Genomic DNA, 144,179 nt, shown 5'->3' on the forward strand with positions numbered 1-144,179 from the left:
ATAATTGCACATATGAAGCCTACTGGTTCTATGTGTGATGTTATTCCATCCACTTTGTTTAAAGAGGTGGTGGAATCAATTGGTCCAAGTGTGTTATCGATTATTAACAGTAGCCTGACCACTGGTATTGTTCCCAACTGCTTTAAGCATGCTGTTATTCAGCCTCTTCTTAAGAAAGCAAACCTTGATTCATCTGATATGAACAGCTTTAGACCTATATCAAAATTGTCCTTTATGTCAAAAATATTAGAGAAGACGGTGCTTGCACAATTAAATGATTTTTTAGCCATCAATAATTTGCTCGATCAATTTCAGTCAGGCTTCACAGCTGGTCATAGCACAGAGTCAGCTCTGTTGAGAGTTTTAAATGATATTTTATTAGGTGTGGATTCTGGTAGTCCTGTTGGTCTTCTGCTGCTGGATCTTAGTGCCGCTTTCGATACGGTTGATCATGACATACTTATCAATCGCCTAAGAGACCAGGTTGGTATTCAGGGGTTAGCCTTGGATTGGGTCTCCTCATATCTCAAGGGTAGAACGATTTCAGTCTGTTTAGAGAACTGTTATTCATCAGTTGTTCCTTTAACATGTGGGGTTCCTCAGGGCTCCATTTTGGGACCCGTTTTATTCTCCCTCTACATGCTTCCGTTAGGAAAGATCTTTGAGAGGCATGGCATACACTATCATCTGTATGCTGATGACTCTCAAATTTACTTCCTATTAAACATGGGAATCACCACTCTTTTGAGTCTCTGCATAAATGCATGGCCGATGTGAAGTGTTGGCTGGCAAACAACTTTCTTCAATTAAATGAGGATAAGTCAGAGTTTATTGTTTTTGGTCAAAGGGGATGTGGCTTAAATTTAGAAAGAAATTTGTCACTGCTTCCAGGGAAAAAACTTCCCTATGTAAAAAACCTGGGTGTTATATTTGACTCTGAGCTCAAGTTTGATCGACAAATAAATGCTGTGGTTAAAAATAGTTTTTTCCATCTTAGAACTATGGTAAGGTTGAAGCCCATCCTTTCTTTTGATGATTTGGAGAAGGTTGTGCATGCCTTTGTGTCCTCTCGATTGGACTATTGTAATGCTTTGTATCTGGGTGTGAGTCAGGCCTCTCTCTCTCGTCTGCAGCTGGTCCAAAACTCAGCTGCTAGGCTTTTAACTGGAACCAGGAAAAGAGACCATATCACCCCAGTTTTGATTTCACTACATTGGTTACCGATCCAATACAGAATCAAGTACAAAATGTTGATGTATGTGTTTAAGGCTCTTCATGGTCTTGCACCTGAGTACATCTCTGCCTTAATAAGTTTGAATCAACCTTCAAGGTCTCTCCGCTCTAGTGATCAGCTGTGTCTGTCAGTTCCTCGATCTCGCCTAAAAACTAAAGGTGATAGAGCTTTTGCGGTGGCAGCCCCTAGACTTTGGAATGAGTTTCCATTGGTCATAAAATCATCTCCGTCTCTATTCTCTTTCCAGGGTGCCTTAAAAACGTATTTATTTTCCCTAGCTTTTAATTAATTGCATTATAATTTGTACTAGGTAGATTTTATCTTATTCTTGTTTTATAGGTTTTAAATGTTTTTTTTGCATTCTTAAGCTGTATTAATGTGATTTTATTTATTTTTTATTACTCCATGTACAGCACTTTGGTACCCAGTGTGGTTTTTGAAAGTGCTTTATAAATAAAATTGAGTTGAGAGTTGAGTTGACCCACTGGAATTGAGACATAGTCAATTAAATGTGAAACAATCTGTCTGTAAACAAGTAGATTTCCTAAACGACTTGCCAAAACTATATTTTGCTAATATGAAATTTTTATTATGAAAAAGTGTATGTAAAATATTCTGAAGAATGATCATCCAACGAGCACAGGAATAAAAAGATATTTTAAATAAATATATAGAAAATTACAAAGCAATGATGAGTCTGTGAAACCAATATTAATACAGTGTAAACCTTGTGAATGAAAATGCGCACAATGTGATTTCGAGTTCCGATCGGATAGCCGCATTCTCGACTCCATTTGCAAAAGGTCTTCATTAATTATGCGCATCTTATAAATCAATGTATTTTAAAATGCAATACAGTATAATAAAATGTTGTAAAAATGTAATTGTTTAGATGTAAAAAGTATGATATTCCTGTATAATTCATGGCAAAAATGTACATTATGTTTAAGAAGAGAGTACATGGGAGGAGAATGGATGCCATACGTGGATCAGACTTGTTAACGGCAAGCTCTGCACACTTTGCAAGTTTTAACACGTTTAATGATATATATACCAGTGAGATTCAATATACTCTATTCAATAACTGTTAGGAGGACAATATGTCAAAGAATTCAAAATCCTTGGGCTCTGGAGACATTAAAAGACACTTAAGTACTCAAACTGACACCCCCGAGTGGGCCGCGAGCCTGGGAGCCGATTTGGTTGGAGAGATGCTGGGCATGTCGGCAATGCTGACAAAGGTCTTTGCTGACTTGGAGGATCTTGCTGTGAACCGTCAATCGATCACTGCCATGGAGACTAAGTTCTCTGAGGCGGTTACAAGATTGGGGGTATCAAGAAATGGATTGATTATCTGGTGTATTTTTCAAAGCTTAACTTTGTCACCAAGTTATCGTACAAGCAGAGACACACGGTAAAACATGAAGATGCCATTAACCGGCTTCTCCCCGCCCACATTATCTGGCCAGAAATCTCGCGTGACGTACTCGAGAGTCACGTTCGCCATGTTATGCGTGTCACTCCTTTCAATTACACACACACACACACACACACACACACACACACACACACACACACACACACACATGTTGTGTTTCCATGTTTTATGGGGACTTTCCATAGACATAATGGTTTTTATACTGTACAAACTTTATATTCTATCCCCTAAACCTAACCCTACCCCTAAACCTAACCCTCACAGAAAACTTTCTGCATTTTTACATTTTCAAAAAACATAATTTAGTATGATTTATAAGCTGTTTTCCTCATGGGGACCGACAAAATGTCCCCACAAGGTCAAAAATTTTGGGTTTTACTATCCTTATGGGGACGTTTGGTCCCCACAAAGTGATAAATACACGCTCACACATACACACACACACACACACACACACACACACACACACACACACACACACACACCTTCCTCTCATGTGTTATAGGCTTATTTTGGTTACTATATCTAATCATGTCACTATTTAGTTTGTAGTTGTAAGTCGGACGTTTATTGATTGCATTGTAATGATTATGAATTGATATTACTTCATCAATAAACTTTGTTATATTTCAAAGAGAAGTGTTTTGGTTTGTTTGCATACACCTGTGTCAAAGGCTGGCATGGGATGTCAGTGCTCGGATTCAAGCATTCATTGTTTTCTTTTGAATATTGATGTTCTCCAGATGTCGATTTTCCTAAACAATCTAATATTGAGACTGTTATACTGTCTGGTTATTAGTCCCTGATTCCACAGTGGTGCCACGGCAATATTAATCCTTATTACCGTAATATTCAATTGATTTTCATGACTGACAATTATCTTTGATGATTGCTAGTGTTAATTCTAATCAATGTTCTATTAATTTTAATAATTAATGTTTATCTTTGATAATAAGTAATATTCTATTGAATTTGATAATTGTATGTTATCTTTGGTGATTATTTATTTAAAGGATTAAAAAGCTAACATTGATTCTAAATTCTAATGATTTTAATAATTGATCATTATCTTTGATAATTATTAATTATTGCTAATAACCAAACCCACTCCTGAATGTAGCACACTACAATTGGGTGGATTAAGTAACTTTATAGACACCCGGTATCGACAGTTCAAATGAATGGATTAATTTCAGATTACTTCACTCTGGATAGAGGCTCAAGGCAGGGTTGCCCTCTTTACCCCTTATTGTTCTGTCTTGCCCTGGAACCATTAACAGCCATGATAAGAAAGGAGGATGATTTTCCAGGGGTGATGGCGGAAGGTGTGGCACATAAGCTTTTGCTTTACACAGATGATATTTTATTATTTGTCTATGACCCCACTAGATCTATGCCTTGCCTCCACTGAATTATTAATTCCTTTTCTAATATCTCATGATACAGTTAATTGGTATAAATCCAAAGCTTTGACTCTGACAACGTACTTCCCGGTTACGGCTATTCAGCCGGGCGCCTTCCAGTGTCCCAAACAGTGCATTACGTTTTTGGGTATTTTATTGCGTGATTTAATCAGTAAATTTTTACCCTTAAATAAAAAGGTTTTCGAGCGATGTGGGCAGGTGGGCTTTATTACATTTCAATCTATGATTGGGAAGGTTAATGTTATTAAAATTAATTGTATTCCAAAATTCAACTACCTGCTGCAATCTCTCCCTGTAGATGTCCCCCTCTCTTATTTCAAGTACTTTGATAGCATAGCGAAGACCTTCATTTAGAATGGTAAACGTCCCATATTACATTTCAGTAAGTTGCATAGGTAGATTGACTAAGATCAATACACTAAAATAATGTATTGATAGGTCCCCTTTCTGCTCGTCAGAGTGGATTGTGAGAGGAGTTTCTACGTTCGGTGACCTGTATGAGAGTGGAGTGTTGAGATCCTTTAAAATATTGTTCAACATTTTGGGATTCCCAGATCTCAATTGCTCCCAAACAAAGCTAAACAAAGCTAAACAAGCTTTATTATAATTTTACTATTTTTGGGATTATACGCCCCCCTAAATCGGCTGATACTCTGGGCGTTGTGGGGGTATAATGGGAATAATGGGGGTTAAAAGTTGATTCTGTACATATATGTTTTGTAGGCGTTCCCACAATTCCTTGCATGACCCATCAAATATCATTGTATTTTATGGGAATAGTTATGTTTCTTCTTATGTTTTAAATCAGTAACGTACATTGGGGAATTCTGTTTTATATTATTGTAGTTTAGTTTAGGGATGGGCACGAGTACTCGAGGATTCGGGTACTCGGATGTGGCAGCAATGATCGATCATGAAAATGATGATAGATAGTTATCACGCATGATGTGAATTTTCACTTAATTCGAAATACAGTAACAATTACCTGACAACTAAACACAAATGTGTCAAAGAGGGAGCTTATTTTCATTTTTGAGATTGATTATGTTGTGAATTTGAGGGGTACATTGATTATCAGAGACATTTCATGGCAAACAAACTGATACGACGCTGCAATGCTATCGTTACAATAATCAAAACAAAGAGAGTGTAATTAACCGTGTTTAACTCTGTAAAACGTTTGCTAAACAAGCTTTATTATAATTTAATGTAAGAACTTTGACTCGCTAATGGATATTATTTAATAAATGTGAATGATTGTCAGGGACTAAACCTCCCAGCCCTGCATGAAGTAACACACACCTGCACCTCGACGAAATGAATGAAGATTTCCGCTCGAGTTTCCAAGTTAGATATCTGATATAAAGTGTCCTACTGTTGCACTTTCCTCAGTTGAAAAGTGGAAATTCTGATTCTCCGAGTTGAATGGAATGCTTCATGAATCACATCAATAACAATACAGAGCATCACGGCTTTCCTCACAAGAGAGAACATTTGGACACACAGACTTACACATACACACCAGGCGTGTGGCAGTGTACAGCAGGTGAGTGTTTCAAACAGCTAAATGGAACACAATGCAGCATCTTCAAAACTGAACTTCAACTTAACATGCATATTAAAACGCAATGGTTATGGCATCTTCTGTTATTTGAACATATACTGTTCAGACAGTCACAAACAAAACTGAAATTCGTGCCAAAAGTGTGAGCGCAACAAAAGGGAAGACGGAGCAGTGTAAAAGTCATTTACATGCTTGCAGTAGTTTATTTTACACATACAGACTGATTTTACGCTGACAGTCTGTTTTGCTGTTCATAACACCCTTTCTTTGCTTGCATATTGCTGTTACAGGTTTGCAGTGTTTCTGTCCATGTTTAGGCACAAAAACAGTGCCAAAAGTGAATGGAAGTCAGAAGAATAACCACCAAATGTACTTAGTGTTAACATGCTATTACAGATTCACAACACATGAATAACACTTAAGCAAAAGTATTGCTAAAAAAAAATTCTTACAGCTTAACTTTATTTACACTTTTACAAAACTTTCTGTGTGCATGCTATTTATTTTTACTCTAAGCAATTTGATTTACGCTTTTACAAATCTTAATTTGTGCTTAATTAGGCACTATTTTACCTTCAAAAGAATTGCCTTAATTGCAAGGGTGCATGTAAACTTAGCCATTGATAAAGAAATTGAGGACAATGATCAAACCAAATTCTACTGTAAAATTATTAGTAAAAGGTATTGTTCACCCAAAATTGAAAATACTCTCATCATTTATTCACACTATGCCAGATGTGTATGAATTACTTTCTTCTGCAGAACACAAACAAAGATTTTTTGAAGAATGTCTCAGCTCTTTAGGTCCAAAGAAAGCAAGTGAGAAAGGAGTTAGATTTTGGTCTGTTCTCACCCAAAACCATTTGGATCGCTGCAAAAAACATTAATTTAACCATTGGTGTCATATGGATTACTTTTATGCTGCCATTATGTGTTTTTGGAGATTCAAGTTTTTTGGTCATCATTAACTTGCATTTTATGAAACAGAGCTGAAATATTCTTCTAAATATCTTTGTTTGTGCTATATACACATCTATTGCAGAGGATTGCAAAGTAAGTATCTTATTGTATGTCATATAATATGATAATAAAGCCTATAAAATCGTAAAAATTATTTAAATACAGTATGAGTAAAGATCACTGTGACGTCACACTGCAAGCAACAGCACTTCTGTAATGTGGTGCAAAAAGGACCCGGAAGTGCATCTGACATATACATATACTGTTCGTAAACAGTAACTTCATCTATAGACGTTTAACATATGTGGCTTGCACAGCTCAGACCATTTGATCTGGGAAGAATTTAATTAATTAGATTCTAATTAGTTATAATTCATTTTTCTGACACTTGATTGCAGACTTCGGTATCCTTACAAATCTGAGCACAGTTTGAGACACTGATAAGATGTCTTCTAAAACTCTAGACAACACGTTAGATTAAAAATGTAAAAAGATTAAAAAAGGAGAGAAATCTGACAAGGGTAAGTCTCTATTTGTTCTTATAATCTCATTGCTGTCTAGGAGAAATAATTGCGACATTAAACATCTCATAACATGCCCCTCTTTCTTCCCTAACCTATCTTGCTCTATCTGCAATGATGGAGAGAGAGAGAGAGAGAGAGAGAGAGAGAGAGAGACAGAGACAAAGAGTCACGTGGTAACTGGTAGACAGCCAATTGACCTCTGGACAACCTCAGCAGGCAGTAGAGTGTGTTTGTGTGTGTGTGTGTGTGTGTGTGTGTGTGTGTTCGTGTTCCCTCTTTCTTTGCTGCTATCTAGACTGGTGCCCTAAGAAACAAAGTACTATCAGATAATAAAGGTCAAATCTGCCACCTTTTCTATTTACAGCACTTTCTTTCTATGTGCGTGCATTAGTATGCGTGAGTGTCCATTTTCCCAGTTGGAAGGTTTTCTATTTGACCAGGCCTTTCCCTGTAGTCTTTCGTGTATGTCCAGTCAACAGAAGCTCACTGTCTGTGCCTCTTAAAAGCCCTTTATCATCTTCCTACTATTTTTCCTACCTACCTACCTCCATCTCTTTCTTTCTCTTTCTCCCCCTCTGTTTTTTCACGCTGTGATGACCACTGTGTCTGCATTCCTCTGGCATTCCCGCTTCATCACACTGCCCTGCTTTGCTCGGACTCAGTTAAGTGAAACCTCTTGGCTCAACTGTTAAGCCACCCTACAAACCTGTTGTTCCACTTAAGACCTACTTTTGGTTAACTTTTCTTTAAATGGGCCATCACATCTAATTTTCGTAGCACTCCAAATTTCCCCAGTTCAAAAAGAGTGTCTTTTAAAACTAAGATCACATCCACACTAATTCATTTTTGTCTGTAAACGCAATGCAGAATGACTCTTATCTACAATAGAACGGCGTTTTGGATACTTTGGAAAATGATGAATTAAGGAAACTGAAAAAGGAAGTTTCAAACTTAAACTTTTAGTGTGGACATGGCCTAAACCTCAAAAATGCTTCATTCCAAAAAATTTTACTTTTGCCAGAACAATGAATACAATAACTTAAATTTGCCCACATTTAAACGTCAACTACTTGGCCTGATGTCCTAGAGTAATAAACAGGAAGTATGATAGATTCTGGTATTATTCCTAAACACCAGATGCAGAAGAAAACCAGGAGGCTGTTGTCGTGTATTTGTTGATTCATGTCTTTCGTGTCTTTTATTTTGAATAGTTTATGTCCTGTTTCATGTCATTTGGTTCCCTAGTCATGTGATTCCTGTTTCCCTCCATGTTCATGTGTCTTGTTTTCATTGGGTTGTTATCTTGTGATCAGTTCTGTCTGTTCATTGGTTCCCTCGTCATTGTTTTACCCCTTGTCCATGTATTTAAGCCCTCATGTTTACCGTTGTCCTTTGTCAGGTATTGTTGAAGGTAACTTTGGTTGTGTTTGGTAATGTTGTCATGTTAAGTTCATGTATATGTTTCATGTTTATAGTTAGGGTTTTTTGGATCTCATTTTTGTTAAATAAATTGTACTTGTGTTCTTTACTTCATCGTCTTCGTCATTGCCAGCATCCGCATCATCGTTACAGTCATGTTCTAAAAAGGACAAAAAAGCACCATAAAAGTAGATCAAATGACTTGTGTAACAAGAATATGAAGTTACTTAATAAATCACTTGGAAATTGTAATTACCTTTCAATGCCAATGGGCCCATGCATCTAGGTTCCGTTAAGGAGGTGGTGGTGTGTGTCAGAAACCACTCAGACTACTGTTTCAGAGAATATTTATGCCGGCTTTACTGAAAATGAATGAAATGTAGAACAATATGCAATTTGTACATCACCATTTCAGTAAACAACAACAAAAAAAAAGAAATAAAACAGCCTCCTGTCTTCACTACGTATGTGCACGTTTTTGTCAAATCTTTTAAAGCCTTTTCCTCCTTTTCTGAAGGAAACGAGAAGAATGTTCAGTCCTCAATCAGTTAGCCAAGTCAAGAATAATCTTACCATATGGGTTGGTTATGAAAAATCTAATCCATTGTCCTGGACAGTGGAATCTTCATTATGCTCTATTCAAGGTTTCTCCATGGGGTTAACTGAGGTAGAAAGTAATAAAACAATTTGAAAGGAAAAGACCTTATGTCATGATCCCTTGTTGTCTGCCATGTGTTTCACTAGTCAATAGTCACAAACTACAATTCCCATAATTCCCTGCCCTCATCACTACCAGCTGTCCCTCATTGTTCCTCACCTGTGTTTAATGTTCTCATTTAGTCTTTGTGTATTTAAACCCTGTTTGTTCCCCAGTCATGGTCGATCGTTGAATGTGGATGTCTGGATGTAGATGTTTTGCCGTGTTTGCCCAGTTTGTCAATGTTACCTTTGCCCACCGTGGATGTTTCTCCAGCCCATGTATTCTTTGGATGTTTTCGTGTTTTGGTTTTTGTTCTCCCATCATGGACGTTTCATTTGTTCCAGTCTTGTTTGTTTTCACCTTTGTCAATAAAGACTGCACTTAGATCCTCACCACTCGTCTGCCTCCTCCTGCTTTCGTTACAACTGACCTGTTTATATAAAACAAGTCCAGTCAGATTAAATGGTCATAAACAATGACATTTTCGTAAGTGTGTGACAAATTTTACCTTACATATACATTGAATGTATACTTGTTATATTTATTATCAAATTTCGCTGTACAACATATCTAATTAAGTTCTTAAAGTGACTAGAACAACTTAAATCACTTTAAACACAGTATTATTACAAAAATATTTTCTTTTGCATTGATATTTCACCAAAATGACTTTAAACACATCAAAATTAACAAAAGATTGAACATAAAACATTCATATCATTATGAATACCTTCTGTAACCCTTTATATCAACTTTCATCAGGTTTAAATCAAACATCTGCATTCAGCCAATTAAAATGACAATTAAGGTAATAAATATTCATTTTTCTGATTGTGTGAAATCAAACCTCAACTCACTTTTACATTGATTTTGAGCATTAAAAACACCTCAGGTTACGTAGTGTAACCCTTGTTCCTTGAAAAAAGCAGAATGAGATGCTGCGCTGAGAAAAGCGCTTTGGGAACAATCCTACATTGTGACCAGCTGTGAATACGTGTGTAGCACGTCAATAAACATTGACCGTAATTTATAGCCTTGGCTGGTGAGATCATTGGATGCACCTGTGGCCAGGCTATAAATAGACGCGTCACCAGGGTGTAGTCAGATATATTTATTTCTGAAGAGCAGTCCTGGGACATCCCAGTGCGACAAAGAAGCGCAGCATCCTAGTGAAGCTTTTTGTAAAGGGAACGTCTCGGTTTACGTAGTGTAACCATTGTTCCCTGAAAAAAGAGGAACCTTTTCTCAGTGCCTGAGAAAAGCGCTTTGGGAACGAGAATACCCACGCCGCCGCACTGAGGCTGTCCGGACCCCTACGGTTGTGAAGTGTGCTCACAAGAATGCGAGAGGTCTCAGACATGAGCTTGAGATGTCGACTCAAGGACATAAGAGCCCGGAGTAGCATGAACATCCAAACTATAAAATTTGATAAATGTGTGCGGAGAGGACCAGCCTGCCGCATCACAAACTTGCTGCAGAGGGACCCCTCTAGCCAAGGCTTTAGAGGAGGCGACCCCTCTGGTGGAGTGAGCCCTGATACCTAATGGCGAAGCTTGACCGCGCGCCTCGTAGGCCAGGACAATAACTTCCCTCACCCAATGCGAAATAGTATGCTTGGAGGTGGCCGCCCCCCGGTTGTGGCTCCCATGGCAAACGAATAGTTGCCCTGACTTATGCCACTGGCTAGTGTGGTGGACATAAGTCTAAAGGGCACAGACTGGACACAGTCTGTGAGGTCCTTGCTGTTCCGGCGTTGCAAACGGCGGGGAGCAGAAGGCTTAGAGAGATAATCGCCATAAGAAAAACCATCTTGAGTGTCAGAAGTCTGTCAAACACTGACTCTAGAGGATCAAAGGAGGTCTCAACTAGACCCTCAAGGACTATTGCCAAGTCCTATGAAGAGGTCATGGTCTTAACAGGAGGCCACAGTCGCATGGCTTCACGAATTAAGCGAGCGAGCAGTGGGTGCCTCTGAAGGGCACTCCGTCCATCAAGGCATGGCAAGCTGAAGTGGCAGCCACATAGACCCTGAGAGTGGCGGGGCATAAGCCTGCTGACGATTCTTCCTGCAGAGAGTCCAGAACTGAAGCGATCTGGCAGTTAACTGGTTCTGCAATATGAACTTTTAATAAAGGGAAACGCATACAGGCGCATTCTGGGCCATGTATTTGCCACCGTGTTCAGCGGCAGAGGGGGGGGACTGGGTGACTCGGGGAGAAATAGAGGAGACATTGAGCTGTTCATAGAGGCGAAGAGGTCCTCTTCTGCCCTGAAAAATCTACCCAGATTTGTTCCAAGTGGAGCGAGCCCTAGCACATAAAATGGTCTCGATAACCTCAGGAGAAAGCCCTGTGTACCTCAGTTGGTACCCAACAGGGGCCAAGCATGAGAAGGTTCCACAATTCGGGGCGGGGATGAAATACAGTCCCCTGTGCCTAAGAAAGAAGGTCCTTCCTGTTTGGAATCGCCCGAGGCGAGCCATGGGGGGAGAATTTAGCTCTGAGAACCATACCCTGTTCGGCCAGCGCAGCGCTATCAGTAGGAAGCAAAACCCTTGCTGACGAACCTTGGCCAAGACTCCCGGGAGCAGAAAAACCGGGGAAAGAAATGCATACAGACGCAGTCCGGGTCATGTATGTGCCTTTACGTCCAGACCCAAGGGGGCTGGGTGGCTCGGGGAGAAGTAGAGGAGACATTGTGCTGTTCATAGTGGTGAAGAGGTCCTCTTCTGCCCTGTAAAAATCTCACCCACTACCTCAGGATGGAGTTTCCACTCCCCCGTCGGTATTTTCTTTCTGGACATTAAATCTGCTCGCATATACGGGCATCCAGGGATATAAACTGCCCTGAGTGACAGGAGCTGCCCTGAGCCCCAAGGAGAATCCAACGTGCCAGAAATTCAGCTGACATGAACGTGGATCTCCCTGATGGTTTATGTAAGAGACTACCGCTGTATTGTCTACCGGCACCAAGACATGGCAGCCTCAGGAGGAAGTATTTCAGGGCCAGAAATACAGCCATCAACTCGAGACAGTTACTGTGACAACCGAGCTGACGACCCTCTTATTTCCTTTAAGCTGGACGACCACTTAAGGCAGCAACTCAGCCCATCAGGGAGGCGTCTGTCGTTAGCAGCCTGCGACAACGTGACGCACCTAGAGTGGGACCCAAGGTAAGAAACCGGGGTCTGAACCACATAGAAAGGGAACGAAGCCTGTGGCGCTTAACCCTTATTATCCATGGGGAATTGGCCCTTGGAAGAAACCCCCCTGGCTTTGAGCCACAACAAAAACGGTCTCATGAGTAAGTAAGTAAGTAAGAAAAATTTATTTCTAAAGCACACTCAAACACAGCAAAGCTGACCGAAGTGCTGTACAGATGAATATACAATACATTCAAATAAAACAAACACGCCAAGTACAGATGAATCTACAATACATTAATAAAACAAACACATCATTAAAAAGAATGCGGATGCCCCGGAGTCACAAAGGAGCTGCATCCTGCATTTGTGAATGTGCGGGTAAAAAGGGCTAGGCCGAATGGAAGAACCCGATACTGTAAGGCTTGTCCCCCGAAAGCGAACCTCAGGGACTTCCTGTGTTGTGGCAGAACTTCTAAGAGAAGAAGTGCATCATGAGATTGATCGTGACCAGCCAAACGCGATGTTGGGCTTGTGACACGATCGTCTCGATAGGCAGCATCTTGGGCTTGAACACCCAGACTGATCAGATCTAAGGTCAGACGCAACCCCCCACCCTCCTTGGGAACCAGGAAGTATTTGCTGTAATAACCTGACTCTCTCTCTGGAAGGGGAACCCCTTTAACCAAGAGATTTTGCAGTTCGTTCCACAGTAGACCATGTCTGATCCGGTTTACGGTAGTGGAGACCACGCCGCTGAAACACGGAGGGCGGCGAGTGAATTTAATTCTGTAGCCCTTTTCTACTGATCTTAGGACCCACGTAAAATATCTGGAAGAAGTTTCTACGCTGTGTAGGATTGTTCCCAAACCGCTTTTCTCAGCACAGCATCCTAGTGAAGCTTTTTGTAAAGGGAACATTAACATCTACTCCATTAACATCCACCATTTTCTTAACATTTAGTCTACTATCACAATGGTAATCAACTCACCATTTAAGGGATGAAAACAACAGAAACAGTGTTTTCTATGACCAAAGATTAAATAAACTCTCTTTTTAAACTCTTTTAAAGCTATGCTATGTAACTTTTGGCCCTCTAGCAGTTAAAAATAAATCTGCACATGACTCGCAAAAGAACATTGTATTGGCAATTACATAAGATGTGCTTCGGCTCTGCGCGGATGAAAGTGGTTCGAGGCACCGGTGTGCACGTGGATACAGGACATCTTATCAGAGCGAATGGACAAATAAATAATGAAAGAATGGAAAAGACGGATATCTGAAAACATGTCATCTGAGCAGGTAAGTGACATATCTTATGCTGTTGTTTTGACTTATTGGAGACATTGATGTTTTTAAATAAATGACATTGCAAAAGTTAGGCAATGTTTCTTAAAGTTAGACATAACAATTGTTATTCTGATTTGGCCAAACTTTGTAAAGTTTTTATACTGCAGGATATTCTGGCCAAATAGACCACAGTGGTAACTAATTTATAGATTGTCATTGTTACCAACCAGTGGTCAACATCATTTCAAGACTCCCATGTCTTTGACAAGCCAAGAACTAAATGATTTATTTATATAAATTATTGCCATAAATACACACACATGTTGGGTTTCCATATTTTATGGGGACTTTCCATAGACATAATGATTTTTATACTGTACAAACTTTCTATTCTATCCCCTAACCCTACCACAGAAAACTTTCTGCATTTATACATTTTCGAAAAAAAAAATGTTGTATGATTTATAAGCTGTTTTCCTCATGGGGACCGACAAAATGTCCCCACGTCAAAAATTCGGGTTTTACTATCTTTATGGGGACATTTGGTCCCCACAAATTGATAAATACATGCTCTCACACACACTATCATTATGAGGACTTTCCATAGACATACTGGTTTTTATACTGTACAAACTATAGATTCTATCCCCTAAACCTAACACAACCCCTAAACCAAACCCTCACAAAAAACTTTCTGCATTTTTTAATTTTCAATAAAACATAGTTTAATATGTTTTTAAAGCTATTTAAATGATGGGGACACTAGAAATGTCCTCATAAACCACATTTATAGCATAATACCCTTGTAATTACCAGTTTGTAACCTAAAAAATTGTCCTTGTAAACCACATAAACATGCCCCCACACACACACACTCAACTCAATCTAAAATATATGAAACTAGATACATTGAATCCAGATGCTTTATCTGGGTTACATATTCACTATATTGAAAGTCTTCTGAAGCCATATAATAGCATGTTTGCACATATCCAAACCTAGCAAATTGCAGTTGGTCATGCTAGAGCCAGTGACGTTTGACATCGATGCGTCTTGAGGCTACAGGTTTAAATGCGCACAATTGTGAACAAGATTTGAGAGCTATGGTAAAGGGGAAAATTTGTCAGCGATTAACATCTTAAATGATGATTTGTTCTTCAAACAAAGCTGGTGCATAACGCAGAAGTTTTGAAATATCTTTCATAAGTTGTTTGTAAAAATGTTTTGATACTTTAATGGTGTTTTTTTTTTGGTGCTTATCTCTTGTCACTGTGTGCTTTTGTTGTATGAAAAAAATTGGATAGTGTGTGTATGTGTGTTTGTGTTTGTCTCTTTTATATCTGATGAATTCTCAGAACTCATATGTAACCTGTAGCCATGGAAATACATTTCCATGAAATAGACAGAATGTTGTGTACCAACTGGATGTGTGATTGAATGAATATGAGTATATATGAGACAATTTGAGAGGTATTTCAAAATAACTCTGCATATTGTATGTGTTCTCACTAGGAATGTTTGTAGATGTTGGATTTGTGAGTGTTCATTTGCATAGCAGAGAACAAAGACAGATCTGTTGCCCTTCTCTGAACATGTCCTTAAGGCCAGTTAACCTGGAGGCATCAACATCATGTGAAATTACTCAATATTAATCTACATCAATATACACAACTCATTAAAAAATATACTTTTTGCTACCATAGATCATGACACTTTAATGAAAAAGCTAGGACCAATTTATCCGACTGCTACTACTTTGTTTGTGTAAATGAGGAATTGTTAGATCAAGCACAAGTATGGAGTGCCGCAGGGCTCAGCATTAGACCCTCTACTGTTCTCCTTAAACAGTATATGCATTCCCTGGGAGACATTTTCAGGTACCACTGAAGTAGTTAAAATTTTTACGCCAATGATAGTGAGCTTTATAATTCCTCAAAACCTGACAAAAGAGTATATCAATGATTTGAAACATTTTATGGCTAGAACTTTTCTTCTACTCAATTATGACAAAACAGATGTATTAATTATTATGTTTGATAGCAATGTGTCTTCCACCATAGAAATATTGCTAAATTATCTCCTAAGTACTTAAGCAACCTTTTATCAAGCTATAATCCATCAAGTTCAATGCAATCATAAAATTCCTGCCTGTACCTAGAACATCAAAATTGACAAAAGGGTGTAGATCTTTCTCCTATTTGGCTCCTTAACTAACTTAACCACTGTTCAGGCCTTAGACACACTCTCTAAGTTTGAGTCTAGACTAATAAATCATATCATCAGCCAGGCATACAAATAATTCATCTCTCAATGATCATATGCTACGACAGTGTTTTAGTGCTGTCAAAATAAAAAACCTACGATATAGAGAATAACGTCATAGCATCATGAGAATAAAGTCATATTGTTTTGAGAATAAAGTACAAATTAAAAGTATACAGTCATATAATTATGAAATTAAAGTCGTAATATTTTGAGAATAAGTTGTAAGCAAAGTAACATCAAAATGATGGGAGGACAACAGCAAAGTGGCACGTCTGGGTTGTTGGATACAGTAAACAACACTAACCACGGAGATAACATTGGCTCTGCCACTTTGTTGTCAAGGTAGCCTGTTATGAAGTGCAAGAGGAGGCAGAGGCAGACGGGGAGTTTGGATCTAAATGCGGTTTAATTGAACAATGGTGGAAACAAACAGACAGGAACAAATTAAACAACCACGATGGGCAAACTGAAACTAAAACATGAAAACAACGAAGGAACATGGACTGGATTAACACGGCACGATAAACATGGCAAGACAGGCAGCAGCAACACATTCTCACACCCCAACTCGTCACATACGGACGCTAGGGCAGGACCCCTTGGCGTCGCTTATTGACGCGCCGGGTGTACCTTTGGCGTCATTTTACGACGCGTCCGGTTTTGAAACATAAAAAACCAGTTGGAGGGCCATTGTAGCCTATTCCTTTTTATTTTTATTGATTGCGGTCTCGACTCTCGACCCATTCGCGGCGTGAGCTTACCCGAGACGTGAAATTTCAACGCTACACGCTCCGGTTCAGAGATATGTAGAACGGCGTCATTTTACGATGTGTCCGGGGTTTTAAACATCAAAAAACAGTTGGAGGGCCATTGTAGCCTATTCCTTTTGATTGTTATTTATTGCGGTCTCGACTCTCCACCCATTCGCGGCGTGAGCTTACCCGAGACGTGACATTTCAACGCTACAACGAACGACAAGGTAATGGAGGAACAGGCAGGGATTAAATACACAGACACATGAGGATACAAACGAGAATCAGGTGCGCACAATGACAGAATGGAACATGGTGACGGTGACACGGAAAACATGGGGCAGACAACCAAGGATCGTAACATAGCCGAGCTGAATTTGTGGGAAATGAATGAGGTTTGCATTAGTACAGTAGTTTTCAACCTGCGAGATGTAGGCTTACACTGAAGTGAAGCAAAAAATAACTGGAGCTGCTGTGAATTATCTAGGTTCATTTTAAACATTGAGTGTGGTAACATCCCCTCAGTTATAATATTGTTTTGAGAGCAAAAACCAACACGAAAACTAAAACTAATCATCACACACACACTGAGCATGACTGCACAAATGTTTGTCTGGTTCTTTCTCTTGAATAAATGGTATTTCCTACATAACCGCTACAGTATCTGAATACCAAATTCTTTATGCTACTATTATTTCATTGTTTTCCTGTCTCATCTTTTGGATACATATCTTGATGTTATCAGAGACCACAATATCCAGCTTTGGTCCATCTCAATGTCCCACTTCCACCAATATGTCGCTGAGCGATGACTACTAACTGCAATCTGCGTCAGCCAGATAGCGAGGGGCGCTTCGATAATCACTTTCTGCATCACTTCAGTCTACTATGATGGACTTTAAAGAGGATGAACTGCTGCCAACTCCAACCGTACAACAAGGAATACTTCACTGGCCTGGTTTCTTCCAAGGTTACTTTTCACCATTAACTAACATCTTATGTACAGTTTAATAATATATAATATAATTTTCTGTAAAGTTGCTTTGGAAAGATGTATATTGTAAAAAGCGCTATACAAATCAAATTACTTGACTTTCTGTAAGGAACAGAGTAAAACTTCAGGTTTTATCACTGGAAATCTTCCCCTCCATCAAGGCACTCACATCTCATTCAAAAGATACATTTAAACTTTAGCATGTCGCAGTCGATCGCCTGACACACGAGAGCCATTTGCGTTTCTCATCACTGACTTCAAAGCTGTCGTGACAGTTCTTCTGGTGACAATTCTTTTTCCCATTAATGTTTTTAATGGGGACAATTATCAGGGAAGAAGGACTTAAATTTCAGTCTGTTTCTTATACAGTACAAAGCAATCATATCACTTTCGAAGACAGGTTTGGAACAAGGGTGAAAAAACCCTTTGACCTGGAAATGCAAACATCAAATATAAAATGTATTTACATTGAACTAAACAAAAAATAAAAATGAAGAGAGGGGACCTCCTCATTTCAGCCACTGGTTTGAGGTGAGTTTTTTTACAGGCATCTGTCTCTCATTAGTGAGGCTTAAGCTGACCCACAACCCCCTTTCAACGTTTGTTCCTCTTTCTCTGTCTTTCTTTTGCTCTGTTTCTCCCACAGCTTGGGGCCGTGCCTCAGGAAAAGACATAATCCCTCCGGCCAATAGAAGACAGATGCTGCCCTCACTCTCTGACTCTGCCTCTTTAGTTTTGTATCTCATTTTCTCTTCCTATTTCTCAGTCTGGCGTACACTTTAGTCCAGTGGTTCTCAACTGTTTTTGCTTCAGGGCAAAGATTATACATAATGTGAAGACCTAATACAGTACCAAAATTGTTTATCATGGGTTAGGGTTAAACAACCATTAAAATCAGTTATACAACTGCACTGTTTAAATTTGATTCTGATTGGTTGACAGATGCTCTATGGTGAGTTGCATAGGCTCATCAATATGCAAAATTATTATTGTAAAATTTGTGGAATGTGTACAATTTTGATTCCTAAATTTCAATGGTTTCTTGCTCTCAGCAGCAAATAATTCACTGCCAAAACAAACTGTGGTTGGCCCAAACTACATGTATTCTCACTGCAAGTGCAGCCATATTTAATATAGTCTGGGTCATATTTTATTTATTTAATTTAGCAATGTAGTAGCTTTATTTATAGTTTTGAGAATGAGTGCATGTCTCGTATCCTGTACATGTTAGCATCTGCCCAATTTGGGTAGCTTCTACCATGTGGCACATTCATTTTTGAAAGTAACAATCAAGTAAAATAGTGTTTTTTACGACCTTGTCCGTCAAAATGATGGACGATGAGAAAGTCTAACGCAAGCACTGTAACTTGTTGTTTATCTTTTATTTTTTTTTCATAGCCGAACTTCAAACGTTACAAGTAAACGTGCTACTAAGATGAACAGAAAACATGGACAAGTTCTCGAAAAGGATGGGTGGTGGTGCTGGATGGCAGGGGCAGGCTAAATACATACAAATTGTGCCGTTGTGATTTAATGTGCTGAGTAACGTCATTTTTCACACCTGTCCAATATTAAAATCAGCGTTACACACTTTGCAAAAGGTGTGGGCATTGTCGATATTGCTTCGATTTCTGAAATTGTTCCGTCCAGCTGTTATTAAATTTACATGTATATTTAGTTTTTTCGCCGGATCTTCTTCTCACCTCTACCAGTGATGCTTGAATCAACTTCCCGCGTCTACTACCTGCGCAGATATCAACAGCGCAGCTGGGTTGAAGGTTGCAAGTTTGAGGTCACAAATGGGTTGAAATGTGTATGACGTGTTGATTGGGTGAGTAGGATGCGTTTCATACAAGATCTGGCAACTGGACAACCTTGGAATAATATATTGATGTGATTATTCATATAACGAGGTTTGGTCCATACAAATTACAGGAGTTTCCTGGGAGAAATAACAAAACGGGATGGGGCGGGAGATCGGTGTGAAATACGGGAGACTCCCGGGAAAAACAGGAGTGATGACAGGTAAGACGATTGTCAGCCTATGTGGGATAGTGGTGTGCCGTATAATTTTTTAATCGTAAAAAGTGTGCCGTGTCATAAAGAAGGTTGGGAAGCACTGAAATAAACTTACACCTTAGATTCAGAGGTGCAATTTATGGAATGTTAATGTTTTGGCAGTCAGCTTTTTTCAAGGTGTTATATTTCATAACTTGAAAAAGGCTGACCATCGAAATATTGGTAAGAAAAATAAAATAGCCAATATTTTGAGTTGTGCAGTTATACTCTCTTTTTTTGACATACAAATTTTTACCAAAATACCATAGAGTTTGATTGGATGTAAGGCCTTTGACATCAACAACAAAAAATATAGGAAGCGTTTTCTATTTTATGAACAGAACTTTTTATTTTGCATTCTATTTCCTTGCTTACCTCAACCAATTCAGAACAGATCTGCCATTTTTGGGTTGCAGCACACCAGTTGAGAACCTCTCATACACCAGAATGCTTCTCTATGGATCTAATCCAGCCTGAGTTTTACGGTTTTTGTGGTCCCACCTTCCTCCACCAGTCCCTATAAAGAAAAGAACCCCCATGGAAAGGAGATTTGGATGGTGGCATATGGAGAACAGATGTGCATTCTGGGATAATTTCAGGAGGTGTGCTGCTCCTGATGCTGTACCTGCAACCCCTGTGATTCAGCTGAGGTCTGTTGGGTTTTTAGGCTGGAGTTTTCTCCATGCCACAGAGCAAATGACTCTGCTGACTAATGTTTATTTGATTTCAGTAGTCCACAGGCTCATTGCAAGAGCTTGTTCAAAACAACAGACACCAAAAGAGCAAGCTTCTTTCTCTCACAAATATATAGGCTTCTGCTCCTCTTCACTTGCATTACATTTTAATGTAAGTACATCTCTGTTGTTGGTCAATTACCAAACATCATCTTGCCCCATATATAGTTTCCTTATTTCTGTCAGTGACCCAGCAGCAGTCAAGATACTGGGAGTGCCAAATTCAGTGGCCTTCTAGAGGGAATTAGCAAAACAACTGCAATCACTTACAGCAACTTAAATAACACGGGCAAAATGTTGTTTTTAACACTTATTAAAGATGCACAAATCTCACACAAGAATGACTAAGACACATTTTCAGTTTTCAGTCACATGACTTTATATTTACATATAAAAATATCAATCTCATCAGCACCATTGCAATTATACATACACAACACAAGCATAAGACGCATAAGAAAACTTTACATTTTATCTCAGTGCTTTCTCTGAAAGCAGAAATATCTTGAACTCCTTCACCTGTCAAGTAATAAGTTGATGTGACATTTCCTTGGGAAACTTTATCACACAACAAAGGGATTGTTTGACTAACCACCAACATCCAACATCCACCATCTGAAATTTAAGTATCACAATTAACCCTCTCAAATATGCTGTTACCTGGTCAAAATCGAAATCTTCAGATTTTGTGGAATGGATTTAAACATAGTGAAATTTGTTAAATGATAGTGACAATAAAATTAGCCTAATTAAAAAAGATTACTAGTAATGGATTTCTGCCGAGCTTTCTGTAGAATTCTGCGGCCCCAGATTTCGTATGGGTCTGGTCATTACATTCTGTCATTAAAAACATTGAAAAATAAAACAGAACAGAACATAAAAAGTTTTAATGACAAGAACAGAGGTAAGAAAGCAAATGTTTCTTTGATTGTAATAGCACAGATACAGATATTGCGGATCTTTTCAGAATGTTTTAGCAAACTAAATTCTTCATTAAGAAGAAAAAAATATCATATTCAAAAGAGGAGGCATTTACATACACGTTAAACCAATAAATTACACGTTTAAACCGGTCTGAGTTCACTTTTGGGCACATAAGTTGATAGAAGAATTTGTTGTACATGAGCAAATATTTTGTGAGATTTTCAAAAATCAAAGCAAAAGCTTTTAAAAGCTCAAACAAATAGACCCTGTTTCACATGGGGGGAAAAAGTGCTGAATATCATGGAGAATAAAGGAGGAGTCTGTGGGCAGGGACAGAAAGAGTGAATGAATGAAAGATTGAGGGAAAGAGTGAAAGAGAGATATTGACAGAAGATTTCATTAAATACACACATATGCTCTTAAACCCTTAGACTATCTTGTGTCTTGCCATGACAAGCACAAAATACCACTCTCTGCATCTCTGCCAGGTATACATTCAAAGTCTCAGGGAGGGGACCGACTGTCCAACCCCAGCTTCAGAGAGGCAGTATTGCACTTTGGTTGGGCCTTAGTTCACAGCTGACATCCACCTGAGTGAGTCAGTCAAGAGAAAATCTAACTTCCTGAAGGGTGTTTTCTCTTGGGCAATCCTGAGCAACAAAATAAGTATCTTCAGAGGGAGCCAATCAGGAGATACTGATGATGTATGACTGCTGCTATATGCCATTCTCTCTGTTCAGCGCTCAGGTGTCCCCTGTCGTATGTAGGTGAGTTTACCTGGAGCCGCTGCCATGCTGGCTGCACCGGTTTTGAAGAGTACGAGCAGATGGTCTGCAAAGATCAAGAAAAGAGAAAACAGGTTGTGTAAGAGAGAATGGACATTACCCCATTTACACCAATATATGTATCATTAGCTATGTTTCCATCAATGTTTTTTATGCGCATTTTACGATATCACTTAAAAACTACTGGATGGAAACATCAAAATGTGAATAAAATCTCCAAAATGTGCATAAAAAATGTATATGCTCATTCGATGCGGTGATAAATTCAATGTAATAAATTAATGTCAAAAATGGGAAAAAGGAAGTGTCTCATATCTTTTGCTTGCATCGTGTGATTTACATCAAAATTGAGCTGTATGTTAAGTGTGGCACATTTAACAGACTTTGAAATATCAATCTTATGTTTACCTGAATTGCTTCAATTTTTTTTTTTATAATGCCAAGAAATTCTGAAGGGATTCTTGATATCAGTGTTACCATGGCAATGCATTCAATTTCATGATTCCTTTTTATGTATATTCACGTTTTTGAGGTACATGACATGCTTGACATTTTGCATACATATCAAAGTTGTTGGCAATTAGTCCTGGGAAAAAGTTAACACATGGGCATGGCTCTGTAGCGCCCCCCTTTTTAAAAAAGTGCTGGGGTCAGTTTCTTCTATGGTCACCAAACTTGCTACATACATTGTTCCCATCAAGCTTTCAAAATTACAGTCATTAGCTCCACCCAACAGGAAGTCAGATATTTTGAATTGAATGTGCATTTTTTTTAAATCACAGGCTCTGAACCTTAGTGTAAGACGGCCTCTGTAGCACCCTCATTTTCACCTATAGTTACCAAACCTGGTACATATATAGTTGTCACCAAGCCGGACAACTTTCATAATGATAGTCATTAGCTCTGCCCAACAAAAAGTAGGCCATTTTGGATTTTCTGAAAATTGTAAGCTCTGAACTTTTAAATACTCCTCCTAGGTGACTAATGATACTGTCACCACATTTAGACAACATTATGTCAAGACACAGAAGATGCTAAATTGTGAACATATTTTTATATTTTGAATGGTTTTGCATTAAATGAATGCCGAAAAATTTGAAACAGGAAGTCATATATTATATCTTCTGTATGGAATTTGTGATTTAGATAAAAATGTAGATGTATATTTAGACTTGGGGCTAATCACATGGATTTGACTATTTTGGGTCATGGTCATAGTGCCGCCACCTGGCAGCAGGAAGTGTGGCTCTTACAGCAGACTTTAAAATAGTCCTCTTAGATTTACCTAAAGTACTTTAAATTGTTTAGAATAATTTCAAATACCAAATGCATGTGTCCACCTTGCATTGTTTTCTGAAAGCCACTGGGTGGAAATGGACCAGTTGTGCTTGTGCCCGTCCTCGCTGCTTGCAGCTATATTTAAACATCAAATGCTACTTGCTGCCCATAAATACTACAACCTAACAATAAAACCTAAATATTCTGTAAATATAAAACACTGGAAAAACACTAAAACTAACATTCCCATACTGAAAACTAATGAAAACTATACTAAATGGAAAGGGAAAAAAGTAAATAATAATAATAAAAAAAGTTAAACATTCTCAAGTGTACAGTGCTAAATCCAGACGTTTAAGTACTCAAATTTTAATTTTTTTATTTTATCATGGACATTGGGTCCATGTGTCACTCTTCATTTTTAACATTTACTCTTCCTATCGAGTACCATTAACACCACAAAATGTATTCATGTAGTCATGATACAAATGGATTAAGTAAATGTTAATTTTACAAATTTAAATGGATAAAAAGAAAATAAATTAGGTTGTGACAAAATGTTCTAGAATTGTGTTGCTTTAGTTCATTTTAATTTAGAAAATTGAACAAGCAGCAAAAATAATTTTTTTGTGTGTGTGTGTGTATGGTGTCCTGAAGAGTCTCAGACAATGCCAATGGACCGCCTACTCTGTCAATCAACCGTTGGTTTAAAAAAAGATTTTTAAACCGGTTTTAAACTAGTTACATGTGGCTTTAAAAGAAAATAACTGTCGGATTGAAAAATTTGGAAAAGCCAATACAAATATGTCATGGAACATTTTCAGTGTGTCTCACATCAACATGTAGTGACAGAGATCATGTGAAGCACTTACTACAGATACTTGACTAAAATAACAATGAGCATTCTGTATATTTGATACAATTTAAGTATATTTAGGCACAGCACAGCCTTTTCTGTTCTTTAAAACATGCAGTGGCATACTAACAGTCATCTAAGTGAAGAGACCCTCCCCTCGAAATCTGATCATAAGTGGTCACTGGAGACGCATTTGAGCCACATGTTAATACCAGGTGTAAATGTCCATCTGTCTCAGCTGACCAGTTGCGATCGGATAACCCAAGAGGGATAAACAGAGCCAAGGAAAGTAACAGGAAGACAAGATGAATAGGATATGAGTGAGAGATAGAGAATGTAAATTAGAGAATTAGAAAAACAGAGTTAGAACCAGAGATAGGTGGAAAATATGAGGAGAAATGTAAGAGTACCGTAGGTCTGGACCCAGATTTTACATTGGACATCAAGTGGCAACCAAACACAGTGCAGAACTCATATTTAATGTAGTCTGGATCATATTTTATTTTATCTTGCATAGTTTTGTCCATGGTTGTTGAGGATGTGGATATGTCACACAAACTGTGCATTATGACATGCACATAATTTGTCCAGCTTCTACTTTGAATTTGCACCATAGTGCAATAGGGTTTGGTTGAGCGCTCAGCCTTTATCATCAACAACACAAGATTTTTGTTCTCACACTTGATACATCTATTTTTATGCTATCCTAACTTTGCATGAATGTATGCATGGTTTTATTTGCATTTGCATTGTTGTTTTACTTCCCGGCATGAGAACAGACATAAGAATAATTTTGGGTTGCGACGCAGAAATTGAATGCATCTGGTAAAACAACATTACACACACATTCACATAAATCCATTCACAGATTTTCCTACAATAACAACATAACATACTACATTGTATGCTGAGCAAAATTAGCATTATTATAAATTGAAATGATGTGAATAATACGTCCTAACCAGGTGCAAAGCAACAAGCGACATCTCTTCCATGTTAAAATTTTAATCTTAATCAGTTGTAATTATTTTATTGAACACTGAGGTTCATAGTTGTATTTTCATAGAGCTCATTATTTATATTATACTCATGGAGTGAAATCTCATTTGTACAAATTCCTGCTCCACCTAGCTCTACATTAAACACCAAATATGTTCTGATTGGCTGTAATTTTGTCTCTTTGTACTTAATTTAACCATTACCTGTCCAAGTGCTCTGATTGGTCATAACAAAGGCCCGGCACTGGGCGTGGCTCTCACACACGTCAATAGCTTCATCGATGCTAAAGACTGACAGCATGCATCCATCGTGCTGATAGGATGGCCAGCAGCGGTAGTTCTCCTCGGCTATTGAGACACCTGAGACACATTCATACTCTGTCATAAGAGAGAAAGAAGATGTTTATGATTAGCATATGAACACTAATTAAAATGGTAAAATTGTAATTAATCTATTTTGATGATAATGTATCAGCAAATACCCTATTTATAAATGGGCAAATAGCAAACCAAACCAATTAAAAAAAAGCAATAATAAAAAATAATAAATTGAGAAGCTACACATGAATCAAAACACATTGCACCCATTTAAATAAAATGTTTTATTGAATTTAATTTCTTTGCAATGCACCCAATTACATTTTATTTTATTTTATTAGTTCAGTTCAGTTCATTTCATTCTTCTTTTATTTCTTTGGTGCTACAGTTAAACTTAAAACACAATGCACCCAGTTTAATTCAATTTAAATGTGTCCTCCCTTATCTCGTGCTTCCTCAGAAACTCACTCTAACACATTTTAAATGCCACTCAACACGACCCTGGACACAATACATGCCTCCGTCACCGAGCAACCACAGCCAGAGGGAGGCCGAGAAAAAGAGACGAACATATACAAAGAGAGAAAGAAATAAAAGGTGATGTGAGGAGTGATGACCAAAAGAAAACTAAACTAACAACGTCCCTCCCATGCCTTCATCTGTCCACGCCCATACATTCATCCACCACGGCCTCTCTCTTTCTCTCACTTGTCAATGTCTTTAATAATATACAATAACTACAGGAAACTGTGACACCTGCCTAACAAGGAACATATCAAAAACTTTGACAAAGGTTATGTAAAGATAGAGTTAATGTTGCCATCATTCTTAAAATAATAGAACATCCTTATGATGTTTTTGGGTGAATCTCACAAAAAACATTTACATGTCAAAGCTAATTTCATGAATAAATACAAATCTATATGTATATATTAGGGCTGTCGATTTAACATGTTAATTCAGTGCGATTAATTTTATAAAAAAATGTAAAAATTATTTGCAATGCCCGGACAGTAATAAGAAAGATTCCTGACAAATGCAAGCTTGTAGTACCACCTGTTTACTCCAGAGGGCAGTAAGTGGAACTTCATCTGTATGAGCAACACACAGTTTATACAGTGAAGAAAACAACCATCCAGCAGACACACAACACAAACATGTGTTACATTCTTGCATTCAAAACACTTGATGGAGCGCAAATCCGAACTAAGAGATCTAAAGATGTGTTCTAAGAATTAAACTATATTTAACTTGACACAGTGACCTAAAAATGTATGTTTATGACACAACCCACCCGATACGCTACACAAGCATGTCTGACGCAGGTGTAAATTGATGGGTCCTTAAACAAGCCCTCATAATTAATCTCCAACTGATTGACAAATTCACTTGTGAAATGGATTGCTGTGAACTGTGTGCCAATGATTGACTTATGATCAATAATATGGTAGTAAACAATACATTGTATTCTAAAGCCTCTTTTTGTATTGTCTTATCAATGATTAACTGCTACAAGAATGTAATACATTTTAATTATCTGAATATCTATCTATCTATCTATATATATATAATTATAATTTTGTAATATATTAAAGATAACTATGTATAATTATTTCAGCATTATATATTGAGTTATTTTTATATGAGGGGCTTTCTCAGCAAATATTTGTACATGCAATTAAATGTGATTAATCGTGATTAATTAACCGGGACACCATTTAATTAATTTTATTACAAATTTTAATCGATTGACAGCCCTAATATGTATATATATATATATATATATATATATATATATATACACACACACACACACACACACATTTTGCATAAAGAAAATAGTTAGGTAAAAATAAAGAAAAGAAATAAAGAAACAAAAAACTAAAGTAAAATAAAATAAAGAAAAGAAATTAAGGGCGATTAAGGTTTTTTACACTGTGACAATATTTTCATGACAATTAAGCACTTTTTTTCTCTCCTTACCATAATGCAATTTAATCCTCATTGCTGTAATACAATGGTGTAATATTGTATTATAATACAATACTATCATGATCAATAAATACTTTATAGTTTACATAATATATTATTATTTTCACATTACAGTAATGAAAAATGTGCATTATGGTAATGATATTGGTGGTGGAAATATTGAAAAATCTAGAGAGATTTTAAATTTCAATATTGCTAGGGCTACCAAAGTGGCAAATGCCAGAAATAGAAACCAAGTGAGCGATAAAATGCCCTATTGCTCATCATAGTTGGAAAACATGGTTTTAATTGCTTGTCGCTTTACTGTGTCATACCAGGTAAGGACATGGTGTGATGTTCAAATATCATGTAGAGCATAGAAGCAGCAGTATTCTATTTATATTTAACACACTATAGGAACTTTACATATCAACGTTTCATTTTTAAAGGATAATTACTCACTGTCACATTTGTTTATGCACAAACATGAGTTCAGTGCACTCTGAAATGTCAAGAGTAACTAACGAGAACAGTTTTGAATGAACAGACCACTGTAACACTGCCAACATTCTCTTCACAGCAGCAAGAATGGCCAAACCGGTCTTTTATTAAGTGTATTTTTTGTCATAAAAAGCACAACTGTCTGTTTCTCATCATGTTTCATGTTGTATCAACTTAACATTACAAGATGGGATTTGTATTAACAAAATACTGTTCATAATAATGAATGGATGACACAACAGTATTGAAAAAGGTCAGATGTGCTCTCATAGATCAATTAAAGTATATATGTAGCTGTCTGTATGAATTCAACAGCTGCGAGTAACTAAATTTGATACAACCAGAAGTGTAGGAACAATCTGAAAAGAGAAAAGAGCAGCAACACTTTTTAGCTTTGCTCATGGATATATTCAATGCATTGTGGCACTTGTTCTGTTGTCCTATATAATCTGCTGAAAGGCAGACTTTGGTATAGGCACTAAAAAAAACAAAAAATATGAACTGGCCAAATAATTTAAGGGGGCAGCGTTAAAATAGAAAACATATATTTTAACATTAGACGAATAATTTAAATAAATCTTTCTATAGTCTATACGGTATTTAATGCAATTACATCAGAAGAACTGTAATTAAATTACTGAAAAAATAAGAGTAATCCCTTACTTTACTTTTTTAATGAAAAAAGTAATTTAATTACAGTAATTCATTATTTAGTAATGCATTACACCCAACACTTCCCATTCCTAATTGTGACAAGACCCAGCATGCAAACCTGTTTTGTTAACTCATTTAAGCTTTTTAAACTGAACTGATGACAGTTTTTCATGCTAATGTACATCTGATCCAACCATTGAAGGACATTTTTGTTTACACTGACTGAGCAAACACAAACTGCTGGTTAACCACACTTTGAAATCCAGTCAGTCTGCATTTGCACAATTGCACTTTTACAGTGTGTTGTGTGGAAACAGAATTGCAATGGCCACTTTGTCATGGGGCACATGCCTTTGGTGATCCTGGCAAAAATACTAACAATGTGGTCATGTATTTGTAAGCGTTCATGAAAAACTATCCCACTGTGATCCACCTCCAAGACTTGTGGACTGGATATGTCAGTAGAAAGCTATCAAAATGGTACTGCTGCATCACTGTAAGGTTTTTAGCTGGTTCTATGTAGAGTTTTGAAAGGTTTAAAGAGATTCTCTTGATTTGTATGCGTTGTGTGTCTTTGACAAGGGTGTAACCAATGTCTAACAGTAACATGCAGGGTCAAAAATTACTCTGCATGTGAAAAATCCAAACCAAATCAAACAAAACAAAAATTTCCCATCTTGTTTATCACAAGTTTATTGATAGTGCCTTTTTTCCCCTTCCAGAACTCCATGTGGTAACACATATGGCAACACATAAATATTTCACACATTAAGCCACCAAAGTGCAGTTTCACCGAGAGAGACAGAGACTGTGCTGCTCAATATTTCCATTGTCATAGAGACAAAATATATAATTTATTAACGATAATGCAAAGCACAGTTTCATGGCCTTTAATAAATATTTATGGCAAGTATATGTTCTAATTTCACTCACCATTGGCAGGTGTGGCAAAACTTTTGGACCCCGAATATAACATAAATTCAAAGCTGCTAGATTAGTCTAAAAGTCCTCATTCACAGCACTGTGACAATGGTCCTAATAAAAGGAGAGTGGCCTTTTGAAGTCCCATAATAACTGTGCACTACAAATGTCCCAGCTACTCAACCATAAATGTCAGAATTGCTGAGTTACCTTCTCTCTATTCCCCCTTCCCACTCTCTCTCTTCAAGGATATGGCTGGATGGCCTCTACTGATGTAATGCACTATTTCTTTTGGAAAGCTTAGGGAGCTCTGAATGGAGGCCACTGGGCAGGCTGCCTCCAATGAGGTCGTTCTGATGAGTTTAGTGTCAGGAGCATTTTGGGGGGGGTCACTTGACAGAAAACTAGGTAGAACTAGAAGCTAGTAAATAAGAGCAACTATTAGATCCTTTATTACCCTAATTAATGCTTTATGGAGCTCTCGCTTTCAGTTAATGTTTCTGTTAAACACAGGAGCAATGAGAGAGAGGAGGATGTAGTCAGCCAGAGACATGCTGGGTTTTTAATACACTCCGAGCATGTTGGGCAGGAGAAAATTCTGTAGGGAAGCCCTGTCTGTATCCATGCATACTCAGAGTGCTGCCAAAGGACCCTAATTTACAAGAATGCCTAAAACGCCTAGCAGTGCAGAGTAAAGCTCATTCGTATTACTGCATACTTATTTCAATAAGAGGGATTTAAAATGGCTATGTAATGTATTTATACACATATTAAATAAATATTTAACTATTGTTTAATGGCAGTATTCTAGAAAGTATATGATGAAATATAAAGGCCTATACAATTTAATGATGCCAAATACAATGTACACAAAATTGCTCAATTTCAATTAACATGCATAATTGGTGTATAGGTGTTTGCTCACAGAGGAGTGTGTATATACACTGATGAGCCAAATGATTATGACCACTCACAGGTAAGCAAATAACGATGATCATCTCCTAACAAGGCCACGTGTCAAGGTCTGGGTAGATTAGATGGTAAGCGAACAATCAGTTCTCATAGTCAACGTGCTGAATGTAGGAGAAATGGGCAGGAGTAAAGACCTGAGCGACTTTGACAAGGGCCACATTGTTATGGCCAGATGACTTGGTCAGAGCATCTCTGAAACGGCAATGCTTGTGAAGTGCTCCATTTCAGCAGTGGTGAGTACATTCTGACAGTGGTCCAAGGAGGGACAAACCACAAACCGGCGACAGGGTGTTGGGCGCCCAAGGCTCATCAATGTGCAAGGGTAACGAAGGCTATCTCGTCTTGTCCGAACTGACAGAAGGCCTACTTAGCACAAGTCACAGAAAATTTTAATGATGCTTACGGGAGGAATGTGTCACAACACAGTGCATCTCACCCTTCTGCATATGAAGCTGTGTAGCCACAGACCAGTCAGAGTGCCCATGATGACCCCTGTCCATCGTTGAAAATGCCTGCAATGGGCATGCGAGCAGTAGTCACCTGGTCCGATGATTCCTGATTTCTTTTACATCAAGTGGATGGCTGATGGCACCAGGATGCACTTTGAGTAGACGACAAGCCAGTGGAGGGGGTGTGATGCTTTGAGCAATGTTCTACTGAGTCCAGACAATCATGTGGATGTCAATTTGACACATTCCACCTACCTAAACATCGTTGCAGACCAGGTACACCACTTAAATGGCAGTGGCCTCTTTCAGCAGGATAATGCATCCTGCCACACAGCACACATTGCACGGTAATGTTTTTAGGAACATAATGAAGAGTTCAAGGTGTTGCCCTGGCCTCCAAATTCCCCAGATATCAATCTGATTGAGCATTTGAGGGGATGTGTTAGACCAACAAGTCAGATCCACAATGCTCCACCTTGCAGCTTACATGACTTGCTCTGCTGCTAATCTCTTGGTGCCAGATACCACAGGACACCTTCAGGGGTCTTGTAGAGTCCATGCCTTAGCGGGTCAGCACTGTTTCCATGGCCAGTGGAGGACCAACAGCATATTAGGCAGGTGGTCATGACTCATCAGTGGACCAGATTTTTTCCATTTTGTCTGGCAAACTTTATATAATTCCCAGACATGTTGACCGGCACCAATTATTTTTTAGCGGAAGCTCTGGGTTGTATACTTATGTTTGTGTGTGTGTGTGTGTGTGTGTGTGTGTGTGTGTATGTATGTATATATATATATATATATATATATATATATATATATTACAATAACAAAAATCATATAATTTCTCACCTTGGCTAATTTATTCCTCTTTATTTTTTTTATGACTATTTTCTTCCATTTTTCATGGCAAGGAAGCGTTCTGGTGCCAAAATGAAATCAAATGTGTCCAGCACATCTCTTTAGAAACATTTTATTTATTTTTATTGCACAGACAGAGACCTTATTTATGTGTGCAATTGCGTCATTTGAACGTAACCTTTATCTAACGTATGTCTGCTTCATGTTAATATTTTCACCAAACATTGTGCCCAACAATTTTTTACTTTATCGTACATTAATATTCAAACAAATGTATTTACCGGCTAACGGCATCCCTGATACTAAAATTACAATAAATCAGCCTGACAGCATGAGGCTAATACCTTTACAATCAGTGCTGAGAGACTGTGAGATACTTAGAGACTGTTTTCAGCTGAAGGAACCAATAAGAATGGAAAGAGTTAAATGGCCCAGGAGAAGATGGCCCTCACTTGCTTAATGCTCTCATCTGTCAACAAATGTCTGTGTCTGCTTTACACCACCAATGGAGCATGGAAAGAAAGAAAGGAAAACAGAGAGAGAAAGAGAGCGTAAGAGGCAGACAAGCTGCAAAAATCAGAACGAGAGAACAAGAACTAGCAAATTGGGAGTTTGAAGAGGAAAAAAAATGCAGGTGTTCGAATGATAGAATAATGACATATGGAAAAAAAATAGGGGTGGAGAAAGGAGGAAAGCAGCAATGTTGTTTCTCAGTGTGAAATGGCTGTTTTGTCAGTCAAGCCTGTGAGCAGCCCCTCTCCTCACCAATCTTTTTAATCTCTGCTCATCTGTCCTTCAATGCACCCAAACTCTCTCTCTCTCTCTCTCTCTCGCTCTCTCTCTCTCCCTTTGTCTACACACTCTGAAAAACTGTTTAATACTGTGGAGATTTATGGCAACCCGTTTATTGCCAAAATTCTGACTCTTGCTCCCTTTATGTTACATTGGAATGATTGTATTTACAAGACGAGCGCACATGAACATAACCACAATGTTGTAATTACCAGTGGGAAACTGGATTTTCCTTGTGCTGTGCATGGGGCATTAATGAAAGGATCGTAGCGTAAAAATAGGGGGTCACTCACCAGTCTTGTGTGTCTGTGTGTTATTCTTGAGGTAATGTCCATTCCTGTACATATCCAACACCTTTTCGAGGTGAACCAGAGTCTCATCTGTGTCCCAGATCAGCTCTCCTGAAACACACGTAAACAACAACAACAATAAACATAAAAAAAGTCAATTTCATGCCTTCTAAAATGGCCACTCCATGATATTGAAAATGGCATATCGTGACATAGGTCTTGAAAAACATAGAAAGAGATAGGATCAAGTCTGAGCCCACCCACGCTACCCGCAGCTTCATGGACTGTTGTGTCACAGAAAAACAGATTTCAAATGCTTTCTGATAAACATGCTGATAGAGTGCCCAAACCAAGGAATTAAGGGCAGAGACAGAAGACATTCAGAAGGGAGAGAAAGATAAATTTTGGGATGTGAAGAGGACGATTTTTTGTGTAGGAGAAGACGGCTGAAAAAAGGGAGTGAAGATTAGGATGAGTAATTTGTGGGTGGTTTGGTATCTGGGAAGGGAGCCGGTTTCAGCAATGTGAGTATCCTTACTGGAAAAGGTCTTAGTCTGGTTTACGCAGACTGTGTTGACCAGGTTGACAATCTTTTCTATAGCTGGTGTAGATGGTTGTTCAGTTGAAATACTTGCTGGTGGATCTGGGACAGGGTAGACCATCTATTATCTAGCTAGACTAGATGGTTGATAAGCTAAACCACCAGCAGGTGCACCTGGTTATGACTACTTAGACAATCTTTGGTCTAGACAGTTGATCAGCTAAACTATCAGTTGCTGGTACTGGTTTTGACAGGGTAGACCATCTTTCCAGCTGCTCTAGATGGTTGATCAGTTGAACTACCAGATGGTGGACCTGGTTTTGACTAGTTGGACAATATTTCACCTAGCTGGTCTAGAATGTTGATCAGCTGAAATATCAGCTTCTGGAACTAGTTTTGACCATATAGATCATCTATCATCTAGATAATTGAACAGCTGAACTGCCCACTGGTGGACCAGGTTTTGACTGGGAATACAATCTTTGCTCTAGCTGGTTGATCAGCTTGACTACCAGCTGGTGGTTTGTTTTGACTGGGTAGAACATATTTGGTCCAAGTTGGCCTAGATGGTTTCTGGTAGATCGATCACCTTGGACAACCAAAAAAACAGCTACGAAAACCAGCTTGATCAACTCAAGCTAATAGGCCTAGTTTTTCCAGCAGTGATGAAAGATCTTGAAAAGCAGAACCACACTTACCTGTAGAATTGACAATTTTGTCCAGAATGGGTCTCAGTGCTGAGGGGGCACTGTGAGGTAACAAGTAGGTGAAGAAAAATCTAGAAGAATGGAAAAGCCTCGTCAATACTTAAATCTCCCTTTCAAAACCCCAAAATACACAAATGAAGCACAAGTTAGCTCAGATATCTGAAATCTCAGTCCATGAATTGCTCACCTGTAAGCATTGTAGAGGTTTCTCTTTTCATTGATACCCTGACAACGGCACTTGTGGCAGGGGAGGGTGAAGTTGCGGGCAGGGAACTCCATGAGGCAATCTAAGGGAGAAGAGGGTGAGCAAGGTGTCTCCTCAACACTGGCGTCATCCAGGTCGGTCACTTTCAACACTCCCACAACTAGGACGAACTGCCGTGGCCTAAAGTCCAGCAGAGTGACCGACCCAAGTGGAGAGTGGGCCAAGTAGTGTAACAGCCTCATCAGACTCAAACAGATCTGTAGATCCACATAAAAAGCATGAAAGTGTAATGTAAATATGGAAATCAAATCTTCTCTTTTACATTGCAAACCAAACAATGCCCATCTTTCATCTTTTCACAAATAAACAGTTCATTTCGGGCTTTGTATAAAAGTCTTTCTCTGAATTTTGTCTTTGATTTAACAGTTATTTAAATATAAGATAAAATTCATAGGAATAAATTCACACATATGATGTTTTTGAATATTATCATTTTTGGATGGGGAAAATAAAGGGTCTGAAGAAGCTGCGCAACCGGACAAATCCAGAAACATGGTGTCCGTCAACTGAATGCATGTTGCAATGGGCTGCATCGGGGGAATAAAGTATAAATAGATTTGCTGATTGTAATGGTGGCCATCTAGTTCCCCTTCTGTCGCTCTCTCCACGTTGTGTCAGAGAAGCGACACTAGGAGTCTCTCTTGAGCGCCGATATTCACCTCTGAACTATGAAAAAAGGCCAATGAGAGTTGGCAACCAGTATTTGCATGTCCCGCCCCGGACATACGGGTATTTAAGCGGCGCAAATACGGGAGTTCAGAAAATTTCTTCGGAGCCGATGGTCGTGTCTGCAACTGCTGCATACTACACACCGAGTTCCTGTCATCCCTCTGCTGCATAACTGTTGGATTCCACGGCGCACAACAGCGGCTTTCTCCTGTTTGCACGGCTGTGCATACCTGCCCCTGGGTGCATCGACAGTGCAGAATTAAAAAGCTCTCACGAGTTTATTTCACTAAAAGAGCAAAACACAGCGGCGTTGAATGTCCTTTTAAGGACGCGTCTTTATAAAGATGTCCTTCCGCCCCTGTGTTGTTCCTGGATGCGGTAGAGTGTTCTCCGCTTCAGACGGCCACAGGCGTTGTCTCGTGTTTCTGGGTAGCGATCACACCGAGGCTGCGTTTGTGGATGGTTCATGTTCTCACTGTGAGAACATGACCATGGCAACGTTGCGGTCGCGGCTTGCTTACAACCGTGAGCAAGCCACTCCAGCCGCCCCCCGTGTTGCTCCTTCTTCCCACAGGATTGAGGACGATGCGGCTGGCGATGGAGGCGATTTGGGGATTGCGGCGGGTGCAGCTCCGCCGGGTACGCCCCTTGCACCCCAGCACGCTCGTTGATTCCCGTCCGTGCTCGAGGTGCCGGCGACTCGCCTCACAGCCAGTCAGCCGACCCTCTTGCGATGGAAGCCGATGAGCTCGCCGCGGCATTGGAGGGCGCGGCATCTGATGCAGAGTACTCCCCTGGGCTGCCGCCTTTGGGCTTGCACGCCCAGGCTGAGGCTGACGCACAGATGTCCGACATGCTTTCCCGGGCAGCCAACAGCGTGGGCTTGGATTGGAACCCTCCATCCTCCCCACAGCCATCACGGCTGGATGACTGGTTCCTGGGGTCTGCGCGCCGCTCACAGCCTCGTCCCCCCGGTTCCGTTTTTCCCGGAAGTGCATGACGAGCTGACGTCTTCGTGGAGAGCACCCCTCTCCACTCGTCACACCGCCACAGGCTCGTCCGCCCTCGCCACCCTCGATGGCGGAGCGCGCCACGAGTACGCTGGCGATTCCCCAGGTGGATAGGGCGGTTGCGATCCATCTATGCCCGGTACCCCTACCACCTGGCGAGGTCGCCCGTACTCCCTTCCCGGACCTGTAGAACAACCTCCTCGCTGACAGCGAAGGCCTACAGCGCCACCGGACGCGCCGCTTCCGCCCTGCATGCCATGGCTCTCCTGCAGGTCCACCAAGCCAAGGCACTTCGCAACATGCACGGGGGTGGCCCTGATCCCGACACGCTGAAGGAACTGCGCTCAGCGACCGACCTCGCCCTGAGAGCGACGAAGGTCACAGCGCAAGCGCTCGGGCAGGCGATGGCCACGCTAGTGGTCCAGGAACGTCAACTGTGGCTGAACATGGTCGAGATGCGTGAAGCCGACAAGACTCGCTTCCTCAACGCCCCTGGCTCCCAGTTCGGCCTCTTCGGCGACATCGTCGAGGACTTTGCCCAGCAGTTCTCCACGGTAAAGAAGCAGACGGAGGCCATCTCTCACATCATGCCTCGCCGCAAGCCTGCCGCCACGGCCCATGCCCCGCCTGCTCACCGAGGCGTCCTCCCGCGGCCAGAAGACAAGCTCCTGCTCCGCCTCAACCCGGGCCAAGCTCTCAGCCCCAGCGTCGAGCAAACCGCTGGAAGCGCACGCCTCTGTCTCACGGACCCCTCGAGGACCCGGAAGGCTCCCAGGCGCTCCTGAGACAACGCACCCAGAGTCCAAGAAGTTAGCTCCGGAGGTGGTAAGACCGCTCCGTCCCCCGGTGGAGGGCCGGGAAGAGAATCCTTTGTTTTTTCATTTGCCGCACCCCTTAACGGTGGCTGCGGTACCCAAATTCTCAATAAAAGAGCTATTTCCTTTGTCTCTGGGGCATATGGCCCGCAAATGCCGTTCTCACGGCACTCTGCTTTCAGGCCTCAACAGTCCCGGCTCCATGGACGCGGTGTACCCACCTTCAGCCCCACGACTGCTCCCTGGCAGGCCGGTTCAGACGAGTCCAGAGGACGCCAGCATCAGACCTCCTCCTCAGTCACGAACCCGCCCCCTGCCGGGTGCGCGGAGCAAGGTAAGTGCTTTGAGTTCATTCTCAGCACCAGAGCCTCGGGACGCCACGTTGCCTCCCGACGCCACGTTACCTGTTCCGCACCGCTGCGAAGCCCCGCAGGGTACGTCCAAAAAACCCATCCCTTTGGTGCCCCTAGCACGGAGTTTAGAGGCGTGGCTTTCACTGCCCAACCCGTCACGCTGGCTGCACCGGACCATTCGACTCGGTTACGCAATTTAGTTTGCCAGGTCTCCGCCCCCCTTCGTGGGCGTACATTTTTCCGCAGTACACGGCCAACATGCCCATTCCCTGCGCGAAGAAATCGCCTCCCTTCTATTAAAGGACGCGATAGAGCCTGTCCCTCCAACCGAAACGAAGAAGGGTTTCTACAGCCCTTTGTTGTACCCAAGAAAGGTGGCGGCTTACGACCGATCTTGGACCTGCGAGTTTTCAATCGGACCTTGTCCAAACTCCCGTTCAAAATGCTCACCCAGAAACAAATTCTATCTGGCGTCCGGCATCTAGATTGGTTCGCAGCGGTAGTCCTGAAGGACGCGTACTCCCAAGTCTCAATTTGCCCTTGACATCGACCCTTCCTACGGTTCACGTTCGACGGCCAGGCGTATCAGTACAAAGTACTCCCCTTCGGCCTGTCTCTGTCCCCTCGCATCTTCACGAAAGTCGCAGAGGCAGCTCTTGCCCCGCTCCGAGTAGCCGGCATACACATACTCAATTACCTCGACGACTGGCTCATACTGGCTCACTCTCGAGAGTTACTATGCGCACACAGAGACCAGGTGCTCAGACACCTCAGCCGTTTGGGGCTTCAGGTCAACTGGGAAAAGAGCAAGCTCTCCCCGGTCCAGAGCATCTCTTTTCTCGGTCTGGAGTTAGACTCAGTCTCAATGACAGCACGTTTCTCCAACGAGCGTGCTCAGTCAGTGCAGAAATGCCTCGCTTCCTTCAAGCCAGGCGCCGTGGTCCCGCTAAAACGTTTCCAACAGCTCCTGGGGCATATGGCATCCTCCGCGGAGGCCGCGCCACTGGGGTTGATGCATGAGACCACTTCAGCACTGGCTCCGGACTCGAGTCCCGAGACGAGCATGGCGCCGCGGCACGCACAACGTAAAAGTTACCTCTGCCTGCCGCCAGACCTTCAAACCCTGGACAGACCTTTGCTTTCTAAGGGCTGGAGTACCCTTGCAGCAGGTGTCCCGACGCACTGTGGTCACGACCGACGTGTGCAACGGGTGCGCAGCCGCAGGCCGGTGGAACCGAGGCCCGCTGCAATGGCACATCAAATGCCTAGAGCTGCTGGCTGTTTTTCTGGCCCTGCAGAAGTTTCTTCCGTTAATTCGGCACAAACACGTCTTAGTCAGGACAGACAGCACCACGGTCGTAGCCTACATAAACAGCCAAGGCGGAGTACGCTCCCTCCACATGTCACAGCTCGCCCGTCATCTCCTCCTATGGAGTCAGCAGCGACTGGAGTCATTGCGCGCCACTCACATCCCCGGCAACCTCAATGTGATGGCGGACACGCTGTCAAGACAAAGCTTGCCCGGCGGAGAGTGGAGACTCCACCCCCAGTCGGTCTAGCTGATTTGGGACCGGTTCGGCAAGGCCCAGGTAGACCTGTTTGCCTCCCAAGAAACCTCCCACTGCCCGCTCTGGTATGCCCGGACAGAGGCTCCCCTCGGGGCAGATGCGCTGGCACACAGCTGGCCCATGGGGCTGCGCAAGTACGCATTTCCCTCAGTGAGCCTTCTTGCACAGGTGCTATGCAAGGTCAGGGAGGACGAGGAGCAAGTCATTCTGGTAGCCCCCTACTGGCCTACCCGGACTTGGTTTTCGGACCTCACACTCCTCACGACAGTCCCTCCCTGGCGAATTCCCCTGAGGAAGGACCTTCTTTCTCAGGGACGGGGCACGCTCTGGCACCCGCACTCAGACCTCTGGAACCTCCACGTCTGGCCCCTGGACGGGATGCGGAAGATCTAGCCGGTCTACCATCTGCCATCGTAGATGTAATCAATCAAGCCAGAGCCCCCTCTACCAGGCATCTTTACGCCCTAAAGTGGCGTCTGTTCACGGACTGGTGTTCTTCCCGAGCCGAAGACCCGCAGAAGTGCGCAGTTAGGTCAGTGCTCGTGTTTCTTCAGAAGAGGCTGGAGAGGAGGCTGTCCCCCTCCACCCTCAAGGTGTATGTCGCCGCTATCGCGGCCCACCACAACACGGTAGACGGAAATTCTCTTGGTACGCACGACTTAATCGTCTGGTTCCTAAAAGGTGCCCGGAGGATAGCTCCCTCCCGGCCTAACCTGTTCCCCTCCTGGGATCTCTCAGTCATCCTTACGGGACTCCAGAGACCCCCCTTCGAGCCGCTTGACTCAGTTGGACTCAGGGCCCTCTCTCTCAAGACCGCCCTACTGATCGCGCTCGCTTCCATCAAGAGGGTCGGGGACCTGCATGCGTTCTCTGTTAGCGACGCTTGCCTGGAGTTCGGTCCAGCAGACACTTTCGTGATCCTAAGACCGCGACCGGGCTATGTGCCCAAGGTTCCTACCACACCCTTCAGGGATCAGGTAGTGAACCAGCAAGCGCTGCCCCGGAGGAGGCAGATCCAGCCCTTTCACTGCTGTGTCCAGTACGTGCCTTACGTATCTACCTGGACCGCACACAGAGCACTAGACGCTCTGAGCAGCTCTTCGCCTGCTTTGGGGACAGCAAAAGGGAATGCTGTCTCCAAGCAGAGACTCGCCCACTGGGTTGTCGACGCCATTTCCCTGGCTTATCACACCCAGGCCATGCCCCCCTTTGCGGGTCCGAGCCCACTCCACCAGGAGTGTTAGGCCCTCATGGGCACTGGCTAGGGGCACTGCCCTAGCAGACATTTGTAGAGCAGCGGGCTGGGCAACACCTAACACTTTCGCAAGATTCTACAATCTCCGAGTTGAGTCAGTATCGTCCCGTGTTCTCTCAGGTACCGAGCCCGTAGAACTCGGTGGCTCGCCCACGATCTCACCGGGTGAATCGCTTGAATCTAGCGCCCTTCCCCCTAACCAGGGGAAACAGTGCGCCTTCATTCCCAGGAGATCTCAGGTTTGGGACACTGGTTGATTCCTCCCTAGCCCTCGTGGGTCGCAGTTCAGCGGAGGAACTCGCCGACCCAAGCCACTGCGGGTACCGCAAGCTACCCTGCACTGGTATAGGTGCTCCACAGGTAAGGCCTCCTTCGGACTCCCCCTGTGTGTCCCTCTGGCGAGTGGACTCCCGTGCTTCTCTTAGGCAGCCACGGCTGCCGTGCTGTATGTTCCCCCCTCTATAGGCTGGATCCACCACCGCACCGACTTTTCCACATAGGCCCTAAGTCAGGCCTCTGATGGTTTTGCCACTTAAACTTGCCTCCCCTCTCGGGTAGGCGTGGCCTCCGCAGGGTCTTCTCCGCCCTGAATAAGGGCTAAGACCCCCTTCCCTCAATGCGTGTAAGGGCCCCGGCCTAAGTTGCTCTATGCGAGAAACATAGAGAGAAAAGAGGCCCGGCCAGGCTTGGCCCGTTCCCAGGTTGGCGGCCAGCACCTTGTTCCCCATCCAGGGTAACGATAAGGAATCCTGATGGCTTAAATGGGGCATTGGGGAAGGGTACGTGCAGCCTGATACAGTTGGTCGCCCTGCACGTAAGAATACCTGCTCGCTCCTGTATCAGCAGTTCACGTACATGGCTCAGCCGCATGGCGCTTTTATAAGTGGACCCCTAGTGTCGCTTCTCTGACACAACGTGGAGAGAGCGACAGAAGGGGAACGTCTAGGTTACGTATGTAACCTCCGCTCCCTGATGGAGGGAACGAGATGTTGTGTCTCCCCTGCCACGTCGCTGAGCCGAGCCACTGTTGTGGCCGGACCATTTCCGGCTCCTCATAAAAATCCTGAATGAACTCCCGTATTTGCGCCGCTTAAATACCCGTATGTCCGGGGGCGGGACATGCAAATACTGGTTGCCAACTCTCATTGGCCTTTTTTCATAGTTCAGAGGTGAATATCGGTGCTCAAGAGAGACCCCTAGTGTCGCTTCTCTGACACAACGTCTCGTTCCCTCCATCAGGGAACGGAGGTTACATACGTAACCTAGACGTTTCGAACCACCTGCTATGTCATTTGAATTGTTGTTGTTTTTAAAAACTGGGTAAGCACATTATCCCAACCCTTGGCCTCTGGCTTTACTGGGTCCAGGTTTGAGATTTAATGGCCAGTGCAGAGCTTTTTTTAGTAGAAATGCATGCAATTGTTCCAGATTGGGCATTGACACTGTTACCCTGTGAATGGTAAAGCCGGGTTCAGAATTTGATCGCTTTGTGTGACATGTTTACCGAAGACCGATTAATTGCCTTTGCGAAGAATCTTAGACTCTGATGAAGTAATGATTCTGAATGAGTTCTGATTCTGCATCACAGTCATGCAGTGCAAATACTCCTTGGACAGCCAGATAAGATAAAACACTGGCAACACTGTCAATCAACACAATTTGGCCCAAAGCCTTGACTAAGATATGTATCGTACAGTCAGACATAATGTCGTACAGTGTGCCGTGGATTTTACCCAAGATCTTACTGGGACTGCTTCATACAGTCTGACAAGCAACAATTTTATAGGGATCATGAAGTGGAAAATCAAACTTACCATGATATCTTGACATATAAGAGTTCATGGCACTATAAAAACATACTGTAAATTTCAGAACTCAAAATTTCTTCGTTAGTCCAAATAAATGCTTTATTGAAACCAAGGTGCCAAAATGGCTTGTTCTCTACTTTCTCCACACTAATACGTCATAGTGAGGTATTACATGAGCACAGGCCGACCATTGCATTAACAGATCAACGGCTACTTTAACGTCAACACTGCTTAGGCCCGCCCATCGGTTTTGAAGTTAGAGTAGAGCGGTGAGATTATTTTTGGAGCAAAAGGAGTTGTAAAAATGGCCACGAAGATGTCAAGACGTTGCAGTGCCAGGTCGTGGGAAACTAGATCTCTTGCATTTGCTTTGCAAAGATCCCAACATTAAGAAAGAGTGGCTGACGTTTATTTTTAATGAAATCCCAGATCACGTAAGAACATGTTTGTTTGCTCGCTTCATTTTGCTGATAATTCTTTCACAAACAAGACACAGTTCGAAGCAGGCTTTGCAGAGAGTCTTAAAGAGATAAATTAAAAGTTAATTCAGTGCACACTATATTGGACCTGACAGTGATGTCACAACAAACAAGAGTGAGTATCCATGTTAATTGTTTTGCTTCATATGTTACAGACTATTAGATGTGTACTTAGTATTTGATTTGATCCTAGTGATTTTAGATGCTTGTGTAATAGTTTTAATGCACATGGATCTCTAAGTAGCATATATTTCCTTGTTCTGTAGGCATGATGGCACAATTGCCACAGATGCACCTAAAGAGTCTCAATCTCTTTAATAAAAAAAGACTCATAGTAATGAAAAACATATGCATTTGTCACTACACTGAATAAAAGATGAAAGATGATTATATGACGAACATCAGTGCAACAAACACCAGTGAATGTATCCTGTATATGTTTACATGTTGCACAAAAAGTGTATCATTTCACTGTTATAAATGTGATAGCACCATGTATTTACACTTTATTTGGTACTGTCATGCATTACTCAGCATTTTTAAAACAAGGAAAAGTTTCACCGTTGGAAAATGCCCCAACTATGTAAAAAGATACCATTGTGTCGCGTCTTGGTTAAACAAGAATAAAAGTAATACCTATTACACAAATAGACAAGTAAATTACAGTGATTACTTACCATGCTGTCACAGAATGTGTTTGTGGATGGGGTTCATTTGGGATCAGACTCTGGCTCAAACATGCATGGTTTAATTCCTCCAGTTGTCATTTTTTTAACCATCCGATGTCCTCAAAACAACCCCACATGCACATAACAGCGGGGGAATTTACACTTATACACATGCAAAGATGTTATCCAATCACAGTGCATTCACACTGAAGTCTTCAAGAATACACGCCCCAAAACACGGAACATTTGAATCAGAGGTACAAAAACTGGATAGAAAAAGATGAATTATTCCTAAATTATGACTCATTTTAATGAAAAAAAATCACACAAACATTATAAGTGGACCACAAGGATCATTATAAATAAAATAAAAATCCAATTCATGACACCTTTAAAGGACCGTAAAAATCACAAAGTGAGCGCCTGGCTTAAGTGCCCCAACTTTCCGAGTTGGGGGCATGTCAATTAAAGAATTATGGCGACTAGTTTCACTAGTGCTAAAAAGCTTCCTGGGTTTGCCAGGAACTGAAAATGAAAAACTGAAAAATAGGCGGCATGTGTCTTGGAAGCACCCCCTTGCTTCAATCTCCACTTCCTGACTTATGGGGCCACATGAGTGTGTTAGTGCTGTTGTGTGTGTGTGCGTGTTTACGTGTGTGCGAGTGTGTTCCTTGAGGATTAGCCCACTTATTGTGTATGAGGGTTCGAGGGGTGCCGCTGAAGCTCTTGCAGCTGGTGAAAGTGTGAAAGGACATCTCCAATTCAGGCAACACCTCCATCTACCACGTTCTTCAGGCCAGAGTTCAGCGGATTAGATGGCCGTAGGGAAAGAAGAGGAGGATGGAGACACAAAGAGGAGCAAGATGGGTGAATGCAACAGAAAGAAGGAAAGGAGAGCATAAAAGAGAAGCAAACATAGAGGAGATGAGGGGGTGGAGGAGATGCTGCCCATGCCTTTCACAACAGACAAAAGCTGCTTTTAATACACTCCGGATTAGCAACTACTGGGAAATGTCAGCCCCAGCTTACTGTGTGACTGTGTGTGGGTTTGTCTCACTCGACATAGCAGGCAACCAGTTGCTTTGGTAAAACCATTGAGAAAGTAATTGTAAGGGAAGGCAAGGCTATCCAAAATAATAGCTTTGTTTTTCTAAAAATGCATTTTTACCATGCAAAAAATTGAAGATCAATTAAAAAAGTAAACAACAAAATACTACTGACATTTCAAGTCTATGTGTGACCTTTTATATATACACCGATCAGCCACAACATTAAAACCACCTGCCTAATATTGTGTAGGTCTCCCTCGTGCCACCAAAACAGCACCAACCCTCACCACAATTGTACAGAGTGGTTATCTGTTGTTATATTTTTAACCAGTCTGACCACTCTCTGTTGACCACTCTCATCAACAAGGTATTTCTGTACACAGAATTGCCACTCACTGGATATTTTCTGTTTTTGGCACCATTTGGAGTAAATTCTAGAGACTGTTGTGTGTGAAAATCCCAGGAAATCAGCAGTTATAGAAATACTAAAACCAGCCCATCTGACAACAGCAATCATGCCACAGTCCAAATCACTGTGATAATCATGGTTACTGTTGTAACCTCCGTTCCCCGAGGGAAGGAACGAGACGTTGTGTCGAATGAAGTGACACAAGGGGGCTTCCTGGGACACCAAACGTACCTCTGAACCTGAGAAAAGGCCAATGTCAAGTTGGCAGACAGAATTTGCATGCCCCGACCCGGACATACGGGTATAAAGGGAAGCAGGGCAGCGAGTGACAGTCAAGATTTTGCACTGAGGAGCCAAAAATAAGGTATGGCTGTTTACAGTGGTAGGTCTAGTGCTGTGGCAGGAGGGACACAACGTCTCGTTCCTTCCCTCGGGGAACAGAGGTTACAACAGTAACCATGACACTCCCCTTCTGTCACTCACTCGACGTTGTGTTGAATGAAGTGTCACAAGGGGTCCCATATAAAAAAACATGCACTGATCGTGTTACGTGAACTGCCGAGACAGGAGCAAGCAGGCTACTGCGTGCTAGAGGCAACTGTGTAGCCCTCGGCTGCACGTAGCCCTCCCCAACGCCCCCAAAGAGGTGTCACATACAGACCTTAGGTCCCCCGCACCCCTGAGTGGGGGAACTGGCGCTAAATGACTAGCATGGGAGTCTCTCACATAGGTCTTATTCTTTCAGGTGGAAAAGACCCTGCGGAAGCCACATCCTGCCCAGTCTAGGGGTAGGTAACATGTAGCAAATACACTACAAGGTTTGTGAAGCCGTACATGGGAAATGGCATGGTGGTAGGTCCAGCCTAATGAGGGGGGACTATACAAGCACGGCAATCGGAGCAGCCGAAAGGGGGACCTTACCGCGGGAAATACATCACAGGGAGTTTGCCTGAAAAGGGAACTAAGCCCCTGGAGCCCGACCCCAATACAGAGCACCTGTGACTCGTAGTGGGTCCGGCCGCAAATTGCTCCACTGAATTCGCCGGCCAGAAGACTAGGGAGGAGAACATCCAGGGAGCTCGGACCTGACAAAACACAGGACCAGACCGACTCAACCCTGGCAAAGATATTGGGTGTTGCCCAGCCTGCTGCTCTGCAGATGTCTGCTAAGGAGGTGCCATGGGCCAGTGCCCACGAGGATGCCACACTTCTCGTAGAGTGTGCTCGAACCCACAAGGGGGGCGGGCACAGCCTGGGTGTGATAAGCTAAGGAAATAGTCTCCGGGCGCCTTTCAGGAACCTGATAATCAAGTCGTGCTTACCTAGGGACTTGCCATCTACTGCGTCATGGTGGGCTGCAATAGCAGCTACATACACCTTGAAGGTGGAGGGGGACAGCCCCCCCACCGGACTCTCCTGCAGGAATGAAAGCACTGACTGAACTGCGCACCTCTGTGGGTCTACAGCGGAGAAGAACACCAATTTGCGAACAAGCGCCACTTTAGGGCGTAAAGTTGCCTGGTGGAGGGAGCTCTGGCTTGGTTGATCGTGTCTAAGACTGCAGGTGGTAGATCCACTAGATCTTCTGCATCCCATCCAGGGGCCAGACGTGGGTGCCAGAGGGTGCCCCGTCCCCGAGAAAGAAGGTCCTTCCTCAGGGGAATTTTCCAGGGAAGTGCTGTTGCAAGGAGCGTAAGATCCGAGAACCAGGCCAGGGTGGGGCAGTAAGGGGCCACCAGGATGACCTGTTCCTCGTCCTCCCTGATCTTGCACAGCACCGGTGCAAGAAGGTTCACTAGGGGAAATATGTACTTGCGCAGCCCCCGGGGCCAGCTGTGTGCCAGCGCGTCTGTCCCGAGAGGAGCTCCTGTCAGGGAGTACCAGAGCGGGCAGTGGGAGTTGTCTTGGGAGGCAAAGAGATCTATCTGTGCCTTGCCGAATTGGTCCCAATTCAGCTGGACCACCTGGGGGTGGAGCCTCCACTCTCCACTGGGGTCTGTTAAAGGGTTGAAACTTGACGGCAAGAGGGGGTGATTGTCACACGGTATGTGCCGTGGCGCCATGCTCATCTCGGGACTCGAGTCTGTAGCCAGTGTTGAAGCGGTCTCATATGCATCAACCCGAGCGGCGGAGCCACGGCTGAGGATGCCATATTCCCCAGGAGCCTCTGGAATTGTTTTAGAAGAATTGTTGTGCCAGGCTCAAAGAGAGTGAGGCACCTGAGCACTGACTGAGCACGCTCGTTGGTGACAGCACGTCTCACCAACGAGCACTGACTGAGCACGCTCGTTGGTGAGACGTGCTGTCATTGAGACTGAGTCTAACTCCATGCCGATAAAAGAGATGCTCTGAACCGGGACGAGCTTGCTCTTTTCCCAGTTGACCTGAAGCCCTAGACGGCTGAGGTGCCTGAGCACCTGGTCCCTTTGAGCACACAGTAACTCTCGAGATTGAGCCAGGATGAGCCAGTCATCGAGGTAGTTGAGTATGCGGATGCCCACTTCCCGGTTGAGAATTCACAGGTCCGAGATTGATCGCAACCCTCCGCTTTTTTTGGATAGGATGACGTAAGGGGTGTAGAAACCCTTCTCCATCTCGGCTGGAGGGACGGGGTCTCTCGCATCCTTGAGGAGCAGGGTTGTGATCTATGCTCTTAAGACGCTTGCTTTCTCGGCGCACACGGAAGTGGAGAGAACACCGCTGAAACGAGGCGGGAGCCGGGCGAGCTGAATCACGTAGCCAAGTCGGATGGTCCTGGCCAGCCAGCGCGATGGATTGGGAAGTGAAAGCCACACATCCAAACTCCTAACGGGATGATTGCCTTTGATGTACCGGGCAGGGCTTCGCTGCGGGGGAAAGCACGTAATGGCGCGTCGAGAGGCAGAAGAGCGTCTCGAGGCTTGGGTGCTGAGAAAAGACTCAAAGCACTTACCTTGCTCCGTGCACCCGGCAGGGGGCGGGTTAGAGACTGAGGAAGAGGTCCTAGAGGGGCTGAGCAATCGCGAGGCCGGAGGCTAGGGAACTGCGTCCGGGGAGCCGGAACTGTAGAGTCTTAGGGCCGGGGTGCCATGAGAACGGTGAAGCACCGGCTGGATGACCCAGGGTGTGAGTAAATTGCTCTTTATTGAGAATGTGGCATGTGTCAAACTGACATCCACATGAATGGCTGGACCCAGGGTTTCCCAGCAGAACATTTCCCTGAGCATCACACTCCCTACACCAGCTTATCGTCTTCCCACAGTGCATCCTGGGGCCATCACTTCCCCAGGTAAATGGCCATCCACATGATGTAAAAATAATCAGGACTCATCGGACCAGGCAACCTTCTTTTACTGCTCTAAAGTCCAGTTCTGATACTTTCATGCACATTGTAGGTGCTTTAGATCATGGGCACTCTGACTGGTCTGTGTCTACGCAGCCTCATACGCATGGTGCGATGCACTGTGTATTGTGCCACATTCCTCTCATAGCCATCATTAAACTTTTCTGTGACTTGTGCCTCAGTAGACCTTTTGTCAATTTGGACCAGACAGGATAGCCTTTGTTGAACTCGAGCATAGATAAGCCTTGGGCGCTCAAGGCTATATATCTATATGTCACATTTAAGTCAACATGGTGCCGTGGATGGCAGCCTCGGTGTGGAGCTATTTTGTTGTTTTTGTTTGTTTGTCCTGTATTTATTTTTATTTTTTATAAATTTTTACCAGGGACGAACTGTTGAACATTCGACAGCACATACCAGGCAATCTTTTCATGGTTTTGGTCTATTTGGACATTTTGCTGGACATTTAAGTCAGAGGTACATCAGCGTTTTTTAAGTGCACTATGAGATGTAGGCGAGAGAAGCAAGCCGGTGTGCTGGTCAAGCTCAGCTTTTGAACAGCGCTGCAGAGAATTCATCTAGGGAATCTCCACTCTCTTCCTAACACAACGAATGAACTACATCTACTTCACCTGTACAAACAAGGACTTTTCAAACTCTGCTGCCTTGTGCTTCAAAGAAACCTGAATGAATGAAGCCATTCCAGATACGCGTTACATCTGCTGGGCTTTCAGCTGTTCAGAGCAGATCACATCACAGATTTAACGGGGGAAAACTAGAGGCGGTGAAACATGCTTTTAAATCAATGAATGTTGGAGTACAACGTTAAAGAAGATGTGATGTCCTAATTTGGAAGTGCTCTTTATAAACTTTAAGTCTTTCTAATCGCCACGATTCTGGTGAGTGTTTATATTCCTCCACACATGTGCATAAATGCAGCGCTGCAACAGCTGGCTGATCAGATCACAGACATGGAACAACAATCTCCAGACTCACTTATTATTATTATTCTGGGAGATTTTAGTAAAGCTAACCTCACCCGTGAACTGACAAAGACAGCACATTATATGCCCCAACAGAGAAAGAAATACATTGTATCATTGCTACACAACAATAACATAGAGCAGCTTTGGGACTTTCTGATCACTCTCTGGTTCATCTTCTTCCAACCTACAGGCAGAACCTAAATTCAACTAAACATGTAGTAAAGACTGCAAAGAGATGGACCAATGAAGCAGAGCTGGAACTACAAGCCTGCTTTGACTGCACTGATTGGAGTGTATTTGAGGCTGCATTCATCAATCTGGACGAGCTCACAGATACTGTAACATCATTATAACAGATGTTCATATTTGAATCAAAAGGAGGAAGGGCAGGAGATGGCTTAGTCTATTTATATTTATCCAACATACCCTATCTCTTCTTCCATACATTACCTTGCATCTGTATATAACAGATTTGTATTTGTACATTTGTACTGTATATATATATATATATATATATATATATATATATTATTTTTGTGTGTGTGTGTGTGTGTGTGTGTTATTGTGTATTTCTATATTAACTTTATTTTCTATTTTCACTGGAAGCTTCTGTCACCACAGTAAATTCAAATGCGTAAGCATACTTGGCAGTAAAGCTCATTCTGATTCTGATATACATTTTTTGCAACAAAATATTTACTTAAAAATAAGCTAATAATAATGCTGCTTTTCCTTTCTATGTTTTTGAGTAAATTATATGCATTAGGGTGCATTTAAGTATTTTAGTGAATTCAGTGTAAATTTATCTGATGTGTAATGCACTCACCCTACTTGAAATGAACATTGTTTTAAAAACTCTCATTGTTTTTGTTACAATAATATATTAAAATTAAGTTACACATCATGTCATTGAAAGTTTATGTAGTTATAAAGACACTGCCTTATACACAATACAGTATCTTCAATATAATTACCTAATTTTTGTTAGTAGCTTTTAGTGAATAAAATGCTAACCTGCAAATTTTACCTCAATAAACTATTAGACAGATTAAATCCAAAAATATTTAATTGAATAAAACCACTTAATTTAGATGTTTCCTTATGAATCATATTTTTAGGTTTCCTCACAAAACATGTTTTGTCATGCCCAGATTTATGGCTGATCTTTTTTGCAGCATGCTGGGAATCACACATACACTGCTACTCTAATGAATGACCGCTTGCTCAGCCCTTGATGCATGACAGAGTGGCCTTTGGTGTATGAGTTGTTAGCAATTCTAAGCATTCACAAATTGAAACTTTCAGACATGCTGTAATTTAGGTGAACATGCCTGTTTGTTTTTTCAAAATGTGTAAGAATTACACGTGTATAAATATTATGTTACGGTAGTCATTCTGAGAGCAGGATCAGGATAAAGAGGCTGCTAATGGGTATAAAAACGAATTAAACTACAAATAAACATGCAAATACACGAGACATGATGTAACGTGAGTCATGACAATCAGACGTGTTGAGCGATAGAGACTATTTGAGCCATCATGAGCGCTTTTAGCTTCACTCTCTTTAACATGAGTGCTCTTGTGTCAATCAAACATGCGGCTCTCCAGTTGCCCTCAATATCATATCAGTCACTCATCTCAGCTCTATTCTGTGAGGATCCCAATTTAAATCAGATTAATATTAGTCACGATACCACTAATCACAGATGTAACTGTTTAACCTTCAATAACATCACTGCGTCTTCACGCATTTGCTTAATTTGTGATTTGTGTTACAACAAGATGCCAAAGACAGTAAACAAATCAAAGATATTAATGATTTATCACTGGAGCAGTTTTTAAGCTTGTAATGATATATTTCTCTTATTTTTTAAAGCACCTCTGCTGTGCGTTATGCTCTCATGATTTTTACTGGTTGCCAATATGTCACAGTGACCTTTTGATATTGACAACAGAACTATTCATAACTGTTTCCCATACAAATAAATGTTAGCAATTCACAATTAATGTAATTTAACTCTTAATAAAAAGTTTCATTTCTTTAACATTAGTTAATGCATTAGGTATCATGAACAAACAATGAACAATATATTTTTACAGCATTTATTAATCAATGTTGTTAATAAAAGTACAGTTGTTCATTGTTAGTTCATGTTAGTTCATAGTGCATTAATGTTACTAATACAACATTTTAAAAATGTATATGTTGTAACTAACATTAAGTTCATTAGTTCATGTTAACTACAGTAATGTTGTTAAATAATATTAACAAATTGAACGTTTTTGTAAAGTGTTACTGTAATTTTACTGTGTTGGGCATACACATAACTGCAGCATATAACTTGCAAAAGTGTGGCAAAGGCCACTTTCGGTATCGTCTGATCTTAAGTGTTAAAAAATTCTGTGATCGTATCGGCCTCAAATTTCCTGATCGGTGCACCACTAGTGCTTAATATGCAGATGTTGCCTCTAATTTCACATAGCTACAGATATAATTTTTTTTTTTATTTAAGGCCAGTTCGGCCTGTAAAAGAGCAAATAAACATCTTTTTTATTAACTCTTTCGTTCTTTCTTGTCTGTTGCTTAAACAAAGACTCGGTGCATCCCTAAGTTAACTATATTAATAACTATATTAAAGTACGATTTTTCAAAGTAATCTAAATTAAACTAAATTTTCAAAGTAGCTTCCCCAACACTGATCCATATGTACAACTTTCCCTGTACATAAATATGAATGCATGCAAATGTTTGCTTGCTGGTCTCATGTTTGGTTGTAAGGACGCAGTAGTGTGTGTGTGTGTAGGTGTGTATTCGCTCATGGGCCCGTGGAGAGAGGAGCTGGTGTTGTGTTGACGACATAAAAGCATTCGTCAGCACATAGAGGAAATGTCTCTAGACCTAAATGAGCTGTTTGGAAGTCAGCGGATTCTACAGCCTCCCCAGAGTCTATTAGTGCCTTATACACAATTCAAATGTTGCTAAAGCATTGCTTAAGTGTTTTTTCTTTGTTCCACATGCACAGAGAGAAAGTGCCAAACAGTGCAAATGGAGTGTGATTGCAAAGGAAGGTCTTAAAGAGACAGGATGAATGCATATTTATAAACCCAGGGAATTAACTTAACTCCTTGTCTTTGTTAAGACAGGCAGCATATATATATATATATATATATATATATATATATATATATATATATATATATATATATATATATATACATATATATATATATATATATATATATATATATAGTAGTTAAGTTTCAGGAAATCACTCCAGAAACTGAGCCTAACCAATAAATATTAGCAGAATACTGAGGTATGAGTTATGGAAACTTGCCACAAACTGGAACTGGTAGTGATGAAAGAATATTGAACCTAAAGAACAGTTATGTATTGGTCTGCTGAGCTATATACTGTTGTGCTGACATGTACTGTAGAAGAGTGAGGTGTGTTCCCTATTAAAGCGCTGTAATGTTTTCAAAGCTGCTTCACTTTTGTGCTATGAGTGTGTGTGGTTTGGTTAGGAAATACCCTTGATGGTTTTAGGTTTTGTGCATGTGCACATGTGTCTGAAAAACTCGCAATGCGTCATGCCATGTAGCCAGGCACAAAGTGAAATCTTATTGGTCCAAAATCCTTCTTACACATAAAAGTACATTAAACATCAAATATGTTCTGATTGGCTGTGACTGTATCACATTGCTCAACATTTTCATGTTTATCAGACATTTAGACCACACTGTACATCCATCTTAATGACTTTAAATCTAAATGTATACAGTAATACATACAAATCTCACCATTTTAGGTAAACGTTCTCAGATTATCCATAGCGCATGTTTTAAACAGCTGTCTGTTATCAGACAAAAAGCTCATGCACTTGGGATTCATTCTGTTTAGTTCTCTCTGCACAGAATGTGCTCTGGCCAAAGGAAGTTAAAGTAAATAATTATGAGGTTTGATAGTGATCAGCAGGGTTTATCAAGCAAGACCCATTCTGCAGTAAAAATGTAAGTGATAATTCACACATTTAGTATTTCAGCACAAACATCTGTGCCTTATTCGCTAATTCATAATTGTCCATTTTTAAAGTATTTGTTAACAGCACAGGAGGTACATGTATCAGTAAAGGCAAGCCAACGATTATCCTGAAATGTACCTGGTTGCATGTGTGAAAGTGGCTATTGTCATTCTGTCAATTGCTCAGCTCAAACATTCCCCCTAACATTTTCTCAAATTCTGATTCTTTCCAAATCACTGCATTTTTACCCTTAAGTCCTCGTGATGCAGGATTATCTGACACACTATAAACTATTTTTGGATCTTTTTATTATTACAGTGAAGAGGGAACAGTAAAAAAGGTCAACGTGTCCGGAGTACATGCTCTAATCACTGCTCTGCAGCTTAAAATGTTCACAGCGCATTATGTAATGGTTAATTACATGAATTGAATTTCATGCATTTCAGAAAATATGTATTCTGTAAATATATATGTCTTGTACATAGGAGTTAACATGGTCAGTGTCACAAATTTGCATTAGTGACCAAAATAGAGGAGAATCTTCTTTCGTCTTCATATTTCTTCATGTTGCATCATAACTGTTTTAAAGGGGTCATGACATGTTTTTTTTTATTGTATTATTATGTTCCCTTAGGTGCAATTATAGTATTAATATTTTTTTTTTTAAGAAAAACTTTTAAAATCTAGTGATTTATGACCTTTTCCCACCCTGTTTCTCATCCTCTGATTCAAACAGTCTGTTTTGGGGGCGTTTTCCATTTAAGATTTCAGTGTTAACGCTCACTGTTATGATTGGCTAACGTCAGTGCCTATGTATCAATTATTGACGCCCCAGCCAGAACAATATGCAAGTAAACTAAGTAAAAACACTGTGATTATTCATAATGAATGAAATTGCGCTTTAAAAAGTAGTTTAAAGTTTAAAATAGATTACTTACAGTTTGCGTCGTCGTTGTTCCCAGAATAGTCGGCACGGACTTATCTTTGAGCAACAGTTTTCTGGCAAAGCCAGCATCATATTGAGATTTGTTCTCAAAACAGTCATCCTTAAAATGTACAGAACAAACGCTTAAGTTAACACTGCCGTGACTGGAACGTCCGCAAAAAATAAACTGCATCCATTTTTCCCTGACGCCTGGATCTTTCGGCAGCTTATTCAGAGGTTTTGTTTGACCACAGCCAGGAACAGCACATCTATGTGGCATCGTAATTTTCCTGTGCACAAGTAGTCTCTGTCAGAGCTCGCTGTCCATCGACTGAACACTTGTGAGGCGACGGCGATACTGAAATGAGCGTGAGTTGTCTTGCGCTTAAATCGTAGTTATCTTGTGCTGGAGGCGGTCATATGCAAACGCTGTTACGTCACTTCTAACCGACACGTCACTTCTAACCATGAATCCAGAACGAGCTGTATTTTGAGCTTGATTAAATAAATGATTCGTTTAGAATGGGGAGGACGTCTTAAAATATTAAACTTGCAGGACGTTTTAATGATACAAAGACCTCTTATATACCAAAAGATCAAGGCAAATTTGGTTTCTCATGTCATGACCCCTTTAACTTTTCCAAATATAAACTTTATATATTTCGTGGCTTAAATGAAAAACATTCCAGATTTGGTCAAATATGTCTCAGACTTTCAGACCCCACTCTATATATAATATGTTACCAACGTCAAAAATTATGACTTTTCCTAATAAGGTAGCTCCCAGGGCTGGACTGGTAATCTGGCATACCGGGCATTTTCCGGTGGGCCGACGCACTTTTGGGCCGATAAGGGGCGGAATGTCCATTGGGAGAACCGAGCGTGCCGGTGGTTCGGCCGTGAAATGTCCCGAATGGGCCGCGATAAGCAACAATGAACCGCCGTGTTATGCAGAACGGACCACAAAACGGCGGCGTGATATGCACTATCACTGGTATTAAACGTTGGTTCAATACCAGCCCTGGATCCTCAGTAATAATGCAAAATCAATACTTTGGCAACAAATAAAAAATGTTTACTGACGAAATCACACAGAAAAGGTGACACGGTTTTATTTTCAAAACAGTGTTTAATCGAATAAATACATAAAGTTTTAATCAAATAATAGAATAATTTTTAACAACAAAATAGTATTTTTATGGGTCAAATAAAATGCTGCACAACAAGAGTTTCACAGTATACTAAATTAAAACATCTGATTAACTGGCACAAGTCTACTATGGCTAAGTCGCAGTGTGCTGGTATTCGGAATATTCATATTGTTTTTGTGATATTACTTTCATGCAAAAACTATTTTAATAATAATAAATAATAATGATAATAATTATTAAACTATTTAATATAAAATTATTGTTATTAGTAATATTATTGCTATTACTTTGAATATTAAATTTTTCTATACAATAGTAATATTTTTCTGTCGTAATGTCCTCAATTTCACACATCCAGTTAAACAGAGCTTTTATTTTGGCAGGACTTTTATTTTGACGGCCCTTTGAGTTCCTACGGTGTGGTCCTTTTGAATAAGGTTTGCATTCTATATAAAATGCTGAAAGAGTTGTGAGCTATAATCTCAGAGCAGCACCGGAGGAGTTCGTGTCAGGGTTCACAGCTGCTCACACTCTAAATACACAGAATTATGTGCATCACGTGTGATCTGTTTGTGTATGTGAAGCGTGTGTAGACTGCATACTACTTAATTAAAATACATCCTTCCACTGTTTAATGATTACAGATGAACATATCAACACATGTCATATCCCATGGAATTTTACTAATAGCACCACACTGTAGTATGGTACCAAAATTGCAACAAGATGATATTATAGATTTTTTGGTATTGCGATATTTTGTTAGCACCGGTATACCAATCAACCCTATATCCTTGCCATAACTCCATCTTGATCAAGTCAGTTATCAGAATCTGTAATTCTGTTATAGTAAAGTTACAAAAATCCCTGATTCAATTTGTTCAGGGTTCTAATCTTTAATAAGACTAATTTACTCCTCCATGTTCCTCCCTCTATAGCAATAGACAGACACTATAGATGGAATGTGTGATATAACCTCTGCAGTCGCAGCCACAGTGACTTACCCTGAATCTTTCCTCCCAGGGCGTCTGCAGCAACTGAATCATCTCCAGCGGGCTGCCCAGCTCCGTGATCGCCGTCACAGTGTCCTGTATATCATTGCTGTCCTGGTAGCAGTAGCCGTACAACTGCAGAGGATAGTTAAGACCATCTGTCAGCACATTGCTTTTGGCAGATAACATCATTGTGTTGAATTTCACTGTTTTGACATAAAGGGGAAAACTTCAAGTCTTGGCTGGAGGAGAAGCAAAGCTGAGCAAAGTAATCATTAGCCAGGAAAGACTTGTGATAAATGGAGATTATTATCAGTTCAAGAGATGTCATAGGCAAAAATAGATTTTTGGATTTTCTGATTGAAATGTCAGTTTGACTTTCCCTTGAATAAGTCATCACCACAATGATACGGTGATGAGATTGCTTGCCAGAACGCTGCTATTTTGTTTCTAGGTTGTTGCTAGGGTATCCTGGGTGGTTGCAAAGTGGCCTAAGTCAAAAGAGCCTACCCCAAGTCTCTATATTCTGGTCCCAATTTCAGTGTAAGTCTATGGGAAGTTTTCCACTCATTTTATCATCCACCAGGCAAACGTAAGTCCAATAGATTTGAAAAGTCAAGAACCAGGAAGATATAATGCAGCTTGTAATCAGGAAAAGTTGCATTGGCATTTGCTTGTTTGTTTTGGAGGGGGGAGGTCTATATGTTATGGCCCCGACTTATCAGTTTTCCTCAACGTTGCCGTGACTGCTCTGAGCAGCGCCAAATTTGGCTCTTTGCTTACAGAAACATTTTTTTAAGCTAATTCAAGCCAAAGAAGCTAGTTAAAATTATACAGCATGAAATTTAATCTAAAAAGAAAATAACCTATGGCTGTGTGACCAGCTGTACCACTAGACACAACACCCAGAATCAAAGGAAAAACACTGGCCTCTAATACCAGGAGGTCAGATGGAGAAAAAGGGCCACTATATTACTCTACAACCAATTAGGCGTTTCAGTTCACTTACAGACTACAGTTTCTAAGTTTATCTGAGCTTTAACTATAACCTTCAATGTGTGTACATAATTCAGATGGGATATTACTTAATTTAGTCATGTCAATCACACTTGCTAATAATGCTTGACACCTCAGTCTGATACAATGGTAGTGCTAAAATTTGCCAGCAACACGGCATTGGATATAAGGTAGCTTAGCAAAGTTCACACACACACTGGTAGTAAGGGTGCTTTCACACTAGCACGTTTGGTTGTATGGTTGTACCCAGGGTTGAATGATGTCAAAGTTCTGTTCGTTTGGATAACGTGAACGCTGCGCACCCAGGAACCGCACCGAGTTTGCTTGAAAAGTTGGCCTGGGGTACGTTTCATTTGAACTCTGGTACGGTTCCCTGCTGATATGAACGCAATCGTACCAAATCACGGAGGTGAACCACTTGTGATGATGTATAAGTTGCGTCTTTGCAGGATCGCGATCGCAATTATTAAGGTATAATGCATTTCTCATAGCTGCTTGTGTACAAATATACCACCTTCAGAGAGCAGCTCACATTCTTCACATCTCTTCCAATGCATCCGCGGGTTTGCAGCAGACAAATGCTAATATTCATCACATATCTGCACATTCAATGCATCCGCAGGAGACAAACACAAGTACTGTTCTGTGTATGGCAATTTTTCATGGTAAATCCAAAGAGAAATTTTAATACTTCCCAGTAATCCCAGACTGACCCGATGTTCAGTGGGGGGCTCTTTGAAGGCCATAACATCTGTCGCAGGGTTCCCTGTTCTTCAACTCGAATCTTTTCTAACATTTATATTTCCTATTGACACACTTAAGTAGCAGATGTAAATAACCATCTAAAGACAAATATTTTTGGGAAATATAATATGTGCCTAAGACTTTTGCACAGTACTGTATGTCTGTGACAGTACTTGTTAATTCTGGATGGACAGGAATTCAACACATATTTTCGCTACTTTTCCTGTGTTTTCTACACAATCATTCAAGACCGCCGGCCATTATTTGTTTCATTTCTTTCACACAGTCTGTTTTTGAAGTACAATCCGTTTCAGATAAACCCACTCATAAATGGCATATAAAACAAAATGAACTGTGGTTTGTTGTTTAATGTCATGCATACGCAATCTTCTTGTCTAAGTGGGCGGATCTTGGCCTGGATAAGCAGCAATGTGGACCACACCTTATGCTGTTTAGTCAAAAGTCTGGCTATGCAAGATTACTCTACTCCTTGGTGGATAGAGACACTGGAAAATAACTTTGAAAACTGTGTTGCTAGCTCTTTAGCCATTCAATCTTGGCAGCTGATATAGTTGGCAATAAACATCTGCCAAATGCTCAAATTCAGGATCGGTTTTGGCATGAAGTCCACAATGAATAAATCAGGAATGTGATGCCTGATAGGTCCCGAGATACCATCTCATTGGGCTATCTCAATAAATTTCAAATTTAGGGTAAGAAACTCTGGATCTTGATAACTGTCCCTGTGGGAGGATCTTGAACACATTTAGCCACTGATATGAAGCAGAAACTGGGACAATCTGAATTTAGATCTGTGTTTAAGGGTGCAGACAGAGTTGTAGTGCAAAAGCTTTCCCCGGAGCTGGAGAATGAGCAAAGGCCCTATCTAAGATTAAACACACTCTAATGACTATTATCAGTATGATTCCTCTAAAATGTGAGAGTGTGTGTTTGTGTATGTGTGTGCGCTTACAATGTTTGTTTGTACTTATTTAACATTCTTGTGTGTGTTGCAGATTCTACGGCTGCTTACAAGGAATAGAACAAACCTGTACATGGAGGAATGCTGTTGTCTGTTTAACCGCATGGCGCCGTTTTGACTGACACAAGCTCAAAGGTCAACTTGCTTGTCCAGTCCAGTTACTATGAAGGTTTTGTTACTGTCCAGATCTGATTTGTAGCAGACCCTTAAACACTTTTTTTATCTTTACTTTTTTAAATGCACAACAAATATTTTTAACATAAACAACAAAAATATGAAGTTTACCTACACTTTAGCCAAATACATTTAAACTCAGTTTTGTCACAATTCCTGACAATTAATTATGGAAAACAAATCCCTGTCTTAGGTCAGTTAGGATCACTACTTTATTTTAAGAATGTGAAATGTCAGAATAATAGTAGAGAGAATGATTTATTTCAGCTTTAATTTATTTCATTACATTCCCAGTGAGTCAGAAGTTTGCATACAATTTGTTAGTATTTGGTAACATTGTCTTTAAATTGTTTAACTTGGGTCAAATATTTTGGATAGCCTTCTACAAGCTTCTCACAATAAGTTGTTGGAATTTTGGTTCCATTCCTCCAGACAGAACGGGTGTAAATGAGTCAGGTTTGAAGGTCTCCTTGCTCGCACATGCTTTTTCAGTTCTGCCCACAAATTTTCTATCAGATTAAGGTCAGGGCTTTGTGATGGACACTCCAATACCTTGACTTTGTTGTCCTTAAGCCATTTTTCCACAACTTGCTTGGGGTGATTATCCATTTGGAAGGCCCATTTGAGACCAAGCTTTAACTTCATGGCTGATGTCTTGAGATGTTCAAGATCTTTGTCCAATGTGCACTTTCAAACTATAGTCTGGCTTTTTTATGGCAGTTTAGGAGCATTGGGTTCACCTGGCGGAGTAGCCTTTCAGTTTATGTCGATATAGGACTCGTTTTACTGTGGATATAGATACTTGTCTACCTGTTTCCTCCAGCATCTTCACAAGGTCATTTGCTGTTGTTCTTGGATTGATTCGCACTTTTTGCACCAAACTACATTCATCTCTAGAAGACAGAATGCCTCTCCTTCCTGAGTGGTATGATGGCTGTGTGGTCCCATGGTGTTTATACTTGCATGTTATTGTTTGTACAGATGAACATGGTACCTTCAGGCATTTGGAAACTGCTCCCATGGATGAACCAGACTTGTGGGGGTCCAAAAACTTGTGAGAGGTCTTTGCAAATTTCTATATTGATATCAACCAAATAGGCACTGAGTTTGAAGGTAGGCCTTAAAATACATCCACACGTACACCTCAACTTCAGTGCAACTCCTATCAGAAGCAAATTGGCTAATTGTCTAAAGGCTTGCAATTTTCATGAATTTTCCAGGCTGCTTAATGACACAGTTAACTTAAGTGTATGTAAACTTCTGACATGCTGGAATTGTGATATAGTCCATTAAAAGCGAAACAATCTGTCTTTAAACAACTGTTGAAAAAATTTACTTGTGTCATGCACAAAGTAGATATCTAAGTGACTTGTCAAAACTAGTTTGCTAATATTAAATCTGTGGAGTGGTTAAAAACTTAGTTCCCTATCTGTCACTCACTCGACATTGTGTCGATGTTGTGACACTAGGAGTCGCCCTTGGGAGCCCCAAACACCTCTGATCTTTGAGAAAAGGCCAATGGGAATTGGCAAGTGGAAATTGTATGCCACTTCCCGGACATATAAAAGGAGCTGGCTTCTTCGGAGCTGAGTGTTTGTGTTTCAGCAAGCTGAATTCCTCTGCCTGTCAATTCACCTCTGCATGCTGTTGGATTGACGGCACATTACAGAGGTTTCTCCCCCTATTGCACCTGTTGAGTGCAGGGAACGCCTCTGGGCAATTCGGCAGCCTAAAAGAGTATACATTCTTGCAAATAAAAGAGTATTTTTTTCTCTACAAGAGTAGCACTGATGGAGATCGTCTTTTTAAAGATGCGTTTCTGTCTGTGAGTAATTCCTGGTTGCGGTCATTACCTCTTTGCTTCCAACGGTCACGATTGCCCTTTTACCTACGGGTATGAGGAGTGGTTAAGTGTATGGTGCGCGTCAGTTTGCACTGGGGGTGATTTGGGGATCCCAATAGGAGCCGCTCCACCGGGTAACCCCCCATGGACCTCCCATTCCCCAGTATGCTCGTTTGCCCCAGTCGAGTTCTGGGATGAGACCACCGGCTCATTTGGGGCTCGAGAAGAGGATGAGCTCTCGTTTGCAGCATCGGAGAGCGGGCTGGTCCAGTCTGATGCTGAGGACTCTGGATGTGGAAGACCTAAGTGGCCTACCACCCGCGGATAGACACTATCACTCAGGCTAGGGCACCCTCTATGAGGTGCCTGTATGCCTTGAAGTGGCGTCTATTCACTAAGTTGTGTTCTTCCTGACGCGAAAACCCCCAGAGATGTACAGTCGAGTTGGTGCTTTATTTCCTGCAGGAGAGGCTGGAGGGGCGGCTATCCCCCTCCACCTTGAAGGTGCACATGGCCGCTATAGCGGCTCACCACAATGCAGTTGACGGTAAGTCTCTTGGGAAGCATGACCTGATCAGCAGGTTCCTTAGAGGGACCATTGACGATATCGCTTTGGCATATCACGCCCTTGGGGCTACAAGCACACTCTACAAGGAGTGTGGTGGCCTCCTGAGCCCTGACCAATGGCACCTATTTAGCAGACATCTGCAGAGTAGCGGGCTGGGTAACCCAATACTTTGCGAGGTTCTACACTCTCTGGGTGTGTTGTCAGATACGAACAGGTAAGTTTGCGATACAACTGGCCAGGTGTACCACTTGTGTACAGCGCCTTTCCCCTCTTGGAGGGGAAGACGTGTGCTTTTTACCCCCCAGCCTTGTTCACAAGGTTGTGGACTCTGGATGTCCTTCCTCCTTAGTGGAGAAATTCGATGCCGGCCCTTTACGTGTGCTATTAGGCCCTGTACTGTGGTAGGTGCTCCACATACACTGGTTACCTGTTTGTAACCCTGTGTGATGTATCTTCCACGAGACGGTTTCCCCATTGGAAAACCCAGGTCTTCCTTGGGCAGAGTTCCCCTCTGTCACCGGTTGCCATCCCCTCTGGGTAGGAACTACCACAGGGACTCCTCCACATGTGACACTGCCATCAAGACTCGATAAGGCCAATGTGGAAAAATATGAAGCGCTGTGAATTATTTCCAGATGCACTGTACGTGACGTACAGTGCATCTGGAAAGAATTCACAGCGCTTCACTTTTTCCACATTTTGTTATGTTACAGCCTTATTGCCAAATGGATTAAATTAATTATTTCCTCAAAATTCGACAAATAATACAGGTGGGCTGTCATGTGCCTTTTACTGAGGAGTGGCTTCCATCTGGCCACTCTACCATACAGGCCTGATTGGTGGAGTGCTGCAGAGATGGTTGTTCTTCTGGAAGGTTCTCCGCTCTCCACAGAGAAATGCTGGAGCTCTGTCAGAGTGACCATCGGGTACTTGGTCATCTCCCTGACTAAGGCCCTTCTCCCCCGATCGCTCAGTTTGGCCGGGCAGCCAGCTCTAGGAAGCGTCCTGGTGGTTCCAAACTTCTTCCATTTATGGATGATGGAGGCCACTGTCTCATTGGGACCTTCAATGCTGCAGAAATGTCTCTGTACCCTTCCCCATATCTGTGCCTTGATACAATCCTGTCTCGGAGGTCTACAGACAATTCCTTGGACTTCATTGGCTTGGTTTGTGCTCTGACATGCACTGTTAACTGTGGGACCTTATACAGACAGGTGTGTGCCTTTCCAAATCATGTCCAATGAACTGAATTTACCACAGGTGGAGTCCAATCAAGTTGTAGAAACATCTTAAGGAAGATCAGTGTAAACAGGATGCACCTGAGCTCAATTTTGAGTGTAATGGCAAAGGCTGTGAATACATATGTACGTGTGATTTTTTTTATTTATTTATTTTTTATAAATTTGCAGATTTTAAACAAACGTCTTTCACGTTGTCATTATGGGGTATTGTTTGGAAAATAATGAATTTAATACATTTTGGAATAAGGCTGTAACATAACAAAATGTGAAAAAAGTGAAGCGCTGTGAATACTTTCCTGATGCACTGTATTTCCACAAAATTGCCTCCCCTTTCGGGCAGGCTGTGGTCTCCGTGGTGTCTTCCCCTTGGAAATAGAAATGGCCGGGACCCTGTCTCGGCTTCTCAGCACAAAACCTGAATGAGTTGTTGCGAGCCAGCTCCTTTTATACCCGTATGTCCGGGGGAGTAGCATGGAAATTCCACTGGCCAATTCCCATTGGCCTTTTCTCAAAGAACAGTGTGGTTTGGGACTCCCAAGGGCGACCCCTACTGTCACTACATCAACACAACGTCTCGTTCACTCCATCAGGGAATGGAGGTTATGAAAGTAATCAGGACATTTTAATGACTTCAACCTATGTGTATGTAAACTTCTGACTTCAAATGTATCAATATAATTTTGTTCATCAAAAACTGCCAAAACACTTTACAGTGTTTCCGCTCTCATGGAAAACCTGGAAACATGGAAAGTATGATTAACAGGCCTTGAAAAGGCATGGAAATTAATAAAAACTTAAACAAAAATAAAAAAAGTAAGGGACATTTCTATAGTGAATATACATTTATCTAGTTAAGCTTTTCTGGAAACACTGATTTGAGTTTTTTGTCAGGAAATCCAGTTTTTAGGTCTGACTGCAATTCAAAGCTCTTGAAATCCAAAACAAAAGAGCTTCAATTTTTTTCTTGTCTATATTTGCACAGAGCTTGGTATTAAAAAGCTGGGCTGAAGTTTGTGTTTATTTGTTTGCTTTGCAGAGTTAATTTGGGCTTTACAAGAAGATCCCTTGGAAGCTTTTTCTCAGTTTTTAGGAAAAAGTGAGCAAACGGGATCATTAAGGGATGGGTGAGCAAGAGCAGCCAACTGCTCTGTGGTGCAAGGTGACTCTTATTCTGATCAGCACCTGGAAAAATCCTGAAGAAATTTGACATTTTCACTGCTGCAATACCATGTTTTTTTTTTCAGACATGTACTGGGTCATTTAAAAAATGTAATTCTTTTTTTTATACCAAAACTTATAGTCAGATAATAGTTAACCTCTTAACATTATAAATCAACTTAAATGACAGCTTAATGTATTTTGATATTTTTACTACATTACATAAAAAATTGCTTGTGCTGCCTTTTTGTCACTGGTGTTACCTATATTTTAGATGACAATTCAGGCTTTCCAGAATGTAATTTGACTATTTAATTTTCATACATAATCAAAGACAGAAAAGGTTAATGTAATATTAAGAAATTGTCTTGATTAGTAATAATTTACTTTAAACAGGTATGTGTAAACTTCTATTGTGTGACCATTTTTATTTCTACCATTGTGTTTTTTGTTGTAACATTAGAAATATTTGAGGTTGAGTGATCAAAATTGAAGGATCATATCCTTAAAATGCTTACTAATGAATGCAGCAACAGTTAGGGAGATACAAAAACCATAATCTAGAAACTGGGCAACTCTGATGCCAGAACACCAATACATGCCATGCAGTAACACCAGTGACGCAATGTGAAACCAATGACATAACTTAAGATTATTTCAAACAAATTTTTATCAATTTATTAGTAATATTTTACATTACAAATAATTTCAGATTTCATAAAATTAAGGTTATTGGTCAGATTAAGACCGAACGATGAAGCCATATTGACTAAAATGTGTCTTATAACACAACATTGTCATACAAACATAAATCATATCCACTAGAACATTAGAAACACTAACATTGAACGCATACTAAATCTGTTTTTCCAACAGTGCTGATATGAACATTTTGTATGGAATATATGTTTGTCTTTGCCATGTTATTGTCGCGTCCATTTTACACATTCAGGTGCTCCTCCAAGTACTTCCAGATACTGTGGTCAATGACCTTGCAGTACTGGGTTGACTGTCTGGAGTGGATCGGGGGGTCAACACTGTCTTTCCTGCTCTCAATCTCTCTCTGTGTTTTGCCTGTCTGACCCGCCATTCCCTTTGCTCCTGTCTTTTTCCCCTTTCTGTGAGATCCTTCACTCGCTTTCTTTTTTGACTCTCTAGATCCTTTAAGTAGGTCTGTTGTTTCTTTTTAAGGTAGGCTGCTCTGCGGTCTGGGTCAGTGTCCCTGCGCTGTCTGTAGAGTTTTTGCTTTTCAGCAGCACTTAATTTCGCCATATCTGTCAAAAGGAAAGCCACATTATGTTTGTACAATATTGAAACAGTAATAAAATGCTAATAAGTCTTTATTAATATAATTGTTGAGGCTTTTATGAAATCTTATGTTGAGAAAAATGTTAGTGGTGTTATTGATTGTCACTGGTGTTATCGTCATGTCACTGGTGTTACCAGCAGCAACAGTAACACCGGTGACGATAACACCAGTGACAAATCTGCAGACAAGATGGGATATCTAAGATGGCGGCCACAGTAGCTCAAACTACACTTCTTAAATTGTAAATAAATCACTTAATCATGCAATTTGAACAATTATTTTAATCAAATTTCCTTTCCCCTTACTATAAACTGTAGAACACCAGTGACGCATCTTAAGTCCTCGCATGAAATTATCAAATTATTTATCAAATTGCTAAAAGATGAAGAGAGAGTGAACACTCACCATGTGCTTTTCAAAACAGCCCCGCCTCCAATGAACCTTTGACCCAGGAAGAAGTTGGCAAGGATGTTGCATTTTTTTAAAGTGGTGTTTTTTATAAATTGTAACACCAGTGACATGAAATTGAGGGACAGCTATTCCTTGTAAATTATTTATAATATTTAGTTGATATTTTAGTTTTTTAAGTAGTCCACTAAATAACTATACTACTTTCATTTGTATTATGACATTTAAAGGGGGAGAAAAATATATTTTTTAACTCAAAATATGTCACTAAACAACGACTCCTGACCCGAGGGACAAGCCAATTTCATAGTACTGACCGTATTCTACAATATATAAAAAAATTGCTTTTCAATATAAATGTCTTACATATGTTTTATTAACAATAAAACACTTAAATTAAAACAAAAAACAGATATTTTGTGTCGTTATCCGACACTTTTAAGTGTTTTTCCTGGTGATTAAGGCCGGGACAGGAAAGCCACCATTTTCGTAGAATGACCCTACTATGGTATCATTATCTGAATTAAATGTCAAAACATTTAACAGAATTTATAATATTTCATTTCTAAAATGAAAATGAAAATCGACCTCTTCTTAGTACAAAATACTACATTTTATAAAAAGTATGAATAAAGAAGTATAATGTAATTAAGCATTTGATACAATATACTGATTATGTGCATTTGTGATGTTAAAAAGTAATTACATTTAAAGTACCTGCATTTAATTACATCTGTAGTTACTCTTTTAACCTTACCTCTAAACCTAACCCTACCCTAACTCCTAACCTTAACTCTTTTACTAAACCTACCCATACCTCAACCTCAATAGAAACAAATGTGAATCTTGTGAGATTTTTGCAGAACAACATATAGTTACAAAATATTTACATTGTATTGTATGTATTTTAATGTTAGTACATAGTAGATAAAGACACCTAATTTAAATTGCCAACCAAAATATTTGCCTTGATACTCAAAGCAAGGAGAAAATTATTTTAAAGAAAGTTAAATAAGAAAGGTGTTTTGAGTGAAGTGCTAACTACTTTAATCTAAGTCAGTGCTTTTTCTTCAAATTTCCTCACCAATGCCAAGTGTGCTCATATTTCAAAGACCTTCACAAAAGCATTTCTCAGTTAAATGTTATTAATGTGCAAACACACTAACACACGCTCTCTCACAACCCTACCAAGATAGTTTAATGAGGACAAACTGGCAATGCATCAAAACGGTCATGGAGACGGCCATGTTTGCCCAAAGATGAAATAGTATTGGGCAGTGGAAGTCCACGGGAACAAGAGCTGCTCAGTAACACTGTTCATACAGCCAGTATTATAGCTGGGATCAGATTAAATTGTGTGTGTGTGTATCTGAGAGGGAAAGTAAAAGTAAAAAAGTGAGTAGACGGTTAAGGGAATGAGCTTTACCACGTTGTTTTAATCAAAGTTCCTGACAGAAGGCCATAGGAAAAACTTCTGAGTCATTTTCCTTCACCTTTAAAATTGATCAGTGAACATTAAACAGATTTGAGACTTATTATGAACCAAACAGAGAAATGTGAAATTGTTAAATCTTACTGCCAATGTGTTCAAAGGCTTTAGAAGTTTTCACTTTCTTTGCCTGCTGTGTTTGATGTGACTCAGCCGTTATTAATACTGATGAGTTGGGGATTTTTCAAGGCTGCCGTTATTAAAACCTCAAATCTAAATTCCAACAAACTAAAACAATGACATAATTCCAATAAAATGTTTTTACGTTGAACTGTTTAAACAGCACTGTTAAAAGCTCCTTTGAAACTGGAGCTTTCAAGCTACAAGTTACTCATCATTTAAAGTAGTTAAACTACAGTAAAACTAATATTTTTTTATTAATCAAAAGTAGTAGCGTAACTACACTACAGGTTACTATCAAAAAGTAGCTAGACTGAAGTTATTTGAGGAGGTTTTAATCTTGTTAAATATGTCTATCCAATGACAATTTATAATTTAATCAGAGCCATATTTTTTTCTGAAACAAAAACATGAATAGCATTTGAATTAATGAATCTAAATGAGTGTAATACCCAATAAAAACTACAAACTACAGGTTGCATACCTCAAATTAAAGACTCATAAGACTCAAAAACAAGGAGGTTCAAGTGTTTGGTATTGTTGTAAATAAATTTTTTCAAATGTTTTAACCATATAGATTATTTACATTCTGAGTCCCTCAGCCTAAGAAACACACACACACACCAAAAAAATAAATAAAAACATGACCAAACAATTTCCTTCTTTTTTTTCTGATTTGACATTATATTTCTCTAGGTGTAAATAAGGGGGCTCTTTGTGTTCCCAATCATGACAACGGTATCTGATAATAAAATCGTGTTGATATGACAAAGCATTCAGTTATAGCATTACAAACATAATTTATCATAGTGTCCAAAAATGTCTCCAAGTGTCCAAAAGCCTCTCCAAACAAATAAAACATATTAATTGTACATAAGAACTAATTACACATGCAAGCTCAACAATGACTAAAGGTTTGCATAGCATGCAGACATGATTTTAGTAATGAGATTTCACAGAATCAGTTTAATTCTGTGCCATTTGATTCATCATTGAGTCTGTGTCATTTGGGATTATCTAATGATCTATGGATCCAATTACCTTGTGTGAGGGCTCGTCTAAAAGATAGCCACATCCTCCAAGTAATGGTATGTGATATTTTTATGTTCTGTTTATTTTTCATCAAGTTATAAGTAAAAACATGATATATAAGTCGTGGTGCACAGATCAGGAAATTTGAGGCTGATACAGATCATTGATTGTTTTAACACTAAGATCGGCCGATACTGATAGAGATTTAGTTAAAAAAAAAACCCTTAAACACTTTTGCGAGTTATAGTCTGCTGTTATGTTTATGCCCCACATAGTAAAATTACATTAATTGTGAATTGCTAACATTTATTTGTATTGTAAACAGTTATGAATAGTTATGTTGTCATTGTGACATATTGGCAACCAGTACAAATCATGAGAGCATCACACACAGCAGAGATACATTCAGAAATAAGAAAGTTGTCTATTACTAGTACAAAAACTGATCCTGTGAGGAATCATTAGTATTTATGATTTGTGTACCAACTTTGTTGCAATACACATCACAAATTATAAGCAAATGCGTGAAGACGCAGTGCCGTTATTTAAGGTTAAAAGGTTATATCTGTTATTAGTGGCATTGCGACCAAGATCAGTCTGATTTAAATTGAGATCCTCAATTAACTTGGGAATAGCGCTGAGATGAGTGATTGATGACATATTGACAGCCCCTGGAGAGTGTGCTTGTTTGATTGACACCGAAAGTGCTCATGTTGAAGGCGGAGAAGCTAATAGCACTCATGATTGCTCAAACAGTCTCTATCGCTCCACACACCATCTGATTGTCCCGACTCACGTTCCATCATGTATACTCAGATTTGTATTTGAATGTTTCATTGTTGTTTAATTCGTTTTTATGCCCGTTTGCAATCTCTTTATCCTCTCCGTGCTCCCTGTGCAGCGAGTCAGAATAATTACTGCATTGGCTCTAGAAACTGGGCAGCTTAATAGTCATGCATGTGTTATTCTTACACGTTTTAAAACAAACCAGCATATTCATCTAAATAACAGCAAGTCTGAAAGTTTAAATTCGTGAATGCTTAGAATTGCCAACAACTCATATACTCATATACAACAACATACTCCAGAGACCACACTGTATGATTCAAGGGCTGAGCAAGCACTCATTCATTAGTGTAGCAGTGTATACGTGCTGCAAAAAAGATCGGCCCTGAATCTAGGCACAATCGGTCGATCACCGATCATGGATTTAAGACGAAAATTGTCCGATTTAGATTGGTGGCCAATCGATCCGTACACCCCTACACATAAACAACACCTGTTCACCTGAAACATAAATGTCAAAGCCTTATTTAAGTCAAAGACTTATTACTCGCTATAATTTTGTCTGTGAGTAAAAAAAAAGTGTGGTTGTATTCTAATCTTTCAGAGCTTTCCAACAACATGGCTATTTAATGAGTTTGATGTTTGTACTGTTAATAATGCAATAATACTGTATGTACAGTGCATTATTATTATTGATATAAATTATCAATACGAAACACTTCAGATTTGTCTACAAATTTCAAAGCGCTTATTCAGTTTTAATGCCTGCATGCATTGGAAAGCTTTCAACCAATACCTATTGTTGGTCAAGACTGTAGTTATTAATATTCTGACCCGCCAGCTTGGCCATCTGAGGGTTAAATAATAGTACTAAAATGTATGTAAAGTATAGATATAGATAGATATAGAAATTATAGATTTTTTATAATGTTTAGACCTAATAAAAAACACTATAGACAGCAGCACTAAATTACATTTTTCATTAGACCACAAATGCATAGAATCAGTGAATCGTGTTTTAAAGCAGTTAATTTACATAAATTGTCCAAACTATTTAATTCACTAGAATCTCTGCATAAAAGAGAGAAAATAAGAAATTAGATTTTTTTTTTTGTCTTTGTGAGAGTAAAAAAATTATTGTGATTATTGCATGTGCACATAAACAATGTGTCATGAATAAAAGCAATGCAGTGTTTTGTCACACTACACTACTACATACTGTACTTGTTGTTAAAAGTACATCATTGCTGGGAAAGCTGCACAATTTTGAAGAAATACTTTTGTTATATTTGTAGCATCACTATTTGTAATTAATTTCTCCCCAACACAGGGGAGTACAGTTTGTTACACAGTTTAGTGTGGTATTTTCTGTATCATGAAACTCTTGATTCTGCACTTTGTAAATCACATGGATCCTTTTAGGAGTGAGATTTCATGATGGTGAGAGATAAGTTGATTTTCTCATCAACCTGTTTCTCCTTACTACAATAAACAGAGAGAGCAGAGCGATGCAGGATTGAGGACAGAGCGTTCTGAGCAATTGCAAGGGAATTAATCCCAATCCTGTGAAGAGCTCGTCTCATTTCCTCCCAAAATCCTCCTGTTTTTAATCCTTTTTCAGAACAATCATTAATGCAGCATTTCCAATCTTTTTCATAGTCAGCAACTCTCCACCATCATACTCCTAGGTTTCATTCCTCAAAAAAAAAAAAAAAAAAGCTGTGGCATTGTGGTATGTGCTCTGACAATTACTCATTCTCATGCGGGTGGTGTGAGTTCAAATTTGGTTTGTGACATTTATCTATTCTGTTTCTACTGTTCTCTCTAATAAAAGATGCCATATAATTAAGTCATCATTCACTAAAAACCTTCTGCTCTGCTAAAGCTCTGAAATCTCATTCGCAATTTAAAAGTTCAGATCCATAAATGGTCATTGACACCAAAACAGCATTTTTGCATGTGTTGTAACTAGGGGTGTGAGATATAAGCAACATTTTGTATCATGATATTCCTGGATTTTTTTGGTGATAACAATTTATATCCCAACAAACTATTTTTGGCAACACTTTACAATAAGGTTTCTAACATCAGTTAATGCATTAGGTATCATAAACTAACAATGAATAATATAAATTTTTTACAGCATTTATTTATCTTTGTAAATGTTAGTGTAACATGGTTAACATGGGCAAGGAGGAGCTGCGTGTGTCTCTCTCTCTATCTCTCTCGAACTGCCATATCCGCCTTGGACTTATCCCTCTCCTTGGCTCATTAGCCCGATTGGGGGCCGGCTGTGCACACTAATGGCTCGGCCCTGCCCTCCTCCTCGTCACAGTTAGTTAATAAGTGTTAACTGTTAATTCACTGTGCATTGACTAATGTTTACATATACAACTTTTGATTTTAAAATGAATTACTATATGTTAAAATTAGCATTATCCCTTCAACACATAATTCGGGTCTTTCAGATATCTCACACACAAAAAAAAGCAAAAGAAAAAATATATATAATGGTTTTGGATTTATGTTACATAAAATAACAAAATAAGGCCTGAAAACATTCACGTTGCAAATCAACACCATAACTGGGTGGACATATTTATATGAATATAAAAATCCTTCACATAGCACTTGGATAAAATGGATAAGTCATATAAAAAATGAAAACTCTCATTCTCAGGAATGTGACTGTACAGTTTTTGTTACCCTAATACCAAGATTTTCAAAAGGATCACAAAGTGACATGTGATTTCTGTAATCATCAATTACAAATGTCTCTTTTATGTGTCGGTCACTACTGCTGTAAGCCCCAAGCTTTCAAAAACATTATATCTGCTCTTAACTTAGGCAGCTTTCTAAAATATTTACCATTTTTACTTGTCTGTGAGCTTGCTTGGCGGAATAATCCAATGTTATATCTTAGATGTCCTGAACAAACTATGCTATCCAGGAAAAACGTGCTAATCAAATCATTAAACAAATATGTAATCGACTATTGATGATAAAATGTTAAAATGTAAATAATCGTAAAGGGGAGGATCTCAGCTTTCTAATGACACCTAGATTGAGCTTCTAGTCCACTCAGAGGACAAGACACTCAATGAAACAATGGGGTGGTGTGTGAACTGAAAATTAGACTGAATGTCTATGGATGAGCACATCTGTGAGAGCTTAAATGCTTAAGAGCACCAACTACATTTAAAATCTGAGAAAATACTTATATATATTTTATGTGTAGATAATGTGTTATGCATAGCTCAATGTGTGTTTTTGACAGCCAGTTGCGTCTCATGAAATTTCAATGTGAAAGTAATGAATCCTGTTCTAGATTTGTCCTGTTGTGTTGCTTTTTCTCTTTGATATGTGAAAAATAAAACACCAAAATATATCAAGATATATCTTATTCTATTATTTTCTAATTCTCTTGAAAATGTTAGAAAAGTTGACACTGAGCATTTTATAGATCCTTTAGATATAAAGTAAGTTCCTGGTCTCTAAAGACCCAAATATGTAACAGTGTTTGTTGAAATTCCCATTCATTTAAGGGTTAACCAAGATTAACAGTTAAAAGCATTGTTCATTGTTAGTTCATGCTAACTAATGTCGTTAACTAATGTTAACAAATGGAACCTTACTGTAAAGTTTTACCCAATTTTTTTATGGAAAGTGATTTAAGAACTAATTTTTTTGCATTTTTTTTTAATAATGCAAAAGTATCTAATAATGGATGACAAATAATATTACTATTATTTGTTATGCAACCTATGATAAGAAAATGTATTCTGCACCATGTGGCACCCCATATTGCATAAAAGCGATAGAAACAAATCTTCCAAAATTTCCACCAGCTGACACATTTATACTGGTATATCATTTTAATCAGTATATTGCCCACCTCCAGGTGTTATAACCAAACATAACACAGCAGCTTGATTATGTCAAATGGAGAACAACATTGTAAAGTTACAATGAAAGGGAATAATTGGCTGAAGTCCCTCAAACAAATCAATTGTATGGCTTTCAGAAATCTTGGACTTTTGTTGTGCTTTCTGTCCAATTTGGAGTTTGAAAGATTTGGTCTCTACAAATTGTTGTTGTACAGAAAAAAGCTGCATAATGATTATTTAGAAATTGTCCTTTTGTCTTCCACAGAAAAAAAAACATCACACAGGTTTGAAACCACAAGATGGTGAGTAAATAATGAGAGTTTTCATTTTGGATGAACTATTCCTTGAAATGTGGATATGCAATGATTGCTGTGGATCTCTGGTTTATTGGTGATATGTACTGTGCACCAAAAAGTAGTATCTCACGCACATCACGTTTTAACAATCTAATAGGTTTAACTGTGTTTAACTGTGTCTAGCACTTAAATTTACAAATCTGCACTCTGCCCCTCTCTCTCTCTCTCTCTCTCTCTCTCTCACACATTTTAGAAATGATCCTTGAGGCCTCTGTGTCCATGACACCCAGCCTTCACATGTTACATGCCCACATTAGCAGGTTACTGATTACCCCTCAGTGTGTGTGTATTTTGGGACTTCACTGAGGATCTGAGAAGTTAACAGATTGACATGCTAATGTAAACATAATCCCAGTGCAAGACCACCCTAATCAGGCCCCCGAGCTGTGTTGCAGATTCTCTGACACACCATCTGAAATGCCTTTCCTTATACAAGCACTCTTAAGAACCAGGAGAAACTTACAGGAATAGTTCACAGAAAATTTCAGGTTTTTTCAAGTTAATTTCATTCCAACCTTGTTTTAATTTGTCCAAGAAGCACAATAGAAATGTTAGGCAGAATGTCCTAGCCGATCTTTTCCACAAAATGCAAATGGATAGTGATTTATGCCAAGCTCAGAAAATTGACAAAATTTACTTTGTACTTTTTTAATGTTGTTTTTGGACCTTGGCAGCATAAATCACCATTCACATTCATCTCTTTTTGTGTTGCACAGGGGAAAAAATGGGGGTTGAGTAAATAAACAGTTTGTAATTTTTGGGTAAACTATTTCTTTTTCACTCAAATACAGATACAAACACACAACAGAGATTTTCAGTGGTCACTACACACTTTTTAAGAAGTAGCCTGTGGTATCGCACTCTATGAAGTCCTCAAATTAATCCTGTCTGCACCAGTGCTGACATGGCAAAGGCCCTGCCTAAGATGCATTTGTACATGTTTAAGGCCACTCTCACTATCTACACAGATCCAGCTCCACCACCACCAATCATGCCTGTTTATATAACAGGTGTTGCCCTCGCTTGTAAGAGGAAGACGGGATATGCTTGACAGACGTGTTAGTTAAAGACTTCATCTCCCTTTACCCTGGAAAGCTGAGTAGAAATTTCCCTGCAGTCTGACCTCCCTTTTTCAGGCGACCGGCAGGCAGACCTGTGTAGATCTATTCTGCGTGCACTCTCTGTGAACCCCAGCCTGGTGCTAATCAGTCCAACGTATCATATCTTCTCACCTCTGACCTCGCAACTTATAAAATAAGAGCCACGAATTTTTGTCTGATGTGGCGGCTGCCAAAGCAAACAAAAAGCAACACGTCTGGGCCTGATTGGTCAGGTGTGAGGATGAAGATTTAACCAAAGGAATAAATGTCAGACTGCACAGTCTGTTTATTAACACTTGCATGTGGAGAAAATCTGTGCGTGTGTTTCATCATTTGCTTTTCACTGATGGTTTATAGAGAGAGGTATTATTTGAGTAATTTTGCAGATTTATTTAAGTTTTAAGCACTGGGGCCTAATCACAACCAAATGCCTGCGCTGAGGGTCTTGGCAGTGGTACTGTACATTTAAAGTTAGACGTGGCACTATTACTACAGAATGAGGCACACATTGGAGCAGACACACATATTCAAGTCAACTTTTGATTCCTATAACTACCTGAAACCTCACACAGATTAATAGCAATAAAAGATCTGAAATGCAGTGCAGATAATGGGAAAATGGGAAATGAGTGTGTCTAAACACAACTAACAATTGTGTATCCATTGAGAACTTAAGAGTCTTAAAGACATTTCTATTTGTACCCTGTAGTGAATGCCTAAATCTGTCAAATTATGCCAGCTGTATCTGGACAAAGTACTTTTTAGCAGAGAGGTGTATATATATATATATATATATATATATATATATATATATATATATATATACACTCACACACATACACACACACACAAGCAGAAATGGGGTAAATAAATAGCATAAATAAATTAAAAATAAATGAATCAATACGAAAGAAGTAGAATGAAATTCTACTTTTTCATGAATTTCAAGTAAGCATTATAAGAATGTGGATTTTATGTGTATTAACATATATGCATTGCATCCCTCTTCAGTCACAGTCTCAGCCTGCATATCATTTATTAGAGAATTAATGTTTTTTTTTTTGTCAAAATATTTACTGCATAATTTACATTTTCTTAATGAAAAGATGATTATTTTCTAATGGAATTAAAATTGGAGAATGTGATAAATAGGAGAAGAATGTATGCCTACATAAATTATATTTATTCTCTTAAATAATAAGTTTATCATGACTTTGCAATGGGTGCAAATATGCTCCTTGTAAAATGTTAAATATTTTCCATATTAGTTAAGTGTGCTTATTAAAATCAACACATTTAACCCTGAGAGGCATGTAGCAGAATTGTACCTATTTTATTTTTTTATTTATATTTTTATTAATAATGGTAAAACCTATAACAGTAGCTGACACTCTGAACTGTTTTACTACAACAGATTTGGTGGGAGGGAAAAAAAAAGTCACCACTTGCAAAATTCACACAATAGCAAAGCATTCTCTCAAAGCAAAATCCCATGCCATTGTACTCGAAAATCACACATAATCTACTCCAAAACAAAATATGCTTAAAAATCAAGATCATCAGATCAAGGTGGGAAAAAAAATAAAAAAAAATAAAATAAATTATATATATATATATTATCAACCTCTCTGCTTGGGTATCTGATGGTTAAATCAAAACAGCAAATTGTAGGCTTTTAAGAGAAATACAAATTCAAGACTAACCTGTGTCCACATTTAATTTGGCTTGGCAATAAATAGGCTACAATAATATAATGTTACTTGTACATTTTACAATGTTTTATGACATTAAAAACAATGTTTTTTCAAAATCAGAAGGTCGTCTTTTTTACAACAACAACAAAACATTGTTTATTTGTGAGAATATATATCTGTATAAACATGATTATAAATATAAACCTCAAAAGACCTGATGACGTTTTATGACAGGTGTTTGCGATAGCTTTAGAGCATTGTGGCTTCGTATAAGAAGTGAACTATGACGTTATTTTCCCATAAACATTGTCTTTTGTATGAGTTCATTAATTGGGGCCCCGCACCGTTGGTCCCCTGCTGTGAGCATTGGACATTAAATCAGGTCCCAATCTACATCTACTAAACCCTTCAATAGGACCTCAACGGTTACAGCTTTTGTTTAAGCATGTCTGTATGCTACCCCGTTGTGAAATTAAATAAACTCTATGGCTATATTAAAAATTGTGGAATACGCGTTGAACTAAAGGCCAAATAAATATCATGTTTGTTAAATCAATACAATTTTGGATACTAGGAATAATATCTCATTTTAACTCTCATTAGTTCAACTAATTTCTAAACGTGTTAACATTTGTATTTTTCCGAGGTTGGATCACGGAATTGCCTGAAGACATGAGCATAAGATAAACGAGGGGTGTTCAGAGAATTTCACAGACGCGTTCCCTTTTGTTTACAAGAGCTGATTACGACTTCAAAAATGAACCGCTCATGTCAAATAAATGGCACACACGCCAAAACAGAGCCTTTCTGAAACTGAGGGACATTAATAGGCTACACTTTACCAAAAAAAATTGCATTTACGCGGACAATGCGCCAATTCCACTTTTCGCGTCATTATTGATTGCACGGGCTAATTCAATGATTGCGTGTATATTAAGTACTAAAACAAACACCATTGGCTTTGTGTTGATCTTTATACTCCATGCGTAAACGTTGTCACCATGAGATCTCACCTAGTCATTAAACAAGCGGTGATGCGACACGTTTAGATTAGAAAATGCGTCTCTGTGCTGATCGGCATCCATTAACTTGGGTGTTGATTTAGCTACTTGGGGATTTTTCCCCCTCTTTAGATAACCTATTGCGATAAGTCGCTTTTAATGAACCCATTAATTGCCATCCTATGTCATACATTCCTAACTGACATAGCCTATTACATGTCACTTTAATTAATTGCACAACTAAAGCGTATTGTATAGCCCATTGTAAGTATCTCATCATAATTATTCCAGATTAATTGAATGTTATTTATTAATGTTACTAAGTAACAATGTAAGTAAATACACTATATATATATATATATATATATATATATATATATATATATATATATATATATATATATATATAATATACAGCCACACATTGCATTATATATATAAATAATGCAATGTGTGGCCGTTATTTAAATTTTGCCCAATTTGATCTAGATGTGTTTTTGTGTTAATCTAGAACCACCTTCCATTGGCACTTTTTAAGTAGGCTATATAAAGCGCATTTAATTAGACCTATCTGCAAAAATATAGTCAAAATTACCTTGAGAATATTTGGGTGCTGCAGTCTCTCCATCAGCGTCATTTCTTTGACAATTTTGAAGGATGCGAGTTTGTAACAGTCCCGTGAAGACGCGTATTTCTTCACACAATTCTCCATATCGTGACCCCCGAAGTCTACCGATTTTAATGCGACGGAGAAGCTGCTGTTCAATGCCGCCTTATACACCGCCTTTGTGTATCCTGAGCCCAAATACTGAACGTTGGTAACGTTGTCAATGCTGCTGCAGCCGAGCATCGGTTCACGCGTAAACTCCCGGTCTGATTTTGTTGCTGTGGATGCAGCGGAAGTCGGTTGAGATCGATGGCTGGCGTGTTCATAATTATTGTTTTTCTCAATTGCTTTATATGATTCCCAGTAGTTGCGTTGCTCCATGTCCATGAGTCGCCTGCGCTCCAGCGGTCGTGCGGCGTCTCCGGTGCCGAGCCAGTGCGCCCGTCTCTGGCGATACCGCAGAACCTCATCTAATCTCTCGCGTATCTGCAGCTGCAGCTCCGTTAGTCTCCCGACGGCCGCTGTGGAATCGTACTGTGCTTCAGCGGGTGGCGGGACGTCGACGATAAGCCGGGCAGAAGCGTCCGCGTCGGGCTGCTGCTGCTGTTGTTCGTAGTGGTAGCGATGAACCCTCTCACCGTGGTGCTCGAATCCCGGAATGAACAATAGATTCATCAGCGTCCCCATTAAAAACGAGAGACAGAAGCCTGCCGCTACCATCATCTTTCTCCGCTTCATTTTGTTGGTTATTATTATTAGCAGAAAATAGATGTGTTCCCCCTTCCAGCCTCCGCCTACCAGCCTGGCAGCTGTAGGAAGTCTGGCCGCGCGCTGGTGTAGTATTGTGCAGCGTGAAGGCTTCAAGATCGCGAGGGAAGTCTATTATGATGCTGCGCAAGGGAAGGATAATGCGTATGTTCACGTCTTCATCTTGCAGTTATGATTAATGCAGTCTCGCAGATTTAAGATCCACCCCATATAAGCTGATCATGGTGACACTTGCCTCTTTGCTCTTTGCGTGTGCGCCCAGTTAACGGGAGTCTCGAGCGCACACCCCTACTGAACCTCAGCGCACTGGAACGAGACTGACGTCACTTTGACTGACAGATCACTGGGCCTGCTGCCATGAAAAAGCTGTAGTTCAGACATATCTTCTTGCGTGTTTGGTATGTGGACTGAAATCCACGTCTTGAACTACATTACCCAAGGTATATTGCGCAAGCAGAATCGTACTTATGCATGGCGGGTCTAGAAAATCGTTGAACACACACACACACACTATATACAGTGTTTGTGTGTGTGTGTGTGTGTGTGTGTGTGTGTGTGTGTGTGTGTGTGTGTGTGTGTGTGTGTGTGTGTGTGTGTGTGTGCTATTATCTATTCTGCTATAAATAAAAAGCCATGCCCAACAATTGTTTTTCTAGTCTTAATTGAATGATCTCACAGAGGATAACTTTTTTGAGAACAGTAGCCTAGGTTTTAATGATCACAGAGAAATTATACAGATATATGAAACTATATGAAATCCAGTTGGGTTGTACGAATTCCTACGACTTTTGCAAAAGCCAATCAGGTGACTCTCCCTCTCCATCTAAAACATGACAATTACTTCTGTCATAAAAAAACATACACTTTATGCTTCAAATCACAGTTACAGATTGTATAATTAGGTTTAGATGGGGTTTGGGTTAGGGTATAAAATTAATAAGCATGTACACAATGTCTGACACGCTTCCGCATTAAGGGATGGTCACACTACACTTCGTACTCCATTCACTCCCATTCAAACGCAGCCGAATGCAGCAGACCGGAAATGCAAGCTTATGCGAAGAAATTTCGTACTACACAGCGTAGCAAAGTTCACGTTTGTTGAATTCTGAACCGTACAGTAGTACGACGAGAAGGCCATGTGACCAATAGACAGAGTTGGGGAGTAACTAAATACATGTAACAGGATTACGTATTTAAAATACAAAATATAAGTAACTGTATTCCACTACAGTTACTCTTTAGATCATTGGTAATTAGAATACAGTTACATTCAAAAAGTATTTTGATTACTGAAGAGATTACTTTGCATTTTATTGTCATTTGTTTGATTTAATATTTATTCCTTTCAGATGGAAACATTTATACTTATAAATGATGCGATCCAAAGTGCATTTGAACAGCGGTGAAACACTTTCTTATGATGTGTTACATTCATACGAGCAGACAGAGAAGTAAGTTTGAAGTAAGTTTGGAGCAGAAGAAATAGAAATAAACCTTGTGTAAATTGTCAGATTTACGCTAAGAAAAAAATGCTATTTCTAGCAATTTTACATGCACATGTTACCAGACACGATCATATTTTTTTATCAAGAAAATTCACGTTGGATCATAATTTCTTTTTTCTTGTAAGACCTTTCATATTAGGGCAAAAATCATATTATTGATAATCAATTTTTTTATTGTTTTCCTGTAAAAATATCTACAAATCCTTAAAACAAGATCAATTTAATGTATCTTCTTTTAGAAACAACACTGCATAAGATATATCATTTTTCAGAGAATGTATTTTTAACATGTGTATTTTGTCTTACTGTACTGACAGAGTTTGTATAGTCAAAACAAGTGAAAAAAATCTACCAGTGCTGAAGAAGTAATCCAAAGTATTATGAATACCTTACTGACTTTAAGTAATCTAACGTAATATGTTACAAATTACATTTCTGTAATCTGTAGTGGAATACATTTCAAAAGTAACACTCCCAACCCTGCCAATAGAAGATTGAAATGTCACACGTTGACCTCTTGGCTAAATACAAAGAATACATATTTTAAAGCTACGCTTTTTATTGTTGCTGGAAAGTGAGTAAACAATATATTTTTTAATTTGTAATATAACATTATATGTTATTTGTTATATATTATTTACTTACACCAGAAGCCCTGCCGTGTGACATCATATGCTGCTTTGTTGCGTGGTTTGAAAAAAGTGCATTTTCAAAGCGTAGTGTGACCGCACCTTTAATCGTATGAAATCGTACAAGTTGGGTTGTACAAATTTGTACGACTTTTGCAAAAGCCAATCAGGTGACTCTCTCTTGTCTCCTTCTAAATGGGTGGTCACACTACACTTCGCATCATTCACTCCCATTCCGAACAGGAAAATGGAAACACAAGGTCCTGCGAAGAAATGTTGTACAACGCTGCATACTAAAGTTCAAGCTTGGTGAACTCTGAACAGTGAATTTGTACAAGTGGACACGTGACCAATAGAAGATCGAAAATTCCCACCAATATAACAATATATTTTACACAATATAGACCTACTGACAATATATTTTAACATTTTTAATATAATATTTTTTGTTATTTGCGATGTAATATTTACTTACACCAGAAGTCCTCCTCCGTGACATCATATCCTGGTCTGTTGCATTGTAGAAAAAAAACTCAAAGCCTAGTGTGACCAGCCTTAAAAGGCAACAATTACTTTCTTCTGTCATATAAAACATAGCCTACTCATTACACCTCAAATCATCCTTAGATACTCTAATCTATGGTTAGGGTTAGATATGGGGTCTGGGTTAGGGATTAAAATTAATAAGCATGTACACAATGTCTGACACGCAGAACTTTCGCTTACTTCCGGGTATTTGTGCGTATTTGTGTAATTCAAGCCTTAAGGTTTTCACTAATCACATTATTTTGAGAAATACATTTAAAATGTTTCATAGTAGTCATAGTAGCTGTCCTCTCTGTTTCTTTCAGAATAGTTTTATACTGCATATCTTCATAATACAGTTAGTTTCACGTCTATGTGTTTACTAAACATTTAAAGCAAGCATTTCATTTGTTTAGTTTTTTCGCATTAGACTCGGCTGAGTTGTAAATTGTTCGTGAGGCTATTCCATTCTGAGCTGAAGTTTGCACGTCCCTCTGCCTTTCGGATAGAAAAAAAGTGTATAATTATGTCTCTAAGGTCGGAGAAGTAAAAGTTTAAATGAAAAACAGACACGGTCTAAAGGGGGAGTTCCATGTATAAACATGGAACTTGTAAGCTTTTTTTAAACCCGTGCGAGATAAGAGCATAATAGAGCTGTAATTTACTCAGATTAATCCCTTTGTGTTAGTAAACACTGACTAAATAAACTGCTAAAATACTAGAGACGTAAATCAACCAACAACCTCGTAAGTGGACCAGAAGTTCATCACAAGGTCATACAGTATGCGATTTTGGATAAGAGCAGCCTTTATGATGCATTGACATGACAATTATTATGCAATCTTTTTTTTTTCTTCTTCTTTTTTTCCTTTTTCCCCCTTCAAGGATGCATCAAGGATGCATTAACATGCTGTTAGCAACTAATTAACAAATACAATCAACCTGGAAACTGGAGCAATAACAGCAGATCAGCAGGGGCCCAGCTTCAAGGCAGTCAGGGTGGGTTTCAATTCTGGCACATGCATCCACTCTTATTTATAGCACTAATTAAGCAAATGTAATTAGGTGATAGTCTAAATGTAATGTGAACATTTTAAATGAAGGAAACTGGTGGGTGTTTGCGATGAGTCAGATAGTAGTGAAAAAAAATATATATTAATCATGGGCCTTGAATTGCAATTTATTAACACGTTTATATTGTAGTAGGCTATAGCACAATATACAATGTGTTATATACTTTGTGCTTATCTCAATATCTCGTCTAGGCAAGGAAAATGTAATTCATTATGCATAATACTATAGATAGAATGGGAAATTTAGCTCCATCTTCTGGACGCTATAATAATCATCATAATAATAATAACAGAGTAAAAAGAAGTTACTATTTGATCAAATTAATATCAGAAAAACCTAATGTAGGTAGGCCTATATGCATTAGAATTTGGCAGACTTTGAATTTGATACTATATACAGCATGTAGATAGAACTATCCATATGCAGAGAAAATAGAGTTGATTTTGTTCAATTAAGAGTTTAAATGTAAACAGTAGCCTATTATAAAGCATACAATTGCCCATATACACGCTTCTCAAAGTAGGACTGTCACAGTGAATATGCCTAATCCTGTTTAGACAATGTTAGTTTTGCTAATGAATGGTATTCAGGACATTTGGTCTCAAGCAGAGAGAGAGACAATGTTCTCCACATGATAATGCCTCATTCATATAAAGAGAGGTGGTCGAGTCATTATCACCCAACTAAAACCCAGTGTTTCCGAATGATAGATTTTCTTTCTTGTATAGGGTTACCATGAAGTCTTATCTCAAGAATGTCAGAATTGACACAATGCAACACCGCTAACCCTCTACTTTCAAGTTTACAAACAGCATATCATTCTTAACATATCAGGAGAACATTTAATAGCCTGGTCTCTTAATGGGGGAATACAGAGTGTCGTGAGCAGAAACAGTATTTTACTCATCACCCGTGTAGTATATGTTGCTTTATTCGCGGTCATTTGCATTGCTAACCCCGGGGCGGTCTGCTCGGCAGGGCGGAGACGCGGCTCGCCTCCTGGGAGCTGACACGCATTAATCCGCCCTCAGAAAAAATCATTTTCTTGAGGATTTTTCCCGAGACAATAGAGCAGACTTTGTGCTCTCAAGAAACCACTATTGTAAGTGCTTCTTGTGGCTTTTAATCGTACGTTTGAATGTTCATTTCAAGTGACGCAGCTTTGACTGACGTTTTTGTTATTAGCCTAACTGGATTATTAGTGGGATAATCCGACCCCTCACATTCAGTTTCCCCTATAGACATCAATCTTCAAACTACAACAAACCTTAAAGAGGTGTGGAGCATCCCTGTGTTATTGCATATGAAATAGGTGGTGAGGTAGCAGGCACGTGTCAATCAAGTGTCAATCAAAAAGTTGAATTTAATCTTTCTGTTGCAACTTTATCTTCTTTTAACTTCCCTGTCAATTTTGTGATTTCTATTTTTGAGCTCACTGAAATAACATTTAATTGCCAGGAATTACAGCTGCAGGCTATGCTGTATTGTTGTCAGGGGTGGGTTTAGGATTTCTGAGGCCCCAAGGAACCAACCAACATGGGGCCCCATTTTGCTAAAATAATGACAATTTATTTTAAATCATAATTTTAAATTCTTCATATCAGCCATTGTAGCCAAGTACATACAAAATGTTTAATGAAATAAAAATCTAGTTAAAGATAATTAATGCATGTTTTCCAGTTTATCCATACAGTGATTAAAAAGCAATATTTACCTACATGTATGTTTGCAAAAAAAAATGAGTGTGTGTCTGTGTGTGAGTGTGTCTGTGTGTGAGTGTGTATATTTATCACTTTGTGGGGACCAAATGTTCCCATAAAGATAGTAAAACCCAAAATGTTTGACCTTGTGGGGACATTTTGTCGGTCCCCATGAGGAAAACAGCTTATAAATCATATTAAATGATGTTTTTTGAAAATGTAAAAATGCAGAAAGTTTTCTGTGAGGGTTAAAAGTGTTACTGTCTACAGTATAAAAACCATTATGTCTATGGAAAGTTCCTATAAAACATGGAAACACAACGTGTGTGTGTGTGTGTGTGTGTGTGTGTGTGTGTGTGTGTGTGTGTGTGTGTGTGTGGAGAATGTGAACAGGGTGTGCAAAACCTACTAATTCACCCAGTAACATTTTGAAATTCAGTTGTTACAGTATATATATTAATATTATAAACCAACAATTATTTATAGTTCTCAGATTGTCATTATAATATGATACATTATTGTTATTATTACTTTGAGGATTTGTTGTATACAATAGTAATATAGTTCTGTCTTATTTAATTTTACCTTTAATTTGGAGCTTATATTCTAATGCTGCAGTGGATTCTAACAAAACCTGTCAAAAAATGTCCTGGTCATATTTAACCACAAATCATATACCGTATACTGTATATGATTTGGACCATTACGATTAATGGACACTTAAACCTTCTAATTCTCATTACCACAACATGTCTGGATGTTTTACTATTACTATTTCTATTGTTTTTGATAATGATTCTCATTACAACAACACTGATATTTTTTACTGTATTTTAGTAAAAATATGCTGTATCAGTGAAAATGAAATACAGTCAAATGTACAGTAAATACTCATAAAAATATCATATATGTAATATATATATTGATATTGTGGTAATGAGAGTATCATGATTATCATCTTTTGCAGTAATGAGAATCTGGGAGTTAAATGTGCAACTGTTATGAAAATAATGTCACAATGTAAAAAATATTAAGTATTATGCTTTACATGCATAGTATAATTTCTAATTAATTTATTTTGATTAATAAGTCAAATAGAATCTATTAGAAAATTTTTGTTCATATTGGAAACTTTATTTTATAGACACATGCCAAATCAAAAGATGAAATGTTGTGAATTTGATTAATTATTTTTTATTTTATTTATTTGATCAAGATTTAAAAACATTGTTAGCAAATATAATTTTGAACACAGGAAAGCTTAATTACATGTATAAAAATACCTTAAAGCAAGCGTAGCTGCATTTTGAGTTGAGCAGATTATTGAGTCTTACTATGTTAATAATAAAAACAAAAAAATGCTGAACAGCAATATCTGAGCTGTGTCTTGTGAATATCCAGAGAACATGTCTGGCTTTTATCAACATCAACCTTCAGTTGTGCTTTTAGAAAACAGCCATGCATGTCACTATGACTTAAGGAACTGTACATTTATACAGTATTCTTTTCTTTTTGTATAAAAGATTAAAAATTAGAGCAGGTGAACATTTAGAAAGCACCCAGTCTCGCAAACAAATTCCCATTTATAGGACTGTACAGTGTGAATATTGGAACAGCATGTGTGTGTTCTCCCACTCACAGCTTTGACTGTGTCTTATCAGGTTGATGATATCCTTGAGATGCTAATGGCAGACACTTATCTTTGCAACTGTGACCAAACTTATGTTTTTCTCTAATCAGGGAGCTCGGCAGGTGCCCTGATCAAAGCCACAGAGACGGTCTGCAAGCGAAGCAAATCAAAACATTAACCAGAACCAGAGTGATTCTCCAGCCATTTTACATGACCTGAATAGGGAAATGATATAAGCCATGAACCAGCATCTTCCCCGGCCTAACCGAGTTAAATCTATAAAAAATTTGTTAAAACTGAGGTCATGAAAGCTGTATGAACAATATGGATTATCTTGCAGTTGTGTGTGGGCTATTTTAACTTGCTTTCTGTAGGGTTGATTTAAAGGTGAAATGAGTCATATGGCAACATGAGATTTATTAAGCTGCAAAACTGAGTCCTATGATATTTTTATGCTTTCAGGCCATATATATGGCAGCACTTTAAAATGGTGACCTCACCTCACAGTAGTTTAATGAGATAGAACTCCATTTGACCTACGAACACCATAAGTCTATTATATACCCATTTAAACCACAGCAGAAATAAAGCAGCATTGTGTCAAGCATATATCACTATTTGAGCTTTGACAATATTTTAAGGAACAGTTGATCCAAAAGTGGAAATTATGTCATTATTTATTTACCCTCAAACCTTCAAAAATGGTGTTTGATGTCAATGATGTCAAAAATCAACGTGCCATTTTTGAATCTGAACAAGATCACAAATCAATATTTTAGAGATTTGATGGAGAGAATGATTATAGGCTAACATCAATTTGGGTATTTTCCTCACACAAAGCTATTGTGTGGCTTCAGAACACTTGTAAAATAGCACACGTCATTTGTGACAACTTTTATGTTTTTTTTGCCTTGTAGTACCTGATAGCCGTGGGTGAACCATTCCTTTAACTGTTTCAAGACAACATGTTATTAGTGAATTTTGTTACATTACTCTTAACATTGCCCAAATAAGTCAGAATGAGGAGGAAACCCTCTCTAAACATGTCTTTAAGAGTGAATGTAACAAGGGTTTAAGATGTGAAAGGAGGAGGCAGGAACTGGCTGAACAGTCGGGTAACAAGTAATTTTTAATGTAAACTTCAACAAAAAGACACAAATGCACACACGGCAGCTGCGTGTGGCTCTCTCTCTCTATAACTGCCACATCCGGCTGCATTTATCCCTCTCCTTGGCTGATTAGCCCGATTGGGGGCCAAGCGTGCATGGCCAAGGTCCGGCCCCACCCTCCTTCTCATCACAGTAAATTCAGATGTTTTTAATCAGGATTGTCTAATAAAGAGTCAGAAGATCTTGGATGTTTTCTCTTTCTTCATCGAGAGGCAAAGATGAACGGGTAACAGAATGCATTATTCTAGTACAAGTATTATATTGTGCATGGAAAAATATTGCATCTACATTTAGCAGAATTATTGGTCTGTACATTTTTAGAACATTTGCAGTTGCAATATTATTAAAACATTTAATTCTAACAAAGATGAATGCCTCTTTGCATTACAAGTAGCTGTTCTTTAATAGAGTGTAACTCTTGAAACCTGTCAAGAATATGTCTGGGTCAAAAAATGATAAAAAAAAAAAATGTTTTATTAAATTATATATTTCTTAAATTAAATTAATTAGATTTAAGGACCATTAAGATTTTTTGTGTTGTGACATTGCTTTTATGACAGTTATGCACATTTCACCCATCCATTTCTCATACCATCCATCTTCTAAAGCCATGCAGGGTCACGGCCGAGCTGTCTCGACATAAAACAGGGAAACACCCTGGACAGGTAGCCAGTCCATCACAGGGCTAACACAAACAGACATACTCTCACCTACGGGCAATTTAGGATTTCCAATTTACTTAACCTGCAAGTTTTTGGACTGTGGGGGAAACCAGAGCACCTGGAGGAAACCCACATGAACACAGGGAGAACATGCAAACTCTACACAGAATGGCCCTGGGTGAGCCGGGACTAGAACCAGGGACCTTCTTGCTGTGAGGTGACAGTGGACACCTACTGAGCCGCCCCCATTTCTCATGCCATTAAAAAAAAATGCCGTTTGTTGTACTGCCTTTCATTTATGCAGATTTATACATTTAGTATATGTGTGTGTGTGGGCGGGTTTTGGTGTTTTATGACATTATTTTTGGTTACAAGCTGGAAATACAAGGGAATTATGCTATAAATGTGGTTTATGAGGACATTTCTAGTGTCTTCATAATTCAAATTGCTAAAAAAATGTAAATGTAAAAATGCAGAAAGTTTTTTTTGTGAGGGTTAGTTTTAGGGGTAGGGTTAGGCGATATAATCTATAGTCCGTCAGTATAAAAATCATTAGAGTCCTCATAAGGATAGCCGCTCCAACATGTGTGTGTGTGTGTGTGTCATATACATTCAAGTATATATATGAAAAACAAACTTTAAATGAATCAGAATAAAATAAATAAATAAAACATCCAGACTTATTATGGTGATCGAAATTTGGGAAGGATATGTGCTTTATTATCGTGAAAATAAAGTCAAAATGCAAACAATCTTAATGTTCTTGAAATAGGCTTTATTGTCTTTATGAAAAATAATGATATGAACAGGATTCTTTTTTTTTTTATCTATAGTGTCCAGTATTATTGAAATTATTGAATTTATACTCATGATGGTATTTGTTGTACTGCATTTAATGTATGCCAAAATTAAATAAAACTGCAGTAATGAGTATCTAATGAAAATATTGAAATTAATCAGATTTACAAAAACAAATATATATATATATATATATATATATATATATATATATATATATATATATATATATATATTTCTTCTTATTATTATTATTTTGGGATGAAATTTGAGATTCACCCAATAACCGTTCAGGTCATTGTCAAACATCTGTCCCCACTGAAACACTATCATCCCCTATCATCAACAAAGAAGCTAGGACATTTTAAATTGCACAGCCATCTGGCCTCAACACTGACAGACCGCCATGTAGCCACTTTAGATGGCAGGATTATTGGGCTGTGACCGCCACAGCAGGATGCACAAGGGACTGGGGGGTCTGTGTCTCGTAGCCTGGGGAACTTGATCGGTGAGGGAATGACTGCAAAGTCCGGCAGCCTACAGCACCAGAATGGGCGCCTGGGGAGGCACCTGGGGAGCTCACAATGGAGCCTCTCAGCACCCAGACAGCAAGAGAGAGAGAAAAAGAGAATGAGAAGGAAAGAGAGAGTGAGGGGGGTGGGGAAGGAGAAGGATGGAGGTAAAGGAGTATTGCTGTCCTGCACAGATTTCCGGTTGCGCACTTGTAGATCCTTACACAGGTTAGAAGTGTAAAAAACAGATAGAATGAAAGAGCAGAGCTGATTTCTCCTGGGATCTGTGAATTTGCTAGGGCAGCGGATATTCACTCAGGACATGTAGAAAGCACAATCTGATCATTTGTGTGAATTGCTTCCATACCTACAAGGCTGAATACTCTACTTGAATCTCTACTTCCACAAGAGCATGTATTGATAATGTGTTTTGTTATACCAAGCTGCCAAAGATGATGCCTTTGTGTCTCACAGAATAGAAGCAATTTTGTTTAGAAATTTAGGAGCTTGATTAGAGAAGCTTGTTGCCAAGCAATGAGCTACTCATAATTTAAGTGAAGGATGATGTATAGTCTGTTGGTTGCAATGCAAAATAAACCCTGACAGGATGATAAGATCTTGAATTCAGGTTGAGTGTTGTAAGTTTTAATGACTGTCTGAATATACTGAATTATCACGATTATTAAAAGTCTATTTATCAAATAAATGAATAAACAGACATTTTAAATTGACATTTAAGTTTAATTGATGTTATTTAAAATGAATAATTATTCATTATTGTGTGAAAGGGTCCATGGAGTGACACTAGAGGCATGAAACTAGCCTGACTGCTCATAATGTAAATTCGGCGACAGTTGGGAGAAAGTTCTTCAGCTGAAATCCTTCTGTTTATGGAAATACAAATTGCTGGTGCCAAAAGCAAGGATTACTTTTAGTTGTAAATTATGTAAATAATTAATCAACAGGAATTAATGTTTTATTAACTTTTCGCCCTAATCCATACTCCAACCCTTAACCTTAACCTAACCTTCAGGGTTCATGAACATTTGGAAGCAACATGTTGATTTCCTGTGTCATCATGTTAAACTAGCACAGCAATGTAGGAAGTCAGTTTCCTGTGACAACATTCTCTGTGACAACTCTAGAATACTCGGTTCTGATTGTCAATGGCACAATCTAGCTGGTTGGATATTCCTGAACAACATCCACACATCAGGGTATTAAAGGGTTAACCCCCTGAGGCTGTATGGATTACTTTTTTGATGGATGGATGTTCCTTTTTTGGGCTTCAAAATCTAAGGTATAATTAATTTCGATTATAAAGCTTAGTAGAGCCAGGATATTCTTTTATATAACTCTGTGTTTGGCTGAAAGAAGAAAGTCATATACAATTAGGATGGCTTGAAGTCATTAAATTATGAGATCATTTTCATTTTTGGGTGAACTAACCCTTTAATTCATATCTGACTGGTCATTCAGGTATTACCAGTCCTGCTTATCAAATCACTGTGCAATCTCTACAAGTAAGCTAATAAAATAATTTACAAATAACTCAAATCAACGTTTCATGTCCATTTATGTATTTATTTGGAAAGTATTCTTGTAATAGGCTGGATAATGAGTAGTCAGACGGCCAATATTAATATAAAACACCAACAGAACTCTGATGTAAACTGGAGGTGGAATTCAGCTGTTCAGCTATTTATTTTTTCTCACATAAATACATAATTTCAATGCAAATCAATATTTTATGTCCATTTATTTATATAATGTACAATCAGTTGGAAGTTATCGCAAATGTTTGTTTTGTTTTTGTTTATTTTGCAATATCAACCAGCTGACAGTACAATTATTCTTACATGTATGCAGGGTTGTGAGGGTTACTTTTACACTACACTACAGATTACAGAATACATGCTGTAAAATGTAATTTGTAATGTATTCTGTAACATTACACAAGGTCAGTAATGTATTGTAAATACTTTGGATTACTTCTTCAGCACTGGTAGATTTTGTTCACTTGTTTTGACTATAAAAACTCTGTCAGTACAGTAAGACAAAATACACATGTTAAAAATACATTCTCTGAAAAACCTAAATATCTTATGCAGTGTTGTTTCTAAAACAAGATCAATCAAATTTATCTTGTTTTAAGGATTTTTAGATATTTTTATGGGAAAACAATACAAAAATGATTATCAAGTATATGGCGTTGTCCTAAGATCAAAGGTCTTAATAGAAAAGAAGAATCCAATATGAATTTTCTTGATAAAAAATATGATCGGGACTGGTAACATGTGCACGTACAAACAGCATTTTAGCTTAGCATAAAACTGAAAGTTTACACAAGGTTTATTTCTATTTCTTCTGCTCCAAACGTACTTAAAACGTACTTCTCTGTCTGCTTGTATGAATGTAACACATCATAAGAAAGTGTTGCACCGCTGTTCAATTGCACTTTTGATCGCATCATTTATATGTATAAATGTTTTCAATCTGAAAGGAATAAATATTAAATGAAACAAATGACAATAAAATACAAATTAATCTCTTCAGTAATCAAAATACTTTTTGAATGTAACTTTATTCTAATTACAATTATTTAATTGTAACTGTAGTGAAATACAGTTACTTATATTTGGTATTTTAAATACATAATCCTGTTACATGTATTTTGTTACTCCCCAACCCTGTGTATATACAGTCAATTACATAGCAGTCAGTACACAAAAAATACTAGACTGCAGAATGCTGCGATTGACCAATCATAATGAAGTATTTCTGAGAGCTGCATAAAAAAGTTATTCAACCTAAAGTACAGTGAAGCTACCTATTTGAAATATTTAGCAACACTACGCATTACACTTATGTGTGCAAGTGTCTTAAATGCATGTGCACAATTCAGATAAATTATCAAATGTACACTTTTATCTTAATGCTGTTGAACTGAATGTATAAAGCAAGCTGTCTGGTGAAATAATGAAAAATAACCACTACCCAGACAGCACACATACATTTCCAAGATGTCTTTTTAAGAAAGTTTCATCTGGAAAGCATCACATGCTAATTATCAACAGCTAAACATTTAAAAAGATCAGATTTACCAACATTCTAAATCATAAACGTCTCAAAGACATCTGCTGAATGTCGTATTGACATCTGAGAGGAAACGTCTTATAGACGTGTTGCAGATGAGCAAACAACATAAAAAAATATGTCTTCAAGATGTAAATACACTTCAAATAGACGTCTGGGTGATGTACGTGTGCTATCAGGAAAATTAACAAAAAAACATAATGAAGAAATTAAACAAATAAATTATTGTTTCTCTTTTAAATATTCTGATGGTAGTGTTATAAAATATAGCAATTTGGAGTGATATTTAAACCACTAATAATGGGTTGGGGCTCACTGTGTAACGTCATTAAGAACTGATATGTACTAACAATGAACAATGGTATATTTATAAAAAACATAAAAATGATCAACACAAGTTAATTGAAAGAGGTGTGCATACACAGAGCAGATGAGTTTACCTGCAGACCGGTCTCGAACGTGCAATGTTAAACATTCTCGTGAACCTGTGAACAGCAGCGTGGATCATGAAACCCATTTGAATGAGGCAAAGAATTGTTTGTGGCAAAACTCTAAAAGCCTCTGTGATAAAACGTACAACTACAAATACAACTAGATTGTTGGCACCTCTCTGTGGACATTTCACTTGGGAACTCGAGCTCACACGTGATCACATGTTCATCAACACTTACAGCTTCTGCCCCTGGGCAGTGACTGTCACATGTTTTGGTTCAACAATATAAAGCTGTCGTTAATGATGTTATGCAGGGGGTGGAGTAATAACTTATGTGAATATTAAATCATAATAGCTAATTTACACATACTCTAGAAAGCTGTTAAATGCTTGAAAGCTGCTGTAGACACGAAAGCTGCGTGCGCTATGTAAATCCAACAGATGATTGTGCTGCAATAGTACATCATACTTCGTTCTTCCCCCAAAGCATATGCACACTCTTAAAAAACAAATAAGGACTTCACTTATGCTTTAAAATGGACACAGAAGCCAGGTTCCTCCGAGAGAAATCATGTGTTTTAACGCACGTTCTCTTAACAGCCTTTGATACCTTAAGTGGCTGCATTCACATCTATGTGGCAAAACACTGGAATAAGCAGTTTTATTAAGTGCATGAAAACGTGGTTAAAGTCTTGACAGAATAAAAGATATATATGGAATAAATGATACAGAATCCTCAGGGAAGTCAAATGATGACCACACAGCAAACTAAGGGAGAGCTGTAAACCACAGGTGGAGAGCTGTAAACGTGTTTTGGGACACATCAAACCGTTGAACCATGTTGGAAACGAATTAAATTGCGACCATAGTTGGCTAAAAATATTTTGGGAAATGCACCCCATACCTATTCAATTACACTACAATTACCCAACACTGGAGTTTTCTACCTTTAACATAGTGCCACTGTTTAAAGTCCAAGCATGGTTTTACCATAGTATATGTACTTATGTCATAACCTTTCCTGTAATATTGTTTAAATGAAAGAAATAGGCCGCATCAGGCCTTAATTCCATGGGTCTGGACCTCAATAAATTGGCAAAAAATATGATGATCCCTGTTCCCTTTAACATCTGGCTTCAACATGCAGGAGTAAAGATGAGACAATGTCAGTATACTGTCTAGCAACATATCATGACCCCTTCCTTCGATACGACCATGCCCACTGTTAAGCCATGCTAAGCATAGACTGATCATCCTACTCTGGACCCTATACTTGGCTGGTGCCAGAGCTAAGGTCAGTTTACACTGACGGGCCACACACCCTCCCTCCCTCTCTCTCTCTCTATCTCTCTAAGTGCATGTGATATAGGTTCCCTGCTGGGATGAACTCCGCTATGCGATCAGGCGCCACAGACTGCATAGACCAAGATGACACACATGTGCATGCTAATACACATGCAAAGACACAGACGATCAGAATTCACACAGTGTACAATCATATGGACAAACACACATATAGCTAAACACATCATGCACACAGCTAAAAACAGCTATTTTCCTCACCAGGGATAAAGAAAAAATATACATAAACATATACTGTAGACACTTGTACATTGAAAGAGCCAAAGCTTTACAAAGCAGCTGGTATGAAATCTTGAACCATGCACACAGAAACCAAGTGGCGTCTGCACACAAATGATGCTGGTTGCCAAATTATGTTTTACCTTTTTCCTTTAAGCCTATTTTACCAACAGGTCTCAAGGTAACAGTCAATAAAAAAAGCATACTATTCTCACCGTTGTGACTATTAAGATCTTTATAGTGAAAGTAAAAGTATAGACATAGTATAAGATATGTCCAGTTTGTGTCCGGCTAACAGACATAGATGGATGTGGCACAGCTGGGGAGGTGGGGAGGGGGCAGAGAGGATTTGGGATAGGTGGGTTAGTGGCTCTGAGACAGCATGAGGAGCTCAATTACTGTGTCCTGCATGAGGAGCTCAATTACTGTGTCCCCTGCATTCAGGACTCAGAAGGGTGAAATTAAATGCTCTGCCTATGACTGGGTGCAGTGCCTCTGTGCTAGGGCTGAGCTGTGATGGATAGCCTCTGACTCAGGGTCTTGTCTGTTAGATGAATACCGCTATAGCATAGATGTTACAATAGCGTACACTTTTCTATACATAGTCATTACATACAGCACAGATGTGTAAACCTTCACTTCATATAGTAGACAAACACTTACAAATAGCTTCAGATTTGTAAGACAATAGTCACTTTTCCGTCACTGAGCCAAGCAGTTTTGAGCATGGTGGGTTACCGATTTAAGTAGCATTTCTATTTGAGCATGGTTCGGTACAGTATGATTTAAAATCATTTTCAGCCTGGTTTTCTCAGCATGGTTGGCAAACGTACTCAGGACAGAAAATAGTGCTGGTGGAAAGGCTATTCCAAAGAATATTCCATTATTACTCAGAATTTGGTCATATTTTGGTAATGTAATGTATGTATGTAGCATAGGGTTGTGCGATAAAACAATATCAATAATTAGCAAAAAAATTTAAATAATAATATGAATCATTTTTGATATCGATGATAAACTTTTTGAGTAATTTTCTATATTTAGCCTAAACTTAGGCAATCAGATAAGGTATGTCTGGCTAAAAACACAAGCCATTTGGAAAAGTTATACAAACAACTAGCTAACTGAATCACAGTCATGAAACCACCCTGTTAAGAAGTATTACCAGGCTAGCGGCTACATAGCCCTGCTGTCATGGAAACTGATAATGAGGTTTGGTAGTCGCTAGCTAACTATCCGGCTAATATGACATTGTTTTGTACCGAACAAGACAGAAATGAGGATTACGGAATTTAACGTGGGAGTACTTTACCAAATTGTGCACGCAATGGTGTGATGTTCATTGAAAAAGAAGATCGCAATGTACTGTATGCATGTAACACAGTTCAATGGAAAGGAAGATTGGCTTAACAATATTAATAATAGTTTGATAACAAACTTAAAAAGACAAACACATGCCGGGCAGCTGCCCGTAACTCTCTCTCTCTCTCTCTTTCTCTCTCTCTGGAACTGCCACCTCCAGTTGCCTTTATCCCTCTCAAGGGCTTGATTTGCCTGATTAGGGGCTGGGTGTGCAGCATCACAACCCGGCCCCGCCCTCCTCCCTGCCACAATGTAATTGTAACTACACCGGATATTATTAATAAAACATGGGAACTCATTACGTGGGCATTTTTTTGCCCTGATATTTCGAATTTTGGGGATATTTTTGTCAATTTCTGTGGTATTCTTGCCCCGAGTCCCCTATTATTTCCCACACTGGGGTTGCATTGTATATTTCTAAGGTATTTAAAAGTTTGTTTTAGACTGCAGCAGGGCAGGGCCGGGTCTTTATTTCTACACACCCTTATCCCTTATCAGGCTAATCAAGCCTCCGAGAGGGATAAAGGCCGACTGCGGAGGATAGTGCGGGAGAGAGAGATCGTTTATGGACATGTCCGTCATGGGTGTGTGTTTGATCATTAAAATATTATTTATATTGCCAAGCTGGTTCTCGCCTCCTCCTTTCCGAATTTCGGCACCAGTATAACGCAGTTCGATGGAAAGGACGAGGCGAGAACCGGCTTGGCAATATAAATAATATTTTAATGATTAACTTAAACAAAAGACAAACACACACCCATGACAGACAGACATGTCGAAAAGAGTGGCACCACTGGCTTGAAGGTGTTGTTCATCCGTTCCAAGTAATCACTGACCATAAGAACCTAAAATACATCAAGGGAGCAAAACGTCTTAATCCTTGACAAGCCCAATGGTCACTCTTCTTCACAAGGTTTCAATTCACAGTCACCTACTGCCCTGGCAGTAAGAACTGCAAAGCTGATGCTCTTTCCCGTCATCATGATCCTCTTCACTATACACCTCAAAATGAATCCATACTACCACCTTCTGTTATCATCGCACCCATAAGTTGGGACATCATGGAAGAGATCCAAAGAGCCCAACAGACTGACCCTGCACCACCAGAATACCCTCCTAATAAACAGTACCACACAATCTATGCCAAAGAACAATCCGGTGGATTCATACTTCCCTCAGCACTGGACACCCTGGCATCGAGAGGACTATAAGCCTTGTATGTAACTCTTTTTGGTGGTCTTCAATCTTTAATGCTGTCACTGCTTTTGTTAAGGCATATCAGGTGTGTGCACAATCGACGACCCCCAGAGAACTGCCAGCCAGCCTTCTAAAGCCACTGCCCATCCCTCAGAGACCCTGGTCCCACCTGTATGTTGACTTCATTACTGACCTGCCTAACTCCAATGGGTATACCACCATCTTGGTTATCATTGATAATTTCTCTAAGTCATGCAGACTAGTCCCCATGAAAGGTCTACCCACTGCCATGGAAACCGCTAATGCTCTTTTCCACCAAGTTTTTAGGATCTATGGTCTGCCAGAAGACATAGGGACCACAGTTCACTTCCAGAGTCTAACAGGCATTCTGTAAACAGATTGACATTTTAATTTTTGGTTGAGCTATTCCTTTAAAGGACCCATGATATTGCATGATGAGTCCAGTTTCTTTCTTTTGTTGAAATATCTCCATTTGAAAAAGGACACTAGGAAAGACATATCAAAGAAAAATAATAGATCGAATAGTAATAGAAGAATTATATGGAATATTGTGAGCCAACAGCCTTTAGTTTACATCACAGCCAGGAACAATGATTTGCTGCTTGCTGTTGCTAGTCAGAGTCAGGATGAATTATAGTAAGTGTCTAAAAGCAACAAAACTCCAATTTTATATAATGAGATCTTAAAACAGAAAATTATGTGAATATAAAATCAGTCATTGTGTGATGAACAGATTTAGCCCTTTGAATACCCAAGATCATATCTAAAATGAATAAAAGAGAGGACTGCCTGACAACAGGCACACAGAAACACACACACACTCTCACTCTTCTCATTTCTGTCACTGTCATATAAACATAGAGGTGATTTTCTCTTCAGGATCTCTAAAACAGTAAAGATATCCCGCTGGCTCCCATCATTACATGCCAGTCCGATCTGACACGACTCATCCTTAAGTTCTCTGTGTGGTAAAGTTAGTTTTATATTTGACATTCGTTTTACATTCATGACAATACCCATTAAACTTTCATCACATTTTCAAGCTAAACCAACTTGGAATAGGTTTTCTTTGCCTAGCACAAAGCTGTATAAATATAAATATAAACAATTTGGCCATATCATATTATGACATCACAACAAATACGAAATGTTCTTAAAAATATCCCTTTAATGACACAAGGCTCTGTTTGTGGAATTTACATTCTATTTTTTTTTTTTTCAAATAAATATATGTTACATGTACCACCCTTAATTAGACAAAGCACGACTCAGGTTCGTTAAATAGAAAAATCACCAAGATTTATTTTTGGCTTACACAAAAGTATCACTCACACACACGAGGACGCTTTCATCCCAAACTACCTGAACAGAAGGAGCCTTTTAAACCACACAGCAAAATAAATAAATAAAAACCAACCACAGTCAAAAAAACTATTCATAAGTTAAATTCATTAAACAAAACCTTGTGAATCACTCAGTTAATACAAAATAAGTACATGCAAAAAGTAGCTCCTCTGTTCAACCACTGAGCCCGTAGCGTCCTCATGCTGCAGTAATGAATAGTGGGGGAACAAACAATACACAAAAAACAAACAAAAAGGAAAAGGAAAACTAGTCCGCCCCAAAGGCCTTTCCAATTTCTTTTTTGGCCCGATTACCAGCTCAAGTGCCCGGGCGGACTAGACAATGTAACTTTTACCCAAAAAAACCTAACAAACAAACCAAAAAAAATCAAATACAACAAGAGCAACAAATGGGCTCCGTAGAGCTGAAAATACAAGCATTAAAACACATTTATTATTCATATTAAAACAAACACACCATATTAAAACAATTTACTAATTCGAATCAGCTCATACCTGTCTCAAAGATCCAAACACATCCACATGCGAACCTCTCGCATACGAATTGCGTGAGTGTCGATTGATTTCCGCCGGCCAGAAACAAACGCACCTACTGTTCTCGTTCCTACCACTGCTCTTTATACTAGGCTAACCACCTCCCTTGATGTCACCTGCTACATTCAATAATGTAAATATTTGTATTATTCGAATTCCATTAAACTCAATGACCGTTTAACCTAGAGACATGAAACCAACTGCAAAACACTATTCTTTATATGGCACAAGACTTGTTTTTGGGAGTAAATTTTCAGTACTTTATATACAGATTAAATTATCCTTATGAATCGATTAAACTCAATGACCGTTCCCTTTCTGTCACTCAGGGGTGAAACTAGGGACTTCTTTCGGGAGCCACAGTTACCTGTGAATTTGAGAAAAGGCCAATGAGAAATTGGCAAACAGAATTTGCATGTCCCTCCCCCGGATGGAGGGAATCATGCATTGTTAGTTAGATTTAGTTCTTCAGAGCCGAGCGGTTGTGTGATCAGCAAGCTGAATTCACTACTGTTCACTCACCTCTGCAAGAAGCTTTGCTGTTGGATCTTACGGCACGTTACCAGCGGCTTTCTCTTCTCTGCCCACCCCTTTTCAGTGATGTCTGCTTCACGTGTCGCTGGCAGAGAACGCTTGCAGGTCACCAACCCGCTTGATGGAGGCGAGTGCAAACAGGAAAAGGCGAGCTCTCCTGCAGAAATGAGAGCACTGACCTGACTGCGTACCTCTGCGGGTCTTCAGATCGGGAAGAACACCAGTTGGCGAACAGACGCCACTTCAGGGTATAAAGCTGTCTGGTAGAGGGAGCTCTGGCTTGGTTGATTGTGTCTACGACAGCTGGTGGTAGGTCACTTAGATCTTCTGCATCCCATCCAAGGACCAGATGTGGAGGTTCTAGAGGTCTGGGCACGGATGTCAGAGGGTGCCCCGTCTCAGAGAAAGAAGGTCCTTCCTCAGGGGAATTCTCCAGGGAGGTGCTGTCACGAGGAGTGTGAGATCCAAGAGCCAAGTCTGAGTAGGCCAATAAGGGGCCACAAGAGTGACTTGTTCCTCGTCCTCCCTGACTTTGCACAGTACCTGTGCAAGTAGGCTCACTGGGGAAAATGCGTATTTGCGAAACAAGTAATACTAAGTCCTGTAGCCGAGCTCCCTTATTGTACACCCGGGACTGTTGTTCTTACACCTGTAGCAAATTCTCCTGTGATAGTCACCCCTGTGTGTGAAGTTTTGCTCTCAGGCCAAGAACGTATTGAATAAAATTTGTGTTCTGTGAAGGTCTCTCCTCCCAATTTTCCTTCATGACATCTAACACGCCATGGGGTTTACACCTATATAACAACTCAAACGAGGAGAAGAAACTGGAAGTTGTTGTGCCGCAGTCTGTGCTTCCCCGGTCAACAGCGGCAGAAGATGTACTGCCAATTTCTCCTGCGACCATCTCAGGGCTTTGTCCTTCTGCTCAAAAAGCATGAGGAATGCCTCTTGATCATCTTGCTGCCCCATCTTTGTGAGCAACATGTGAGGGTTCGCTGCAGCTGGGGAAAGGATGGCAGCCGTCCAGCAGCACCTGCCGGCCATCCTCCTGGTTTTGAAGGAGCGCCTCGAAACACTGATCCATGCGTATGTCCAGGAGGGCCTGGTGGATGCTGGCCAGAGACCTGAAGACTCCCTCCAGCAACAACGACTCCATGGCAGCGTCCCGCTTCTTTGTTTCCTGGGTTTTGTAACAGTTCAATTTAATAAGGAAGAAGGAGATGGCGAATCCAACTCAAAGGGTTTATTTATTTAGCAAAAACCCAAACTACACTTTCCAGCGGTAAAAAATCAAGCAGGCTTTCCAGCAGCAAACTCAATGTTCATTCGAATAGCACTCTCTCGGGGTGTGTGAAGCTCTCTCTCTCTCGCCACACTCTGAGGACTGCCCCTTTATATTTCCACCGTCTCTCACTGCGAACACAGAAACATGCATTTACTAGCAATTCTTCTCAGGTAAGAACCCTTATCGCTTACTCTATTTCCAGATGAATGCTCGACCATGCCCTCACCCCTTGGCCACACACACTTATACTTAAGTCAGCATGGACACAAACTCCAGATGCCTGTGAATAAAACCACAATGTCCTGCTGGTGTGATTCAAAGCAGAGAACTGGGAAAAGGCTTTTGTGAGTGATAGGGTGTGTTTGGCTCGGTAATGATTCGAACATCTGATTAACATTTCAGATGTGTTTGATTTCAGTTTTATATATAGTGGGAGATGAAGGATCGCTTTGATGACCACATCAAAACGCAATAATCAGAATTGCAAGCTGACCTGGGGTATGCCTGATTATACAAGCTCCTATGTGTGTGTGTGAGTGTATATTCAAGGGCAGGACTCATAACTGATGAATGTGGAAGCATTTTATTTGGATAGTCCCTCCAGCGGATCCTCCTATAAATGTCTAACAGACTATCAGTTACATGTGTGAAGTGTCAGCAGTGATTCTAATGATGAGCTACAGTTCAATATATCCTCAAAGCTACAGAAAATAACATCCCGGCTCATATTTTGCAAATGATTCAAGACCGATGAAAACAGCTATTAAAGATTTTCCTCGTGGGGAAAAACAGAGATCCAACTTTTATTTTCTTCAATAACGAAAACTGAAATAAAATCTGATGCCATGCTACTGTTCCTAACAAAAGCAAGGGAAACATGGGTAGTTCACATGATTCTTCAAGGAAGATGACATGTCCTTGTGTACTGCATATAAAACTATTTTAATCAGTATTTTGCTATTTTTTGTATAATAATATACATTAATATACAATTATTATACACTTAATTCCACATTAATTAAGGGGGTCATGTTATGAAGAATAACATTTTCCTTGATATGTTGACATATAAGAGGTCTTTCTACTATTAAAAACATACTGTAAATTTCAGAACTCAAAACTTAATCCCTAATTCAATAAAAGCATTTATTGAAACCAAGTTGCAAAAATGCCTCATCTGCTTCCCTGACTTACCAACATCATTTGGGGGCTCTTTAATTCATGACAGTCTCTACAGCTAAAAAACATAAACACCTACTTCAAATCATTGCACTCATTGCCCCGCCCACTGGTGCTTCAGTTTGTAAACTGAGAAAGAAGGACAAACAAGGCCTACTGAACAACAAAGGGGACCCATCTGGACTATTTTTTATTATTTTTGTATTTAAACATGCACAGACAGACGTCTTTGACCACTTGATACATATCTTGCACATCTTTAAAAAGATGTGGTGTCAAGTTACAACTCTGAAGAGGGAAATTAATTCTCTGTCATTGAGCTGCTGCCTCTTGGTGTTAGAGCACATCGCCCATCTGCACTATTTTTAATTGTTTGTGTATGAAAGCGTGTGCTGGATAGACGTCTTTGACCGTTTAGATGCGTTTCTGGCGATTGTGCATTTCAGTGCAGGATGATATAGGAAACTGGATGTGTATGCATCTAGTTTACACAGTGCTTGGGACTATGTATGTGCCTCGTGTGGATGTGTCTTCAGTATATTTCAGTGTGGAGGTGCTTGTGAACAGTCATAAAACTATTCACATTTTGCAAAGGAACTATTGAAGGATGGGGCAGTTAAAAACACTTCTTTTTTTTTTTTTAAATAAACAGCTCCATTCATGAATATTTCTAATGTCATGACTGTTTGATTGTTTATGGTGCTTGCACCCTTTTTACATCGGGCACGTCCGTAAAGTAATGTGACACAACAGCTTGAGGCTGTATACACTGAGTGCATCGACAAGAACTTTCTAAACCTTTTCTTTGTCTTGTTGGCAGTAGCACTGTGGAACCAGTGCGTGCAGAAAATCATGTGACATCATTTTTAAGCGGAGACTTTGTTGTACCAAAAAACATAAAACACAAAACTCAATATTTGTGTTATTTTCTTAATTTGCTCAATGCAACATAATTTAAAAGTTTTGTTAAAAAATTCAGCAGGCTCACGCTTCATGAATGTGAGACCAAACCAAGCATTTCTTGAAATCAAACAAATAGAGGGCTATATCTGGGGGCCAATAAAATGAAAATAGAAGACAGAAACTACTCAATAAAGTGATATTGTTCATATATTTAAAAAATAAATGAAAAGACCAATAATATTGCATATTTTGTCCCACTGAAATGCTCATTCTACATTACAGCATTGATTTGGATGCAGATGCAAATTTACTTGTATCAACAACAGTAAGGTTATCTATAACATCTATAAAAAGTAAAGCAATTATTTTTCGTACACTCAAACAAAAATATTTTTAGTGAAGGAAAAAATGTGATTGCAAAAAAAAGAAATGTGGCAGGGCGGGCAAGAAATAGACACAGTGGGTGTGGCATCAAGCCTCGAAGAGTCATTTATTGGAAATAATAATAAACGTAAAATGTCCAAGGGGGAATATTTTTCATAATAAAGGGGGAATCGGGGGTGAAACGAAGCTCTGTGAAAGGACGGGGTAGTGTCCATAGAATGGCCCAGGCATGGGCTGGGTCAATTGGCCACTCACGCTCCCCTCCAAAGTCCATGGAACGAGGGGAGGCGGCATCACTGGCGGCCTGTCTTCCAGGCCCACGGCAAGTCTGAGGGGAAGGTGGCCCGGCATCAAGCCTGTCGACGGCAACGTGAGCGGTTCACCCCTGGCGATTCATTAACACGTCCGGGGGTCAGAGGAACAGGTCCGGCAGCACACCACCTCGTCCAGCTCCGAACCCTCCCAGCTCTGGTCCTGGACGTGCGAGGATGCCAGTTTGTGCACACGTGGATATTTGAAGCCGGCTCCCTGAGAAGAGGTGTGCTCTTTGTTTTAAAGACAGCGGTGATGAAACATTATTCGCATCAGTTATGCACCTCTTCTCACTCTCCTGCCCAACTCCCATCGTGAACCTGGTTGAAGGATGGCCCTAAGAGACGTGTCCACACATGAAACAAAAACAAAAAATAAATGAAACAAAAAAATTAAATGGTGACCGGTTACTCAACTCAACTTTAATTTATAGAGCACTTTCAAAACCACAAGAATGGAACAAAGTGCTGTACAGAGATTCAAGATAGTGTATATGCTTACCCTTATTAATATTCAAATAAATGTACATTTAAATCCTTCATGTTGATAAAAATATTCAGTGGACAAATTATGCATCAACTATCCACATGCAGATCACCTGTGAATGCGTTTTGTCTGTACTTGCGTTATGAGTTATATCTTGTTTCCAATGTGTGGACTCCACTGTGTACTATAGCAGAGCTTCAATACTTGATGGGCATCCATGGCAGGGAAATTACTTTGCTGTGGAGAAAGCTGCTTACTGACCAAGCCGCATGTATATGGTTATTTATACAACACATGTAAATGAGAACACCACTTTCTTGCAATAAGCCGCTTTCTCACAATTAGCCGCTTTCTGTATCCATGTAAAGCGTAGTCACTGTCTTCACTCCAGTTGGAAACCAGTAACTCTCATTGAAAATTAATGAATTCTGGATGCTTTTATGCGGCAAATTGTTGCATGTGTGAACGCCCCTTAAGAAGCTTCCAACATCTTTTTCTCCTCTTGTTTAACTGCTTCGTTTGATAAAAGTGGTTTCTAATAAAAGGCTACAAATGTTTTACTGTAACAATACTGTAATTGTAGCAACTATGTTATTTTTGTGTAAATGATTGATACCTTTGTAAAATTTGTCAAGGTTTCTTCAATAAAACCTTAAAATCTGCAGTGACCTGTTTAATAACAAGATAGAAAGAAAGTTGCATACCTAAAAGATTGACACTACATTTTGTGGTTAATATAATTGATAGACCCGCGACCCGACTTCGGATAAGCGGTTGAAGATGGATGGATGGATGGATAATTGATAGAATGATGTGGGACAAATTGCAATATAACAACTAACAACCAAACTCTCAGGAACATGAATAATGAACACATAAAGTATGTGTCTTGCTAGGTTAGCATGTTCCAAAATATGCTGTGGCATTTAGACTCATACATGTGTGTATTTGAAGAGGTGTGTGTGTGTGTGTGTGTGTGTGTGTGTGTGTGTGTGTGTGTGTGTGTGTGTGTGTGTGTGTGTGTGTGTGTGTGAACACTGGAGAATCACTTACTCTCTGCATTCCTGTGGCTGACAGAGCGTGAGCAAGCATTGCTGGGAAACTGAGTGAGTAAACATACAGTAGCCAGCCTGATTCTCACCTTACAAAGACTACATTGCCCTATAAGCACTGGACTTATCTTTGTGTGCCTGTGCCTGATTGAGAGAGAGAATATGAGTCAGAGTTAAAGGTCTAAGTATGCCTATTGTTTTACTTGCTATTTTTAAAGAGACAATACACTGTATAAAAGTAGTCAGCTTTAATTCTATTCCTAACACTGGATCTATTCCTTGATCTCCACAGCTCTAGTGCATTTGTTCACCAGTCGATCATTTTATGGCTACACAGAGACTTGAGCCGCAACATGCAAACAGACAAGAAAACCCAAAGCAAACAGTCATTCATCCAGTGCCTGTAATGCTGGGCTCTGTTTATGTTTATGAAGCATGGCTGTGATAGCACTCTGGGGCTTAAGAGACCATACCATTCAATATCCACAGACCAGCTCACTAACCCACTAGTGATCCATAAATTCAAGCTTCTGCTGTGAAGTCTATGGTGAATCACCACTATGGAATTATGGGATTGATGTGGCATTTCTGTTGTCAGGGTACAAATTGCATGTGGGAAAATGCAGTCAGATACAAAGACTGTTGGTAGTTACTCACTTTAAAGCTTAGAAATGGACCCAAAAACACATTGTGTGTGCACAGGGACCTCCTGCTTCAGCACCTCGACTGACTGGGGCTTCAGGTCAACTGGGAAAAGAGCAAACTCTCCCCGGTGTATAGCATCTCTTTTCCAGGTAGTTGGAGTTTGGACTCCATTGAAAGAATTTCAGAGAATCCTGGGGCATATGACATCCTCGCCGGCAGAACTCCCCCTCGGGTTGAGGCATATACGGCCTCTATATGTGGTCACGACGGATGCCTCGAATTCGGGCTGGGGCTGTCTTGTCTCGTCTCGTCATGGTATGTCTTTTTTCTGTTCTTTCCCTCTACTCTGTCGCCCCCTGCTGGCTTTTTTAGGTTACTTTTCCTCTCCTTCCTCTCCTCCTCCAGCTGTTCCTCATCTCCCCTTAATTCCTCGTTAATTCTCTTCCCACCTGTTCCCGTTCCCCGCTGATTAGGTCTCTACTTCTCTCCCTGCTCTTGCTGCTTTCGTTGTCTGAGTCTCACTAGAGTTTCACACGCAAGAAGCAAACCACTGTCTCGTTTGTCACTGTCCAGTCCTGTCCTGTTGGCATCTGCCTTACCACACTACCTGCACTACCACACTACTGCGCAACATGCCATCGAGAACCTAGCTGCTCAAGTCGCCGATCTCACAGGACAGATACACCTTCTTCGCCTTGATTCATCGGCCGCCTCCCGGACTCCCTTGCCTCCTGAACCCAGGATCAATAACCCGCCGTGCTATGCTGGTTAGCCCACAGAATGCCGCGCGTTTCTCACCCAGTGTGATGTGGTTTTTTCTCTCCAGCCCACCACTTACTCCCAGAGCAGAGCTCGTATTGCCTACGTATTATCTCTCCTTTCTGGACGGGCTCGAGAGTGGGGAACAACCATCTGGGAGTCAGAGGCTGATTGTATTAACCAGTATCAGGACTTTAAGGAGGAAATGATACGGGTTTTTGACCGTTCTGTTTTTGGCGAAGAGGCTTCCCGGGTCCTGTCTTCTTTACGTCAGGGTAAGCGATCCGTCACTGACTACTCCATTGAGTTTCGGACTCTTGCTGCCTCCTGCGACTGGAATGAGCCGGCATTACTCGCCCGCTTTCTGGAGGGTCTCAGCGCGGAGGTCAAGGATGAGATTCTCTCCCGAGAGGTGCCTTCCCGTGTGGATTCCGCGATTGAACTCGCCATTCGCATCGAGAGATGGTTCGACCTTCAACGCCGAGCTCGTGGAGGAGAGTCCGCTTTCTCCGTTGCTCCCCTCTCCGCAGCACTACCATCTTCCTCCGCCACCTTGGTTTCGGGGCCCATGCAGCTGGGGGGCATCCGCATTTCGGCTAAGGAGAAGGAGCGAAGAATCATCAACTGTCTCTGTCTCTATTGCGGTTCTGCCACGCACTTTGTTACCTCCTGTCCGGTAAAAGCCAGAGCTCGCCAGTAAGGGGAGAGCTACTGGTGAGCGCGACAACTCTGGCCTCTCCTTCAAGGTCTTGCACTACCTTTCCTGTCCATCTCCGCTGGACCGGTTCTTCGGCCACCTGCAGTGCTTTGATTGATTCTGGGGCGGAGGGCTGTTTCATGGACGAGACCTGGGCTCGGGAACATGGCATCCCTCTCTTGGATTTAAAGGAGCCCACGGCCCTGTTTGCCTTGGACGGTAGTTCTCTCCCCAGGATTCAGCGTGAGACTTTACCTTTAACCCTCACTGTCTCTGGTAATCATAGAGAGACCATTTCCTTTTTTATTTTTCAGTCACCTTTCGCCCCTATTGTTTTAGGCCATCCCTGGCTAGTTCAACATAATCCCTCTATTAATTGGTCTAAGAATACTATCCTTTCTTGGAACATCTCTTGTCATGTGAAATGTTTAATGTCTGCCATTCCCCCCGTTTCCTCTGTCTCTTTCTCACAGGAGGAGCCTGGTGATTTGACGGGGGTGCCGGAGGAGTATCACGATCTGCGGACGGTGTTATGTCAGTCCCAGGCCACTTCTCTCCCTCCGCATCATTCGTATGACTGCAATATCGAGCTTCTTCCAGGAACTACTCCCCCCCGGGAAGACTTTACTCGCTGTCGGCTCCCGAACGTCAGGCTCTCGAAGATTATTTATCTGTTGCTCTCGATACCGGTACTAATGTCCCCTCCTCCTCTCCCGCCGGAGCGGGGGTTTTTTTTGTTCAAAAGAAGGACGGGTCCTTGCGCCCCTGCATAGATTATCGAGGGCTGAATGACATAACAGTTAAGAATCGTTACCCGCTCCCTCTTATGTCATCAGCTTTCGAGATCTTGCAGGGAGCCAAGTTTTTTACTAAGTTGGACCTGCGTAACGCTTACCATCTCGTACGCATTAGGGAGGGGGACGAGTGGAAGACGGCGTTTAACACTCCGTTAGGGCAATTTGAATATCGGGTTCTTCTTTTTGGTCTCGTAAACGCCCCAGCGGTCTTTCAGGCACTGATAAATGACGTCCTGAGAGACATGCTGAACATCTTTGTTTTCGTTTACCTCGACGATATCCTGATTTTCTCGCCGTCACTCCAGATCCATGTCCAGCATGTTCATCGCGTCCTTCAACGCCTATTAGAGAACCGTCTTTACGTGAAGGCTGAGAAATGCACTTTCCATGCCTCCTCCGTAGTTTTTCTCGGCTCTGTCATTTCTGCAGAGGGTATTCGGATGGATTCCGCTAAGGTCCAAGCCGTTATAGATTGGCCCGCACCCAAGTCACGCGTCGAGCTGCAGCGCTTTCTCGGCTTCGCTAATTTTTATCGACGCTTCATCCGTAATTTCAGTCAGGTGGCTTCTCCCCTGACCACCCTTACGTCTGTCAAGACGTGCTTTAAATGGTCCGTTTCCACCCAGGGAGCTTTTGATCTTCTCAAGAATCGCTTTACGTCCGCACCCATCCTTGTTACTCCTGATTTATCTAGACAGTTCATTGTCGAGGTTGACGCATCAGAGGTGGGCGTGGGAGCTATCCTTTCCCAGCGCTCTCTCTCTGACAACAAGGTCCACCCTTGCGCATACTTCTCTCATCGCCTGTCGCCGTCTGAACGTAACTATGATGTGGGTAACCGCGAGCTGCTCGCCATCCGCCTAGCTCTAGGCGAATGGTGACAGTGGTTGGAGGGGACGATCGTTCCTTTTGTCGTTTGGACAGACCATAGGAATCTTGAGTACATTCGTTCTGCTAAACGACTTAATGCGCGTCAGGCTCGTTGGGCTCTGTTTATCGCTCGATTTGATTTTGTTATTTCCTACCGTCCAGGCTCCAAGAACACCAAGCCTGATGCCTTATCGCGCCTCTTTAATTCCTCAGAAGTCTCCGCGAACACCGAGGGGATTCTCCCGGAGGGACGTGTCATCGGGTTGACTGTCTGGGGAATTGAGAGGCAGGTTAAACTGCGCTCGCTCACACTCCTTCGCCGCGCACCTGTCCTAAACACCTTCTTTACGTCCCCGCCCCCACCCGCCTGGCCGTCCTCCAGTGGGCTCACTCGGCCAAGTTGGCTGGCCACCCCGGCGTTCGGGGTACGCTCGCTTCCATTCGCCAGCATTTTTGGTGGCCCACTCGGGAACGTGACACGCGTCGTTTCGTGGCGGCTTGCTCCGTCTGCGCGCAGACTAAGTCTGGGAACTCCCCTCCTGCCGGACTTCTCAGACCACTTCCTATTCCCTCTCGACCGTGGTCACACATCGCCCTAGACTTTATCACCGGACTCCCTTCGTCGGCGGGCAAGACAGTTATTCTCACGGTTATCGATCGATTCTCTAAGGCGGCCCATTTTATTCCCCTCGCTAAGTTCCCCTCCGCTAAGGAGATGGCACAAATTATCATCGAAAACGTTTTCAGAACTCATGGCCTTCCGTCCGACATCGTTTCGGACAGAGGTCCGCAGTTCACGTCTCAATTTTGGAGGGAGTTTTGTTGTTTGATTGGGGCTTCCGTCAGTCTCTCGTCCGGCTTTCACCCTCAGTCTAACGGTCAAGCCGAACGGGCCAATCAGACTGTTGGTCGTATCTTGCGCAGCCTTTCTTTCCATAACCCTGCGTCCTGGTCCGAACACCTTTCCTGGGCAGAATACACCCATAACTCGCTTCCTTCGTCTGCCACTGGTCTGTCTCCTTTTCAGTGTAGCCTCGGGTACCAACCTCCGCTGTTCGCGTCTCAGCTCGCCGATTCCTGCGTCCCCTCCGCGCAGGCTTTTGTCCAACGTTGTGAGCGCACCTGGAGGGGTGTCCGGTCAGCCCTTTGCCATTATAGGGACCAGACTGTGAGAGCTGCTAACAAGCATAGAACTAAGAGCCCTAAATACTGTTGCGGCCAGAAGGTATGGCTCTCCACCCTCAACCTCCCCCTTAAGTCTGCCTCTCACAAATTGACCCCGCGCTTCATCGGCCCGTTCCATATTTCTGAGGTCATTAGTCCTGTTGCGGTGCGACTTCTTCTCCCCCGCTACCTTCACCGTGTCCACCCCGTCTTCCACGTCTCTTGTATCAAGCCCGCTTTTCGCGCTCCCACTCGTCCCCCTTCCCCCCCATTCGTGTTGAAGGCGCGCCCATCTACAGGGTACGCAAGATTCTGGACATGCGCTCTCGGGGTCGTGGTCATCAGTTTCTGGTGGATTGGGAGGGATACGGACCCGAGGAGAGAAGTTGGGTTCCCTCTCAGGACGTGCTGGACCGTTCGCTAATCGATGATTTCCTCCAGAGCTGGCAGGCTTTCTCCTCAGGAGCGCCAGGGGGCGCTTGTTGAGGGGGGGGTACTGTCATGTCTTGTCTCGTCTCGTCATGGTATGTCTTGTTTCTGTTCTTTCCCTCTACTCTGTCGCCCTCTGCTGGCTTTTTTAGGTTACTTTTCCTCTCCTTCCTCTCCTCCTCCAGCTGTTTCTCATCTCCCCTTAATTCTTTGTTAATTATCTTCCCACCTGTTCCCGTTCCCCGCTGATTAGGTCTCTACTTCTCTCCCTGCTCTTGCTGCTTTCGTTGTCTGAGTCTCACTAGAGTTTCACATGCAAGAAGCAAACCACTGTCTTGTTTGTCACTGTCCAGTCCTGTCCTGTTGGCATCCGCCTTACCACACTACCTGTTCACAGCTAACTATCTCGATATTTGTATTCTCTCCAGTTCATCCTACGCAGCGAGTGGTCTGGTCACTACAGTCTCACCTCGACCCTTGCCTCCCCTCAGAGAACATGCAGCCTGTCGCCGCTTCACTGCTACCCCCGACTGCTGCCTAAGGACTCTCACTGAAAGTTACAGAAGAAGTTTCCTCTCTGCGGGTAGTTTGTGTATGCCATTTGCCTCTCAAGGACAAGATTTGTGTTCTTCATTATTGCTGCATTGAACTGTCATTAAAGACTCTATTTTTGTTATATCGCTTTTGGGTCCTCACTTACCTGCACAGCAGTGGTGGCATGTGCAACGGGCAGGCAGGCAGTATCGGGGCTCTGGACAGGGCCCTGTCTGCAATGTCACATCAACTGCCTGGAATTGCTGGCAGTATCGCTGGCCCTGTGGAGGCTTTAGCTGTTGATTCAGGGCAAGCACGTGTTGATTCAGACAGACAACATGGCAACCGTGGCATACATGAACAGCCAGGGTGGTGTAAGCTCACGTCGCATGTCGCAACTCGCCTGCCGCCTCCTCCTTTGGAGTCAATAGACGTTGAAGTTTCTGCAAGCCACTCACCTCTCGCATGTCCTCAATCGTGCAGCAGATGCGCTCTCGTGACAGGTAATGCTCCGTAAAGAGTGGAGACTCCACCCCCATGCAATCCAGCTGATTTGGGAGAGATTCCTGTTCACCTCCCAAGGGTCCTCTCATTGACCTCTTTGGCATGGATGCCTTGGTGCACAGCTAGCCTCGGGTCTGCGCAAGTACACGTTTCCCCCAGTGAGCCATGATGCACAATGTGCAAAGTCAGGGAGGATGGGCAGCAAATCCTTGTGGTTGCGCCATACTGGCCCAACCAGACTTGGTTCTAAGATCTGATGCTCCTGGCAGAAGCCCCCCGGTACATTACCCTGAGGCAGGACCTTCTTACTCAGGGGCAGGGCATGCTCCGGCACCCATGGCCAGACCTCTGGAACCTCCACGTCTGGCTCCTGGATGGGACACGGAAGACCTAGCAGGCCTTACGCCGGCGGCGATAGACACGATCACTCAGGCCAGAGCATCCTCTATGAGGTGGCTGTACGCTCTGATGTGGCATCTCTCCACAAATTGGTGTACTTCTCGTGGGAAAGATCCACAGCGATGCACGGTCAGACCCATCAGTTATCTAGCTTTTCATTGGCCGGCTTTATCCAGAGACAAACCTGGATGATGCAATTCTTTACGTCATTTGTATCGACTGTCCTGTTTGGCTATTTTGAGTGAGTACCCAATCACATCTGCAGAGAAACTTTTGAGGGAGGGCTCATTTTGTTTGTAAGACCTTCACAAATATCATGTTTGGGGGTTTTGCTACTGAAACACTTTACAGAGTGCAAGAGACAGTATCTCAGAGAATGGACATGAATGATAACATGTGTTGAATAAATAAAACCTGAAAAAAGAAAGGTTGATCAATATTTCTTCATATTTGTACATTTCAATCTCACTCTTGCAATGAAAAGCATACTGAAGTTTGGAGGATTGTGCTCATTTGTGTTTGGCTGGAAGAAAATAAATGTCAGAACTTACGGTTTAATTTTCAGTGTTTTGATTTTCACTCTTTACACGTTTAATAAAATCTTATTGTTGTCATTTTGCAATCGTCAAAATCTCTTTCAAATATCAGATCCTGAGACCCAGATCTTTCAAATGATATATTGGATGTCAATCTTAGTTTTCAATTTCACAGTTTAAACATGCATTGAGCATAAATTAAATGTAAATATATACGCAAGTGGGTCATATTTGACCAACCATTGATTAAGAGGCTAAATCTCACTTTTGTTGTAAGTGAGATTTAGCAGCCTAACATAGGGTGACCATACGTCCTCTTTTTCCCAGACATGTCCTCTTTTTCAGACCTTAAAAAAGCATCCAGACAGGATTTAGGATTTAAAATTGAGTTACATTATGATGTGCATCTGGTCTAATACTTCATTGTGTGTAAGCACATATTTGCATTGCTTTAACCCCTCTTTGTAAGTCCCGCCTTCTCGCACATGAATTGGTCAATTATAAGAGGCTTGCAGCAACTATTGGCAGAATTTCTGCTTGTCAATCTCTCCGCAAATGCACAAAGCGCTGTTGTGTTTCGCATCAAACAGTTGCTTGACAGTAGCAGAGTGGAAACAATGCCCAAACAAATTTACAGAAGATTCGCACAAAAACTTTCCATCATTTCATCCAGGTTGAGATCTGTTGGAAGCAGAATGTATGACATGTAAAGCTGGCACTTATGTGTCAGTTGCTAATAAAGGTGCAAGTGATTTAGAAGCACACATTAGCTCTGAAAAGCATAAAGGGTCAGCCAAAGTTGAAAGTTCATCAGGTAATTTAATGGACTACTTTTTGCGACCAGGTCAAATTATCACATTGCTTCATTTTCAAATTAATAGTAATAGTAAATGAAGGTACACTAATGGCATCAAATATTTTATTTTAGTACATGTACATTCAAAAGAATGTCGATTTATTTATATATATTTATGTTATGCTAATAGTGTCTTTTTCGCTGTATTAAAGTTTGCATTCATAGTAACACTGTTTTGAACCCTATTATTCAACCCCACACCAAAACCAACCAACCCCCCACTCCCCCTTGCCGGAGGAAAAAAAAATTGCTCCTCAGAATATGGTCACCCTAGCCTAACACAAGGAACAAAAACCATGCCAGCCATTGCATTAGTTTAAGCGATATTACATTATCATTGTCAAGTAAATTCGCAACAAAATACAGTAAAGTTTGATTGATTGTATGGTCGTCGACATCAACAACAAAATAAATGGTTAACATTTTCTCCTCCCTTTTAAAAGCTGATAAGCCTATATATTTTGCTACCCTAACAATACACAATTACATGGTAATTTTCATTATATTATTTACATTTAGCATTGTTTTATTATTTGTTTGTTTTTTGCTGTCCCCAACCCTATCAGAAAAGACCGGCGACCCATTTTTGGGTTTCAACCCACCAGTTGAGAACCACTGATCTGAGACACACCCACACACAGATACTGTATGAAAACAGTGATGACTAGTGTGAATTTGAATGGTATGCATAAAATCTGAGGCCGTCATACTCCCATTTCCTTCGTGTCGCAAAGGCTTACGTTTGACTAAAGGGTCTGGAAGTACATGAGAGCAAAAGCATGTGTGTGTGTTTGTGACCCGTCCAACTCCTCAAACTGACTCTGACAGTGCCAATTGCACTCTGGCAGGCCGAGCACGTAGAGAGAGAGGGGCATGCTATGAAACACACTGGTGCTGGTTTTGATCAGTCATGGAGGAATCTTAAGGCCTTTGCACACCAGAGGAGACATGATAATGCAAAATGAATTGCAGACGAATGGCGCCTTCACATTAAAAAGCTAGGCAAATTATCAGCATTAGCACATTCACGCTTTTACAATAGGTGGCGCTAAACGACAAGCAACTTTTCCCCGGTATGATAGGTGACGCAAAGCACCTTTCAGTTGGTCTGTCCTTACCCCATCATGGATGAGAAGGACTATTAGTTGCAGCAGCGATGTCGAGTTTGTTGTTGATTTGTTCAATGAGGAAAAAAAATTTGAAAGAGGGGCGATTAGAAAGAATCTCCTAAAAAAAAAGATCAGTTAGAATAATACTGTCTTTGCCATGCACATCTAACATTTAAGATGCATAAAATTGTTTATTTAAAAAAGTGATAGAATGCAGCAATATAATTTACATGAACCCAATGAAAAATATGTTTCAGTTTCTAATTAAGACATTTGATGCAAATTAAATGCACATCCTCACTGCTGGTTCAGAAATGTTTCCTTAAGTTACTTCAGCACATTTCATTACTGGGCAAGACAAAAAATAAACACAATAAATGTAAAAAAAATCATTAAAAATAATTTGTGCTTTATCGTTGCACGCATGTTCGCTCCAGGTGTGAATGACTCTATAGAAATCTGTTGCTAACATTATCTTCCATCATTTTTAACTCATACATATCTGTTAAAACATATTTTTGTGTTTTATGACCCTTAATGGAATAATATGTGATTTGTTTGCAACATCGTCTCTGTACAATCATGAGTAAATGACTATTGTTGACTAAAATATCTGCAATATATGCAAATCAGTGCTGTTGCTTTTGTGTCTGCCCTTGCACACACACACAAACATTTAGACCAGGGGTAGGCAACCTATGGCACGTATAGGGGTAATCACTGGCACGCCAGCAATGGCGAGAGAGGAGTAGACTATTTTATTTATAAAAATTCCGCACCTGAATCCTTCCTCATGATCGCAGTGTGTTTTCATCAGCTGAATGGGAGACTAAACAAAAAGTTCAAATGTGAAGAGACTGCAGTATACCCAATAGACTCTTCACGCATCACGCATCACGAGCCGGCAGCACTTCACTTTCGGTTAATCACGTGAGTAAATGCACCCGCTTTGCTTCGGTCAGGCTGCGCGGATGACAGACTACATTCTGTGTTTCTTTTTGCTTTCAGAACAACACGTGATGTAATGAGGAAAACACCAATATTAATCCTTGAGATTTCCAACCCAGCATACAGGTACACCATCCTTAAACCAGTCACACTCTAAATTACATTAAATGATTAAAAGACACATCTTTCTTTTCAAGTCTATTCAATATATAAATTAAACCTGGAAATAAAGTTTTAGGATTTTGCAGGTGTGATTCACCAAAAAGGGATAAATACTGTAGTTGATTGACTTGTGATGGGGCATCGGCAATTGACCAGGAAAAAATCTAAATGGCACTCCATGTCAAAAAGGTTGCCGACCCCTGATTTAGACACTCATACCACATGCTGTCTCAGTTACATTTCTCCCTATTTTCTGCTGCTGAGGGTCGTGACAGGGTCGGTCCAGCTCCAGGAAGTTGAGTGTGGAGGAACCAGCAGGGCAGCTGAACTCCTGCTGTCTGTATGGGCCACTGAGGTCAAAGGTCAAAGGAGACACAATGGGAAGCACTCAGTGCTGACATATAGCTACTAAGTGCCCCTCAAATCTCAGGCATAAGAGACAGGTCTCCCATCCATCAACACTTCACTCACAATTTCTCAAACGTCTATAGAGAGGCATGGTAGCAAGCTAACCCAAAGTCACTTTAATGTAAGTCAGTTCACTTGACAATTATGCCCAAAAAGTTTTTAGATTTTTTTGCAACACCTGCCAATGGGGTGAATTGAGAAAATGTACCATTCATAAATATGATTTACAAGCCAAGAAATTTCAATATGTATTATTTTATTGTCAAATATATCCTAATTTTGGTTGCGTAATGGCAAGGAAGTGTCGCCATTTTTACAACAATAAAGTTCTCCAAAGAGTTCCAAGCTAAACGTTTTTGTTTAAAGGGTTACTTCATCCAAAAATGAAAATTATCTTATAATTTACTCACCCTCATGCCATCCCAGATGTGTATGAATTTCTTTAATCAGCAGAACACAAACAAAGATTTTTAGAAGAATATTTCATCTCTGTAGGTTCATATAATGTTAGTGAATGGTGACCAAATCTCCAAAAGCTTTAAAAAGGAGATAAAGACAGCATAAAAGTAATCCATATGACTCCAGTTGTTTAATCAGCCTTCTGAAGTAATCCAGTTGGTTTTGGGTGAGAACAGACCAAAATATAACACATTTTTCACAGTATATTTTTACAGCAGTCTCCTTGGTGATCATGACTTCAAGCTCAATTACGCTTCCTAGTGCCACCTAGCGCTCTGTGCATGAATCGAAAGCTATGAAGTGTAATCGAGATTGAAATCATGATCATGCCTAGAGACTCCAATGGCAAGATATACTGTGAAAAATATGTTATATTTTGGTCTGTTCTCACCCAAAACCAACAGCCCGGGTCAGGTTGCAGACCTCTAGTTGTAATTTCTCCAATTAATTTTTCATCGACTGGTCCATTGTATACAAATGACAAAGCCAACCCACTGTAGAAGCTTCCTGAGGTTATGTTCAAAGTCAGAGTCAGATTTTCATCTTCTCTTTTGTTATTTGTTTCTAAATTCAGGGGTGGCAAAGGGTTCCAGTGCCTCTGACCCAGCTAACTATGTTTGGTCTCCCTAGCCATCAAAGAGGGAGCTGGAAAATAAACATTTCCTCTCTAATCCCCAAACACTTCCCTAAATGTTTCAACAGCATTGTGTGCAGGTTCTTTGAGCAGAGCTTGTCATGAGAGTGACTAGTGGGAGGTTTTAACGTATGGCCTCTGATAAAGATATCAGCATGAGCACTGGCATGCTCTGGGCTCTTTTAGTTGATGTGTGTTAATATAAAGAGAAACCAAACCCCAGCTTCAGTATTTGGTCATTGAATGGGCTGTGGACAGTTCATAAGCGTGCCTTCTCAGGCTGAGACTACTTGACAACTGAAAAAGTATCATAACTGTCTTTTTAGCTACCGTTTCATCTACTGTCTCTTTGTGGTTCTAAATAGGATGACTTAGCAGGAAAACTGATGATCCCTGTCATTGCAAGTTAATTTGATGATTCTTTTATTTCATAATGTTCAAGAATGAATGCAAATAGATGAAGGATATTGTGGATATGTACTGATTTTAAATCAGTGAGCCTGACAGCTGAAACACATTTACATGTTTTATTTAACTGTTCATACACTGGGAATCGTGAAACTGGGACTGCCCAGCTAACCCAGGTAATTTAGTCACCCTAATACAGTGCAGTATGAATGCATGTAGCCGCGCTGCCCCCTCTTTCCACTTCAAAGCTCAGAGGCATATGAATGCTTAACTTCTGTGGAGAAACCCAATCTCGCATGGCAGTGGGGGATCTAGGAGGTCTGACTTCACCCACTTCTACCTCCCTGAATAGCAGGATGCTAAACAGTAAAGGTCCGCTGCCCTCTATCCAAAGTACTTAAAAGAAACCCACAGGTGGACAGGCCATAACACTCAGGGGAAAATTCACAAAAAAGCTGGTCCACTTTTGCAAATTCATTGCAAAAACTTGCATCTCGTTCACTAATCACCTGCAATCTACACACACTGAGCCCATTTTAGGAATACTATAGTCCTAATAAAGTGCCAGATGTGGTCTTCTGCTGTTGTAGCACATCCGCCTCAAGGTTCGACATGTTGTGCATTCTGAGATGCTATTCTGCTTACTACAACTGTAAAGAGTGTGCCATGTTGGAGTGTGAATCCTTAGTATTCATAAAAAGTAGGTGAGAAATACCCAGATGGCCTTCTTCATCTGGCGAGATTCTGAAGTGTGCATCCACTGGCCCCATTACTATCATAATGCCACAGGAGCAGCAGAGATGTTTCTTTCAAAATGAAGTTGGGTGGCTCTTTTCAATTGTAAGTGCTTTATAAACCAAGAAAGTTGTTCCTTGTGCTTAAATTGTGCTTGCTTTTGTAACAAAACCAGAGATGATTGCTGTCACTAGTCATATATTCTGGTCACGGCACAGTGCCCACGTTCCAAGATGAAGTGTTGTCAAGGATCACCAGGGGCGAGGAGAGAGGTCCCAAATGGTGAACAAAGGGCTTTTACTAACAAAATAACAAAAAAAACTACCAGGGAGAAAACACAGTCCAGGGCAACAAGAACATTGACGGGTTGGGCTAGATCAGGAAAACCAACAAACATTCACAGAATAGGAAAACACTACTGACAGGAACCTGACTGGGAAACAACCACACAGTCAAGATATCAAGACCAAATTACATCTATACAATAGACAACGAACTGGCATGAGACACAGCTGCAAGGGGGATTAAATAAGGAAGCAAACGCGGAGGGAATCAAGGGAGGCAGGTGGAACTAATAACAAGATAACAGGGCAAACAAGGGGGCGGTGTTATCACTCAAGTCAGAGGAGTGGTGTGGCAATGAGAAACGAAAAAAAAAAAACACACACTCACACAAACAATAGACATGAGTGCGTGCTGCCAGGATGACACAAAGCATCCTGCACTCATGCTAAAAAAACAACAACACAAGAAAACGCATGACAAAAACACAAGCCATGTAGTCTCACACAAGACACAGACCAGACAAGACAAGACATCACAACACACAAGACAGAACACAAGTGCAAGTCCTCCCAAGGGGACAGATTTCAGACGTCCCCAACATGAAACAAGACAAAACAAACACTTAACATCAAACACAATAAACAGGAGGGAGGGAGGAGTGGGGAAAATGTCCAGGGTGGAGCTAGCAGGACAGTCCAGGGCAGAGCCAGTGGAACCATCCAGGGAAGAGCTGGCGGGACAGAGAAGGGCAGAGCCGATGGAACCATCCAGAACAGGGCCAGTGAGACTGTCCAGGGTGGAGCTGACAGGACAAACCAAGCGGGAGGTTTTTAGAAATGGTCAGCGTCTGGTTGCCAGGGGAAAAACCGCGACAAGGAAACTGCCACTAGGGACTTGACAGACAGGAATACAGAAAAATAGAGTTGACTAGGCAACAGGAACAGCCACAGGGAAAGGTTCAGGGTCAGCAGCAACCGTAGGGGAGAAGAGCGCTGGCAGGGGAACGACCTCCATGGCTGAAAAAGCTGGCAGCAGCAGGGGAACGGCATCCGTGGCCAAGGGCACTGGCAACGACTCAGGAGCAAAAAAAATGTCCTTTAGCTCAACTTCGCTGAAGCCCAGCTTGTCCGCCGCTTTTAAGAAATCACAAGCGAAGTCTCTGACATTGCCCTACCCTTCACTGAGGGAGTAGAGCTGGTCGAACTGGGCCAGCCACTGGTTGCTGGAGCTTTGCTGGGTGGGAGACTAAAAGAAGGAGATACCTGAAGTGTGTCTGCAATGTACTATATTCATACAACTCACCTGCATCCCTAAAGTACATACATTTTCAAGGCAGAGATGTACATTCTTCATCAAAAGCAGTACATACTCTGACAGTACGTGAATTTGAATGCAGCAATTGTCTTTTTTTTAGCACAAGCATGTTTCCTTTCTATGTAAATTAGGTTACTTTTAGATTTAAACTCTTTGCACAATCAACGCAAATCAATTGAATTAATTTCATTTAAAAGAGATGTTCGGAAATGCCATGTAAACTGTGTTCAGCACATGTGGGAATGCTTGTACCATTATCTGGTTTGCATAATTACTTTAGCAAACCGGGTGCTAAAACAACACAGACAGCATGTCCAAATAAACAATGCTATAAGCAGATGTAATTTATTTTTTGTGAATTCACACCTCATACTTGTTTTTCTCACTTTCCTTCTTTTTCTCATTTAATCCTTTATTTTTCCATTTTATACATTCTGTCAAAACTCTTACTGAATTTCCTCTTAATTAAACTTTAATGAAAGAAGATTTCGGTGGTGATTTCCATTTGTGAACTGGAATTTCACAACAGTATGCCAGTTAAGCAACTGCTGTGAGTTTTCCAACAAATCTGTCATATCACTGCTATAGCCATCAGCCATTTTTTTTTAATTCTTGAAACGAAATGGATGCTTTGCTGCTGCCACTTGGGATCAGCAGCTCTTAAGAGTAATGGTCCCTTAGCTGTGAGTTTTTCTTCATGAGTCGATGGTATTTTTTCCTCCTTCAAATTCAATTTGGGGCTCATTGGATCCAGCTGAGTCGTCCAACCATGAGGCTTTTTTCAAGGCAGCCAGAGGATGAGCTTTACCAGACAACCTGGCATCAGCCTGTCTACACACATTACTCAAGAAAAATGGGTCACAATGTGTATGCTGACATGCCTGCAACTGAAAATACCGCAATCAATTTCTTGGTGACTGTGTCCAAATTCCCATACTTTCATAGTATGTACAATCCTTAAATTGATGAAGAATTTACTCCTCAACCAGTGATAAAGCATGTGCTGGAGGATTTAGGATTATATTTACACTATATAAAGCCCCACGCTGTTGCATAGGTAGTGTTTTATTTTTAAACTCCTTTCATTCAATATTTAGCTAATTAATTCAGAATATTGTCATTTTCTATAATAAACACACAGTGTAAAGTTATACAAAGTAACCAAAACCTGCTTGAAAAATAGACAAAGCATATATTATATATTATTATATTTATTATAATATCTATTTATTGAAAGCACATTTGGTAACACTTTATTTTACGTAGTCCTTGATACAGAGTAATTACTTAGTTAATTACTTAGTAATAAACGTTGTAATTACATGTACCAAAATGTAATTAACATGTAACTAAGTTATGGTACAGCCTGTACTTACAGATTGTAATTACACACATGTAATAGGCAGCTACTGTTACACATATGTAACAAGCCGAGTCTGTTACATACGTGTTACAAACTTGGTACACTATAATTATGTAAGAAAGTACTTAGTACCACACAATGTAACAAGAAGTACTTAAATATATTAGGCTACTAAGGTCTGCAGTTACACATGGCAAATGTGTACGTTTTGTAGCATTACATGTATGTAACATAAAATAAAGTGTATCAAGATTGTACTTGAGTGCAATTCATGTGTATCTACATACCTTATCCATCTTAAATAACCCACTAGTTCACCGCTAAAATACATGCATTAGCTTCTTTATTACATTAAAATTACAGAAAATTACACAGGTATAAGCCACGTACAATAAAGTGTATCAAGACTGTACTTAAGTGGACTTCATGTGTATCTACATACCTTGTCCATATGTACCTTAGTTTGAATTAACTCTCTAGTTCACAGCTTAAATACATGCATTAGCTTCCTAAGTAACACTTTATTTTACTAAGTAATTACTCTGTATCAAGGACTACGTAAAATAAAGTGTTACCAAATGTGCTTTCAATAAATAGATTAGGAAGCTAATGGAATTAGAATTAGGAAGCTAATGCATGTATTTAAGCTGTGAACTAGAGAGTTAATTCAAACTAAGGTACATATGGACAAGGTATGTAGATACACATGAAGTCCACTTAAGTACAGTCTTGATACACTTTATTGTACGTGGCTTATACCTGTGTAATTTTCTGTAATTTTAATGTAATAAAGAAGCTAATGCATGTATTTTAGCGGTGAACTAGTGGGTTATTTAAGATGGATAAGGTATGTAGATACACATGAATTGCACTCAAGTACAATCTTGATACACTTTATTTTATGTTACATACATGTAATGCTACAAAACGTACACATTTGCCATGTGTAACTGCAGACCTTAGTAGCCTAATATATTTTAGTACTTCTTGTTACATTGTGTGGTACTAAGTACTTTCTTACATAATTACAGTGTACCAAGTTTGTAACACGTATGTAACAGACTCGGCTTGTTACATATGTGTAACAGTAGCTGCCTATTACATGTGTGTAATTACAATCTGTAAGTACAGGCTGTACCATAACTTAGTTACATGTTAATTACATTTTGGTACATGTAATTACAACGTTTATTACTAAGTAATTAACTAAGTAATTACTCTGTATCAAGGACTACGTAAAATAAAGTGTTACCGCACATTTCATCTGTCCTAAATTTCCTTTTCTGTTCTTCATTTATTAACCAAAATTATAGAACATTAAATCGCAACCTCTATAGATTTAAGTCATATCTAACACCACAAAATCATATTACTGCAAATAATTCTACATTTTGCTTGGTCATTAGTGGAGTGAAAAAACTTCTGATATTTCTCTGTCTCTGTTATTTACTTGAGAGAAAGATTTGTTCAGATTCATTCACTAATTCAATAAGTGAAGATGGGGCTTATTTATTCTGGGAATTGACTGGAACAATTTACCTAATTTTATTTTCGTTTTTTTACTAATGATATACACACATATTTGTTCTGCTCATGTTTCATGCATAAGGTCCAATGCCTGTAAATCACACCTTTATGCCAATCGGTGGCAACAATTGAACATATTTCGACTGAGTCATTAAAACATTACTAAAACACAAAGTCGTTCACAACCGAAACAAGTCTAATTATACTTAATAAAAATGTGTGTTTAAGAATCTACTAATAGCCTTTAGCAGAGCGTTAAAGCATCATATACGTTTTCCCTACAAATGAAACAAAGTCTAGCTATTTATAATTTTGTGAACTGCTGTGCATGTGTGACAAGGCAGTCAAGTAAATCAAAACACAGAGACCCTAGCACAGAGCATAACAAAACATGCAAAGACTAACAAACTATCTGGGGAAAACAAGGGCTTAAATATACAAGGGAACAAACAAGGGAACGAGGAACACCTGGGGAAACAATCAGGGAATGAAAAATAATCAGGGAGAAAACCAATCATAAAATGAAACTACAAAGAACTACAAAAGCCTAACAGGAACTAAACAAGAACTTCAACATAAAAGCACAAAAACAAAAGACAACAGGGAATATGACAGCATGACTATGAAGCTATACAAAAAAAGACAACAGTTTTGGCCAAAGAATAATTATACATTTAAATTACGTCCTTTTATTGTAATGTCATTTGTCACTTTTAATCCAGCACATTTCTTTGCTTGTTACACAAGATTAACCAAACTAAACAAACAACATGCCTCCTCTCCTTCAGTCAGTTAACAGATCATGCTATTCCTCTCTTGTTTACAAACAAAATTATGGATAAATTAGTACAGTGGTTTAAACCAATGATATTCTCCTACAGTACTTAGTCCACTCTCAAATGCTTTTGGCATGCCCTATAGTCAGTCTTTACAAACAGGAATCAAAGATAGCGAATACAAGCAGTGAGACTATATTGGCTGGGCTCACCAGGGATAGGATGTAAAGTTTGGACATCCAGGAGGGGCTCGGAGTAAAGCAGCTGCTCCTCCGTGTTGAAAGTAGCCAGTTGAGGTGGTTTGGGCATCTGGTCAGGACTGGATGCCTTCTTGCAGGGGTGTATGTCCAGCTGGGAGTTGACCCCTGGGAAGACTCGGAACATGCTGGAGGGATTATATCTTTCAGCTGCCCCCAGGATGAGCTGGAGGAAGGGGCCAGGGAAAAGGGATATGGGCTGCATTGCTTAGTCTACTGCCACCATGACCTGGATAAGCAGCAGAAGATGGATGGATGGATGGATGGATGGATGGATGGATATAAATGCATTCCGGGTTTTTACAAACTAACAACTGCAAAAACTATTTACTCTGGTGCTGTTATATAAGTACAATTTAAGTATAAGGAACAACTGTATAAGAAACAACTTGGTACCTGTAGCACTCTTGAAAAGAACCAATTGGCTCACAGTTCTCTGCCATTTTTTTCCACTACTTTTTGAATCGAACAGCTCTTCTGCTCCCATGGCCTTAAGCAAAGTGTCCATTTGTTGCACTCTTCAAAATCATCTTCATTACCCATGTCATCTGGGTATCGTTCGGCTAATGTATTATGAATACTGAGTATTTGGACATTCTTCTCAATTGAAATACTAGATTTTGAATACTGTTGATTGGGGAAGTACACATTTCCTGCACAAAATTCCCATTCATTTAGTTGACTTGCCTCGTTGACTGTATTGACTCATGCATTCTTCTCTCTACTGACATCTAAAGTCTTGTCTTCCTGTCTCAAATCCTTCTGAAATGAATACGTTATTAGATTAGAACGTGTCTGGTTGTGTCCTGACACCTTGCCTGATATATCCATATTTCAAGCTGGACAAAAAATGCAAACCTGATATTCTGTAGATATACTGAGTTTTTTTAAGGAACTTTCTCTGAAAATATCTGCAGATACCATCTTAGAGACGGATGGTTTGTGTCTAAAATATGGCCCGCTGTAACTTTATCATAATCCTACCTTCAGTACACACTCAAAGAAGCAATCGCTCACAACCAAGGGGTCAGGGTTTGGCTGTTTAGCTTCTGCAGTTGGCCCTTGCTGTAACTACACCATTATGTTGGCCAAAAGCATCTTTCTCGATGGACATTCTAAAGTAGTTGTGAATTATCTGCTGTTTAATTTAACAAGTATATAAATCACAGAAATTTAATTAGGTAATCTTTGATGTTTTACTAGTAAACATATTTCTTAGAGGGCTCTTATGCTAATCTCATATTATTTGAGAATTGGTGTTTTCATTATTTAAAAATGAATAGTTGGCTGCTCTCTCATCCAGGTGCAAAAGATCATGAAGTTTAAAACTGAATTAGATATTGTGTTTTATTGCCTTTAAAAGACATGAAATGCTTCCATATCCAAGAAATACGTTAGCACTTAATGAATCAACGAGAGTTCTTTAAGAGATTTTCCGTTAGGTTTTATTCCGGTTAGTATAAGGGAGGTTGTTGCCAAGGTTAGGTGTTGGCCTGATTTAACCTTACATAATATATGTAACATATAACATATGGGATATGACTTGAATCTACCAGAATCACTTTAAAGTAATTTAAAGCATGTCTGGAACCTTTTCAGCATAAGATTGTTATATATTCTATTATACTGTAAAGCTCTGGTGTTTTTGTTGTTGTTGTTGTTGTTGTTGTTTTACATCAGCATGAACCACCATTTGCAACCCATTTTACTTCCATAATCTTATGCATTTTTGAGTGGAAATAGGATATATAAAAAAAGTTTTTTTTTTAAATCCACAATAAGATAAAAAAAAAAAATGCAATAAAATAAATAGGGTTAAATAAGATTTTATGTTGCCTTTAAAGAAATAGTTCAACCAAAAATGATAACGCAGTCTCAAACTCATATGACATTCTTTCTACTGCAGAACACAAACAAAGATGTCTTGAAGGATTATATGAGGTGTTTTTGTCCATACAATTTAAATCAATGGGGTCCAAAACTTTGTGTAAGAACTTCCGGTTATATCTGATTAACACGCATTGGAGAGCTGGGCGGAAGTGAAGCATTTTAGTTAAAAGTTAAAACAGACTGAATTTTTGCTTTGTTTCTCACCCAAAACTATCATATATCTTCAGAAGACATGAATTAAACAATTTGAGTTGAATGGCATTTATACTGCCTTTATTACCTTTTCTATCTTGAACATTTTGGACACCATGCACTGACTTTTATTGTATTGACAAAAGCACCCCATACATCCTTAAAAAATATTAGTTTGTGTTCCGCAGAAGAAAGAAAGTCATACAGGTTTGAGACGGTTTGAGGTGAGTAAATGTTGAGAGAATGATACATTTCTGGGTGAACAATCCTTTTAAAGGAACTTCCACAGTAGACAGATTTCAACTACAAGGATAATCATGCCCATAATTATTCAAGGTGCATGAGATCCATGCACATCTCTGATTCATGGAGTACACCACTGTGTTCGAAAGATAATAATAAGCAAGGACACACAATGTCTGGACCAACAATGCTTTGGCCTGCCTTGCTTGGTACAATCTTTTTCTCCCATGACTGTATACATCTGAAAGTTTAAATGAACAAAGGAGCACATTGTCTTCAAGCATTATATTTTTTTACTTGGACTAGCACTACCAATTTTCCAAAAGTGAAGGAAGACAGAGAAAATTGCACCAAAGTACTTCTTTTGACATTCACCCTTTTTCCAATACTGAAGACAAAGAGAAGTTTTTTTTTACTGTGAAACGGCGTCATACTCCGCTGGAGATGTGTGACTGGCTCCAGTCTCTGTCTCTGCTTCTAATTTCACTCTGCTTCTCTTTTCAAATACAGAATTATAGTTCTCTCTTTGTCTTTCTCTGTGCTGTTTTTTGTGTGCATATCACTTCTCTTCATCTGATTCTGGTATGTATCTTTCTCTTAACTCTCTGTATTCTATCTTTACATTCAAAAATTGAGTTTTGCTGCTTATTTAATTTAGGAAATTAAAATTAGTTAATACAACAAAATTCTTGAACATTTTGTCATTACTTAATTTGTATGTTATCAATTTAAATGTAAAAAATGGAACTTTATTGTTTACATTGGAAGTACATAATAATGCATACAAATCTACATAATAATTGGCAATAACTGTACAGTATTCAAATCCAGATCCAAACCGACACAGACATATTGTAAAATTATGATTTATTAATGTAACATCAGCTGCCAATATTATGTATTATGGTATTTCATTATTTCTTGTTGTATTTCAGAAGCATAACTTAAGATCTTCACATTTTATTGCATCTAGTAGGCAGAGCTAAATGATTTATGTTTGTACAAGACTACAACAAATAACCACAAAGGTCTTATTTAATTGCATGGATTAGTTTTCCTCAACTAAATAAAGTTCACTGAGCGTTTAGGTTTCTGAGTGTACAGACACAAATCTTGGATAATATGATCCTGCCACAGAGATGGATCAGAGATCAGCCCTGTTGCTATGGCAGTGCCATGTTTGAATGAACACAGGAGGCTTTTTCCCACCAGTCTGTCACATGACCCCTGAACTCTTGACCTTGGGTCACCGACATGGCTTCACCTCTACTGCCAAAGTCTTGACAGTGTGACTCCATATTATAAACAAACATAACCGCTAGCATGACACTAACAAATGTCAGTTTCTGGGATTGTGAAATCATTCTGCCTTTGTTTAGATAATTTTATATACACAATTTAAAAAAATTTGACCTCTAAAATGGAAGTTAATAGGCTGGAAATCTAATTTGAGGTTAGAATATGTTTTGGCATTTGCTGGTGCTGGGAGTAATGGACAAAGTATTGAGTCAAAGCACATCAAAGGCAATAAGACTATCTATGAATGGATCTGTCCTTTAAAATCGCTTTGCTTCAGAAAAATGATCTTTACTTTTGTAATCTCACGATAGAGCATATACAAAAAAATTCAACCTTTTGATGATATTCGCAACAGTTAAGAGGAGATTGTGAAGTGCAATACAGAGCCTCAGACTTTGGTCATTCAGCTTTCTCAATAAGAGCAGTCAATATTTGGAATAAGTTACCAACTAACATAAGACAATGTCCAACTATAGCACAATTCAAGTTACACCTCAACATATGGTTAAAGACAAGCCAAATTTGAGAACATTGAATAATATGTAATCTGGTAATCTGTAATCATAATCTTGAGCAGTTTTTAATATAGTATCTTATGTATTGTTAATCATGTAGAATCATGTAATGTTAATTATTATTGTTATTAGTACTGTATTTGTACTTTGTGTGTAATGTTTTTGTCTGCCGTATATAAAATAAACTCCTATATAAAATTTAAAAAAATATGTATTTGCTCTGAAACAAGTTATTTATTTATCAGTAAAAGGAATCATAATTTCAACCAAACATATATAATATAAATAGTAATATTTATGATGATGCAAAAAAATTGTTAATAAGAGTTTGGTATCAGTTCACTTTACTGGACAGTTTGAACTTATTAAAAGTGTTTTTTTCTGCTACTGAATTTAAATCAGAGATGCTTTTAAAACATACTCAAGCATAATGTACACAAACTGCATAAAGATCATTGTGATACACCAGCAATATACCGGTTTATATCACCAGCAAAATCATCACAAATATCACTTCCTCAATTCAGAACACGCTGCTCTGTAGAAGATTATATGGACTGAACATCTGGCTGTAAAAGAAACTTTATCCTTCTACATAGCAGCAAAACTTACATGAAGTTCTTGTTCCAACTAGCACTTTAGTAAAAGTCAGCTAACCACAAGTTTTCTTCTTTGACTCTGCCACAATTTGAAATTAGAAGAAACCTGTAGCTCACCAAAATTATAGGGTAAGATTATGACTTTTAAACATGTATTTAGATGTTCACAAAAGGCCACATTAGTCCTGAGTGTTGTTAAACTAACAAGTTTTCACATTAGCATAAAATACCATGCATAGCACCAATTTTGTTGTTTGAACCCTTCAGAGTTTACAGTAGTTAAGTTGCGATCACACTAAACTTTGTGCTCCGTGCACTTCCATTCGTTAATTCATTCCATTCCTGAAGTTTGGTAAAGCTCCATACAGTACTTCAAATCTGAATGGTTTGGATTGTAGCGGGACAGTGGTGCATATCAGTAGTTCCCAACCAAGGGGGCCAAAGGGGGGTGTGGAACTTCAGATGCTTTGAGGCAGTCAAAGATAGATAAAATGCACTATACTAGTAAGATAGCATGTCAGGGTCCTTACCTAACTCAACAAGATATAAGCAAAATATCAATATAAACATTAAAAAACTGTCCAAAGACCTCGACACCATGGCAACTGTAGCAAAACCTCATTAAATATCACTCTACCAAACAGGGTTGCATTTCTCAAAAGTATCGCAAGCTTAAGTTGATCGTAGAGACCATTGGCGCCAATCGTTTCTACGATCTACTTAGGCTTACAATGCTTTTGAGAAATACTGCCCAGAGTATCTTTGCACAACTACATGAAGATGAAGCACACCAGTTTCTTGTAAGTTTCATTTTGCATGGAATTTCTGCTAATTCATAACCACCAACTGCAAAACCTCATGTTAATGCTTTATAACATGAAGAAGCTGCAGGGCACTGTGTTGGTAATCACTGAAATTATATAACAGTAGATCCCCTTCTGTCACTCACTCGATATTGTGTCTATGAAAAGACACTAGGGGTCGCTTCTGGGAGCGCCATTCATCTCTGATCTTTTGAGAAAAGGCCAATGAAAATTGGTGAGTGGAATTTGCATGCCACTCCCCCAGATATACAGGTATAAAAGGAGGGAAAATGCAGCAACTGATTCAGATTTTTTCTTAGGAGCCGAGCGCAGTACCGCCGCTCCCGATAAGCAGGCTACACAGTCTGCTTAGGGCATCAACTCCCTAGGGGGGCACCATCTTACCCTAGGAGGGCACCAGAAAGTCCACCGGCTGCCCTTACTCACACGTTATACGTTATTCAAGGACCCGGAAGAAGTTGCGGACCACAGATGATCGCTTCTCACTCATGGGTCAATTGGGAAAAGAGCAACCTCTTCCCAGATCAGAGCATCTCTTTTCTCGAGATGGAGTTAGACACAGTCTACATGAAGGTCGGTGCTGAATTGCCTGCGTACGTTCAGGCAAAACATGTCGGTCCCACTGAAATCTTTTCAGAGGCTCCTGGCGGCCATCCTCAGTGGCGGTCATGTCGCTCGGGTTGATGTGTATGAGACCGCTTCTGCACTGGCAAATATGAGTTCCGCCCAGTGAGCCTACTTGCACAGACAAGTAGTCTGTGCAAGGTCAAGGAGGACAAGGAGCAGGTCATCCAAGTTCATCCACCAGAACCTGGTTCTCAGACCTCATGCTCCTCGTGACAGCCCCTCTCTGGCAAATTCCCTTGAGGAAGGACCTTTTTTTCTCAGGGACGGGGCACCATCTGGTACCCGTGACCAGACCTCTGGAACCTCCACATCTGGCCCTTTGATGGTAAGACTTAAGTGGCTTATTGCCTATGGTGGTAGACATGATCACTCAGGACAGGGCCCCCTCAATGAGGCACCTGTATGACCTGAAGTGGCATCTGTTCACTAAGTGGTGTTCTTCCTAACACAAAAACCCCAGAGATTCGTCAGATCAGTGCTTTCCATCCTGCAGGAGAGATTGGAGGGGTGACTGTCCCCCTCCACCTTGAAGGTGTATGTGGCCACTATATCGGCACATCATGATGTAGAGGATGGTAAGTATTTGGGGAAGCATGACTTGATCATCAGGTTCCTGGAGGCGCGCCTCGTTCCCTCGTGGTACCTCTCCATGTTCCTTCGGGGCCTACGGGGAGCTCCATTTGAGCCTCTAGTCAGCTGAGTTAAACTTTCTCTGTCAGCGAATTGTGCCTGCAGTTCGGTACGTATTACTCTCACGTCATCTTGAGACCCCGACTGGGCTATGTGCCCAAGATTACCACGACTCCATTCAAGGAGGCAGATGTAGCCTTAGCATTGCTGTGTCCGGAGCATGCTTTGCACATCTATTTGGATCATACGCAGCGCTTTAGAAGCTCCGAGCAGCTCTTTGTCTGCTTTGTTGGACAGCGGAAGGGAAGCACTGTCTCCAAACAGAGGATCGCTCACTGGGTCATTGATGCCATTGCCATGGCATATCACGCCCAGCACGTGCCGCCCCCTGCTGGGCTGCATGCCCATTCTCCCAGGGGCGTAGTGGCCTCTTGGGCTTTGACCAATGGCTCCTCTTTAGCGGACATCGTTAGAGCAGCAGGCTGGGCTACACCTAACACCTTTGTGAGGATATACAACCTCAGGGTTGAGCCTGTTTCATCCCATCTGTTATCAGGTGACACAAACAGATAAGTTCGGGACAACTTGAGGTGAAGATGTGCTCTCCTTTCCCAGTCGTGTTTGCAAAAAAAATGTGTCAACCATGAGATTATGTAAAAATTCCAAAAGCTATCTTATATGTACAAAGGTGGATCCTCATTAGAATGTTGGGAACCACTGGATTAAAGAGTACTTTTTCACAATTTGAATGTATTATTTCATAATGTATTATTTATTCAAATCTGAAACCCTAGACTGTGACATCATATCCTGATCATCATACTCTCTGCAGGGTCTTAAAGGAATATTCTGGGTTCAATACAAGTTATGCTCAATCGACAGTATTTGTGGCATAATATTAACACAAAAAATATAAAAAAAAAAGAAAAAAAAAAGGAAAAATCATGGTTCCAGTGAGGCACTAACAATGTAAGTGAGTGGGGTCAATCAATAAACATTAAAATACTCAATGTTTCAAAAATATAGCCACAAATCATAAACATTATTTGTGTTAACATGATTTTAGTGTGATAAAATCACTTACTAACCTTTTCTGGGTAAAGTTATAGCCAATTTTTCAACTTCATTGCCATGAAGATGTAGTACACAAACCCTAAAATAACTATAAAAATGACAATTTAAACAACTTCACTGCTCAAACAATTTATTTCAGTGCTTTTATAAAATTATAAGCTCAAAATTTCTGCCTTTAAACCCTCAAATAATTGGCCCAAATCGCTTCCATTGTACATGCCTCACTGTAGCCTTGATTTTGGCTTTTTTTTTAAGAAAAGGATGTTATGCCACAAATGCTGTCGCTGAGCTGATCTTGTATTGAACCTGGAATATTTCTTTAAGTAATTTTGCATGTTCAAAAAATCTATTCGACAACCAGCCTTGTCTCCTACATTTTTGCTAAATGTTTTTTTGTCACGGTCCTGTAACTGTCAGTCTGTGTTTTTGTCTGAAAGGACCGTGGCATTATCGTCCCATGTCTGTCTTGTGTTTCGTTGTCTGACTTTGTATGATCGCATGGTTTCGGTTGTGGGCTATGCCATGCGCTCTTCGGTCTGTCTTGTTTCATGTCGGGAGCACGGTCTGTATCCTGACTTCCTGTCTTGTTTGGTTTCGGTCTGTGTCAGGATCCGGACACTCGTGCTCCATGTCTGTCTGTTATTGACGTGGGTGCATCGTGCTTATGTCATCTTTGCAACATGCACTCACATCAATAGTTTGTCTATCCCTTGCGAACACGGGTCGCTGTCTTCAGGTTGTGCTGAGGTTCGGTCACTTCGGTCTAAGGTGTCGGGTATGTGTGTGTGGCCGAACACTCGCACAGGTGTCCTATCTTGTTTTTGTTGCCAGTTGCATGCATCGCCTGAGAGAATGCGTGGCATCACTTTGTTTGCCGTTGCTATGCATTCTCTCATCTTGTTTTTTGAATGACATATTGCATATTGCTTCATTGTCTTTGCAATGTGCGCTCATTCGGGTGTTTTGATATGCATGTGGCTTTGTTTTGTTTCTGTATCCTTGTTATTATTAGTTAATTTAATTCACCTGTCCCTTGTTAACCCATTTGATTTCTCTCCCTATTTTAGTCTCCTCATGTTTGCTGTCCAGTGTGTTTGTTTGTTTATTCTAGTCAGTCTGTTGGTCAGTCTAGCTTCCTGTCCTGTTCATCCCAGGTCCGCTCGGTCCTGTTCCCTGCTGCCTTCTGCCTCATCTCTCATTTGCTTTTTATGACAATGTTAATTAGGTTTGGGTTTAAGGTTTAGGGTAGTGAGGTAGGATTTGTTGATTTAAAACTCAATAGAGCATTAACCTTAAAAACCTCATCTGTTTGGGAGAACATTTAAGATACTTTAAGGGCCACACATTAGACATTTCACCTCCGATTTGCTGCATTACATGCAGTAAACCACATTATATAATTTTGCAAATAATGTTGCCACAGTCACATAACATTCAAGAGATCAAACTGTTGAAAACAGTCACTATTTTTGGTCTGGTGACACATGTGGAACTGAAATGATACACTTTACCTTTAAATTCTAGTGTTTCTGCCCCTTAAAAGAAAATAAATGTTTTCAGAAGCCACTTTATGTGGTAATTATTCTTATCTTGCGTTTATTCTTAATTATATGGAATGGAACAACTGATTTGTTTATCGCTACTTAAACTGCAGTCGCTATTTACCAAAAATTGAATAAACAGTTGTCACTTGGACAGTACTACAATCTTGTGATTTGTTGACCAGGGGGACCAGTGAAAATTGCATTTGTGTGGGGAACTAGTTTGTCCTGCTATCATTACTCTAACAGAAGTCTAAGCCAACAAAAATACATGATTTTCTTTGTGATAATTATTGTAATTTTGTTTTTGGCTGAAGGCCTCTGTCCAGGAAGATTTCCAACTGGATCACTAGGAACAATAGGTCACTACAAAACAGCTGCTTCAGTTTGAAAACACTCCACTGAATCTAAATGAGTGCATTCTATCTACAAGTCAGTCATCTTTCATTGCAATGAGAAATTGCAGAGGGACTGTGCTAACGGATTACTCTCTCCTGGTATCATAAACCTCTTTGGACATTTTTTGTGAATCACTCACACTTTTTCTTTCACATGGATGCAAACTCTCACATTATTATTTTCTGGCTCCCATATGGGTCTGCCATTGACCCAGAGAGAAAGACCTGGAGTTGACATTGCCTCCCGTGGTCTCCCCACCCAAACCCACATCCTAATTTCCCCTGGGTTTCTGCTGAACATCTCCATCACACACATGCAGGACTCCATGGCTGTGAGCCTTCCAGCATTGCAGAGCTCCTCCAGGGTTCATATACGGTACTGCCTCCAAAAAAGGCTTGAAGGGGTGTCTCTGCTGACCCCATTAGGTCGCCTGGAGCCCAGACAAACCACAAAAAACAGGCCCCTAACGAAAAATGAATTTTACAGTTACTGTGGCCGCCCTATACAGGGGACAAAGACTGTGTGCGTGTGTTCCCACCACAGGTCATGGACCAAAGCAAAGCAAGATTACTGGTTTGTAAGTCTTTGGTGATAGTACAGTAAATGGTAAATGGAGATTAGCAATTAAACCTTAAGGTCTGAGTCATACTAGTGTGTTCGGCACAGAGCAGACTGTGTCACAACCACAAGGATTTTACAGTTTTTCCATAGTTAATTTGTGTAATTGTTTTTATTCTTTCTCATATCCAAGCCTAATAAGCAGTCAACTTTAAGCTATTTTAAGTAGATTTCTTAAAAAAGCCCCATCATTTTTTGGGTGAACTATTATCTACATAACAGATTGGTCTTGAAAAGACCTTGATGACAATAAAAAGAAATCCAGTGAGTGTGTGAACATGTGTGTGTGATTGTCTGTGTGTTTCTAACAGATGGAACTTCGTTGTCATTTTCAGCAGCTCTGACAGCACAGTAGAGATTTTTACAGACTGCAGAGGAGGAATATGTGACAGTTTTATATTGAGTCTCAGCCTCTTCTGTGTACACTTGTGTAATAAGACCATTTCCCCCCTCTTCCCTCAAACTGTGATGTGCCCACTGCATTATTCCACTATTTATATGCCACTTATAAAAAGGGATCAATTATCCATTATTTATACATTTGAAAATAAATAAATACAGTGGCAAGAAAAAGTATGTGAACCTTTGGAATTAGCTGGTTTTCTGCATTAATTGGTCATACAATTTGAACTCATCTTCATCAGGGTCACAAGTATAGACAAACACAATGTGCTTAAGCTAACAACACACACAACATTATAATATTTAATGTCTTTATTGAACATCCCATTAAACATACATTAAACAAAGTGAACCCTTGGATCTGATAACTGGTCAATCCTTCTTTGGCAGCAATAACTTCAACAATTATTTTGCGGTAGCTGCTTATTAGACCTGCAAAAAAATGTTTGGACAATTCTTCCTTACAGAACTGCTTCAGTCTGGTGTGAATGTGTCTCTTGAGGTCATTCCAATCTCTATTGGGTTATGGTCTAGGTTCTGACTTAGTCACTCCAAAAGGTGGATTTCCTTTTTTTAAGCCATTCTGTAGTGGATTTACTTCGATATTTGGGTTCATTGTCCTGCTTCATCACTCAAATTTTACTGAGCTTTAGCTTGTGCATAGCCACCCTGATATTATCCTGTGGGATATCTTGATAAACTTGGGAATTAATTTTACCCTCAATGATGTCAAGTGGTCCAGGCCCCGAAACAGCAAAGCAGCCCCAAATCATGATGCCCCCTCCTCCGTAATTCACCATTGGTGTGATGTTTTCATGTTGATATGTGGTGGCCTTTTTTACACCATACATAGTGCTGCATGTTCTTCCCAAACAATTTAACCTCAGTTTCATCAGTCCACAAAACATTTTCCCAGTAGCGTTGTAAAGTGTCTTTGGCAAAGTCTAGGTGCACTGCAATGTTTTTGTTGGAAAGCATTGGCTTCCTTCATTGTGTCCTACCATAGACACCATGGCTGTTTAATATTTTCTGTATAGTAGACTCATGAACAGAGATGTTAACCAGTTCCAAGGAATATTTCAAGTCCTTAGCTATCACTCTAGGGTTCTTTTTTATCTCATGAAACATTCTGAAGGGTGCCCTTTGAGTCATCTTGGCTGGATGGCCACTTCTAGGGACAGTAGCCACAGTGCTAAATCATCTCCATTTATAGACATTTTGTCTAACTGTGGACAGTTGAAAATCTAAACTCTTCAAGATAACTTTGTAACCCTTTCTTGCTTTATGCAAAGTAACAATTCTTGATCACAAGTCTTCTAAGATCTCTTTTTTGCAAGGCATGGTCCACGTCAGCAGATGCTTCTTGAGAATAGCAAACTCAAAATGTTTGAGTGCTTTTTATAAGTCAATGTAGCTCTAACCCACACCCCCAATATTGGTTTTTTAACCTTGTTGCCAACTCCTGACTCCAATTAGCTTTTGTTGTCATATTTAGCCTAGGGGGTTCAATAAAGACACAAAATTGTGTCTTTATACGAGGACAAAAAAGTGTGTTGCTATCTTAAGCACATTGTGACTTTAATAAGATAAGATCTAATAGCTAATAATACCTAATGCTAAAGGATTCACATACTTTTTCTTGCCACTTGAAGGAGAAAGTGTACTAGTTTTACTAATGTTTTTATCTGAATGAGATGTGCATGTTTGTCTGTGGTTTTGCTATACACAGTATTAGTAGGTTTAGTCCAAAAGAAAACATTGTGTGTATGAAGGTTTGTTTGTAAAGTACATTTATAAATGGATGTATATGAATGACTTTAGCTATCTATTAGAGAGTATATTAGCTCTGTTCAGTAATCAGTATTAAACTCTGTCGGTTGAGGTTGTGGTTCTCTAGTAAAACTCCACAGGGCCCAGCATAGCTGATTACTCCTGTGGGAAAGGGCGGGTGGGCAGCACACAAACAGCAGCACAGAACAAGCAGACCGGAGACACCGGTTCACTCAGCACCCGCAAACATCTGGACTTGCCCCCCGTCCAGATGTGCTGTGGCCCCGTCATAACCACTAACCCAGTAAGGAGAGAATTTAGCTCATAATAGTAATCCATTAACTCAGATAATGGATACTGCACTGACAGAATTAGGTTTCTACTAGGATATAAACATATCTGTCAAACAGCAGGATATATCAAGGACATTTAATTGGGAAGGGAAGGTGGAGAAATATAACGAGCAGGCCCACATGTAATCTAATTCGATTATGCTTTCAGCAAGTACGCTGAAGCTCTGTCTAACAGATTTTACCATGTTAAAATGCATTCCACAGAATTCTACAGATTTTCACCCTAAAATCATAACAGAAAAAAATGAAAACAAGTCAGCTGATCCTGTTTAGGACTGGTAATGAGGAATGGAAGTGAAGAAGGAAAATGAGAGAGGAGAGAGAGAGAGAGAGAGAGAGAGAGAGAGAGAGAGAGAGCCACCTCACAGTGAAGCAGTAAATCCGCCTTCCTTGTTCACGTCCCTATAATTTAAGCCAAATGAGAATTTTGTGGCTCCCTATTAGCTTTTTATTTCAGTCTACAAACAGAGAAGGGGGAATACCTCCACTCAGCTGTAAACACAACTACCTCCACTGCTTAAACACACATCAGACTGTCTGTTTAATGTGAGAAACACTTGCTCCTTACATCCTTATAGAAGTCGACAGCCTTTTGCATGTTTAAAATTCCATCCAATATTAGATTTCACGCACAGGTTAAAACGTCATCCCCTGGAATTCACCCTGTTCCCACAGCCATTGAATTGCTCACTGGTGCTACTGAACCTGGCCGAATTACTCCAGCTATAACTTTAGTAGCAGACTAATTTGGTGGATGACTCTGTGCAGGGCGTGGGTCTGGTTACATGGGGCGAGCGTGTTTGTGAAAAGTAGTCTGGAATAAGGGGACTGGGGGGCTTAAGATTTATGAGAAGGATTTAAAAGGCACAAATCACTACAGTCCTTGGTAATGGTTCCTCCAAAGTCTCATTCATTACTAAGAAACCTGAAGGACTTTGTTGGCTTGGGTCAAAGACATCCAAGACCATTAAAAATCCATTGTCGATTAACCATTAGAATTGATTTAGATGTTTTAACGTCCAGTTTTAGGACTCCAGCAATCCTTTGAAATAACTTTTTGTCTTTTAAGAGTGTTTTTTAAAATGCTTTCTCATTTACTAGCTTAATATGCAGTGAAATCTATAAGTAAGCCATTGTGTGTTGACATCCTGAAGTGTGTAAACACTGTGGCTCTGTGGTGCTGTCAATAAATGACTCTGTATTCTTTGCTTGAGCATCCCAAACATCTTGAGACAGCTACATTAGGCATCAGCCAGTGGTGTGAGTTTGGGGTGGGACTATCTTTTATAAAAAGCAGATGGGGGAGTGTTTGGAGAACCATTTTTTTTAAAGAGTCATTATTCTTGCAATTCCATTTGGTGACAGTAATGGTGTAGGCATGTAAATACCTGAAAATGTTTGACAGTTCAGGCATGAATCTCTGAATACCGCAAGCTGATAGGTCCTTTGATGTGTAATAGGGTAGCCAATCAACTTGTGTACTCTCTCTTTGCTTAATATTTAAATAGCTCAGTTTCATGTGTGTTAATTAAGAACTTTTATTTTCTTTTTAAATTAAAAATTGTATAAAATAGCAATGCTTTTTACAGCAATCATTAGTTGAATACATGAATACATTATTGTGATTAATTTCAAATGAATAAATCGCTCATATTAATAAATACATCAACAAATACATAATGTGAAAGAGTCAATAAATGCATATGCAAATGAAATAGCAGACACCTTCATTGCTCCACACGTCAATGCTGGGATAGAAACTTGTAAAAAAAAATTATCTTTTATATAGAGAGTATTTTTCTTTCATACTGACAACCAGTCCTTCAAGGAAGAACAACGTCCCATGGAAACAAAACGTATGTAATGAACGCTAAACTAAACTGAAGGCTTCACTAAAATATTTGCACAATCCTCTATGATGTCTTCACCATCCATCACTATGTATTTTGGTGTATTTGAGTGGCAGCCCCTCTCTGTAATGAGGTTGTGGGGTCCAACAGCATCTGTCTAAATAGAAATACACAATCAGGTTCAGAGTCAGTGTTTCAGTATTTGTGGACAATGTAAGTGAGCCTTTCACAATGTGAAAAAGAAAAAATGAAATAAACAGGTGTGATAGTTTATTTTTATTTATTTATTCATTTAGTGACTGGGCAAAAGTTTTATGCATAAACCCAAGTAAATAATTGAAACATTCCAAAATTCTATATTGAACACAAATTCAGAGTTTATCACTCACATGCTTATGTAGAGAAGCGGAGACAAGTATCCTCACTGAACACAGCTGGAAGACCTAATGTAGCTGCATTTTAACTGTAAACCTATGACACAAAGAAATGACTTTGTATGCATTAATTACAGTCTATAAATTAATGGAATAGTGCACTCAAAAATAACAATTCTTTCATTATTCAGTGACCCTGATGCCATCCCAGATGTGTATGACTGTCTTTCTTCAGCAGAACACAAATGAAGATTTTTACATTAAATATAATAAATAAAGATATTGGCAGTTATATTCAAAAACCAAAAGGGTGGGAATAAAGAACCCGTAATGCCCAACGCAAAGATCAATTTCAGCACAAAAGGATTCTTCAGGAAGATTTGGTTCTAAATTGAACTATTGACCCTGTGTTAATGCCAATGGTATACATTTTGCCAAAGTTGTGTATTTTGGGGGAATTTTGATATTTCAACCTCAGTTCCTAAAATACATCTATAATACACTGTGCATACAAAATAGTTACACACAGGAACTCAGGACAAATATGTCCAAAACCGCAATATTTGATCCCAGTGCTAGTTAAGCATAAAATCATGAATTTAATTTGTTTATGTGGTTTACGAGGACAATTTTTTAGGTTACAAACTGGTAATTATAAGGGTATTATGCTATAAATGTGGATTATGAGGACATTTCTAGTGTACCCATAATTTAAATAGCTTAAAAAACATATTAGATTATGTTTTATTGAAAATGTAAAAATGCAGAAAGTCTTTTGTGAGGGTTAGGTTTAGGGGTTGTGTTAGGTTTAGGGGTTGTGTTAGGGTTAGGGGATAGAATCTATAGTTTATACGGTATAAAAATCATTATGTATATGGAAAGTCCTCATAATGATAGGTACACCAACGTGTGTGTGTGTGTGTGTGTGTGTGTGTGTGTGTGTGTGTGTGTGTGTGTGTGTGTGTGTGTGTGTGTGTGTGTGTGTGTGTGTGTGTGTGTGTGTGTGTGTGTGAGCTTGTATTTATCACTTTGTGGGGACCAAATGTCCCCATAAGGATAGTAAAACCCGAAATTTTTGAACTTGTGGGGACATTTTGTCGGTCCCCATGAGGAAAACAGCTTATAAATCATACTAAATTATGTTTTATTGAAAATGTAAAAATGCAGAAAGTTTTCTGTGAGGGTTAGGTTTAGGGGTAGGGTTAGGTTTAGGGGATAGAATATAAAGTTTGTACAGTATAAAAACCATTATGTTTATGGAAAGTCCCCATTAAACATGGAAACACAACATGTGTGTGTGTGTGTGTGTGTGTGTGTGTGTGTGTGTGTGTGTGTGTGTGTGTGTGTGTGTGTGTGTGTGTGTGTGTGTATGTCTTTTACCCATCGTTTTTTAGAGTGCATGTTTGAGGCAGTATGTCTTGTGTTTTTTCTAGTTGTGCAACAGCAGCATGTCCACATACTTAACTCAATATGTCTGTGTATGTTCTAGCAGTAGTATAGGCCCTGATATACTTCTGGAGAAGTTCTTCTTCGTTCTTTGTTCAGGGGTAAAAAGAAGTTCTAAAAAGCTGAGCAACAGTTTATTATTTTCGAACATTCGGACACCCACCACTCCGCTGTGGGGCGTTTAAATACAAGGACTCCACATGTAAAACCTCAACTAATGGGACATTAATGTGTTATCAAGGACTTTATGCCTCATTCTATGACCATAATTTACATGATGTCAGTAAAAGAAGCTGTTTTAACCACTTGATGATGATTTAAAGTCATAAATGCAGTTGATGATGTTTACTTTGTCTTGATTACTTTCTGAATTCATGACGCTAATGCGTTAATAAGTAGCCATAAAATGTGCCGATTACACCCTGTTATTGTCATTTATGATGGTACTGATACTACTGCAAAGATACAGTATGTGTATAAAAGATTGTTACTGGGCAAAATAGACAAAAGAATGATCATGGGCATACATTACTATGGGCAGATGTGTGAATGGCTTTTGCTGCACATGGCACATGAGTGAATGGGCACTTACGAGTATTTAAGTAGATTTTATTTCTTTTGTAGACAAAAAAAAATAGGTATATAGGGAAATGTAGGTAAATTTGCAGCAGCTCACTAATAACTCTGCATGCCGGTGTGTTAATGTTGACTGAACTTGACTGACTGAACAACATAAACAGAATTAGCTGTCTGCTTCAAAGTAGGTGGAGCTTCAGGTCACACCTACCAATTACTTTGACCAATGGCAGTAAGGTGTTTAGCTGCCGGTTAGAAGTTTTCCTAAAAGTTTGCACAGGTGAGCAAAACGAACCAGCTAAACGAACTCACAAACACCTTTTTTGGCCAGATTTTGTTCTAAATGACATCACACCAGTTCGTTCTTTGATTTCATATGAGGTATATTGGGGCCTTTAGTCTCCGTACATGCACTGCAGCAGCAGCGTAGCAGGTCTACTCCACCAAAACCAGTATGCTATTAATAATTCATACACACATTAACATAATAAATCTTTGTTGACTGAACTTTCATTTCTGGTTGTTTCCCACCAAAAACTACATAAGTGGCATGAGCAGCATTAACTGTTTTTATGATACATTTGTGTACTTGTTTTAAGCTTTTAAGTGAGTCAATATGAACTGCCAATGTATGGAAAAGATGGAAAGAGACATTGTTCAAAATTGAGCCGTTTTAAATATCTGGGTATGGAATGCGGAAGTAAATAATAACAGGTTAATCTTTTATAGTGGTGGGAGACCACAGCAAATATATTTTTTGCTTTTCTGTTTTCTCCAACAGCAAAATAGAAACTCCACTATTACTTTTCCAAAACGTTCCAAAAGAAGACAAAAAATAGAGCGATGGATTACGGTTACAACAGTCAGAAGAGATAAAGGTACCAAATGTACAGTCACTCCCACAGCAGCTGTATTAGAAACCTCATCATAGCTATAGTAACTACTTTTTTTTACTTTTTTTTCTCTTCTTCTTCTTTTAACCAATTCCACGGGAATATAATACAAAGTTATGAATTTACACAAAATATTTAAAAAATTGCAAATAAAAAGTTTGCTAGATTTATACCGATAATTAGGGCGAGAAAACTTAATTACAGTGTATTCCTCTTTTTTTGTTCTGCAAAAGAATCAAAAAGTAATACAGTTTAATTTTTATTTTGGAACAACACGATGATGTGTAAATGATGACCAGATTTTCATTTTGGGGTGAACCAACAGTCTTATTGGCAATCCATCTCTAAGCAGTTAGAAGCCTGTTAGATAAGGGTCTCTCTCTCTCTTTCTCTCTCTCTCTCTCTCTGTGGGTGTTTATGTATTTTGCCCTTTTCCCAAGTAGTTCCACAGTTTGGTAGACAGCATAGCTGTATGATTTATTCTCTGTTAAACAGTAACAATAAAATCGTATTACCCAGCAGAAAACTCACTACACAGAAATATAGCACAGAAATGCCTGATTTATGGTATAATTAGATTCATAACTTCAGGCTTTCTGCCAATGCTTTCTCCAAAACAATTATAGACACAAAAGTGTGCCAAAATGAACACAAATCTACACACATTACATCCAAAATCTAAAAGACAGATAAGATAGCCATTGATATTATCACTTAAAACTTAGACCTTTTAAATAAGTGAAGCCAGAGTAGAACTACCCCTCCACTAACTAACATCTTATGGAGTCTTTTGTTCCTTACAGTCACAGTCGCCTTTGGCTTGCTTAATTTGGGCTTAAAGACTGAAGCATTAAGCATGGTTTTCAATGAAACAGCTCAGTGGGAACGTTTAGACATTTAAGACATTATAAACACTATAGTATAATTTTCTGTAAAGCTGCTTTGATATGATGTGTTGTGAAAAGCGTTATACAAATATAAATTACTTTACATTTATCAAGCATTTATTGGCTTCAAACACAGCTCATGCAATCACTATATACATTTTATATAGCCTCTTTTGGGTCATTTTGGGTATTGGGTGGTCTGCCTTCTTGTTATTGCATACCTACACAAGTGGCTTGAGTCCCTCAATGGTATTTACAGTAAAATAATAATGGAAAGCAGTTGACATAGGATAGAACATTTTGGTAAGTATGTCATAATAGATATGCATTATACCCACTAATAATATGCAATTAAAGTTAATTTATGAGAAATGTTCTAAAGCAATAAAGGAATGGATCATTTCAGAGGTTATGTCAGCATTCGCAAAACCACAATGAGTGATTAGACTCACGGGCAATTTTAAAAGGTAAACAGTAAGATATTGTTCACTGTACTGTGATAAAACTGAGGTTTAGATGTTTTTAGTGGCTGTAGCTATAATTCTCTGCATTTGTATGTGAATCCTCTCTTAGAAAGAATCATGGTATCCTGTATGAATAGGCCAAATTATATTATGGCAGCTGTAAATCTGGACATGCCAGTGGAGAGCTTTGGAATGAAAATATTTCTATATGACACAAAAATAATTTTCAACAGTCCCTCTTGTGCCGGGTTACAATGGCTCTTTAGACTTGTTTCGCATACATATTTCATATAGACAAGCACAATGGTGGTCAGACTTACACACTAACAAGACAGAATAGAGTTGCTGATTTCCTTCAGAAAAATGGAAATATTGCACAGGAAGGGAGGAGGATTTAATGAAGATATAAACTAGGTTTTTACTTTTTTTTAAGAATATGTGAGTGGTGCTTGTCTGTGCAGTTTCCTGGTATTAGAGTGTTACATGGGGATGCCAGGAGGCTGTTTTTTGAGTTTGACATCGATTTGGCGCCTAAGACAGCTGTAACAGCATTTTTGTTTTATTGTTTTTTTTTTTTTCGGTTACGTGCAGGTTTAAAGGAAATAAATGTACGTACTGACATTTTTAAAAAGTGAATGCATAAAAATAAACAGTAGAAACACATGTTTGTGTATGATTAAGATAAGCTGTGTTCATGGTTTTTAACATTTTCTTTTTCTCCTTTAACTTTTTTGCACTGTGTTATCATTCAGTAATTTACAGACATAATGATTGATGAATCAATCACTGAGCACTTTATTAGGAACATAATGCCAACATGGTATTCTGCTGTTGTAGCCAATTCAACATGTTTTGCATTCTGAGATGCTATTCTGTTCACTACAATTGTACAGAGTGGTTATCTGAGTTACCATAGCCTATCTGTCTGCTCGAACCAGTCTGGCCATTCTTCATTGACCTCTCTCATCAACAAGGCGTTTCGTCCACAGAACTGCTGCTCACTGGATGTTTTTGTTTTTGGGACCATTCAGAGTAAATTCTAAAGACTGTTGTACATGAAAATCCCAGGAGATCAGCAGTTACAGAAATACTCAAACCAGCCCATCTGACAACAAAAATCATGACACAGTCCCTTTTTCCCTTTTCTGATGGTTGATGTGAATATTAAATGAAGCTCCTGTCCCGTATCTACATGATTGTATTATTGCACTGCTGCCACATGATTGGCTGATTAGATAATTGCATGAATAAGTGTACAGGTGTTCCTTATAAAGTGTTCAGTGAGTTTATGTCCTCATGAAATCTCCCTTGAAATATGAACACAAGTGTTCAAAAGAGATGACCAGGTGTGACGGTGATTTGTCTTGCGTGTACCCTTGAGATCGGATCACCCAAAATGCATTTTAATAGCAGGTTAACACAGGGCCTCAGTCAGGACGAATGATCGTGTAGTTGATACACCAAGTCTGCGATGTCTGCAGATGAGAATGTACAATTGTTTCTTGTGTGTACATGTGTAGACCATATACATGTGTCATTAGTGAATGCAGCATTCACTCTACACTGTCGAGCCATAAAGCTCACATCCAAAAGCTGCTTTTTTAAAAATGTGACAGCCTGCTTGTGTGTGCATTGTACTTACAGATACAACATGTATTTATTTAATTGTAAGGGTCTATGTTACGTTCTCTTCTGGAGCTTGCCAGTGTCTATTGTAGTGTGTGTTTACATTCCAAGTCTGAGCCACTACAGATCCCAGTCACTTTCCCAGAATGTGGAACGAGCCAGAGCGAGCTGTTCACATAAACTCTGGGTGATGATAGAACTTTGAGTCTACAGTGTGTAGACTCACCATAGGCACA

The 144,179-nt window shown here is 39.8% G+C and overlaps 1 protein-coding gene across 1 annotated transcript; it reads right to left on the bottom strand.

Moving 5' to 3' along the window:
* Positions 1–20,865: 20,865 nt before the first annotated feature.
* Positions 20,866–78,591, bottom strand: LOC127660703 (extracellular tyrosine-protein kinase PKDCC-like). The gene is made up of 7 exons (XM_052151079.1): positions 77,567–78,591; positions 56,075–56,197; positions 34,504–34,778; positions 34,308–34,387; positions 33,072–33,179; positions 25,544–25,717; positions 20,866–22,253 (listed from the first exon to the last, which is right to left on the bottom strand). Exons 1-7 carry the CDS (start codon positions 78,314–78,316, stop codon positions 22,159–22,161), a joined length of 1,605 nt encoding a protein of 534 aa, XP_052007039.1. The 5' UTR covers positions 78,317–78,591; the 3' UTR covers positions 20,866–22,158.
* Between the last annotated feature and the right edge of the window lie 65,588 nt (positions 78,592–144,179).

Source organism: Xyrauchen texanus, chromosome 20, assembly GCF_025860055.1.
Source record: "Xyrauchen texanus isolate HMW12.3.18 chromosome 20, RBS_HiC_50CHRs, whole genome shotgun sequence".
Classification (NCBI taxonomy): Eukaryota; Metazoa; Chordata; class Actinopteri; order Cypriniformes; family Catostomidae; genus Xyrauchen; species Xyrauchen texanus.

Excerpts from the sequence above, each read along its gene's own strand:
- LOC127660703 (XM_052151079.1), bottom strand. The coding sequence starts at position 78,316 with ATGAAGCGGAGAAAGATGATGGTAGCGGCAGGCTTCTGTCTCTCGTTT. Across the intron at positions 56,198-77,566 it reads AGCACCCAAATATTCTCAAG|TTGTACGGCTACTGCTACCA; the intron begins GTAATTTTGACT and ends TATCCTCTGCAG. Across the intron at positions 22,254-25,543 it reads CAATCAGAGCACTTGGACAG|ACCATCTGCTCGTACTCTTC; the intron begins GTAATGGTTAAA and ends TGATCTTTGCAG.